The following is a 144,179-nucleotide window of genomic DNA, read 5'->3' as shown; positions in this document are numbered from 1 at the left end:
TTTTCTGAGTTTAAATTCTAAGTGTGAAGTAGTTTTAAAAATTTGAGAAAAAATATTTTAATAATAATATGTTGGATACGAATTTAGATTGATCAAATCAATTGATAAAAGCGATTTGTTCCTTTAATAATTTATTCGATACGAATTCAGATTAATCGAATCAGGTTTATAAAAAAAATAAATGAATTATTTATTTATTATTTATATTATTTTGTTATAATTATTGTGTCTTAAATTCATACAAATTAAGCAAATATTTTATGAAAGCAATATTTATAAGTGGTTAGGAGTTGAAATAAAGGAAATTAATTTATGATAAGATGATGCAAGGAGTAATTAAAGTGGTTGCATTGTGTTTAAGAAAGCTACCATTTTTAGATTTTTTTTTTTTTTTTGAAATAGTGGGTTAGGGAGTCGAACCTTAGATCTTTCAAGGCTACATGATGCACTTTCCACCAGACTAAGTCTTGGAGTGCATTTTTGAGATTCTTTTAAAAAATAAATTGTTCTTTAATATTTTATAGTTCTGAAAACAATTAAAATATTATTACTTTAGATTAATGATTTTATTTTCTTTTAGAAAAAAATTTGAAGAAGTATAAAAGTTAGACTCTTCCAAAAAATTAAAATGATATTTTACATGCCATAATTTCTCTCTATTTTATTCTCTTAATTTTTTTTTACCCTTTTAACATTTAAACCATAAAATAATTTAAATTTTTATGGTTTATTAGAACTAAGAAATTTTTGGTAAAAAAAATTATTTTACAGAAAATTTGTTTTTGTAGTGTTAACAAATAAATTTAGTTTATTATTTCATAAACTATTAGACAGCAAAACTTGAAGTGGGTTGAAATTTTTATACTTCCTTTTCTCTTTACTTTTCCGCACTGCTGGAAAAAGACCACCCAACTAGCAGGGAAGAGAAGACAACTTTGTTTCCGGACAAGATAACGAGGGACACATGGCAGAATGCTAAGGCACAGATTACAGGGTGAGGCAATCCGCACAGACAAAATTTGCCTGTGAATTTGAATTCCTCCAAACATTTTTTTATCCAAAACCATGATCACCAGCAGCCTCACCAACATCCCAACTCTCCTCCGAGCCCACAGCACCACCAAGCTCCACAATCACTCAGTTCTCCCACTGATCAAAGCATCAATCTCAGCCCAAGAACATGCAACCTCAAACCGCAGAAGAATCATACTAACCACAATTTTAGCCACTTCAGTAGCTCCTCCAGCACTGGCGGAGAACTGGGGTGTCCGCTCATTCTTATGGGAACGTTTCTTTGAGCCTGATTTATCCCCAGAAGATTCAGTTGCAAGAATTAGGCAAACTGCTGAGGGACTACATAGCATTAGGAACATGCTGGAAACCATGTCTTGGAGATATGTCATATTCTACATCAGGCTCAAGCAAGCTTATCTCTCTAAAGATTTGAAAATTGCTATGGCTACTTTGCCTAAAGGTCGCTGGAAAGAGTACGTTGAGTTGGCTAATGGCCTGGTTGATAACATGGCTCGGGTATGTTCTTAATTAAGCAGCTTATTGATTAGGTTGCAGATCTTATTATGGTGTGTATTATATAATGAGAGGTGTTTTTCTTCCTTTCCTTGCAGCTTGATCAATATGTTCGGTCGCCGAAGGTATACGAATCCTATTTATACTATGAGAAGACGTTGAAATCCATAGATGATATTGTGGCATATTTGGCATAGAACATGCTTATATGTGTTTTTATACATATATGTGAGGATGCAACTCTCTTTTTTTTTTAATTACATTTAATGCTTATCTAAAATTGATGCTATTTGCCTTTAAATTATAAGAAAAACTTACTTAAACCTGATTTATACTACGGCTCAATGTCTGGTTTACCCAAGAATTTCCCATAAATTATTAGTTTAGAATCAATGAGCTTCAGCTGAAAGTCCGAGGCAAATCTGAGTTTTATTGATGTTTCCTCAAAAGAATGTCCTTTTGAAGACCAAGACCTTATTTAGTGGAAACAAACTTGGTAAGTTTATTTATGGGACAAAGATACACAAGACATTCTTGTAGTAAAATAAACTAGATTTGGGAGAGAGACACTGCTGATGAAGTAATAATCAGAATAAGAATGATTACTGAGAAGAAAGAGCCTATTAGAGATCCAGATATTCGCTGGCAGAAGTTGCTGAACTGTTGACAAATGGGGAGCCAATTTGCATTAGCATTCCCTTTATGTGCCAAGTATACAATGCTTGCTGCAACAGAAGCCCCACAGGCGAGAAGACACAGCATGACCTTTTACAAATCAAACAAGTTGATCAGTTCTTCGACAGTAATTAATTCAAAGAGGACACTATAACTACTACCGTATCAAAAATGACGAAGATGATCCTGCTGATTTTTGCTGAGCTCCTGATGATGTGAAAGATTGACAGAGGAAGAGAAAGAACAAGATATCCACATACAATAGAATTTGCAATAACAAAGAACCTGCAACACATACATGAACACATTTTTAAATCTTGTACAGTATGCATAACATCACTTCAAATTTTTTAAAGGAATACTTACGTGAACATAGGGAGATCATTATACTCAGCTCTGAATTGGAAAGACTGAAATGAAAATGGAAGTGTTTGATTACTAGTCCCCATGGCAACAGAGCTTCCTAGCGTGCCAATAGTTGCAATAACTCTTAAAATGAGGTCTAATATTGAGATCCCTCTGTTTAAGTTTGACCCATGCTTTGAGGATTCGTTCTTTGATGCTTCACCAGTCTCCGGAGGTCCTGTCTTCATGGGTGAGGACATCTTTTTTATTCTTGGTCTTCCTGCTTTAAAGCTATGATTCAGGTTCTGGATGATGATAATTTAAGCTGAAATGGGTGGGAAGGCAGGGAAAAATCCAGGAATACGTGGACAGAATTAGCAGAGCAAAGCAAAATTGGATTTTCTCAATGGAAGCAATGCTAAGAGCCAACTAAAGTGGGTATTGGTTGGTTTTGCTTCTGTAAGCAGCCCACTGATAAGCTACATGGTCTATTCCTCTAGTGCCTGGATTAGTAATCGGACCATGGGCCACAGGCGCACAAAGAGGTAGTGGAGGCCACTGGTCAGGGTCCAAAATGAAAATCTACAATATCATACGGGCAAGCACCAAGCAGTGTGTACTTCAAAGCTTCTAAAGAATATAAAAGACAGGCTGTAGAAGTGAGCAAGAGTATTAAAAACGAGCCTGAGAGTTTGAAATTCCCTGATTACAGTCTTTACCCTTTGGCCTCTAAAAGAAAAGGTTTGTGTTATAGATTAAAAAGACTACTTCAAATCTTTTTTAAATTGGATGATCATCCTCAGCATTCTTACCTTATGTGTAGTGCAATTAAGTAATCATCATAGATCTAGCATGTGAGGATGATGAAGTAGAAATGTAGCCAAGGACAACTTGCCGAAATTCTGATTAAAAACCGAAGATGAATCACCAGAAAATTTATGGAGAGTTTTTCCGGCAAGTCATCCTTGGCTACACCATGTTACCTCATCTTCACATGCAAGATCTTAGATGAAAGTAATAGCTCAAAACATCCATGCAATATCTACAAGGAAAAAGAAAGGGGGGGGAATAGGCCCTGCTGCATGGGAAAGAGCGGAGAATTATCTTGCAAGCAAAGGAAAAAAAAAGGGTTTTGGTGGAGAAGGACTTGGCTAGCTCTGCTTTGGTTTATAAGGAGGGCTTTGGTTTGGTTGCATAAGCCTAGGACTTCCTGATGCAATCATTGCAGGGAAGGCTTTGAGCACAAACCCTATACTCTGAACAATTATTTTTTTAAAAATATTATTGTAAAAATAATTTGAAACTAATTTTACCCTTTAATTTCCTCATTTTGATTAATATCTAAAAAACAGATAACTTATTATTATTTTGATTTAATTATCTTTTACTTAGCTCCGAAAAGGGTTAGCAGGCAAGAAATTTAAGTATTCATTCTGGCAATTAAAATCCCAGTTGGACCATCATCTGCACTTTTTATTTAAATTTTTTTCTATTATATTTTGAATATATATATATTTTTTAAAAAAATCTTATCAAAATGCAGCTTCAAGTTCAGGATATGGGTTTGATAGTTGATCCAGTTATCTATAGATAGTGGTGAATCACACTCTTCAAGAAAATGTGGAAATTGAGCGGTGGTTAGCTTCCTGCTGTGTTCAAATGTTCTCTGTCACCTTTCATTCCAAGTGATAAGGTAAAAAAGAAACCCTTATCCTGTACTGTGCCCTTCAGTTTCTAGGTCCTGTCACTAGAGCATGTAAAAAATTCTTTCCAAGTGATAAGGAAAAAAATAAATTATATGTGAAAATTACTTTATAATAAAATAAATTATTTTTTTATTTTTAATTTTAATTTAAAAATAAAATATATTAATAAATTTATATATAAATATTTTAATAAAACTCTTAACATATAAAAAAATTGTGTTTTCTTAAAATGAATTTTTTATGTTAAAAAATGTTTTGGTGAAAATTAATTTGAAAGGAATGCTGGCTAGTGTCATGGTGGTTGTGGAGGTGATGCAAAGGAATGGGCAGTGGACATCTCGTGAAAGAATAGTATGGTTAATTAGTTAGCGGGTGACTCTGGTCTTGCATCAACTGGTTGAGGTCACTTGCTTTTCTGTTTCACCATATCACATCACCTGCCTTTCCTTTTATTTATTAATTCTCATATCATTTAATTAAAAATCAGAAAAAAAAAAAATTTAATAGCAAATTATATATTTAAACTGAGAATAAAATTTTAATTACATGGAATGAAATTTAGACCAAAAATAAAGAAAATGTTAAAAAAAAAATACAAAAAGGTGTTGGTTGCATTTCTCATCTTGAGAAGTTCAAGAGTATTAGTTAATACAAATGCTTCACATCCATGGAATAGCTTTTTTCATTACTCAGTGGGAAAAGAAAATAAGAGAAAGAGGGAGGCATTTTCAATGGATGGAAAGGAAGAAAAGGAAAAGATGGAGCGATATAAGAGTTAAATGGCTGGTTCAAGATATATAAACAATTGAGCTAAGCCCAGGCCTCACTTACCCGCCCAACAACCATAATCCTTAAATATTAAACTCTAGGAAAATTGGGTCATCCTAATTTGAAAGAAGGATCCGTCGAAGAGTGAAGAAAAATGACCTTTTGCAGCATTGGCTAGTAGAAACGTAGCTGCCTATGAAAACAATCCTTGGAATTGTGGAAAGCTCCTTCAACTATCGATAGACACCCAAATTGAAGTATAAGAAACATCCACACACACACAAAAAAAATCTCAACAAGAATAACTTGTATATCAGCAAAAGTGCCAAAATTATGAAGAGGTCCCAATATATATTTTGTTGAAAATTGAAGGCTCATCCATATATTTTCAAAGCAAGATTTTCTTAATCAAGTATAAAAAGACTAAATACCCCTTATTTAATCAGATTTAATTATTGAAAAAAAAAATATTTATTTCTCTTCTTCAATAGCTTCCACATTCTCTTTCTGCAAATTCTGACGAGAAGAAAAAATCAATTTTTTTTTATACATGAAAAAAATCTCATGCTCTAAAATTAGTTATCAAGAAGAAAATGAGGAGTGCAAAACTCTTTTGGGCTATTTGGGCCCATACTTGAATCCAATAAAAATAAGGGGAGCAGATCCACGGCCCGTGGCCTGCCTACTTTATACAGAAACACAATGAAAAGGGAACCGTAGCGTCCCTTTTAGGCTTCATTTCTATAAGAAATTGGATAATAAGGAAGCTCAAGCCAAATTCGGGTTGACCCGTTGCCGGAGTGAACGCCGTCGACAAATCCTCTCCGTCCGATCTTCAATCATCAGGTAATGATTACTATACAAAGACCTAATCGACTAATATCTAGAGTCTAATGATCAATTATACCAGGCAAGTTTATGCATAGGCATGCTCCTGTAATGATTACTCGCAGTAAAGAATTTTTCCAAACAGAACTGTTCTTGATTTGAATGCTTACCCATTTTTCCTGCAATTGATACCCATTTTTATGTCTGTACATTTTTCTTTTTTTTTTTTTTATAAATTTTTATGGTAGCCTTTTACCGGTCCAGAAACCGCAGGATGTCGAGCACAAACATGGAGGAGAAGGTAAAAGAGCAAGAGCTCGGCGAAGATACTCTTAAAGATCAAGTTGTCTTCGATGGTGGTGATGTTGATCACTCAGTGGAAGAGCTCAAAGACTCGGACCAAAATGGTGAAAACTCCGTTGCCATGCCTTCACCTCAGCAGGAGGTATTTCAAATGCCAGTGTGAATTCAGATCAGAGTTTATGATTTGTTTGCGATCTAACAATATAAGCTTACCGTTTTGTGATTTGTTCAGGAGGAAGCAATCAAGAAAAAATATGGGGGAATTTTACCAAAGAAAAAGCCTTTGATATCCAAGGTAAGTATTGGTCAAGAGGTGCATAACCTGTTTGATTATATGCCGAGAATAATGGTATACTGATAAGCGTGTCTCGTTCTGTTGGCAGGATCAGGATCGTGCATTCTTTGATTCTGCGGATTGGGCGTTAGGAAAGGTTACCTTTTTATTATTTTCATCATCGTAACTTAATTTGATATTTATTTCTTTTGATTCCAATCTAGTTCAAATGCCTGATGTATTGATCTTGGCATGTGTCTTCAATGGGGGCAACACAGCAAGGAGCACAAAAGCCTAAAGGACCACTTGAAGCTCTGCGCCCAAAATTGCAGGTACCTTTGCTTTCTTGTGGTGATGATTCCTAAATAAACATATTTTTTCTGTATTTGAATGGAAAAATCAGAGCTTGACGTCGGAGCGAGGGAGTTAGGGGGGCACTCCGTCCCCCAACTAGAAAAAAAATAGTAACCTCTTATAAATTGCATCCTTTTTAGGCTTTGTGTAGAAAAATTATTTGCAAGAAAAAAAAATTAAAATGAATTCAACTGCAATTATGGATGATTCATATTTCTTTTAAAATAATTTTTTTAAGTTTAAACTCATAATAAAAAATAAATATTTCAATCCATTAAAATAACAAATCACAATTATTTAGGTTTACGTGTATACTCTTAAAAGCTCAAGATCTCAAAACTCAAGACTTCAAAACTAACTCAAGTCATAGAATTTGGGAGAATTTTGTTGTCGCCACATATTTGCAGTATTTTTCTCTATACAGTTACTCAATTTCTTCTCTCTTTTCTCTCATCCATTCTATATTATTATCTTTAATAAAATTTGAAGTTAATAAAATACTAAAGTTAACATCAAGAGTAAAGAATTAGGAAGATAATTTCTCAAAAGCTAGAAGTTACTATTTCAACTCCCATTGAAAGGGAAAAAATATGGAAAAAGAAAGAAAAAAGGTAACCCCCTACAGCAGTTTATCTGTGCTTATGCATTCTTGATAAGCATAGTGCCGAAATTTCAAAAATAGCCTAGGCTTGAACTCGACCATTATACAACGTGTGTGATGGCCTAACATGTTTTTGGGGCGTTGCAGCCCTCTCCACAGCACCAAGTGCGGTCAAGGCGCTCAGCCTATGCTCCTGCAGATGATTGTGATGGTATTTATTGCTGATTTTCTCATTTTCAAGAGCACAACCATTTGAAAAATCTGTGTTTGCACTTCTCCAATAATCTTGTCTGAACAAATTCCATTTTGCTAGGAGTTGATGATGGCCATAATCGTCCTTCTGAGGATGAGAAAAGCACATTGGATGCTGGAAATGATAAGAACACTGAGCTTTAAAGCTGCGATTGTACATCAAGACCAAACAAGATTGTACCCTTTGTTCTTGTGAACTCGAAGATTACAGAATGGGAACAACAGATGATGTATCATAAATTAAAAAGGTTGCCGATTTTTGTGCTGGTAACTACACAGGGAAAAAAAGGATGGAAATAAGGTAATGGATAGCATAATAACGCCATGTTGAAGCACATTTTCTTCTTCTAAATGTCATGTCTGCTTCTGGTCAAATGCATACCTATATGCTCATATAGCTCGAGCGTAATGAGAAATTTCGTGAAATGCGTAAAATATTTTCTAATTTCTTAGGGAATAAATGTATAAATTGAATCAATCATTATTAAATAATTAGTGTCTAGAGTAAGTTGTTGAATGTAAACATCGAGATGATAAATTTCACAACTTGTTGGCTGATTAAAAAAATTGTGCGAAGAGTAGTTTTCTTTTTCTTTTAGGTTTTGTGAATTAATAAAGAAAAGCAACGAAAAAACTATATAAAATATTTGTGAAACTAATTTTAACAATTTGTTTTAATTTATGAATTAAAATGGGTATTTTTTTTATTCTTAAATATGCATTATTTAATAATCCCTTGAATGTCGAAAGTTGAAATCCTTATTTATTTTCAGTGTTTAAATTTCATGGTTTTTGAAAACAATATATTTCAAATCTCTGCTTTTACCAAATTGTTATTGAAGAAGCAATACAAATAGCCGATTTACGATACTTCAAATTCCTATAATTAAGTCACGTATTAAAGAAAATATTTCCCCTCCTAAGTAATTAATTTAAATGTAATTTGAAAAAATATTGTGGACCCTGTCAGTGTTTTCTCGAAATCTGTCTCCAATATATTGTTTCCTTTTATTGCGCATGGCATGGATGGATTACATGGGTGGGATTAATGTACTCTTTCAGGATCAAATAAGGGGCGAAAGACTGCACTGAAATATTAACACACTAACACAAGCTGGGGCCTGAACTGAGATTTGTTGTTGGGAACCACTTGTTGGATGTTATGGAAGCGGCGCAATGATTGTCTTCGTAAGCTGGCAACTATCTACGTAAGTTGGCAATTTCCGCCAGCACGGGGGTTCAAACTTCAAACTTGGTGCAATGACCGTCTTGGTAAGCTGGCAACTACCTACGCAGGCTGGCAATTTGCTGGCGGTTCAAACTTAACACTGATGAAGCTTATATGTAAATTAGGGATTAACACTGATGAAGCTTATATCTAAATTAGGGATAAATAAATCAAATTTTTCATAAACTTTTCGAGATTCAATTTAATAAACGTTTGATTGGTTTTGACTCGATTTCTAAATAAGTTAAGTTTTAATTTAATTTTTAAATTAATTTAATAAATAAATTAAATTTGAATTTTATAGTATTCGAAGTCATTAATACTAATAGATTCAGTTCGTTTCTGAGTTTATAAACATATTTGCAAACAGTTTCGTAAACAATCTCCTTAAACAGGTTAAAATTAATATTATAAGAGAATTAATTTTAAATTCTGCATATAATTTTATGAGATAAATCTAAATTTCTATAATTTTATTCTATATAATTTAATTACACTCCTAAAATATCTAAATCATTAAAATTTAAAAGTTTATAAACTAATTTATATATATATATATTTAATTAAAATTATTTAATTTTAAATTAAAATTTATTAAATTGGATTGTTCGTAAACTATTTAAGGGTAATATCAATAAAAATTTAATTTATTTAAATTTATTTATTAAATGAATCAAATTTAAATTTATTAATACTTTATTTGAATTCGAAATAAATAAAATTTATATTGAACTCAAATTTAAAAAAAATTTAACAAATTAAATTTAAACGCTTTAAAGTTAGTTTAATTCAATTTATTTGTTTACGCTGCTAATGTAAGTACAGTCGGCGTATGATAATGATGATGGAGCAAATGCTCCATTAATTTCAATTAACTTTTTTGAATCTCATCATTATTTATAAATCAATTTTTATATCATTAATAAAATACTTGTTTCATTAATTTCAATTAACTTTTTGCCGTTGAAATTATCGTAATGGAGAGAAAATATTTTTAAAATTTTAAACCACCCTTACAATCACCCACCGATGGATACTACTGCACTCAATCAAAATCACTATGTTTTCCACCTTCTCTTTTGTATATTAAATAGGTAGAAAGTTAATAGAGTTTCTATTCTAATATAATATATTAATAAAATTTATAAATAAAATTCATAACAACAATTCTCCTAACATATAAAATATAAATCCATTAAAATCGTGACACGTGTACACGTGATTTATAAGAAATGTGTAAACTTTCTCACGTAAATCGATCGGGCTATAAAAAATTCGATCTATAGAGTACAGAAATCAGACCATTAACACTCTTGACTTCCCCAATATTTAGAACGAGCAAGCCAACCTCTCTAAAGCTCGTACTACACAGGATAGTTAAATATGGAGACTACACCGAACACGACCTAATGAAACTAAGATGAAGTATCAACCTCTCTTCTAGTCTTATTGGAGTATTAAATGCGCGCGTGCGAAAAAACGGACTAACGCAACGTACACGGTAAATAAATATGGGCTAAACCTGCATTACATTTATTAGGCTGTCTAACACGCCTACTAAAGAGCATGGACAAACTGGCTCTGCATCGATTAGTCAATTGCCAGCCACCACCAGATATACCTACCGCATCATGCCACCAGACATATCTACCGTATCATGCCACCAGATATACCTACCGTATCACGCCACCATCCAATCTGATGGGATGTAAAGCAGAAAATCGGAGTATAATCCAACTTCCCACAACAAACTCTCCTTAGAATAAGAACCACTCCGAAAGTGAGACATTCTCTCTCTAATACACCTACCGAAAAACCCCATTGGAAAGAGGCTCTCTCTCTTCTAGGAACAAGGGCTCAAAGAAGTTAATTCCTCTATCATAAATTCAGAGAAAAACCCTCTAGAGATTCCATTTAAATGTTCTAATATTTATTTTCTTTTATTTTCTCTTTATATTAATGAATTTTATATAATCCTTGATCTAACTTGAGCGTCCCACTCTGACCGCCTTTTTCTATCTTACCGGTTCCCTTTCTCAAAATCAAATATGAAGGGATCTAACGGAACTAATTCAATAGATCAATGATCAACTCATTCAATTGAACTGCTCTTAAGTGTCCACATCTGGACACACTGCTGGATCTCGCTTCATCAGATCCATACATAATATTTTCCATTCTAAAAGTAAATTAGAACCATCACAATAGTTTAGTCATGGCAGATACTCAACACTTCACTCGTTACAACAGAATTGAATATAATATCCAACAAAATTAAAAAATATCTCAAGCTTTTAAATTGAAACTTTAAATAAAGGAACAAATCAATAATGTCAATAATAGTCTCCTCAAATTAAATTAACTATTCAAAATTAAGAAAAATTGAAATATAGCCAAAAATCAAAATTAAACACTAAATTCCAACAAAAATAAAAAAAATACATAGTCTGCCCTGTGGATGATGACATTCAAAAAAGGTGAGTATCCCTATTGATTATGTTGATATATGGACGGTAAATATAGGTTAGACATAATAGAAGTTGATGCTCACCTCTGGTGAGTTTGTTCACTGCCTTAACCCATCACCATCCCTTCTTGGCATCAGCTTCATTTTGAACTTCTTTTTTACTCAAATATTTCTTCTTGTCCTCGCTCAAATCCAATCAACTCTAGTTATGCCTTTACGATAATTCAGTCCAATTAGATGCGATAATTCTATCTATACCGAAAGATCAATTTCCACATACTTTCTAAGATTCTAGCCGAAAAAGAGAAAAAGAAAGCGACGATGAAAGAGTGAGAAATAGGGAGAGAAAGATAGCTAGAAAAGAGAAAGGAAGACGATGGTAGAAATGAATGTGTGAGAGAGTGAAAATTAAAAGATTAAGAGTAATGAGAATTAATTTAGAAGATAAGGGTATTTTAATTTGTTTTTTAATGAATTAACATTAGAAATAGATATAAGGACTGTATAGATAATAGAGATAAAAGATATTTTAATCAATCTTTAAAAATTTAGGGAGTATGTACATCACTTCCGTGGCATTGATTCTTGATAAAGAAATCATCTCCACAACCCCAGAAATCTAAACGATGATGCTAAATTCATCTCTATTTGCTTTATATCCCAACACTCTCTGCATCTCTTCTCATCAGACTTCAACTTCGATAATCAAACCCTTGAATCCCCCTGGAGGATTAGAAAAAACAAGGAACCATGAGCCCAAGCCATTGCGAATTTGTCCGTGTGGAAGGAGACACTTCCTTGAAGCTGCAGCAACAGGTTTGCTTTCAGCTTACGTACCTCCGGCTACTGCTTCTGATTACAAGGTATGGATTCCATTTGATATATGGGTTTAGTGAAGTGAACAAGTAGAGTTGATTATTTGTGTCACAGTTGATCCGAGGAGATGCATAATTTGTAGGCTATACTGAATAGGGTTCACCCTCCAAGACCAGATTGGTACGAGGAATTTTACGCATCAGTTTTGAATTCAGAAGCTATGAAGTCCTATGAAGCAGAGGTTAGTGAGCGCTTTGAACTATTCTTGCCATTTTTCAGTTTTCATTTCGATTTTTTTTGGCTTCCCCATTTGGTGATTTGTTCCTGTGTTGCTGTTATTTTGTAAGATTGCAGCTTACAAGTCACAGCTCTTTACTAATTTGAGGGGAAAGGCCAAGAAAATATTAGAGATTGGCATTGGCACTGGTCCTAACCTCAAATACTATGCCAACGATGCTGATTTAGAGGTTTTTGGTGTGGATCCAAATGGAAAGATGGAGAGATATGCGCATGAAGCAGCAGAGGCTGCTGGGCTGCTGCCCGCAAATTTCAAATTTATACAAGCAGTAAGTCTACTTCTCCTATTTCATAATCTATGGTGAACCCATTAAAATGCCTGCCATGTATATGATCATTACACACTTGGAGACCAAGTTGCAGGTGGGCTTCTTTTTCAGACTAGAGTAGTAGCATCACAATTTACACTTAGTCTTTTCATGATTGCGAAATCAAATCGGTAGGAGCCTTAGAGATAGCCATCATATAGTGCAACATATGCATCCCAAAAGATGAAAAGTTGTTGTCTACCATAATGGATATTAGGGGAAATAATTTGCATTTTGCAAATAAGTGAAAAAGTAAATAGATTATCTTCAACCCATTTCCCTTCCGCACTTTATGGTGATCTTTCATTTGTCTTTAGAAGGGAAAGAAATAACAGGCATTACTTGATGACAGTTACTTTTAATTCCATCTCTAAGCAAAATCCTAGTAACTTATAATTTTAATCTCTTTGAGTTCAAAACTTGATTTTGTGAATTGTCATTTTAGTAATATATATTTTTCAATTGGAAGTGTTGTACAATGGAATGGAAATAGTTGTTTAATTTTCATTGATCTTCATGATATTCATTACATCCAGGTTGGGGAGGCCATACCCTTGAGTGATGCTTCAGTTGATGCAGTTGTTGGAACTCTTGTACTCTGCTCTGTTACTGATGTCGATCAGACATTGCAAGGTAATTGATTTATGGGGATTCTGGATTTTCCAAAGTTTAATAAACTTCATATTTATCCACTTCAGCTAGAAAACATATAACATAAATTGTCCAGTTTGAATTTATTCTATTGCTGCTAGTTTATTCTAGATTTCTTTGTTCAGTTCCATAAGAAAAGGTAGTCAATGTTCAGCTTAATAATTCCCATGGTAGAACGTGGCAAGACTTTTTTTAGTATATCAGAAAGAAAAACATGTAGAGACATGATTAATGCCTTCTGTCCTTGGGAATTCTGAATCCCCCTGGATGTTCAATACTTATCATTTGTTTGATCAAATTATTCTCTATCTCGGATATGTGACATATGTTCATACCAAGTTTCCAGATAACCAACATAAATCACTTAGTTATGCTAATCTAAATGGCCTTTTTGTGTGCATCACTAAAATCACAGCAATTCAAGCTATTGAGATCTAACTTGACCCTTCTGTGTCTAGAGGTGAAGAGGGTGCTTAGACCAGGCGGGCTTTACTTATTTGTGGAGCATGTGGCAGCTAAAGGTACATAGCTTCAACTTTTTGGTTAATTAGAGAGATAAGTGCTCCATGAATATCAAAATTACTAGATACTGTATGCTGTTATAATGTTGTTGTTGTTGCTGATTTTCGTTTTCTTCTTTTGGTATTGGATGATACAGATGGAACATTGCTTAGATTTCTGCAGAACATCCTTGATCCTTTGCAACAGACAGTTTCTGATGGCTGTCACTTAACTAGAGAAACAGGAAAGCAAATTTTTGAAGCTGGTTTCTCAGGTGTTGAATTAAGCACCGCTTTCTTGTCTAATGCTGCTTTTATAAATCCTCAAGTTTATGGATTAGCTAGCAAGTAACCGCACTTTGGATTACAACAGCCAAGCTGTTCAGCCAATCGTCAGAAAGTAGCTACAGAAAATGCGAGACTAATTCAAGTTAATATGCAAATGCAATTGTACGTGCTGAAAATAACTCTTGATGCGTTTTATTGCATGTTAATTTGACAAGGTTTATGCATTTGTTTCTTCCTGATGTCATTTGAGAGAATGTTTAGTTGGTTTTTGAAAGTATAATGGGAATGCAATGCATATCTAGATTTCAAGAATCCTAACTTAAACAATTGTTGATCGAGCTTAGATGGTGATCTTAGTTTGAGGCCTTATCCTTAAAGAGTGTTGATTGAGCTTGTACAATAACAATTGGCCTGGGTAGAAGATGTTAGTAATTAAAACTTAAAAATTGGTGTCTTAGAAAGATTTTAGGACAAGAGTTAGCTTCTTGTCCTCTGGAGGAACTGCAAGAGATGGACAGCGAGCTGGAGACAAGTTTGAGCAACGTCAGGGCGAGAAAGGTGATCTTTTATGATTATATCATTTTTTTTTTGAAATGGATCTTTTATGATTATATCATTGTCCGTCTTCTTCTGGTCTGGCTTATACATGTTAGATTAACTTATTGAATTAATAAAGTAGTCCAATAATTTAAAAATTTACTAATTTTAGACGTGAAAAATTAATAGTAAATTTCGAGAAAGCAGTATTTCTCAGTAGGATTTTTTCTGTTTTTTTTTATAATGACCAAGGCTTGAATGTAAAGTTAGGAAAATCACATTTTTTTGACAACGTTTAGAAATTGTAGTTGTTTACTAATTATACAATATTACAAAATATGAATTTGACACAAATTAAATTTTAAATATTGAAATGAAAAAGTAATGAAATAAAATAATATTTTTTTTTATATTTTCTACTTTCTTAAAAGTATAGAGAGAAGCGGATGAAGGGGAGCTTCCGGAGATAAGAGGAAGAGAAATATGAAGATGCAGAATGATGACTCATTCCGTGGCAAATGTATCCACTGCTCACAAAGCATGGACCTCCCTGCAGACTCTGTTTGGTAGCAAGTCTCAAACCAGAATCATCAATTTGCAAGGATCACCAAAGGTACTCGTCCTGTAGCCGATTACATGCGTGACATCCGCTCCATAGCCGATGAATTATCCACCGCTAGTGAACCAATTTCCGACATCGCATTAATGGTTTGAATTTTACAGGGCTTGGGATCAGAATATACATCTATAGCAGCAGCTATCAGATCTCGTGCAGCACCCATCTCATATGAGGAACTTTATGAACAACTTCTTGATCATGAGATTTTCCTGCAGAATGAAGATGCTAAGAAGACACCTCATATTACAGCTGCTATCGCTCAACGAAACAACTCCCATCCACCCTGCAACACTCGCCGTCCAATGAATGGCTCTTATCAGCAATAGGTCAAATCCAATAAAAATTTGGCGATCCCCACATTCTAGACAGAATACAAATGGTAACAATTCTTCATGGCGGTCCAAGACAAAATCTCAAACTGATGAGGGCGTAGTCCGCTGTCAACTCTGTGATCGCCCAAATCACACTACTAAGAGTATATCGCTCGCAATCTCATGATCATCTCCAAGCCAAAGCCGATTATGCTGGCCATCTCTTACAACAGCAACAGCCTTGGATTATTGATTTCGGAGCAACTCATCATATCACGTCTGATGCCAACGACTTAACCACCATACATGACTATCATAGTCAAGATGAGATCTATATGGGTAATGGCAACTCCATTCCAATATCCCATACTGGTAATGTTGAGACTCATGCTTCAAATCTCACTGTCAAGCTTCTTCATATTTTATGTTGTGACCAAATAAAAAATAAGCTTCTTTCTGTCTCTCAGTTTTGCCGTGATAATAATACATCAATTGAGTTTTTTCCTTTTCATTATTTTGTGAAGGATCTGATCACAGGGCCACCTTTAGTTCGCGGGAAGAGTAAAGCCGGACTCTATAAATGGCCACCGAAAAGCCCAAGCATACATCCACAATGCAATCTCACAGTCTCTCAAGATCTCTGGCACAGGCGTCTAGGTCATCCCAATAATGAAGTTTTACAAAAATTCATGCATAAATATTTCATTCCACGTTGTGATCCAAGTACGTCTATTTGTCATCCTTGCAATTCCAATAAAATTCATTGTCTTTCTTTTGCAAAAAATAGTTTACAAAGAAAGAAATCACCGCAAATTATATACAGTGATTTATGGGGCCCTTCCCCTATAATTTCATTGATAAAAAAATGCTACTATATGTTATTCGTAGATCATTATTCAAAATATATGTGGTTGTACACTTCAAAATTCAAACAAGAAGTTACTGAGATTTTTTCTACTTTACATCCACTATTGGAAAAACGTTTTCAAACAAAAATTTTTGTGTCTCTATACTAATGGAGGAGGAGAATTTCAAAGTATATTATCATATTTGCAAGTCCATGGTATTGAACATTTAGTTTCACCGCTTTATATACCACAACAACATGTGGCTCACTAAATTTAAATCACCAAAGTTCTCATGAGATTTTATTTCAAAAAACTTCAAAATATGATTCAATTAAAGTTTTCGGCTGTCTTTGTTACCCTTGGTTACGCCCTTACACCAAAAATAAATTAGAACTACGATCTTCTCCTCTTACTTCACCATTGAATAATACATCACAAAATTCACCAAAACTTTTTAGAAACTAGTTCTCATGGATCTATTTGTGGTTGTAATTTGTTTGATCAATGATTCTCTATCTCATATGTTTTTATACACTACAACAAATTGAATTTTTTGCGATGAAATTTATTGGAAAAAACACTAAAATTTGTGGAGAAACTAGAAGTGAGCAGTATTCAGTTCAAACTTAAAAAACCAATCGAACTGAATTAATTTAAAAATTCGGTTCGATTTTTTATTCATTTCAGTTTGATTCGATTTTTAATTTTAAAAATTCTAGTTATTTCAGTTCGATTTGATTTTGATAAAAAAAAATAAAAAAACGGAACCAAACCGATTAGTGATAATAGTATATTATTTGCAATAATATAGAGAGATTAAATCATATTAAGGTTAAAATATTCCAATTAAATCTTAAAATATTAAAAATTCAAATCAATTAAATCGAACCGAATCAGATCAGTTCAGTTCGATTCAATTTCTGATCAAAATCGATTTGGTTTGATTTTTATAAATACTAAAATTTTAATTTTCGATTTTTTCGGTTCGGTTCAATTTTAAACCGAACCGATCGAATGCTCACCCTTAGGAGAAACACCAAAAAATAACTAATAGACTTTTAGCATTGCAGCTTTTGTGGCAATTTAGTGGCGAATTTTATAAATTTACTAGTGATTTTTATCTCCACTAAAATTCTAATTTCTTATAGTGATAACTGTCAATATTATTGGAAGGAAAAATAATATTAACTCTACATTGTAGATACCTTAAAAAGTCTCATATTTATATATAATCCAAGAAAAGAAAAGAATTAACTATATTATTCTATAATAATCTATAAAGATCTATACTATTTTGAAAACAATTATTTTTCTTGAATAACTGAATCCTTTAATACATGTCCGCAAGCTGGAGAATGAAAATCAAGCATTCCCAGCTTGACTTTTAAACTGGAGAAAATAGGTAGAGCCAGTGGGTTAGTGAAAATGTCAGTAAGTTGAGCAACTGTGGAGGTAGAAAATAATTTGAGAACACCCGTCTACACTTTTTCCTTAACAAGATAACAATTCAATTCAATGTGTTTTGTGCGCTCATGAAAAATAGGATTAGCAGCAATATGGAAAGCACTTTGATTATCACAAAAAACCATCATAGAGGATTGATAAGTAACCTGAAAATCATGAAGCATATAAATTAACCATTGTAATTCACAAGTGAGAGCAACAAGAGCTCTATACTCGGCCTCAGAAGAAGAATAAGAAGTTGTGTGTTATTTCTTAGATTTTCATGATATCAAAGAAGAGCCAAGAAAGACACAAAAACTAGTTACAAATCTTCGAGCGTCAACACATTCAGCCCAATCATAATTACTAAAACCTTTTAACTGAAAATAAGATGTTGTAGAAAAGAAAATACCAGAACCTGGACACACCATTCGCGCTGCCTACAAATGAAAATCGGTAGGATGTGATAGGTACTAGCTTAACTATTGAACATAATAAGTCAAATTAGGTCTTATAGTAGTAAAATATAATAATCTACCAACAAGTCTTCTGTATATAGAAGGATCAAGCAAATGAGTGCCTTTATCCTATTAAAGTTTAAGGATACTGCTCATTGGTGTCTAAACAAGTTTGGAGGCAAGATAACCTCCATCAAAAAGAATATCTAAAATATATTTTCTTTGATTAAGCACAATATCTTTGGAAGATCTAACCGTCTCTAATTTCAAAAAAATTTTAAGGCTTTTCAAATCTTTGATTTTAAAATAGGTGTTAAGAAAATATTTAACAAGTTGTATTTCTTTCATATTATTGACAGCAAGAATAATGTCATCCACATAAACTAATAGCCTAATAGAGCAGTAAAACAAGAAGAACTATATTTAATAAAGAGAGAATAATCTAATTTACTCTGAATATAACTAAAATTAAGTAAAATAATAGAAAGTTTAGAGGACTATTGTCTACTAGCTTGCTTTAAGCCATACAAAGACTTGAGAAGTTTGGAAACTTTATTAGGTATAGTGGTATGAAAACCAGGAGGCAAAATCATATAATTCCTCATTAAGATCTCCATGTAAGAAACCATTATTAATATCCAATTGTTCAAGATGCCAATTATGTATAGTAGCTAAAACAAGTAAAAGTCTAACAATAGTTATTTTAACCACATGTGAAAAAGTGTCAAAGAAATCAATATTTTCTGTTTGGGTATAACCTTTTGCTATAAATCGAGCCTTATATCCTTCAATAATTTTTCGAATAACCAATTTAAGTCTTTAACCCACTTAGTAATGCCAATCTAAATGGTTTTTTTGTGTGCATCACTAAAATCATGGTAATGCAAGCTATTTAACTTGAATCTTGTGTAAGTAGAGGAGAAGAGGGTGCTTAGACCAGGGGGGCTTTACGTGTTTGTGGAGCATGTGACAACCAAAGGTACAGAGCTTCAACTTACTAGATTTTGCATAGTGTTGCTTTTGTGGCTGATTTCTTTTCTTCTCCTTCTTTTGGTATTGGGTGATGCAATGGAACATTGCTTAGATTTGTGCAGAACATCCTTGATCCTTTGCAGCAGGCACTTCTTGATGGCTGTCACCTAACCAGAGAAACAGAAAAGAAAATTTTTGAGGTTGGTTCCTCAGGTGTTGAATTAAGCACGGCTTCCTTGTCTAGAGCTGCTTATATAAACCCTCAAGTTTATGGATTAGCTAGAAAGTAATCAAACCTTGGACTACGCCAGCCAAGCTCTTCATCCAATCATCAACAAGTAGCTTAATGAATTTGATAAGGTTTATGCTTTTGTTTTTTCATTGGTGATGCAAAGATAAAAATTATGAAATAGAGAGAATAATACTTTTAAGTTGATATTCTATTATATTTTACGATAGGAGTTAGCTACGCATTTAAATTCAACACTTACTAGAGCTACCCATTTAAATTTGATGCTTATATTTTTTTTATAAATTAATAAATATATAATTTTAATACATATTCTTTATCTTATTTAATTATTATGATATATTAATAAATTTAATGAGTTAATAAAATAGTTAATACTCACATTTTCAACCTGATAATATTTTTTTTTCAATTGTAGTCTTAATTTGTCATAATTGTTTCAACCACTTTTCAATTTAGTATAAATCTCAGAACATTTTTTCTAAAGAATTTATAGTTAAAACTTTACATTTTGTATAATAAAATAAAATATTTTTAATTAAATAAAAAATTAATATAAATTTAAAAAAATTAACGATAAATTCATTGAAATTTTATTTAATCAATAAAGCAATATGTTAATTTAAACTTTTTGTTCAATTAGTTACAATTTTAGATATGAAAATTAAATTTAATTAAAAAATTAATAATAAATTATAATGTAACAATTAAAATTTTATTTAATTAATAAAATCCTTTTAAAGTACTCGGAAATAAAACTTTTGAATTCTCACCGACGATAAAAAAATCTTTGCTCTGCCAAAGTAGCCGATTGCCCCGAGCCCATAACTCCACAGCACTTCACAATCTCTGTGCCACAGCCGTTCAAAATCTTCCCAAATGCATAAGCAAAAGGGCATAGAAGTAAGCATGAGTTTCATTCTCCTCACCTTCACAATATGGATAACTAGCATCTATATCAATTGATTTATGTCTCAGATTTTATGACACCTCTCTTAACACGCTCTACCAAATAAAAAATTTAAATTTTGGTGGTACTTGTAATTTTTAAAACTTCAATCAATAAGAACAATATGACACTGTACTAATTCATTAGTATCGAAACCATTTTCAAAACTAAGAGTATTCGAATTCAAACTTTAGTCAGCAAAAAAAAAGAAAATTTATTACATTGCAATGTATTTTTTTAGTAAATATTATTAAAGGATTCAATTATTCAAAAAATATAATTTAATTGTTTCCATAATAGTATAATTCTTTATAGATTTTTCTAGAATAGTATAGTTGGTTCTTTTCTTTTTTTAGATTGTATATAAATATGAGATTTTTCAAGATATCTTTAATATAGAGTGAATATTATTTTCCTCTGAAGTTTCTCTTCTCTATCCCGAGAAAGAAAACTGCTTCTCTATCCCGAGAAAGAAAACTGCTTCTCTCCCACGCAAAGTTTCTCTCATCTGTCTCGAGAATTTTCTCTTTCACATGATGATTCTCTCATCCGTCTCGAGAGTTTTCCCTTTCATGTGAAGGTTCTCTTATTCGTCCCGAGAATTTTTCCTTTCACACGAAGGTTCTCTCATTCGTCCCAAGAGTTTTTCTTTCATGCGAAGTTCTTTTTTTTTTTCTCTTTCCTTTGGTTTCTTGTCTTCTTCTCTTATCTTATACTCTTATCCATGGCTCTTGAATCATCTCTACCAAAAACACAAATTTGAATAGTGATTATCTTACTTCAGTCCTTCGAATCTATATTTTCTTCATCCGAATGAAAATTCGATATTCATATTAGTGTCTCCAATTCTTTTTTGTCCAAACTATCACTCTCAGACGAGAGCAATGAAAATGGCGTTATAATCCAAAAATAAGATCAGATTCATCGATGAAAGTTAAAAAAAAAACAGAAAAGACGATTCTATGTTTGCTGCATGGGGTAGATGCAACAACATGGTTCTTTCATGGATAACAAGATCTCTTTCTCAGTCGGTTGCTCAAAGTATAATCTAGATCGATAGTGTTGTTGATGCATGGAAATATCTACAAGATCATTTCTCACAAGGTGATGTGCTTCGAATCGTTGACTTACAAGAAGAAATTTATAATTTCAAACATGGTGATCTATTTGTCACCAATTATTTTACTCATCTCAAAACTCTATGGGATGAGTTAGATAATTTTAGACTTATGCCATAATGTGTCTGTTTAGATCCTTGTAATTGTAGTGTTCTTAAGATTGTGAAAACTCATAAACAGAATGACTATGTCATTTGTTTCTTGAAAGGTCTCAATGATTTTTTTAGTCATGCTAGATCTCAGATTATGATAATAGATCCATTACCATCCATCAATAAGGCTTTCTCTCTTATGGTAAGCAAGAGAGTGAGTTGAATCTAGGGCTAATTGTTGAATCTAGAGCCCTTGCTTTTAAATCTTCTCAAGATCTGTCACAGAAATCCTCTTATGGAAGTGACATGGTTATTCCTTTTAATCGTGATCATAAGAAATTTACTTCTTAGTCCAACATTAAGATCTGTACTTTTTGTGGTAGAATGAGATTACTGAGGAAACTTGTTATCGTAAAACATGGTTTTTCCCTAGTTTTAAGACCAGGAATAATTTTGTTGCTGGTATTACTAACCTTTGTATAGAAAAGGTTGAGACTAAACCTGGTATTATTTCTGTACCTTGTACTATTTCACAACTTATTGTTCTAACTCAGCAGGTAATTCCTTAATTTTTTTTCTTGTGCGTTGCAAATTGATGATTGGATCTTAGATACTAGAGCAACTGTTCATGTATGTTTTTCTCTTACTCGCTTTACGACATATAAGAAATGAAGTCTATTCATGTTAAGCTACTAAATGGTACTACTGTTTCTGCTAATATTTCAGGAACTGATTATTTTTTAGAATTGTTCGTTTTATCTGAAGCTTTATACATACATGAGTTTACTTTCAATCTTATTTTAGTGACTAAATTGACTTCTTCTCTTCCATGTATTCTTATTTTTCATCACAATAAATGTGTCGTACAGGAGTAGAATACATTGAAGAAAATTGGTTTAGCTGAGGTTAAGAATGGACTTTACATCTGGATGGACTTTCTTTATCCTTTATTAACAATACTTTATTATCCATAAATGCTTGTGATATATGTAATACCCGGCTCGAGTCCGGCCTCGGAATTCCTGTAGTTTGGTGGAATCTCGGGAGTCGGAACCCTCGAGAAGGGTAATACATATGTTTTCTTAGGTATTTTGACTTGTTTTGCGGTTTTAAGTATAAAGGAAAATGAGTTTTTGAAAGAAAAGAGCCAAGGGAGAAAATGGCAAGTTCGGCCGCCGAAGGTGACTTTTGGCCGCCGAACATTGCATGGTTTCGGATTCACGTTTGGCCGCCGAAGGTGGTCTGGCCAGTCACCTATAAAAGGGTGCCAAGTCGGTGGAAGGATGATATTTTGCTTTCATCTTCAGCCAGAGGTGAGTCCAACACCCTCCCTAGTTGACTTTCATGATCTTGCTCAAATCGTGTAAGATTTTGAAGAGTTTTCATGTGTTTTTGAAGGTTTTGAGAGTTGTGAGCAAAAGAACCAAGTTTTGAAGTTTGGAGAGTTGTGAGGAGATTTCTCCATATCTCCACGTTAGGATCACTTGATCTCTTGTTTGGAAGAGGTAAGTCAAGATCCAGAACCTCTTTTACTGATTTTTGAAGGTTTTATGGGAGTTGTATGGATAGTATGCATGCATAGGGTTTTGGTTGAGGTTTTGCATGATTTTGTGTTTCAGCATGTTTAAGTGTTGTTTGATATGTTTCTTGAGATTATAAGTGAGTTTTAGGCCTTTTTATGCCTATTTTATGGTATGTGCTAGTTGGGAGTAGTTGATATGCATGTTGGGTAAGTTTGGGGGAAAGGTTTGCATGAAACAGAGTAGGGTTCTGCCCAGCGGGCAAAACCAGGTTCAGCCGCCAAAGGAAGGTTCGGCCGCCGAACCCCTTGTGGAGGCAGTTTCGGCTGCCAAAGCTTGCCCCCGAAAGCTAGGTGTTCGGTTTAGAAAGGGACTTTCGGCCGCCGAAAGAGGGAAGTTCGGCCGCCGAAAGTGGGAAGTTCGGCCGCCGAAAGTGTGTGAGTTTCGTCTCTGGACGAGACCTTCGGCCGCCGAAGGTGCCGCCGAACATGCATGAGTTTCGTCTCTGGAGAGGGGTTTCGGCCGTCGAACCTGCCGCCGAACGTGCCCTGTCCAGCTTTCTTTTGCATGTTTTATGTGATTGTTTGGGGATCTTGTAGAGGGTTTTTGGGGAGTTTCTTAGAGATGTTCTTGAGTTAGTTTGGTCTCTCATTTGAGTCCACCTGTGTAGGAACGGACCAGAGGAACCACAGAGAGCAGCACTGAGTACTGTTTCAGAACCTGCAGAGTTAGTACAGAGTCAGCCAGAGGTGAGTGAAACTTCTCTTTTCAGAACTAAACTGCTTTGAGCATATGTCATGCATCATAAGATTATAGTAGGATGATTGCATTAGTTTCACGAAGATGACGCATTGCATAATACGATGTGTATGAGGCTGTGGATAGACCAAGGCGACTCCAATAGCCCAAGCTATGTTATAAGACCTGGCCGGGCCAGGCAGCCATCTGTAGGTAAGACCTGGCTGGGCCAGGCAGGTAGAGTTGTAAGACCTGGCCGGGCCAGGCAGATTGAGGTTGTAAGACCTGGCTAGGCCAGGCATCCTTTCAGTGGGATTTTTGGTGGTCATGTCTATCGCTGAGATGATGTGCTGTTATGCATTCCATGAGATCATGTTTTCAACCTATGGTTTATAGTTCTGCTCATTGGGCTTGTATAGCTCATCCCTCTCCCCTATCCCCCAGGTTTGCAGGTTCAGAGTCCAGAGGGAGTCCAGCAAGGTGTGCAAGAAGCAGAGTTATGTAATAGCTAGTGTGGACATGTTCATGTAAAGAGATAATGTATAGTGTGTAGCTTTGTGCTTGACTTATAAGAGTTGTAATCCCTTGTTGTAGACACATGATCAGTTTATGTATGTTTCTTTTATTGTTAATGAATATGAGAAAACCAGGCTTAACATTATGAGTTGATAGACCAGAAAGAGTGCATGCACAGGTTAAGCCCTGGAGGAAAGAAAAGTTTTAATGGTTTGACAGAAAATGTATGATCATGTATGGGATTTCACAGGTACACAGACAGTATAGCAGGCTTACTACGGGTCCCGGCGACCTTAAGTCGATCTGGATCCTAGTGCCGGTAGCAGTTCGGTTTCCGGGCTGTTACAGATTGGTATCAGAGCCCTAGGTTCACATGGTCGGACCTATAGAGATAGAGTTGGGCTCATAGAGGTTTAGTGGGTCAAGCACAATAGGAAAACATGTCCACTAGGATAGTGTAACGACCCGAAAATCGGACCGCTACCGGCGCTAGGATCCAGATCGGCTTAAGGCCGCCGGGACCCGTAGCAAGCCTGACATGCAACCTGTAAACCTGTTTAATCCCATACATGATCAACAATTATACATAAAAATTTAAAACTTTTCTTTCATACATTCTATCAATCACCATACTCAACCTGTGCATGCACTGAACATATACATAATCATAAACTTGACCCCTCTGTGGGATCTCATCAAAGCCCCCAATGGGTGGCATAACAAGAGTTGAGTTGGCTAAACATGGACATCAATAACATTAAGCTCATGTTTCAAAGGGATTACATTAAACTATGGTCAAGCACACTTCTAACCTCAATATCATTACATTACATATCTATACATCATTATACAATCTGTCATGTCCACTTTCTAACTATTACATACATAAGACTTCATTACTCTTCTTGACTTCTCTGTCTAACCCGTAGCTGCAAACCTGGGGAATTTGGGAGAGGGGTGAGCTACTAGAGCCCAGTGAGCAGAATAGTAAAGCATTTAAAACATATGATAACATGAAATGCATCACATCACAACTAATCATATCAAGGATGAACTTGTCACCATTTAGCCCTCTACATAATCCAATTATGCCAGGGGCGTAGTGCAGGCCACACCTGGTCTTTCTCTTATACATAACATAACATAACATACATAATCCATGATGCCGGGGGCGTAGTGCAGGCCACATCCGGTCTTTCTCTTACATAGTGCCAGGGGCGTAGTGCAGGCCACACCTGGTCTTCCATATCATATCATCATGTCATAACATATGAGGGCTAATGGATCATTCAACATTCATCCACATCAACAACATATTATGCAATGCAACATATTCGTGATTTCTAATGCAAGCATCCTAGAATATCACATGGCATCCGTGATGCATGAACATGCTCAAAACTAATTTATTTATTTATTTAAAAGCATAAGAGTCATTCCACTCACCTCAGGCTAGCTCTGACACTGACTGAAGCAGCTGACTCACTGCTGAGGTCCTCGGTTCCTCGGGTCCGAACCTACCCAGGTGGACTCAAATGAGGGACCAACATACTATAACATAACTCTAAAAACATCCCCCAAAAACCCCCTAAAACATCTCAAAACATCCATGCAAGAACATGCAAAGGAAGGCTGGACAGGGCACTTTCGGCGGCAGGTTCGGCAGCCGAAACTCCCTCAAGAGCCGAAAGTCAGGCAGGTTCGGCGGCACCTTCGGCGGTCGAAACTCCCAGACAGAGGCGAAACTCATGCATGTTCGGCGGCACTTTCGGCGGCCGAAACTCCCAGACAGAGACGAAAGTCTCCTTTCGGGGGCAAGCTTCGACAGCTGAAGGCTGCCTCCATAAGAGGGTTCGGCGGCCGAAAGTCCCTTCGGCTGCCGAACCTGGTTTCTCCCAAAGGGCAGAAACTTGGTTCAAACATGCACAAATGCCTCCAAACTCCAACCATCATGCATTTATCTCAACCAAAACATGCATACAAGCTCCTAGGGGTCTCAAACTACCTTAAACCCCAACTACAACACATATACACAAGCATTTGCAAGCCACATTGTTCATGAACATACATTTATACCCATAAACATAACTTTAACCTAAACATGCATTCTACCCCCATGAACTTCATAAAACTTAAAACATAATATAAGCTAGAGATCGACTCTTACCTCTTGAAGATCGAGAGTAGAGGCGACCAAACTTGGGGTTGGGAGAGATTTGAGTTCTTGAACCTCAAAGCTCCAAAACTTTGCTCAAAAGCTCAAATCTTCAAAACAAAGTTAAAACAAGTGAAAAACTTGAAAGATCTAGAGGAAAAACATCAAAGATCGGTGAGGGACGGCGGAGAGCTCACCTTGGCCGAAAATGGGGAAAAGCTCGCCCGTTTTCGGCTAAGGGACCCTTTTATAGTGGCTGTTCAGGCCACGTTCGGGGGCCGAATGTGCCTCCGCATGCATGCCATGTTCGGCGGCCGAACCTAGACTTCCCTCACTTATGCTTTCGGGGGCCTAAAGCACACCCGCAACGCATGCATGTTCGGCGGCCGAACCTGAGCTTTCCTCCAAGGTTGTTTTTATTCAAAAACTCATTTCCTTTTTACTTAAAATCATCAAAAACATTAAAACATTTCATAAAAACATGATTTTACCCCTTCTAGAGGTTTCCGACATTCGAGATTCCACCGGACGGTAGGAATTCCGATACCGGAGTCTAGCCGGGTATTACAGATAGGATGTTAGTCCTGTCTCTCTGATGATGTGCAATGCCATGATGCATGTGTTGTTTTCCTATATGTGTTGCTTATGTGCTCTGTTATGTGTTGTTTTCCAGAGAGAGTTAAGATGCGAGGAACTCGTCGATCCACGAGATTAACTGGAGTCCCACCTGAAAGTGAGGGTACAGCTGCTCGTCCTCCTGCATTGCCAAGGGTAAGGACTCACAGGTCAAGCAGGGAGGGAACGTCAAGAGACCCTAGAAGGTCTTCTGACGAGAGCAGAAGAGGAATAGGCAGAGGGGGAAGATCAGAAGAAGAGAGAGTTGCTATGGAGGAGGATCAGAGTAGAGATGTAAGTATGGGTATAGGAAGGTCAGAAGAAGGTATGGGGGAGTCCCAGGGAGGCGCGCAGGCCTCGGGATTTGGCTATCCACCCTTTCCACAGGGCCTAGGGGATCCGATGGGAGGCACGTCGGATTACTCCAGCTTTGCCCCATATCCACCCTACATGCCATATATGCCCTACCCTTCCTTTTATCCACCATATCACATGTATCCACCCCCACCTTTTTATCCAAGTTTAGCATCGCCTGAATCCAGAGAAACAGTACCTCCACCACCACCTGAACCAGTAGCCCCTGTTGTTGAAGCACAACCCAGTTCTTCAGGGGGAAATAAGGTGAAGATGACGGAGTACTTAAAGTTGGATGCTCCTAAATTCAACACAGGAGATGATCCCTGTAATACCTGGCTAGAATCCGGCATCGGAATTCCTGCCCTCCGGCGGAATATAGGGTGTTGGATCTCTCTAGAAGGGTAAAATGTATTTTCTAAATGTTTTTATAATAATTTCAATGGTTTTAATTGAAAAAGAATTGAGTTTTGAAGAGAAAAGACCAAGGAGGAGTCTGCCAGGTTCGGCCGCCGAAAGTGATGTTCGGCCGCCGAAAGTGATGTTCGGCCGCCGAACATGGTTTGGTTTCGGGTGTGCCTTTGGCCTCCGAAAGTCTTGTTTAAACGAGCCAAGGTTCGGCCGCCGAAAGTCAAGTTCGGCCGCCGAACATGCATGAGTTTAGGGGGCATGTTAGGCTGCCGAAGGTCTTTGACCAGGCCACCTATAAAGGGCCCTCAGATCGGAAATGGGTGAGTTTTCTCCCCATTCTCGAGCTCAGGTGAGTTTATGCCTTCTTTTGGTCGTTTTCGTGTTTTCTCTACCCATCTCTCAAGTTTTTCATGATTTCTACCCTTGTGTTTGAAGATTTAAAGCTTAAAAGGAGTTTTGGGAGCTTGGAGCTTTTGGAGCTTGGATTCTCCACACCTCCGAGTTAGGGGTCACACCACCCTCGATCTTCAAGAGGTAAGTGTAGATCCTTGTTTCCCTAGTGTTTTCATGAAGTTTTATGAAGTTTTTGATGGTTGAGTATGGGTAGATATGCATGTTTAGGTTTATGTGGGTTTTATACCCAATGTATGTTATGTGATGTTTGTGTTGAGGAGTTTATGTTAGTTTATGCTCCTTTATGCTTGTGGGAGTGAGTATGCATGATTGGGAGAGAGTATGTGAGGATTTGGGTATATTTGAGTTTGGTTTTTGGCTTGGCAGAATCGGACCTGTCGTCCAGAGGGGACCAGGTTCGGCCGCCGAAAGGAGTTTCGGCCGCCGAACCTGCATGGGAGGCAGTCTTTAGGCTGCCGAATGTGCCCCCGAAGGAGGGACTTTCGTTTCTGTCCTAGGGTTTCGGCCGCCGAACCTGCCGCCGAACCTACCCGAGTTTCGTCTCTGGAAGGGACTTTCGGCCGCCAAAGGTGCCGCCGAAAGTGCCCTGTCCAGCCGTTTCTTGGGTGTTTTCCATGCATGTTTAAGTGATGTTTAGAGGGGTTTTTGGGGAGTTGTTTATGAGTTGTTAGAATGTGTTTGGCACCTCATTCGAGTCCACTTGTGTAGGATCGGACCCGAGAGACCGAGGAGGCCATCAGTGTTAGCAGTTGCAGAGTCAGTCAGCGTCTGCTAGGAGGTGAGTAGAACTAAACTTAATCTTTTATGCACAAAATCTAATGCCTAAAGCATGAGCATGCATCATGATTATGTATAGTAGGTTGATTGCACTAGTTCACGAATATGTTGCATTGCACTATTTCATGTTGATGCTGAGGTAGGGTGGACCGAGGCGACTTCAATAGCCCATATCTGTCACGAGTCTTGTCTTAGTCCTTTGAGAGCCGGACAAGTACATGTAGGAAAGTCCATGTGAGCTCTCTGTGGACCAGACACCATGTCATGTATGTTACAGGCCTTTGTGAGCTCCTATGGGGGAGCCGGGCACCGACAGAGGGATTTTTGATGTCATGTCCATCCTCTGAGAGGAAAGATGCATGCAAAAGACAGACTCTCAGAAACCAGGGTCCGTGGGGAATACATATTGCATAAGCCCCGAGGCGGACAAGATTATGTGATTTCTCTGTGTTATGATGCATTTCATGAAAGCAAGTAAATAATGAACTGTTTTCTATGTTTCTACTCACTGGGCTTTTTAGCTCACCCCTTTCCCCTAACCCCAGTGTTGCAGGTTCAAGTCAGAGTCCAGAGGCTGCAGGGTAAAGTCAAGGTTAAGATATGCATGTTGTAATAGCTTAGATTATGTTTATGTTTAGTATGTTAGAGTGGACATGTATTATAAATTCATGTAAGATAATGTAATGTTAAGTAAAGTTGTGTCTATGGATTAGTTGTGCTTGGCCCTATAGACTGGTTAGTCCCTGTTAATGCATGGTTATGTTTATGTTATATGTTGAGTTGAGAACCAAACTTGAGGCATGTAATGTTACCCCATTGGAGTGTATGATGAGGACTCCAGTGGAGGTTTTATGACTTTATGATTTTTATGATGTATGTTTCATGTCATGATACATGCACAGGTCAGGTTTGGGTTCAACAGATGTTCAGTTTTCATGTTTTTATGGTTAAGTTTTTAATCATGTATGGGATTTGACCAGGTAATAGTATGTATGTTTGGCTTGCTACGGGTCCCGGCGGCCTTAAGCCGATCTGGATCCTAGCGCCGGTGGCGGTTCGGGCCGTTACGGTAGGGTATCGGTTTCCGGGTCGTTACAATCCCTTTGAGTATCTCACTGCAGTCAGAATGATCACAAGTGAGTTGGGAGCAGATGAGAGCAGGGCCATTGAGATGGCAGGGTTCACAGTAAAATGCAAGAAAGCCAGAGAGTGGTTCAAAAACTATGTGGACCCCAGAATAGACAGTATGACATGGGAAGAGTTCGCCAATGAATTTGCTGGGTGGGCTTTCCCTGACAGTTCCAGGGAGCTAAAGGTTGTGGAGTTTGAACAGTTGAGACAGACGGAGGAGATGAGTGTTGATGAGTATACAGATAAGTTCCTGGAATTGTTATCATATGTGGGTCAGGCGTATGATACGGATCAGAAGAAGGCAAAGAGATATGCCACGAGGCTCCATCCCAGGTATTTCTCTTTGATTCTCCACGCGGAGAAGGAGAGTTTCCACTCCATTGTGGATGCTGCTAGAAAGATGGAGGCCAGTGCCATAAGTCAGGGAGTAGTCAAGCAATCAAAGGCACAGTCTTCTGGTGCTAAACCAGGTTCCTGCTCGCAGAGTACGACAAGTGCGAGCAAGAAGAGATGGGATAAACTCAGAGGAAAGAGAGGCAAGTTCTAGAACAGGATTAAGACGAGTCTGGGAATGAGTAGCGGCTCCAGCTCTGGCACAGATCTTCCAGTTTGCAATAGGTGTGGGAGACCGCACAGAGGAGCTTGTTTGTTGGGATCTACAGCCTGCTATAGATGTGGGCAGGAGGGACATTATGCACGAGAATGTCCTCAGGCGACTTTGGTTACACCATCCCAGCAGATGACCTCAGGTAGTGTCGTACAGTCAGCAGCTTCAGCCCGACCACCAAGTAGTGGCAGAGGTAGAGGGAGAGGGGCAGCCTCTTCTTCAGGGATGGGTTCCCGAGGTGCAGGTCCGTCAGCTCCAGCACGGATTTTCACCATGACACAACAGGAGGCAGACACTTTGAACACAGTGGTGTCAGGTAATCTCATCATTGGGTGTTCAGAGGTGTATGCTTTGATGGACCCCGGTGCTTCTCACTCTTTCATTTCTTCTAGAGCCACAGAGAGATTGGGGTTGATCGTATCCGAGTTAGCGTGTCCTCTCTAGGTCAGTGGACCTAGATGTGACCCATCATTGGTAGAGTCAGTCTGTCAGTTCAGTCCAGTGTTTATAGAGGATAGATGCCTTCCAGCTGACCTTGTGGTTCTAGAGTTGACAGATTTTGATGTCATTCTAGGGATGGATTGGTTATCTACCTATAGTGCTACCTTGCACTGCAGGGACAAGGTAGTGCGTCTCAGAGACCAGGATGGGTCAGAGTGTGTCTTAAGAGGAGACAGGAGAGGGACACCTAGGGGTTTGATCTCAGCCCTCCAGGCCCGTAGGATGTTGAGGAAAGGGTGTCAGGGGTTCCTAGCTTATGTGAGAGAGCTAGACAGTCGGGTTAGGGAACCGTCCTCAGTACCAGTTGTTAGAGAATTCCCAGATGTGTTTCCTGAAGAGCTTCCAGGACTACCACCTGATAGGGACATAGAGTTCGAGATAGAGTTGATGCCCGGTACCAGACCGATCTCTATTTCTCCCTACAGGATGGCACCAGCAGAGCTGAAAGAGTTGAAAGAGCAGTTACAGGATTTGGTAGCTAAGGGTTTCATCCGCCCGAGTACCTCACCCTGGGGTGCTCCAGTCTTATTTGTCAGAAAAAAGGATGGACCTCTTAGACTTTGTGTCGACTACAAACAGTTGAACAAAGTCACTATCAAGAACAAGTATCCTTTACCCAGGATCGATGATCTATTCGACCAGCTGGCAGGAGCAGGTTGTTTTTCTAAGATAGATCTGAGATCCGGATACCACCAGTTGAAGATCAGGGAAGGAGATGTATCCACGACTGCTTTCAGGACCAGATATGGGCATTATGAGTTCCTAGTGATGTCGTTCGGGTTGACTAATGCCCCTGCAGCATTCATGGATCTCATGAACAGGGTTTTCAGGGAGTACTTGGATCGTTTTGTGATCGTCTTTATAGATGATATCTTGGTGTACTCCAGGAATGCAGAGGAGCATGCCCAGCATCTGAGGATAGTGTTGCAAACCTTGAGAGAGCATGGCTTGTATGCCAAGTTCTTCAAGTGTGAGTTCTGGCTCAGGAGCATTTCCTTTTTGGGACATGTATTATCAGAGAAAGGAATAGCAGTAGATCCCAAGAAGGTAGAGGCAGTAGCCAATTGGCCTACACCCACGACAGTGACAGAGATCAAGAGTTTTCTGGGTTTGGCAGGCTACTATCGGAGGTTCGTTCAGGACTTTTCGAAGATAGCTGCTCCTATGACCAGACTGACCAGGAAGAATCAGAAGTTCGTATGGTCAGAGGATTGTGATGAGAGTTTTGAAGAGTTGAAGAGACGGTTGACTTCAGCACCGGTGTTAGCTCTGCCGATCAGTGATGAAGATTTCACAGTGTTTTGTGATGCATCCCGAGTGGGATTAGGTTGTGTGTTAATGCAGAATGACAGAGTGATAGCTTATGCTTCTAGACAGCTGAAGAAGCACGAGCTGAACTATCCGACACGCGATCTTGAGATGGCAGCTGTTATCTTTGCACTTAAGATGTGGAGGCATTACCTTTATGGGGTAAAGTGTGAGATCTATACGGATCATAAGAGCCTGCAGCACATCTTGAGTTAGAGAGAGTTAAACTTGAGGCAGAGACGGTGGGTAGAATTGCTCAGTGATTATGATTGCAAGATCCAGTATCATTCGGGTAAGGCTAATGTTGTAGCTGATGCCTTAAACCGGAAGTTACTTGGCAGTTTATCCCACATTGCAGTAGAGAGAAGACCGGTGGTGAAGGACTTTTATAGACTCATGGATGAAGGGCTACAGTTGCAGTTATCTGGTACAGGTGCTTTGCTTGCACAGATGAGAGTTACACCAGTGTTTCTAGAGCAAGTGGCTCTGAAACAGCACGAAGATCCTGAATTAGTAAAGATTGCCAGGACTGTTCAGTCAGGCAACAATGCAGAGTTCAGATTTGACAGTGAGGGGATTCTTCGTCAGGGTAAAAGATTATGTGTACCAGCTGACAGCAGTTTAAAGGAAGACATTATGAGGGAAGCTCATAATGCGAGGTATAGCGTTCACCCTGGAGCCACCAAGATGTATCAAGATCTGAGAAGGGTGTATTGGTGGCCAGCGATGAAGAGGGAAGTGGCACAGTTTGTGTCAGCCTGCGAGACCTGTTAAAGGGTGAAGCTAGAACACCAGAAGCCGGCTGGAATGCTTAACCCACTGCCGATTCCAGAATGGAAATGGGAGAACATCGCTATGGATTTTGTAGTGGGGTTACCGGCGACGTCCAATAGGCTAGACTCCATATGGGTGATTGTGGACAGACTGACGAAATTTGCTCACTTCATTCCAGTCAGGAGCAACTATTCTGTGGACAAGTTGGCGCAGGTCTATGTAGAAGAGATAGTCAAGCTGCATAGAGTCCTAGTATCGATAGTATCAGATAGAGGACCTCAGTTCACCTCCAGGTTTTGGCGGAGTCTGCAAGCTGCTATGGGCACAAGATTGGATTTCAGCACTGCTTTCCATCCACAGACAGACGGTCAGTCAGAGAGGACCATCCAGACCATAGAAGATATGCTGAGAATGTATGTGTTAGACTTTGGCAGTTCTTGGAGGCAGCATCTACCTCTGGTGGAGTTTGCCTACAACAACAGCCATCATGCTAGCATAGGGATGGCTCCTTATGAAGCTCTGTATGGGAGGAAGTGCAGAACACCTGTTTGCTGGGAAGAGGTAGGAGAGAAGGCTCTTGCAGGGCCAGAGTTAGTTGAGATTACCAGCAAGTTAGTGCCTGTGATCAGAGAGAGGATCAGAACAGCTGTAAGCAGGCAGAAAAGCTATGCAGACATCCGTAGGAAGCAGATAGAGTTCCAGGAGGGGGATATGGTATTGCTAAAGGTGTCTCCAATGAAGGGAGTGGTTCGCTTTGGAAAGAAGGGTAAATTAGCTCCATGGTACATAGGTCCCTTTGAGATCTTGCAGAAGATCGGGCCTGTGTCGTATAGGCTGGATTTACCTGCATCGATGGAACGAATTCACCCGGTATTTCATGTTTCTATGTTGAGAAAGTTTGTGTCAGATCCAGAGAAGGTTCTTAGTGAGCCTGAGGTGGAAATCTTAAGCGATCTCACCTATGTAGAGCAGCCAGTGCGGATCATGGACACCCAGATTCGAAAGCTGAGAAACAAGGAGATACCAATGGTGAAAGTCCTGTGGAACCACCACAACCTAGAAGAGTGCACCTGGGAGACACGGGAGTCCATGCTCCAGCAATATCCATATCTGTTTTAAGGTTAGGTTTTCCCCATTACTATGTGTTTATGTGTTTATGTGTGTTGTTGTTTGAGAAACATTCGGGGACGAATGGTCTTAAGGGGGGGAGAATGTAATACCCGGCTCGAGTCCAGCCTCGGAATTCCTGTAGTTTGGTGGAATCTCGGGAGTCGGAACCCTCGAGAAGGGTAATACATATGTTTTCTTAGGTATTTTGACTTGTTTTGCGGTTTTAAGTATAAAGGAAAATGAGTTTTTGAAAGAAAAGAGCCAAGGGAGAAAATGGCAAGTTCGGCCGCCGAAGGTGACTTTCGGCCGCCGAACATTGCATGGTTTCGGATTCACGTTTGGCCGCCGAAGGTGGTCTGGCCAGCCACCTATAAAAGGGTGCCAAGTCGGTGGAAGGATGATATTTTGCTTCCATCTTCAGCCAGAGGTGAGTCCAACACCCTCCCTAGTTGACTTTCATGATCTTGCTCAAATCGTGTAAGATTTTGAAGAGTTTTCATGTGTTTTTGAAGGTTTTGAGAGTTTTGAGCAAAAGAACCAAGTTTTGAAGTTTGGAGAGTTATGAGGAGATTTCTCCATATCTCCACGTTAGGATCACTTGATCTCTTGTTTGGAAGAGGTAAGTCAAGATCCAGAACCTCTTTTACTGATTTTTGAAGGTTTTATGGGAGTTGTATGGATAGTATGCATGCATAGGGTTTTGGTTGAGGTTTTGCATGATTTTGTGTTTCAGCATGTTTAAGTGTTGTTTGATATGTTTCTTGAGATTATAAGTGAGTTTTAGGCCTTTTTATGCCTATTTTATGGTATGTGCTAGTTGGGAGTAGTTGATATGCATGTTGGGTAAGTTTGGGGGAAAGGTTTGCATGAAACAGAGCAGGGTTCTGCCCAGCGGGCAAAGGAAGGTTCGGCCGCCAAAGGAAGGTTCGGCCGCCGAACCCCTTGTGGAGGCAGTTTCGGCTGCCAAAGCTTGCCCCTGAAAGCTAGGCGTTCGTTTAGAAAGGGACTTTCGGCTGCCGAAAGAGGGAAGTTCGGCAGCCGAAAGTGTGTGAGTTTCGTCTCTGGACGAGACCTTCGGCCGCCGAAGGTGCTGCCGAACATGCATGAGTTTCGTCTCTGGAGAGGGGTTTCGGCCGCCGAATGTGCCCTGTCCAGCTTTCTTTTGCATGTTTTATGTGATTGTTTGGGGATCTTGTAGAGGGTTTTTGGGGAGTTTCTTAGAGATGTTCTTGAGTTAGTTTGGTCCCTCATTTGAGTCCACCTGTGTAGGAACGGACCAGAGGAACCCCAGAGAGCAGCAGTGAGCACTGTTTCAGAACCTGCAGAGTTAGTATAGAGTCAGCCAGAGGTGAGTGAAACTTCTCTTTTCAGAACTAAATTGCTTTGAGCATATGTCATGCATCATAAGATTATAGTAGGATGATTGCATTAGTTTCACGAAGATGACGCATTGCATAATACGATGTGTATGAGGCTGTGGATAGACCAAGGCGACTCCAATAGCCCAAGCTATGTTATAAGACCTGGCCGGGCCAAGCAGCCATCTGTAGGTAAGACCTGGCTAGGCCAGGCAGGCAGAGTTGTAAGACCTGGCCGGGCCAGGCAGATTGAGGTTGTAAGACCTGGCTAGGCCAGGCATCCTTTCAGTGGGATTTTTGGTGGTCATGTCTATCCCTGAGATGATGTGCTGTTATGCATTCCATGAGATCATGTTTTCAACCTATGGTTTATAGTTCTGCTCATTGGGCTTGTATAGCTCATCCCTGTAATACCCGGCTAGACTCCGGTATCGGAATTCCTACCGTCCGGTGGAATCTCGAATGTCAGAAACCTCTAGAAGGGGTAAGATCATGTTTTTATGAAATTTTTTAATGTTTTTGATGATTTTAAGTAAAAAGGAAATGAGTTTTTGAATAAAAACAACCTTGGAGGAAAGCTCAGGTTCGGCCGCCGAACATGCATGCGTTACGGGTGTGCTTTAGGCCCCCGAAAGCATAAGTGAGGGAAGTCCAGGTTTGGCCGCCGAACCTCAAGTTCGGCCGCCGAACATGGCATGCATGCGGAGGCACATTCGGCCCCCGAACGTGGCCTGGACAGCCACTATAAAAGGGTCCCTTAGCCGAAAACGGGCGAGCTTTTCCCCATTTTCGGCCGAGGTGAGCTCTCCGCCTCCCCTCACCGATCTTTGATGTTTTTCCTCTAGATCTTTCAAGTTTTTCACTTGTTTTAACTTTGTTTTGAAGATTTTAGCTTTTGAGCAAAGTTTTGGAGCTTTGAGGTTCAAGAACTCAAATCTCTCCCAACCCCAAGTTTGGTCGCCTCTACTCTCGATCTTCAAGAGGTAAGAGTCGATCTCTAGCTTACATTATGTTTTAAGTAAGTTTTATGAAGTTCATGGGGGTAGAATGCATGTTTAGGTTTTAGTTATGTTTATGGGTATAAATGTATGTTCATGAACAATGTGGCTTGTAATGTGTGTTTGATGTGTTGTAGTTGGGGTTTAAGGTAGTTTGAGACCCCTAGGAGCTTGTATGCATGTTTTGGTTGAGCTAAATGCATGATGGTTTGAGTTTGGAGACATTTGTGCATGTTTGAACCAAGTTTATGCCCTTTGGGAGAAACCAGGTTCGGCAGCCGAAGGGACTTTCGGCCGCTGAACCCCCTTGTGGAGGCAGCCTTCGGCTGCCAAAGCATGCCCCCGAAAGGAGACTTTCATCTCTGTCTGGGAGTTTCGGCCGTTGAAAGTGCCGCCGAATATGCATGAGTTTCGCCTCTGTCTGGGAGTTTCGGCCGCCGAACCTACCTGACTTTCGGCTCTGGAGGGACTTTCGGCCGCCGAACCTGCCGCCGAAAGTGCCCTGTCCAGCCTTCCTTTGCATGTTCTTGCATGGATGTTTTGAGATGTTTTAGGGGGTTTTTGGGGGATGTTTTCAGAGTCATGTTATAGTATGTTGGTCCCTCATTTGAGTCCACCTGTGTAGGTTCGGACCCGAGGAACCGAGGACCCCAGCAGTGAGTCAGCTGCTTCAGTCAGTGTCAGAGCTAGCCTGAGGTGAGTGGAATACCTCTTATGCTTTTAAATAAATCAGTTTTGAGCATGTTCATGCATCACGGATGCCATGTGATATTCTAGGATGCTTGCATTAGAAATCACGAATATGTTGCATTGCATAATATGTTGTTGATGTGGATGAATGTTGAATGATCCATTAGCCCTCATATGTTATTGTAACGACCCGAAAATCGGACCGCTACCGGCGCTAGGATCCGGGTCGACTTAAGGCCGCCGGGACCCGTAGCAAGCCTGACATAAAACCTGTAAACCTGTATAATCCCATACATGATCAACAACATGCATAAAAATTAAAACTTTCTTTTGCATACTCATCAACCAAACTCAACCTGTGCATAAACATTAACATAACATTGATCCCTCTGTGGGATCTCATCTGTGCCCTCAAGGGGTAACATAACCTGTGTTGAGCTGGTTTACATAAACATCATCAAAATCTCTAAGATCATGTATAAAGAGGGATACAACAATCTATGGTCAAGCACATACTAACATCCATAAAACTCATTACATAACTATACTGTACTTTTACATTACAATTTTGATCATGTCCATTGCTAGCTATTACATAAGCATGACTTCTTTACTCTATCCGGACTCCCGCACTATACTGTACCTGCAAATCCTGGGGGTAAAGGGAGAGGGGTGAGCTAAAAGCCCAGTGAGTAGAGCTATTAAAACACATTAACACTATGCTCTATGAAATGCATCATAACACAAACAATCCACATAAGGGTTGGGTGAACTTGTCACCAAATAGTCCAAGTTAACTCTGTGCTAGGCCATAGCATGGGGTCCTGGTCTTCCTGTCATACATACATTACTTACCATTTTCCAGGGCCTCCTCTGGGCTCCTGGTCTTCGAGTCCCATAACCGTGCTTTACTCTGTGCCAGGCCTGTAGACTGGGGCCTGGTCTTTCTTACTCTGTGCCAGGCCGTAGCATGGGGTCCTGGTCTTCCTGTCTTGGACTAATTGGGTCATCCAACATTCACCCACATCAACAACAATAGATGCAATGTGACATATTCGTGAAACTAATGCAATCATCCTATTGCATGATCATGATGCATGAAACATGATAAAACATTTAATTTAAAAAGATTAAGTTTAGTTCCACTCACCTCTGGCTGACTCTGACAACACCGCAGCTGAACTCACTGCTGGGGTCCTCGGTTCCTCGGGTCCGAACCTACACAGGTGGACTCAAATGAGGGACCAAACATACTTAAACCTAACTCTAAACTACTCCCTAAAAACCCCCTAAAACATCCTGAAAATATCACATAGAGATATGCATGGAGTGGCTGAACAGGGCACTTTCGGCGGCACCTTCGGCGGCCGAAAGTCCTGGACAGAGACGAAACTCAGGCAGGTTCGGCGGCACCTTCGGCGGCCGAAAGTGCCAGACAGAGACGAAAGTCTCTTTTCGGGGGCACCTTCGGCAGCCGAACGCTGCCTCCACAAAAGGGGTTCGGCGGCCGAAACTCCCTTCGGCTGCCGAACCTGGTTTCTGCCAAACAGGCAGAAACTTGGTTCAAATGAACCTCCTGCCTCCCAAAACCATAAATCATGCATATATCTCAACCAAAACATGCATACAAGTTCCTAGGGGCCTCAAACATACATATACCCCATCTACAACACTTTAATCACACACAAACAAGCTACATTGTTCAAAACATCAATATATACCCATAACATCAACATATAACCTAACATGCATTTCTACCCATAGATCTTGCATAAAACTTATTTAAAACTCATAAGGAGCTTAAGATCGGCTCTTACCTCTTGAAGATCGAGGGTTGAGGAGATCTAAACTTGGAGATGGGAGAAGTTCCAACTTTTGGTCTCCAAGCTCCAAAACTCGTTCTAAGCTCAAAGATCTTCAAAACCAAAGTTATAAACTTGTAAAGATCATGGAAAAAGGAAGGAAAAACTCAAGATTGGGGAAGGATGGCGGAATGCTCACCTTGGCCGAAATGGGGAGAAAAAGCTCGCCCATTTTCGGCTAAGGGACCCTTTTATAGTGGCTGGCCAGACCACGTTCGGGGGCCGAATGTGCCTCCGCATCCATGCAATGTTCGGCGGCCGAACTTGACTTTCGGCGGCCGAACTTGACTTTCGGCGGCCGAACCTTTACTTCCCGCACTCATGCTTTCGGGGGCCTAACGTGCCTCCAAAACGCATGCATGTTCGGCGGCCGAACTTGACTTTCGGCGGCCGAACCTGGGTTTTCCTCCAAAGACTTTTCTTGTAAAAACTCATTCAATTTCATACTCAAAACCATTAAAAACATGAAAATATTTCACAAAAACATGATTTTACCCTTCTAGAGGTTTCCGACATCCGAGATCCCACCGGACGGTAGGGATTCCGATACCGGAGTCTAGCCGGGTATTACATTCTCCCCCCCTTAAGAAACATTCGTCCCCGAATGTTCCTCAACTAGTACATGCATACCAAACAACATAACATACACACATAAACACATAGAGACTAACCTTAAAAGAGATGAGGATATTGCCGGAGCATGGACTCCCGTGTCTCCCAAGTGCATTCTTCTATATTGTGGTGGTTCCACAGGACTTTCACCATCGGGATTTCCTTGTTCCTCAGCTTCCTGATCTGGGTGTCTAGGATCCGTACTGGCTGCTCAACATAGGTGAGATCCTCTTGGATCTCCACATCAGGCTCACTAAGAACCTTGCCCGGATCTGACACGAACTTTCTCAACATAGAAACATGGAAAACCGGATGGATTCTCTCCATCGAAGCAGGTAAATCCAGCTTGTACGATACATTCCCAATCCTTTGCAGGACTTCAAAGGGTCCGATGTACCGCGGAGCCAGCTTACCTTTATTCCCAAACCGAACCACTCCTTTCATTGGAGACACCTTGAGCAATTCCAGATCCCCCTCCTGAAACTCTACTAGTCTTCTGCGGATGTCTGCATAACTCTTCTGTCTGCTTGCAGCTGTCTTGATTCTTTCTCTGATCATGGGCACCACCCTGCTGGTGATCTCTACTAGCTCGGGTCCTGCTAAGGACCTCTCTCCTACCTCTTCCCAGCAAACAGGTGATCTGCACTTCCTTCCATATAAAGCTTCATATGGAGCCATCCCGATGCTAGCATGATGACTGTTATTGTAGGCAAACTCCACCAAAGGTAGATGCTGCCTCCAAGAACCGCCAAAGTCCAGCACACACATTCTCAGCATATCTTCTATGGTCTGGATGGTCCTCTCTGACTGTCCGTCTGTCTGTGGATGGAAGGCAGTGCTGAAATCCAACCTAGTACCCATAGCATTCTGCAGACTCCGCCAAAACCTGGAGGTGAACTGGGGCCCTCTATCTGACACTATAGAAACAGGAACCCCATGCAGTCTGACTATCTCATCAACGTACACCTGCGCCAACTTGTCCACAGAATAGCCACTCCTGACAGGGATGAAGTGAGCAGATTTGGTGAGTCTGTCCACAATCACCCATATGGAGTCCAATCTGTTGGACGTCGCCGGTAACCCCACTACGAAGTCCATAGCTATATTTTCCCATTTCCACTCTGGAATGGGTAGCGGGTTAAGCATTCCAGCCGGCTTCTGATGTTCCAGCTTCACCCTCTGACATACTTCGCAGGCTGACACAAATTGTGCCACTTCTCTCTTCATAGCTGGCCACCAGTAAACTTTCTTCAGATCTTGATACATCTTGGTGGCTCCGGGGTGAATGCTGTATCTCGCATTATGAGCCTCTCTCATAATGTCTCCTTTTAGCCCTATGTCATCTGGTACACACAATCGACTCCCATAGCGGAGGATCCCCTTATTGTCAAATCTGAACTCACTGTCCTTGCCTGACTGAACAGTCCTGGCAATCTTCACTAACTCTGGGTCCTCATGCTGTTTCTGAGCCACCTGCTCCAGAAACACGGGTGTCACTTTCATCTGAGCAACCAAGGCACCTGTACCAGACAACTCCAACTGTAGACCTTCCTCAATGAGCTTGTAAAACTCCTTCACCACTGGTCTCCTCTCTGCCGTGATGTGGGATAGACTGCCTAGTGACTTCCGGCTTAGGGCGTCTGCCACAACATTCGCCTTACCCGGATGATACTGAATCTTGCAATCATAGTCACTCAGCAACTCTACCCATCTCCTCTGTCTCAAATTTAAGTCTCTTTGACTCAGGATGTATTGCAGGCTTTTATGATCTGTGAAGATCTCACATTTTACCCCATAGAGGTAGTGCCTCCACATCTTGAGTGCAAAGATTACTGCTGCCATCTCAAGGTCATGTGTGGGGTAATTCAACTCATGCTTCTTCAGCTGCCTAGAAGCATAAGCAATCACCCTCTCATTCTGCATAAGCACACAACCCAGTCCCACACGGGACGCATCACAAAAGACTGTAAAGTCCTCTCCACTAGATGGCAGAGCTAAAACTGGTGCTGAAGTCAACCTCTTCTTGAGCTCTTCAAAACTTTCCTCGCACTGGTCGGTCCACAGAAACTTCTGATTCTTCCTGGTTAGTCTGGTCAGAGGAGCTGCTATCTTTGAAAAGTCCTGAACGAACCTCCTGTAGTAACCTGCCAAACCCAAGAAACTCCTAATCTCTGTTACTGAAGTGGGTCTAGGCCAGTTAGCCACAGTCTCTGTCTTCTTGGGGTCTACCTCAATCCCATTCTCTGACACTACATGCCCCAAGAATGAAATGCTCCTCAGCCAGAACTCACATTTAGAGAACTTGGCATACAAGCCATGTTCCCTCAAAGTCTGCAAGACCAACCGCAGATGATGGGCATGCTCCTCTGCGTTCCTGGAATACACTAAGATATCATCTATGAAGACGATAACGAAGTGATCCAGGTACTGGCTAAACACTCTATTCATGAGGTCCATGAATGCTGCAGGGGCGTTAGTTAACCCAAACGGCATTACCAGGAACTCAAAATGCCCATATCTGGTCCTGAAAGCTGTCTTTGGTACATCCTCTTCCCTGATCCTCAACTGATGGTACCCCGATCTCAGATCTATTTTGGAGAAACAACCCGCTCCTGCTAGCTGGTCGAATAGATCGTCGATCCTTGGCAATGGGTACTTGTTCTTGGTAGTGACTTTGTTCAACTGCCTGTAGTCGATACAAAGTCTAAGAGATCCATCCTTCTTTTTCACAAACAGCACTGGAGCACCCCAGGGTGAGGTACTCGGTCGGATGAAGCCCTTATCTACCAGCTCCTGTAACTGCTCCTTCAACTCTTTCAATTCTGCTGGCGCCATCCTGTAGGGAGGGATAGAGATCGGTCGGGTTCCAGGCATTAGTTCTATCTCGAACTCTATCTCCCTAGCAGGTGGTAAACCTGGCAGTTCGTCTGGGAACACATCTAAGAACTCTCTAACCACTGGCACCGAGGCGGGCTCTCTAACCTGACTATTTAGCTCTCTCACATGAGCCAAATACCCCTGACATCCCTTCCTAAGCAACCTACGAGCCTGAAGAGCTGAGATCATACCTCTAGGTGTACCTCTCCTGTCTCCTCTGAAGACAACCTCTGATCCATCCTGACCTCTGAACCTGACTACCTTGTCCCTGCAGTCCAAGGTAGCACCATGGGTAGATAACCAGTCCATCCCTAGAATGACGTCAAAGTCTGTCAAATCTAGAACCACAAGGTCGGCGGACATGCATCTCCCCTCAACAAAGACTGGACTACACTGACAGACTGACTCTGCCACTGATGGATCACACTTGGGTCCACTGACCCAGAGAGGACACTCTAACCCAGAAGTCATCAATCCCAACCTCTCTACGGCCCTCGGGGCAATAAAAGAATGAGATGCACCAGGGTCCATCAATGCATATACATCCGAACATCCAATGACGAGATTACCTGCCACTACGGTGTTGGATGCGTCTGCCTCCTGCTGTGTCATTGTGAAGATCCGTGCTGGGGCTGACGGACCTTCTCCTCTGAAACCCGCTGAAGAAGAGGCTGCTCCTCTCCCTCTGCCTCTGCCACTGGCCTGAGTCATGGCTGGAGCTGCTGGCTGCGCTACACTGCCTGAAGCTGTCTGCTGGGACTGAGCCATCGGGGCCGCTCTTGGACAGTCTCGAGCTATATGCCCCTCCTGACCGCATCTGAAGCAGGTGTTTGTCCCAAACCGACATACTCCCTTGTGTGGTCTACCACACCTCGCACAGACTGCATTATCCGCACCAGAGCTTGAGCCACTCCCAAATCCCAGACTAGACTTGACCTTGTTCCAGAACTTATTCTTCTTACCCTTGGGTTTATTCCATCTCTTACTGCCTGAAGCTGCTGCACTAAGGGTAGAGGGATCTAACTTTCCCCCACCCGGAGTTTTAGAACCAGAAGCTTGTGCCACTGTCTGCTTAACTGTCCCCTGAATGATGGCACTAGCTTCCATTCTCCTAGCCATGTCTACTATGGCGTGAAAACTCTCTCTATCTACTGACTGTACCAAGGAGGAATACCTGGGATGGAGCTTCATGATATACCTCCTCGACTTCTTCTGGTCTGTGCTAAGGTCTTGCCCTGCAAATGGCAGCAACTCCATAAACCTGTCAGTATATTCGTCTACACTCATGTCATCAGTCTGCCTCAACTGTTCGAATTCTATCATCTTCAATTCCCTTGAACTATCAGGGAAAGCCCATCCTGCAAACTCATTTGCAAACTCTTCCCAAGTCATGTTGTCCACTCTCGGGTTCACATAATTTTTGAACCACTCCCGTGCCTTTTTGCACTTAAGCGTGAACCCGGCCATCTGAATGGCTCTACTATCATCCGCCCCTATCTCATCTGTAATTGCCTTGACCCGCTCCAAATACACGAACGGATCATTACCGGTTTCAAACTGGGGAGCACCCAGCTTCATATAGTCTGTCATCTTAACCTTGCTCCCACTGGCTGAGCTAGGTCTAGGTGGTTGAGCAACTGGGGTTGCTGGTTCTGCAGGTGGTGGAGGTGGTACAACATTTTCTGAGGTAGGGTTTGCTGGATTTGGATAGTAGGGTGGAGGTGGATACATTGGGTACTGAGAGTATGGTGGGTAGTATGGTGGGTATGGCATCTGTGTGGGATAAGGGGTGAAACTAGGGTAATCCGATGTACCTCCCATCGAATACCCGGAATGTGGTGAGAAATGTGGGTAGTGAGGTGGCTGAACAAATCCCGAGGCCTGAGTGCCTCCTTGGGACTCTCCCATCCCTTCTTCTGACATACTGACTCCCAAACTGCCATCCCTCCTCTGTTCTATGTCCATATCATCCCCCATATCCTCTGACGCTCCTCCCTGAACTGTTCCTCTGACGGATCTGCTCCTACCCAGATCCAGAGACCTTCTAGGGTCTCTTACTACTCTTTCTCTGCTAGACCTACTAGACATTGCCCTCGGCAATGCTGGAGGACGGGCGCTCATGCCCTCCTCCTCAGGTGGTACTCCGGTCAATCTTGCTGATCGACGAGTTCCCCTCATCCTGTTTTCTGAAAAACAGTACACATCACAAGCAAACATTAGCATCATATGGTTCATGTGGGCACACATGAACCCGCATCACATACATCACATATCATAGCATATCATTAATGCACATGCATTTTATCATGGCATTTCACATCATCATGCAAGACAGGACCCACTTCCTATCCTAGTGGACATGATCTTTCCTATTGTGCTTGACCTTCTATAACCTCTATGAGCCCGACACTCTAGGTCCGACCATATGAACCTGGCTCTGATACCATTCTGTAACGACCCGAAAATCGGACCGCTACCGGCGCTAGGATCCGGGTCGACTTAAGGCCGCCGGGACCCGTAGCAATCCTGACATAAAACCTGTAAACCTGTATAATCCCATACATGATCAACAACATGCATAAAAATTAAAACTTTCTTTTGCATACTCATCAACCAAACTCAACCTGTGCATAAACATTAACATAACATTGATCCCTCTGTGGGATCTCATCTGTGCCCTCAAGGGGTAACATAACCTGTGTTGAGCTGGTTTACATAAACATCATCAAAATCTCTAAGATCATGTATAAAGAGGGATACAACAATCTATGGTCAAGCACATACTAACATCCATAAAACTCATTACATAACTATACTGTACTTTTACATTACAATTTTGATCATGTCCATTGCTAGCTATTACATAAGCATGACTTCTTTACTCTATCCGGACTCCCGCACTATACTGTACCTGCAAATCCTGGGGGTAAAGGGAGAGGGGTGAGCTAAAAGCCCAGTGAGTAGAGCTATTAAAACACATTAACACTATGCTCTATGAAATGCATCATAACACAAACAATCCACATAAGGGTTGGGTGAACTTGTCACCAAATAGTCCAAGTTAACTCTGTGCCAGGCCGTAGCATGGGGTCCTGGTCTTCCTGTCATACATACATTACTTACCATTTTCCAGGGCCTCCTCTGGGCTCCTGGTCTTCGAGTCCCATAACCGTGCTTTACTCTGTGCCAGGCCTGTAGACTGGGGCCTGGTCTTTCTTACTCTGTGCCAGGCCGTAGCATGGGGTCCTGGTCTTCCTGTCTTGGACTAATTGGGTCATCCAACATTCACCCACATCAACAACAATAGATGCAATGTGACATATTCGTGAAACTAATGCAATCATCCTATTGCATGATCATGATGCATGAAACATGATAAAACATTTAATTTAAAAAGATTAAGTTTAGTTCCACTCACCTCTGGCTGACTCTGACAACACCGCAGCTGAACTCACTGCTGGGGTCCTCGGTTCCTCGGGTCCGAACCTACACAGGTGGACTCAAATGAGGGACCAAACATACTTAAACCTAACTCTAAACTACTCCCTAAAAACCCCCTAAAACATCCTGAAAATATCACATAGAGATATGCATGGAGTGGCTGAACAGGGCACTTTCGGCGGCACCTTCGGCGGCCGAAAGTCCTGGACAGAGACGAAACTCAGGCAGGTTCGGCGGCACCTTCGGCGGCCGAAAGTGCCAGACAGAGACGAAAGTCTCTTTTCGGGGGCACCTTCGGCAGCCGAACGCTGCCTCCACAAAAGGGGTTCGGCGGCCGAAACTCCCTTCGGCTGCCGAACCTGGTTTCTGCCAAACAGGCAGAAACTTGGTTCAAATGAACCTCCTGCCTCCCAAAACCATAAATCATGCATATATCTCAACCAAAACATGCATACAAGTTCCTAGGGGCCTCAAACATACATATACCCCATCTACAACACTTTAATCACACACAAACAAGCTACATTGTTCAAAACATCAATATATACCCATAACATCAACATATAACCTAACATGCATTTCTACCCATAGATCTTGCATAAAACTTATTTAAAACTCATAAGGAGCTTAAGATCGGCTCTTACCTCTTGAAGATCGAGGGTTGAGGAGATCTAAACTTGGAGATGGGAGAAGTTCCAACTTTTGGTCTCCAAGCTCCAAAACTCGTTCTAAGCTCAAAGATCTTCAAAACCAAAGTTATAAACTTGTAAAGATCATGGAAAAAGGAAGGAAAAACTCAAGATTGGGGAAGGATGGCGGAATGCTCACCTTGGCCGAAATGGGGAGAAAAAGCTCGCCCATTTTCGGCTAAGGGACCCTTTTATAGTGGCTGGCCAGACCACGTTCGGGGGCCGAATGTGCCTCCGCATCCATGCAATGTTCCGCGGTCGAACTTGACTTTCGGCGGCCGAACCTTTACTTCCCGCACTCATGCTTTCGGGGGCCTAACGTGCCTCCAAAACGCATGCATGTTCGGCGGCCGAACTTGACTTTCGGCGGCCGAACCTGGGTTTTCCTCCAAAGACTTTTCTTGTAAAAACTCATTCAATTTCATACTCAAAACCATTAAAAACATGAAAATATTTCACAAAAACATGATTTTACCCTTCTAGAGGTTTCCGACATCCGAGATCCCACCGGACGGTAGGGATTCCGATACCGGAGTCTAGCCGGGTATTACAGTTATGACATGATGATATGATATGGAAGTGCAGGTGTGGCCTGCACTACGCCCCTGGCACTATGTAAGAGAAAGACCGGATGTGGCCTGCTCTACGCCCCCGGCATCATGGATTATGTATGTTATGTTATGTTATGTATAAGAGAAAGACCAGGTGTGGCCTGCACTACGCCCCTGGCATAATTGGATTATGTAGAGGGCTAAATGGTGACAAGTTCATCCTTGATATGATTAGTTGTGATGTGATGCATTTCATGTTATCATATGATTTAAATGCTTTACTATTCTGCTCACTGGGCTCTAGTAGCTCACCCCTCTCCCAAATTCCCCAGGCTTACAGGTACAGGATAGAAGAGGAGGTCGGTTAGAGTAAAGCTGGTTGTGTAATAGATAGAATGCGGACATGACAAATCGTAGTACGATGTAATGTAAAAGTAAAATGTAGTTATGTAATGATGTATATGGATGTTAGAGGTGTGCTTGACCATAGATTATTGTATCCCTTTTAATACATGATCTTAGAGATTTTTATGATGTTTATGTAAACCAACTCAGCATATGTTATGTCACCCCTTTGGGGGCACTGATGAGATCCCACAGAGGGATCAATGTTATGTTAATGTTTATGCAGATTGAGTTTGGTTGATGTATATGGAAAGAAAAGTTTTAATTTTTATGTATGTTGTTGATCATGTATGGGATTATACAGGTTTACAGATTAGATGTCAGGCTTGCTACGGGTCGCGGCGGCCTTAAGCCGATCTGGATCCTAGCGCCGGTAGCGGTCCGATTTTCGAGTCGTTACATAATGGTATCAGAGCCCTAGGTTCATATGGTCTGACCTAGAGTGTCGGGCTCATAGATGTTATAGAAGGTCAAGCACAGTAGGAAAGATCATGTCCACTAGGATAGGATGTGTAGTCCTGTCTTACATGATGATGTGAAATGCTATGATATGAATGATATGCTATGATGTGTGATGCGGGTTCATGTGTGCCCACATGAACCATATGATGCTAATGTTTATGTGATGTGTACTGTTTTTCAGAAAACAGGATGAGAGGAACTCGTTGATCAGCAAGATTGACTGGAGTACCACCTGAGGATGAGGGCACGAGCGCCCGTCCTCCAGCATTGCCTAGGGCAATGTCTAGTAGGTCTAGTAGAGAAAGAGCAGTAAGAGACCCTAGAAGGTCTTTGGATCTGGGAAGAAGCAGATCAGTCAGAGGAACAGTTCAGGGAGGAGCGTCAGAGGACATGGGGGATGAGATGGATGTAGAGCAGAGGAGGGATGGCAGTCTGGGAGTCAGTATGTCAGAAGAAGGAATGGGAGAATCCCAAGGAGGCACTCAGGCCTCGGGATTTGTTCAGCCACCTTACTACCCACCCTTCTCACAAAACCCTGGGTATTCGATGGGAGGCACATCAGACTACCACAGCTTTAGCCCTTATCCCACACAGATGCCATACCCACCTTATTATCCACCATATTCACAATACCCAATGTATCCACCTCCACCCTACTATCCGAATCCAGCAGACCCTACCTCAGAAAATGTTGCACCACCTCCACCACCTACAGAACCAGCAGCCCCAGTTGCTCAGCCATCTAGACCTAGCTCAGCCAGTGGGAGCAAGGTTAAGATGAATGACTACATGAAGTTGGGTGCTCCTCAGTATGAAAAGGGGGATGATCCATTTGTGTATCTTGAAAGGGTTAAAGTGATCACAAATGAGATTGGGGCTGATGATTGTAGAGCCATTCAGATGGCTGGGTTCACACTTAAGTGCAAGAAGGCACGAGAGTGGTTCAAGAATTATGTGAACCCGAAAGTGGATAGCATGTCTTGGGAAGAGTTTGCAAACGAGTTTGCAGGATGGGCTTTCCCAGATAGTTCAAGGGAGCTGAAGATGATAGGGTTTGAGCAGTTGAGGCAGACTGATGAGATGGGTGTAGAGGAGTTCACAGATAGATTTTTGGAGCTGTTGCCTTTTGCAGGGCAAAGCCTTGACTCAGATCAGAAAAGGTCAAGGAGGTATATCATGAAACTCCACTCCAGATATTCCTCCTTGATCCGGTCAGCAGATAGGGAGAGCTTCCATGCCATAGTGGATATGGCTCGGAAAATGGAGGCCAGTGCCATCGTTCAAGGGTCAGTTAAACAGTCAGTGGCACAGCCTTCTGGTTCTAAGACCCCAGGCTCTTCTTCAATGAGTGCAGCAACCTCAGGTAGCAAGAAGTGGGACAGAGGTCCCAGGAAGTCTAAGAAGAATAAGTTCTGGAACAAGGTTAAGTCCAGTCTGGGACTAGGGAGTGGCTCAAGCTCTGGTGCTGATAATGCAGTTTGTGCAAGGTGTGGTAAGCCACACAGAGGAGTATGTCGGTTTGGGACGACGGCCTGTTACAGATGTGGTCAGGAGGGGCATATGTCTCGAGAATGTCCAAGAGCAGCCCCGATGGCACAGTCCCAGCAGACAGCTTCAGGTAGTGTAGCACAGCCAGCAGCTCCAGCCATGACTCAGGCCAGTGGCAGAGGCAGAGGGAGAGGGGCAGCCTCTTCTTCAGCGGGTTTCAGAGGTGAAGGTCCATCAGCTCCAGCACGGATCTTCACGATGACTCAGCAGGAGGCAGATACATCTAACACCGTGGTGGCAGGTAACTTAGTCATTGGTTGTTCAGATGTGTATGCCTTGATGGACCCTGGTGCATCTCATTCTTTTGTTGCACTGAGAGCCGTCCAGAGGTTAGGGTTGATGATCTCTGAGTTAGAGTGTCCTCTCTGGGTCAGTGGACCCAAGTGTGATCCATCAGTGGCAGAGTCAGTCTGCCAGTGTAGTCCTGTGTTTGTTGAGGGAAGATGCTTGTCCGCCGACCTTGTGGTTCTAGACTTGACAGATTTTGACGTCATTCTAGGGATGGACTGGTTATCTACCCATGGTGCTACCTTGGACTGCAGGGACAAGGTAGTCAGGTTCAGAGGTCAGGATGGGTCAAAGGTTGTCTTCAGAGGAGACAGAAGGGGTACACCTAGAGGTCTGATATCAGCTCTTCAGGCTCGTAGGTTGCTTAGGAGGGGATGTCAGGGGTATTTGGCTCATGTGAGAGAGCTTAGCAGTCAGGTTAGAGAGCCCGCCTCGGTGCCAGTGGTTAAAGGGTTTCTAGACGTCTTCCCAGACGAGTTGCCAGGTTTACCACCTGCTAGGGAGATAGAGTTCGAGATAGAATTAATGCCTGGAACCCGACCGATCTCTATCCCTCCCTACAGGATGGCTCCAGCCGAGTTGAAGGAATTGAAAGAACAGTTGCAAGAGCTGGTAGACAAGGGCTTCATCCGACCAAGTACCTCACCCTGGGGTGCTCCAGTTTTGTTTGTCAGAAAGAAGGATGGATCCCTTAGACTTTGTATCGACTATAGACAGTTGAACAAAGTCACTACCAAGAACAAGTACCCTTTGCCAAGGATCGACGATCTATTCGACCAGCTAGCAGGAGCGGGTTGTTTCTCCAAAATAGATCTGAGATCTGGGTACCATCAGCTGAGGATCAGAGATGAGGATGTGCCAAAGACAGCTTTCAGGACCAGATATGGGCATTTTGAGTTCCTTGTAATGCCGTTCGGGTTAACCAACGCCCCTGCAGCATTCATGGATCTCATGAACAGAGTGTTTAGCCAATACCTGGATCACTTTGTTATTGTCTTCATAGATGATATCTTGGTGTATTCCAGGAATGCAGAGGAGCATGCCCATCATCTGCGGTTGGTTTTGTAGACCTTGAGGGAACATGGCTTGTATGCCAAGTTCTCTAAGTGTGAGTTCTGGCTGAGGAGCATTTCGTTCTTGGGGCATGTAGTGTCAGAGAATGGGATAGAGGTGGACCCCAAGAAGACAGAAACTGTGGCTAACTGGCCTAGACCCACTTCAGTGACAGAGATTAGAAGTTTATTGGGTTTGGCAGGTTACTACAGGAGGTTCGTTCAGGACTTCTCGAAAATAGCAGCTCCTCTGACCAGACTAACCAGGAAGAATCAGAAGTTTCTGTGGACCGACCAGTGCGAAGAGAGTTTCGAAGAGCTTAAGAAGAGGTTGACTTCAGCACCAGTTTTAGCTCTGCCATCTAGTGATGAGGACTTTACAGTCTTTTGTGATGCGTCCCGTGTGGGACTGGGTTGTGTACTAATGCAGAATGAGAGGGTGATTGCTTATGCTTCTAGGCAGCTGAAGAAGCATGAGTTGAATTACCCCACACATGACCTTAAGATGGCAGCAGTAATCTTTGCACTCAAGATGTGGAGGCACTACCTCTATGGGGTAAAATGTGAGATCTTCACAGATCATAAAAGCCTGCAGTACATCCTGAGTCAAAGAGATTTGAACTTGAGACAGAGGAGATGGGTAGAACTGCTGAGTGACTATAATTGCAAGATTCAGTATCTTCCGGGTAAGGCGAATGTCGTGGCAGACGCCCTAAGCCGGAAGTCACTAGGTAGTCTATCCCACATCACGGCAGAGAGAAGACCAGTGGTGAAGGAGTTTTTCAAACTCATTGATGAAGGTCTACAGTTGGAGTTGTCTGGTACCGGTGCTTTAGTGGCCCAGATGAGAGTGACACCTGTGTTTCTGGAGCAAGTGGCTCAGAAACAGCATGAGGACCCAGAGTTAGTGAAGATTGCCAGGACTGTTCAGTCAGGCAAGGACAGTGAGTTCAGATTTGACAGTAAGGGGATCCTCCGCTACGGGAGTCGATTGTGTGTACCAGATGACATAGGGCTAAAAGGAGACATTATGAGGGAGGCTTATAATGCAAGATACAGCGTTCACCCTAGAGCCACCAAGATGTATCAAGATTTGAAGAAAGCTTATTGGTGGCCAGCAATGAAGAAAGAAGTGGCACAGTTTGTGTCAGCCTGCGAAGTGTGTCAGAGGGTGAAGCTGGAACATCAGAAGCCGGCTGGAATGCTTAACCCGCTACCTATTCCAGAGTGGAAATGGGAGAATATAGCTATGGACTTCGTAGTGGGGTTACCGGCAGCGTCCAACAGATTGGACTCCATATGGGTGATTGTGGACAGACTCACCAAATCTGCTCACTTCATCCCTGTCAGGAGTGGCTACTCTGTGGACAAGTTGGCGCAGGTATATGTGGATGAGATCGTCAGGCTGCATGGGGTTCCGGTTTCGATAGTGTCGGATAGAGGGCCCCAGTTCACCTCCAGGTTTTGGCAGAGTCTGCAGAATGCCATGGGTACTAGATTGGATTTCAGTACTGCCTTCCATCCCCAGACGGACGGACAGTCCGAAAGGACCATCTAGACTATCGAGGATATGCTTAGAATGTGTGTGCTGGACTTTGGCGGTTCTTGGAGGCAGCATCTACCTTTGGTGGAGTTTGCCTACAATAACAGCCATCATGCTAGCATCGGGATGGCTCCATATGAAGCTTTATATGGGAGGAAGTGCAGGTCACCTGTTTGCTGGGAGGAAGTTGGAGAAAAGGCCTTGGCAGGGCCTGAGCTAGTAGAGATCACCAGCAGGGTGGTACCCATAATCAGAGAGAGAATCAAGACTGCTGCAAGCAGACAGAAGAGTTATGCAGACATCCGCAGAAGACAGGTAGAGTTTCAGGAGGGGGATCTGGTATTGCTCAAGGTGTCTCCAATGAAAGAAGTGGTTCGCTTTGGGAAGAAAGGTAAACTAGCCCCACGATACATCGGACCCTTCGAAATCTTGCAGAAGATTGGGAATGTGTCGTACAAGCTAGATTTGCCTGCTTCAATGGCAACAATCCATCCGGTTTTCCATGTTTCAATGTTGAGGAAATTTGTGTCAGATCCGGGCAAGGTTCTTAGTGAGCCTGATGTGGAGATCCAAGAGGATCTCACCTATGTTGAGCAGCCAGTGCGGATCATAGACACCCAGATCAGAAAGCTAAGAAACAAGGAAATCCCGATGGTGAAAGTCCTATGGAACCACCACAATATGGAAGAGTGCACTTGGGAGACACGGGAGTCCATGCTCCAGCAATACCCTTATCTTTTCTAAGGTTAGTTTCCTATATGTTTCATGTGTTTTATGTGTATGATATGTTGTATGCCATGCTATGTGCTAGTTGAGGAACATTCGGGGACGAATGTTCTTAAGGGGGGGAGAATGTAATACCCGGCTAGACTCCGGTATCGGAATTCCTACCGTCCGGTGGAATCTCGAATGTCCGAAACCTCTAGAAGAGGTAAGATCATGTTTTTATGAAATGTTTTAATGTTTTTGATGATTTTAAGTAAAAAGGAAATGAGTTTTTGAATAAAAACAACCTTGGAGGAAAGCTCAAGTTCGGCCGCCGAAACTCCATGTTCGGCCGCCGAACATGCATGCGTTGCGGGTGTGCTTTAGGCCCCCGAAAGCATAAGTGAGGGAAGTCCAGGTTCAGCCGCCGAACCTCAAGTTCGGCTGCCGAACATGGCATGCATGCGGAGGCACATTCGGCCCCCGAACGTGGCCTGGACAGCCACTATAAAAGGGTCCCTTAGCCGAAAACGGGCGAGCTTTTCCCCATTTTCGGCCAAGGTGAGCTCTCCGCCGCCCCTCACCGATCTTTGATGTTTTTCCTCTAGATCTTTCAAGTTTTTCACTTGTTTTAACTTTGTTTTGAAGATTTGAGCTTTTGAGCAAAGTTTTGGAGCTTTGAGGTTCAAGAACTCAAATCTCTCCCAACCCCAAGTTTGGTCGCCTCTACTCTCGATCTTCAAGAGGTAAGAGTCGATCTCTAGCTTACATTATGTTTTAAGTAAGTTTTATGAAGTTCATGGGGGTAGAATGCATGTTTAGGTTTTAGTTATGTTTATGGGTATAAATGTATGTTCATGAACAATGTGGCTTGTAATGTGTGTTTGATGTGTTGTAGTTGGGGTTTAAGGTAGTTTGAGACCCCTAGGAGCTTGTATACATGTTTTGGTTGAGCTAAATGCATGATGGTTTGAGTTTGGAGACATTTGTGCATGTTTGAACCAAGTTTATGCCCTTTGGGAGAAACCAGGTTCGGCAGCCGAAGGGACTTTCGGCCGCCGAACCCCCTTGTGGAGGCAGCCTTCGGCTGCCGAAGCTTGCCCCCGAAAGGAGACTTTCGTCTCTGTCTGGGAGTTTCGGCCGCCAAAAGTGCCGCCGAACATGCATGAGTTTCGCCTCTGTCTGGGAGTTTCGGCCGCCGAAGGTGCCGCCGAACCTGCCTGACTTTCGGCTCTGGAGGGACTTTCGACCGCCGAACCTGCCGCCGAAAGTGCCCTGTCCAGCCTTCCTTTGCATGTTCTTGCATGGATGTTTTGAGATGTTTTAGGGGGTTTTTGGGGGATGTTTTCAGAGTCATGTTATAGTATGTTGGTCCCTCATTTGAGTCCACCTGTGTAGGTTCGGACCCGAGGAACCGAGGACCCCAGCAGTGAGTCAGCTGCTTCAATCAGTGTCAGAGCTAGCCTGAGGTGAGTGGAATAACTCTTATGCTTTTAAATAAATCAGTTTTGAGCATGTTCATGCATCACGGATGCCATGTGATATTCTAGGATGCTTGCATTAGAAATCACGAATATGTTGCATTGCATAATATGTTGTTGATGTGGATGAATGTTGAATGATCCATTAGCCCTCATATGTTATGACATGATGATATGATATGGAAGTCCAGGTGTGGCCTGCACTACGCCCCTGGCACTATGTAAGAGAAAGACCGGATGTGGCCTGCTCTACGCCCCCGGCATCATGGATTATGTATGTTATGTTATGTTATGTATAAGAGAAAGACCAGGTGTGGCCTGCACTACGCCCCTGGCATAATTGGATTATGTAGAGGGCTAAATGGTGACAAGTTCATCCTTGATATGATTAGTTGTGATGTGATGTATTTCATGTTATCATATGATTTAAATGCTTTACTATTCTGCTCACTGGGCTCTAGTAGCTCACCCCTCTCCCAAATTCCCCAGGCTTGCAGGTACAGGATAGAAGAGGAGGTCGGTTAGAGTAAAGCTGGTTGTGTAATAGATAGAATGTGGACATGACAAATCGTAGTACGATGTAATGTAAAAGTAAAATGTAGTTATGTAATGATGTATATGGATGTTAGAGGTGTGCTTGACCATAGATTGTTGTATCCCTTTTAATACATGATCTTAGAGATTTTTATGATGTTTATGTAAACCAACTCAGCATATGTTATGTCACCCCTTTGGGGGCACTGATGAGATCCCACAGAGGGATCAATGTTATGTTAATGTTTATGCAGGTTGAGTTTGGTTGATGTATATGGAAAGAAAAGTTTTAATTTTTATGTATGTTGTTGATCATGTATGGGATTATACAGATTTACAGATTAGATGTCAGGCTTGCTACGGGTCCCGGCGGCCTTAAGCCGATCTGGATCCTAGCGCCGGTAGCAGTTCGATTTTCGGGTCGTTACAATCCCTCTCCACTATCCCCCAGGTTTGCAGGTTCAGAGTCCAGAGGGAGTCCAGCAGGGTGTGCAAGAAGCAGAGTTATGTAATAGCTAGTGTGGACATGTTCATGTAAAGAGATAATGTATAGTGTGTAGCTTTGTGCTTGACTTATAAGAGTTGTAATCCTTTGTTGTAGACACATGATCAGTTTATGTATGTTTCTTTTATTGTTAATGAATATGAGAAAACCAGGCTTAACATTATGAGTTGATAGACCAGAAAGAGTGCATGCACAGGTTAAGCCCTGGAGGAAAGAAAAGTTTTAATGGTTTGACAGAAAATGTATGATCATGTATGGGATTTCACAGGTACACAGACAGTATAGCAGGCTTACTACGGGTCCCGGCGATCTTAAGTCGATCTGGATCCTAGTGCCGGTAGCAGTTCGGTTTCCGGGCTGTTACAATATATATTTTGCTGAAAAATGTTATAATATATCTTTTGATATATGGCATTTTAGATTAGGACACCTTTCTATGATATTATGCATTTTGTTTGAAATACACACTCTTATGTGATTTCTTTGAATAATAAAATTTGTGATACTTGTCATTATGCTAAACAGAAAATATTGCTCTTTCTCATAAATAAATCCAAGTCCTTTGCCCTATTTGATTTGATTCATGATGATATTTGGGGACTTTTTAAGGTTCTTTTTATTCATGGACATAGATATTTAACCATTGTAGATGATTTTTCTAGGCATACTTGGATTTTCTTAATGAAGCATAAATATGAAACTTCCTTTTTAATTCAGTCTTTTGTCAATCTCATTGAGACACAATTTAAAACAAAACTTAAAATTCTCAGAAGTGATAATGGTCTTGAATTTGCTATGACTTAGTTTTTTGCTTTAAAAGGTATTGTTTATCAAACTAGTTATGTGGAAACTGCACAACAAAATTCTATAGTTGAAAGAAAGCATCAACATATCTTAAATGTGGATAGAACTTTACTTTTTTAAACTCAATTAACGGAGATGTTTTGATCTTATGTTATTGTACATTCTGTTTTTCTCATTAATAGATTGCTTACACCTTTGCTTGAAAATAAATTTCCTTGTGACTTGTTTCATGGTTTTATTCCTGATTTGTCTTCTTTAAAAGTTTTTTTTTTCTTTATATTTTGCTGCTACTCTTGCTGCAACTAGGACAAAATTTGATCGTAGAATAAGAAAGTGTATTTTTTGGGATATAAGGCTGGTGTTAAAGGCTTTGTATTGTTTGACTTGTCCACCAGAGAAATTTTTTTCTCTAGAAATGTAATGTTTTATGAATATACTTTTTCTTATGACAAACACACTTCTGGTCCTTCCTCTCGGACTAATCTTGTTTTACCTCAAGATTGCACTATTTCTAATTTTGATTATTTCTCTTATTAGTCTCCCTCTTCTTCTGAGCATGCTTTTGTTGCTCACCAGTTAATTCTTGGTATTCTCAGGAAGTCCGCTTGAAATAAAACTGCTACTACTTACTTGAAGGATTATCATTGTTATTTATTTAAATCTCTCTTGTAGGAGAGAAGCTATGCAAGCTGAAATTCTTGCTCTTGAGCAAAATAAAACTTAGATTCTCACTGATTTACCACCAGGCAAAGAACCTATTAGTTGCAGATGGTTTTATAAAATCAAACTCAAAGCTTATGGAACTATTGAAAGATACAAGGCTCGACTTATAGATAAAGGTTATACCCAAACAGAAGGTATTGATTTCTTTGACACTTTTCATCTATGGCTAAAATGACTACTATTAGACTTTTACTTGCTTTAGCTGTTGTATGTAATTAGCATCTTCAACAATTGGATGTTAGTAGTGATTTCCTACATGGACATCTTAATGAGAAAGTTTATATGATTTTGCCTCCTAGTTTTCATACCACTACACCTAATAAAGTCTGCAAGCTTCTCAAGTCTTTATATGGCTTAAGGCAAGCTGGTAGACAATGGTTCTCCAAACTTTCTACTGTTTTACTTGATATTAGTTATATTCATAGTAAATCATATTATTCTCTCTTACTAAACATAACTCTTCTTCTTTTACTGCTCTATTAGTCTATGTGGATGACATTATCCTTGCTGGCAATGATATGAAAGAAATACAACTTATTAAAGAGTTTCTTGACACCTCCTTCAAAATCAAAGACTTGAAAAACTTTAAATTTTTTTTGGATCAGAGATTGCCATATCTTCTAAGGGTATTGTGCTTAATTAAAGAAAATATGCTTTAGATGTTTTTTCTGATGCAGGTTACCTTATCTCCAAACCTGTTCAGACACCAATGAGCAATATTCTTAAACTTTAAAAGGATAAAGGTACACCTTTGCCTTGTTAGCAGATTATTATATCTTACTACTATAAGACCTAATATGATTTATTCTGTTCAACAATTAAGTTTGTATCTATCATATCCTACTGATTTTCATTTGCAAGCAGCACAGGGTTTTAAGATATATTAAGAGTTGTCCAGATTCTGGTATTTTTTTTTGCAACATTTGATCTGCAATTAAAAGGTTTTAGTGACTCTGATTGTACTGGATGTATTGATACTCGAAGGTCTGTGACTGGCTTTTGTATCTTTCTTAGATTTTTTTTAATATCATGAAAATCCAAGAAATAACATATAGTTTCTCATTCATCTTCTGAAGGTGAGTATAGAGCTCTTGCTGCTCTCACTTATGAATTACAATAGTTAACTTATTTGCTTCATGATTTTCAGGTTCCATATCAATCCCCTGCGATGGTTTTTTGTGATAATCAAAGTATTCTCTACATTGCTGCTAATTCTATTTTTCATGAGTACACAAAATACATTGAATTGAATTGTCATCTTATTCGAGAAAAAGTACAGACCGGTATTCTTAAATTATTTTCTATTTCCAAAACTACTCAACTTACTGACATTTTTATTAAATCATTGGATCTCTTATTTTCTTCAATTGAAAGGTCAAGCTGGGAATGCTTGATATTCACTTTCCAGCTTGTAGAGGGGTATTAAGAAATTCAGTTATTCAAGAAACATAACTTAATTGTTTTCAGAATAGTATAGTTCTTAGATTATTCTAGAATAATATAGTTAGTTCTTTTCCTTTCTTGGATTGTATATAAATATGAGACTCCTCAAAGTATTTTTAATACAGAGTGAATATTATTTTCCTTCCAATAATATTGATAAATATGAAAAAAAATACTGAGAAGGAATAATAATTAGCTTTAGATGTTGGAGTTCGCTTTGAGAAATAGAAAAAAATGAGTCAAACAATTGCACTCTTTCCAAAAACATTTTTTAAAAGATAATAATTCATTAACATATCCATACGATAGTAAAACCAAGAAAAATTTTAAGGTTAAAAATAATTAAAAAACTATCTTAAGTCCAACAGAACTCTGGACTAGGTTAATAAATAAAAAATTTTACTTGAAATCAAATTCAGTTTGCAGAAAGCCTTTGCCGCTATCTCTTACACTAAATTTGTTGGCTATCCAAGAATACGACTGTTACCAAGGCACATATCTCCAACTAGTAGCCATAAAAGACCATACAAGTAAACTGAAGTTTTTTGAAAAAAATCTTAAGCAACTCGACACTTCATGGAGAAAGAGAAACAAAAACAAAAAAAACTCAAGTAAATATATGCAACCTCATATATGAGAAAGAGAAGGTGCACCCCTCCTTTTTTTTAGGCTAGAAAATTAAACATCTCATTTTGCGATCTTGAATCACCAATTAATATATACAAATGAATCTTTACTCAATTGGTATATAAGTGATGAAACCCTAATAACATATAAAGAAAGAAATGAAACTTTTATAATCAACTTGAAGAAACCATCATCAGATTGATAGAAACAACTTTCAAATTGATCGATACTAATAAGAAGAGTACTTCGTATCACTTTTAGTTTGGATGGTGCAGTCATGGAGGAATATTAAGAAAAAAATAAAAATAACTGCATAAAGTAAGGTTTACAATTATTTTTCTCGTATAGATTATTTGTTAGATGATAGAATAAAATAAAATAAAATAAAATACAAAACTAAATGCAACCTCACTTAGAAAAGGAAAAGAATAAATTTCCATTTAAATAAAGTGAAAAAGCGTTCAAGAGAGCAACCAACTCTGAACCCTTGAAAAAGAGAGGATGGATTGAGTGAGATTGTAATTTATAAAAGTTTTTCTCAATTGCTAATAAATCTAACAAAAAAAATTTACATATGATTTATGTTTTAATAATATATATATAATTTATGTGAATAGATTATTAACTTATTTTGGAGTATCTTTTAGTTCTCACCGCAATCCAATGGCAAGGGCCCAGCACCAAAAGGCGAGCGTGCAATTAAATTTCAACCGATTAAATAAAATTTCCTTGTTAGAAAAAAAAGAACAAGTAAGATAATTTCCCTTTCACCGATACATTAGGGTTTGAACTTTCAACTTTCAATTATTGCTGTCTTTCACCGAATAGTCGCCAAGCACAGCAATTTTTCTCAGTACCTCGTTTTTTTCTCATTTGACCAGCATCTGTATCTCTCTATCTCTCTCTCTCTATCTCTCTCTGGTACTATGCTCTTCAGCTAATATCAATCTTAGCTACAATGTCTCATTGTGCAGATAAGCTTGTAAGTTCTTCTGTTGTTTTTTTGTTTCTTAATAATGCAGTTCAGTTTGGGTTTTTATTTCTTCATTTGGTACTTCATTTTGAGAGCCATGTACAATGCACGATTGCCAACCACTAAATATGACTCTAAAATTTAGCTTTGGGGAGGGAATGTAGAGACCCCTCTTCTGATGTTGTCTTTTGATTTTCTAGTTTTCTGGTGTTTGGAGCATTTGATTTTTATCTTTTTCTCAATTTGTTAGTTTGCTTATTATTATTTTCTTGCATGTTTTCTTAAAAAAAAATAAAAATTGATGGTTTAAAGCATTGGAATTTTTCTTTTTTCTTAAATTTGAATCGGAATGCAGTGTGCTGTTGGATCATGGATGTAGTAGCATTCTATTATATGGTTTTGTTTAATTCTTTTTTTTTTTTATTCCCATCTATGCTAATGCTTGAGAGTTTTAGAATGATTAAAAAAAAAAAAAAGATATCTAATTCACTTGCTGAGTTTTTTTTTATAATATTTTTTCTGGGTTGATTGACATTTTATCAAGTGATTCTTATCCTGCTTGCATAAGGGGATGTTTGCTAGTGCGTTATTTAGTAAAATAATGGAGATTTCTCTGCAGTATCCTTCTATCTTGAAGATTGTACTTGATTCTGGAGTACTTGCATATCGATGATTTCTTGAGATGTGGAATCACCTGTTGTAGCTTTTATTGAAAGCCAACACAATTGATTTTGGTAAGTTTTATAGAAAATAGCTAAAACGGGTTCACTGTGTTGTGTGGCTGCAAGGCCACATGGTTCAAGTGCGACCAGTGGGGATTGGTCCATGGGTCAGCATGAGAGTTGCTGGCAAAATAATACAAACTTCTCATCACCCCCATCAAGATGGGATTTTAGTTTCCCGTCTGAAGAGCTGCCATATGAATCACCTGAAGCTACCCCACTATTTAGGTCCTCAACATCATCAAACCAGAAGGAATATAGATGGATGAGAGGCAATAATCACTGTTCTGCATCTGGTAGTGCAGGCCTACTTTTGAGTAGTCCTGATCTTTCTTCAGGTCCCCAATGGATGCCTCCAGTCATGCAGGAAATTAGTGCCAATGTTTATGAAACTGCAACAAGGAGAGGTAAATGGAATTTTTTTTTTTTTGTATTTCCTCCATTCATGATATTTACATTAACCTGTCCAATATTGTTCTCATTGCAAATTACTTGATATTCGTTGAACTTGTTGTTTGAAATGTAATTAAATTTTTTTTTTCAGATCAGAATATAGAAGGGTGCACGTTATAGTATTTAGAATCAAAAACTCCTTGAATTCAACCTCATATTTTTCCTGAATTTTAAGTTTGTCCTCTTCAGTTCCATGGTTTCCATATGGTGCATTGATGTAAAATTTTCCTTGCTTTTCTACTTCTTTTACACATTTGGTTTTGCTTTATATTTTGCTTGAATTTTAGAGTGTAATGTATTCTAGGGGAGTAATATTCTTTGATGGATTATCAAATCCATTCCTTTTTCATGTTTGCATTATTGAGAATCTTATGAAAGGTAACATCTATAAATTGTCAGCATACAAGATAGATGAACCTTCAACAGCAAATATGTCATAGAAAATATTCTGCTTTGTATTTAGGTGCAAAAGGGGTTGTTCTTCATTTTGTGATTTTATTTTCTTGATGCTTAAATGACTGCTCTTCATCATTGGTATTGGTTGTGTGGAGCAGTTCTGGTACTACTAATCAATTCTGATTTTCTTATTTGTAAATTGTAGCATTGATTAACAGTTATGGTATAATTTGATGTAAGATATTGTGGGGAAATCAGGAGATGAATAGGGCAATAACATGTTGATCTCTACCTTTTGTGGTTTCTAGGAAATAGGATAAGAGAGAAGGGGGAGTTTGTGAGAGAAGATATGAAAATGAGTTATGGGGCTTTATCTAAAATTAGGAGCAGATTAGGAAGAGGCATACTTGTCATGTCATGTTTCTTCCCTATATATTGATAGAATCTTCAAGGACTAAAATGCTTATGTTTAATTAATAGAGACTAAAGCATTAATAATGCTAAAGCTTGTGGCTAGGGATGTACCGTAAAATTGGGAGTACCCAAACCCGAACCCGATTATATATAAAATTTCCGAACCCGTCCCAAATCCGTTTAGTATTTTAATTTTACTACCCGTATCCGTCCCGAATCCGTTTAACAATACCCATACAATACCTGAACCCGACTGAACCCGATTTTTTTAAATTCAATTCAATGAAAAAAAATTTAAAAATTTAGATATTATAACCCAAATATCAAACCTTAATTAGAAAATTTGCACAACCCAAATATCAACCTAAGATATGCACAACCCAGCAGTAGAAATATTGGAGAAATGCCTAGCAGTAGAAATATTGGAGAACAATAATCAAATAGCAAATAATTAGATGTTTTGACAGTATCCAAATAATCAAATTAATAGTTCATAAATTCTAAAATTCTTTAATAGCAATTAAAAATTCTTTAACAACATGCACATAAAAGGTCTTGATTATCAAAAAATTTGATTGCAAACCTGAAGAGAGTTCCAGTAAAAGGAGATGTCGCCGACGCCGATTGTGGAGAGGCAAGGGTTGTCTCCAGCAGTCGTCAGTGAAGTGGGGGAGAGAAGGTCAATGGGAAAGAGTAGATGTCACCGACTGAGGAGAGAGAAGGAGATGTCGCCGATGCCGACCGGGGAGAGGGAAGAGTTGTCTCCGACTAAGAAGTGGGAGATGTGGCCACTGGAGAGAGAGAAGGAGATATCGGGAGAGAGAAGATTTATCGACTGGGGAGAGAAAGGAGACATCGTCGGTGTCGACTGGGCTGCCGGCACTCGTCAGTGAAGTGGGGGAGAGAGGCGTTGACTGGGAAGTGGGACTGTAGGAGATGTTACCGACTGAAGAGAGAAAGAGATATCTATGACTGGGGAGAGAGAATATTTATCATCGCTAGGGAGAGAAAGGAGACGTCGCTGGTGCTGACTGGCCTGCGTCGGCAGTCGTCAGTGAAATGGAGGAGAGAGGCGTCGATTGGGAAGGGAAGCAGGGGAGAGAGGCGCCGATGGAGAGAGGGAAGTAAAAATGAAAAAAAGGAATTAAGGATTAGGGTTAGGGTTAGTTTTGTTATATACTAATCGGGTTCAGGTAACGGGTATCCGATCATCTAATTCCGAATCCGAGACGGGTAAAATTTTTCAAACCCGAATCCGCTCAAATCCATTTTGTAAAAACCCAAATCCGTCCTAATAGGGTTTGGGCGGATCGAGTACCCGTGAAAACCCGCCCGCCTGACATCCCTACTTGTGGCAGACTCCGTTACAAATCTATATCAAGTTTATTATTTCGTTGTACCTTGGGATGTATTAATTTTAATGTGGAATAGAAGGGCTCAATGCAAAGGAGTTCTCATTGGTATTCTTTTGCTTCTTGCATTGAATTATTAAAGTACAAAATTGATTATTACCTCAGCATGTATTTTAGTTGCTCAGTTCTCTTTAGCCTTCCGTTCCATTCCACTTTTGAGGAAGTGACCTCCCTATGCCGTGATAATCTGTTTTCCTAAATTCTGAACTATGAAGCACAAACCCAGACATGAAGCACATTTACAATGCAGACACTCCGAGAAAGCCTATTCTTAAAAATTGAGACACTAAATTAGGAAACATTAATAAAATATATATTTTGTTACATTTTATTTATGAAAAAAGTTGATCAAATTTAAATTATAAGATAGGATAAAAGATTGTATTCAATATAAATGTAATTTTCATTGATTTTATCATATATATATAAAATATTGAAGTATAGCATGTACTATTAAGCATACTATTAATGAAAGACATAAATAATATTATAACAAGAAAGAGAAATTGTATGGTGATCCCTTAACAAGTGATGTACTGGAATTCCCTCTGGTTGCACTCCTTAAAATAGGACCCTTGGTGCATCCATAAGGTTGCTCCATTTTGACTTGGAGGTGATGAGTTGAAGTCACAAAGATAAGCCTCTCTTGAAGTGGGACGAGCTGGGGACATTTAGCCCCAGTATGTGACAGCCTCATGCATTAGGATGTCATTGTCTTTTTTTGTAGAATACATCTCATGTCTAATGCAAGATATACAACTTTTTGTAGATTTGATGGTATATTGTGCAGCTGAACAATTCATCCTCTCTATTATCAAATTTAGTTTCTTGTATGAGATAATTGCGGTTTCCATTGCTTGACTACAAGTAAAAAAGTTGGTTGCCCTTGGGTTCAGACTTGGTGATTTGCCCTAGGCCAGTCTAAAAAACCTGCATGTCTGGTCTCATTTCTCTGATCTCCTGAATATCCTGATGGGTGCAGCAACACTTTTTTTTCCATAATTGAACATCACATGTCTGTTTAGTCTCTTGAATCTTTTACAAATAGTGGATTTGGGCAATAATGATTTGGAATTTTATTTGTTTTGAGTCGTATGTAATTAGGTCCCACAATTAGTATCTTTTATATTTGTTGCTAATGTTGATTTTGTCCCCTTTCTGAATTTAACTGTGTTCTTTTTCCTTCTGCACTTAGGTCAAGTTTTGCAGCCATTACCTTCTGCACCTTCTATAGTGGTAATGTATTCTGTTTGCTGTTGACGTATCATCTTGCAATGATTCAACTTCCTGAATGGGATTATATCTCTGCAGGGAACTTCTGGAAATCCAGAGAGTAGGGGATCTACTTCATCCTTTTCAGATAGCAGTGAGTCCGATCCCACATTCAAGTCATGCCCATCCAATCATTGTAACTCTTCCAGTCGCCGTTCTTTTTTCTCCAAACCAATCCACCCTTTATTTTTTCCTACCCAAGCTACTAGTGAAGCTTCTACAACCCCAGCTACTGGGTCTTTACGGTTTGATGCTGCTACCCTTCGAAGAGATAGCCGCCGTTTGACCAGTGCTAGCAGTAGCATAGATTTTTCAGATATTTCTGAACAATTTGAATCCGAAAATTTAGATCGATTATTTGAATCCGAAAATTTAGATCGATTGTGTATTTCATCTGATAGTTTTAAATGTGGATTATGTGAAAGGTTTCTTTCACAAAGATCCCCATGGAGTTCTCGGCAGATTGTAAGTGGAGACATGCCGGTTGCTGGAGTTCTTTCATGTTGTCATGTTTTTCATGCAGACTGTTTGGAGCAGACAACACCCACGGCACATAAAAACGACCCTCCTTGCCCTCTATGTGTCAGATCAGATGAGGAAAAATTCCCAGAGCTGCAAGTTTTTCCCAGGTTGAAGAATCGTTTCTCAAGTATTACACCATCTTCTGAGTTTGGACCATCTAGGCCCTGGGGCTTTGTGACAAAGGGGGATTCTGTTGAAGGAGCATTACATGCACCCCATCAGAATACCATGTTGCTGCTCAACAGGAACCGAATGAGAAAGAATCTTTTTTTGAAGGGGAACTCTGGAAAGGAATTTCCAGGAAAGCTGATGAAGAGTGGCTCGTATTCTTCACAGCTGCTGAATGGAAAGTCTGTTGATTTTGGAACAGTTGGTTGCTCAAATGCAACGGCTAATCCAAGTGTGAAGAGATGATATTATTGCTTAGCTGTCTGGATTGTGAGTGACGCCTTGCCTTCTCTTGTAGTTTCCTAATTGATTCGCTCATGTTAGCTGGATAGATGCCTGGCAGTTGGCAATGAGAATGGGCAACCAGGTGATTCTGTATAGTACTTTTATTCCAAATTTTTATTGAAATGTTAGAGCGGAAGCAATTTTATGTAGAATTTCATTCATATTTGCTGAAAGATGCACATTTTTTAATTTCATTGCTTGATTGCTTCTATGCTTGTTGCTAACAAATAGTGGTTGAATCCAGATCCGATCAGGGAAGACTAGAATGTGTTTTTGATCATGATGGATACTACTTTTGTCATGGTTATGATTCTCAAACTGGCTTCAACTGCCATCTGAGGTGCAGGCTTGCCCTTGCACGAACGATTTTGCCAGGCCTTAATTGATGGGTTCCTTGAACATCGCAAATTGGGTATCCTCAATCTGGCGTAGAGCATTTATCATTTAATCCAACTGTTGAACAGATGTACCCAACGTAGGGAAGAGTGAAAGAAAAAAACAAAAGCACATCCAAGAAACTATGATCTTGTCTTTAAAATTACTGAGATTTTTTCAGTTAGAGTAGCAACGGGTGGTCGAGCGTCAACGGAGTTAGATGTATATCGAAGACGATAGATTCCTTGTGAAAATTATGGCCTAGAGAAAACTGGAATTGGACAACAAGAGGCCTCGTTTTGCAGTCTGGGATCAATTTTTTGTTTTGCAAATTCTCGAGTTCTTACCAACTTGTAGAGCTCAAAGGTTTAAAGGCTACATGTTAAAATGAAAGGGCCTTCCTACTATTCCTCAAATGTGGTAAGCTGGTCCAATCAGGGTTAAGAACAGTGGGTTTATTTTTTATCTTCCTAAAATTCCTTGTCCTCGTATAACCTACTTAATCCTGGCTTTTGGGAGGAACAGTGCAAACTAGGGATGGCAAATATTACTCTATCCAAATTCCAAACCAATTATTATTTTTAATACCTAAGTCTATCTCAAATTTAATTAAATCTATCATATGTTAATTGATTTCATCTTAAATCTGATTAAAATTTATCATAAATTGTCAGATTTTGCCTCAAATTTAATTATTATTAATTGAATAATATTAAACTCTGTTTAATTTCATATATTTTAATTAATAATTTTTAATAAAAATATATATTTTACTGATAATTTTATTTTAAAAATTGATAATATTTCTACAAACTATTTAAAATTTATTTTTTAAATGAAAAAATATAAAAAATTATAAATATTAGTATGAAATATATATGTCATATTTAATTAATTAATTAATTATATATATAAATGAATTTAAGTAATAGATATTCAATATATAAAATTCAAGCCTATACGTACTACTATACTAGAAATTATAGAATACATCCGTGCCAATTAGAATTTTTTTGTATTTGGACATGTATATTAAAAAAAAATAAAAAAGGTAATTTCGTTTTTATTTTATTTTATTTTATTTTATTTTATTTTACTCTATGTTATAATATCATTATCTTACCATATATTACCGTTGCACTCTAAAATTACTCCCTGCTAAAGGGTTTACATCACAGCTTGAAAATAAAGTATAACTAATTTTCATATCCAATCTCCACAGCCACTCAAATTTCAGAAATTGGATCACTCAAATGATAGCTACCAAATAGCAAGTAGTAGGGGACTGTCCCCTCCCTTTTTGTCCAAAGTCATGTGCCATGTCTTCACAGACACAGACAACTGCACATTGTAGGCACAACATTACACAACTTGGATCTTCATTTATGCTCTATATTCTGCAAAAACCATGACCAAATATCACAACTGGGCCTAATTGGAACATGTCTATTCTTCCCTTACCACTACCCACGTTCTAGCTTAACCATTGTCATTATCTTTCAATTTTTGCCATTTTCTTCTGAAATTTGAGGAGGAAAGAAAAAAAAAAAGGTTTTGAAATACAATCATTATTATTTGCTTTCTCAATGAAAGTGATATTTATATGATTCTTTTTTAACGTGGGTTCTTTATTGCAGCCACAAGAGGTTGGGAAACAAGTGGGCAAAAATTTTAATTTGAAAAAAAAAAAAAAAACCAAAATTTCTAAACCTAACATTAAAGACTAAGGATTAGGATAGACAAGGAAAGGAAGAGTCTTGTTCACATATTTCTTGGTCTTTGTCAACTTCTTTTTTAACCTTATCAATAATTATTGTTACATTATCCATATTTAATCGAAATATCTAAAATATCATAAACTAAATCAACGCTAAATTTAGTATCACACTACATTATAATATAATTAAATTTTTTATTATACTTTAATATAAAATCTGATTTATTACATTAGATAATAATATACCATAATTTAATAGGTAATCTCTTTGTTAATAAATCATAATTCTTATAAAGACTAATAAAATATATGAAATTACAATGTTCCATACATATATTTCGATTAAGTTTTAAATAATTAAGAATTTCACTCAGAGGTGTTAAGTGATTTATAAGAGAATCGAAAATAAAAAAAAAATTAAATATTATTCGAAATTTAGAAAAATCAAGCGGGACATTGAATAGCCAAAAAGAATATGAGTCTACTTACGAAAAGTGAAAATGTAAACCGATCAATTTTAAATGAATGTATATTCTGTACGACAATTTTGAAAATAGAAATCGATAACACACCCACATATTTAGTAAGTTTAAGAGTACAAACAGGCTAAATCATCTTTAATATAGATGCATATGCAACAAAATAGCAGCTGATTAACAGTAGAATGCATAGAGAGAAGAACAAAGCTAAGGTACTAAGGTACTCTAAGAGGACAGTGAAATTGAAAATTCAACCTAGTAAAAAACACAAAAATTCAGTAGCTAGTGTAAAATAGAAAAAATAATAGACATGATCTTCCATGCATGTACTACAATATTATGGTGGTAATAAAACTAAGGCATGTGAGTTCCATGTGAAAGGAAGGGGTCCATATATACATATATGAACACTAGGCTTTATTACAGAGCAGAAGAAGGACAACACACGTAGAAATAGAAGGCTAAGGCTGCATGTGAAACAGCTCGCCAACTTTCAAAGCAATAAAAGCAATGTGTAATGAACACGACAGCAACCTAACTCCATTAACACAATTGGGCATTGTTGGGTTGCTTTGTTTCTGTTTAGTGCTTCTTCTTCACCTATGAATGGCCTTGTCTTCCATTGGAGTTATTACAGGATTCAGATAATCAAAATTAATTTAAGATTATTTTAGAAGGATTTTATTTATTTATTTATTTAATCAATTATTTCTTAAGTTGTATATATCTGGATTTCCTCCAAAATATTTAATATGCCAAAATTTTTATCTTCTCTCAACAAATCAATATAGTATCAAAGTAATAATTTTTTCTTTGTTCAAGTGTCTCTTTCTTCGGCTTTTCTCAAGTTTTTCTTTTCAGTTCTCTCACGCATATGCATTCTTCCCTTTTCTATTTTTTTTTTTTACCTTCTCTTCCAAACTCTAACTATGGCAGCAGAGTCATCTGCTAACCCTAAAGCATAAATCTAACAAATGATTACCTTATTAATCCATCCAATTCTTTTTTTTCTTTATCCAAATGAAAATTTGACACTAATTCTAGTGTTTTTAGTTCTTTCTAGATCAAACTATCACTCTTGGACTAGAGCGATGAAAATGGCATTACAGTCAAAGAACAAAATCAAATTCATTGAAGGTACTCTTAAAATGCCAGAAAAAGATGATTATGTTTGCGGCATGGGACAGATGCAATAATATGGTTCTCTCATGAATAACAAGATCTCTCTCTCAATCTATTACTCTAGGCATTATCTGGATCGACGTTGCGGCTGATGCATGACAAGGTATGCACGATCATTTTTTTCAAGTTGATATGTTTCGTATTTCTTATTTATAAGAAGATATTTATAGTTTTAAGCAAGGTAATTTATCTAGCATCGATTATTTTACTCACCTAAAAACTCTTTGAGATGAATTAGACAATTTTAGACAATGGTACTTTTAAAACTGTGAGCACTTATAAACAGAATGACTATATCATTCATTTCTTGAAAGGTTTCAATGATGTTTTTAGCAATGCTAGATCTCAAATAATAACGATGGATCCTTTGTCATGCATCAATAAGGCTCTCCCTTATGGTTCAATAGGAGAGACAACTTAATCTAGGGTTAATTCTTGAGCCTAAGACTCTTCTAGCCAAATCTCCCTAAGATTTTCACAAAAATCTTCTTATGGAAGAGGAACTCTCTCTTCTTTTAATAATGATGATAGACGATTTGCTTCTCAGTCTAATATTAAGGTTTGTACCTTCTGTGTTAGAATGAGACTGACGAATTGAGATCCAGCGGGTTGGTCAAATGCTGACACCTAGACAGTACATCAATTTGATGGGTTGATCATTGATCCGTGATTGGTTTGATGAGGGGTGGATGCCTTTGAGATTTCATATAGAACCCTCCATACTCGATTTGAAGAAGAGGACCTGCAAAATATGAAAAAATGGTCAGGGGTCCATCGGAAATGCCCCGGTGGAGACCCTCCGACTTTCAAGTTAGATCTAGAATTTTTATGAGTGTCGAAGTCACAAAAAATAACCTATTAAAAACCAACAAATATGAATTGTGTATAGGGAGAATAGAATCGAATATACAGGGAATTGACACTAAGAATTTCCAAACAATGACTAGAAAAATAAAAAATAAAAAAAATGGGAAATTTTGATGATGAGTTAAAATAAAGATTAAAACAATTAAAGAAAATGATAATCAAAAGAGAATAAAATCAACGTAAACAAGTTCTAGTTGTAGTGTAGGATCCATTTTAATTTGGAAATTGATAATAGAAATAAAAAGATATCTTTATTTATTCCAATAAATTAATTATAGTTATAAAAGATGTTCCGTTTAACCAATCTCGTATTAGATTTAAATTAATTAGAAAACATTCGCTAATTAACCCTAGCCAACAAATTACCCAAAGAACGTTTTTAGGATTTTATTTATCAGCTGTCTTAAGAATTAGAGAAATTTAATTCTAACCAACAAACCAAACTGCGTGGTGAGTTTAAACTAAATTATACAATTTCTTAGTGGGTTACACTAATTATTACATATTGTTGAATAACCTAAGCAATTACGATTTCAAGTATTCAAACAATATATCACTTTGAAATGATAAACAATGAGCTCTATTGATCAAATAACAAAACAATAATAATATTAAGAGATAAAATTGCATAAATATTGGAAAAATAAAAGAAAAACAATTAAGTTTAGATTTCACAAATTTCACCTCAACACCAACTAGAATAAAGAGTTTAATCACTCATGGCTTTAAAAGAAAATACAAAAGAGAAAAAAGAATTGAAAAATGAAGGCGGGATCGCTTGTGGATGTTGCGGCTGTCCTCAAAGCTGGGCTTATATAGGTGCTTAACTATAATAAAGTCCTTTTGAGACTAGAAATTCTTCTTTGCTTTAAATTAGGAATCCTTCCTTTAATATGTTTCTTCTAAGGTGATAACTCCTTGATTTGGGGAGGATATCGTGCTGCACTAAATGAGGGAAAGTCGAGTGGATCCCGCGGCTTTTAATGAGGAGACCTGGTCTTCTTAAATTCAAATTTAAAATTTTTTCGCTCACTGTCAGATTCTATACAGGTTGTTGAAATAGTTAACTCAGCCTGCAGGTCTAGGTAATTCTTGGCTTTTATGAAGTATGATCATCCTGATGGTTTGCCCAAATCGCTGGTTAAGTCAATCTTAGCGCTTTTAAACCACTTTTTATCAAATCTGCTTCTCTTTTGCTTTTTTGCGAAATATAACAAAAAATACAAAATTAATTAAAAAATATTCAAATCAATGCTAAGAACAATATGAAAAATATATTGAAATTATATGCGATCAAATATACCCCACACCTAACTTCTTACTTGTCCTCAAGCATAAGACAATTTAGACAATCAAAACCTTTTCTACTTGATCCTAATGTCCACTTAATTCACTACTCTAGACTCCTAAACTAAAGCATCACAGTGCTGCCAACATGCACTAAGGTTATCCCTCCCTTCTTTGTTTCTTTTCACTAACCGTGGCTCAAAGGTACTTTCCTCAAAAGAGAGATAATTAATATTTTCATTCATGCATAAATATTCTTTGGTTTGACTATGCAACTTTTAGCATAATCTGCCCTTACCACTTTAATATACATTCAACCTTAAGCACTTTATTCTTACTTGAAAAGTTATCAACCTTTTTACGCGAATGTGCATATTTGTGATACCCACTCACAGTTACTCAGTTGGTCGCATTGTTCAAATGGCTACTAGCTATGCTCATAGTCTTTGATCAATGGAGCAAGTTTTAATTTATGTTGTGTACTTTAAATTTCCTGCTTTTCTTTTCTTTTTTTTTTTTATATGATTTGACTATTGTGGTTTGGGTAAATCGAGGACCAATCATTGCATAGGCCATTTCTGTAACGACCACCGGCGCTAGGATCCAGATCGGCTTAAGGCCGCCGAGACCCATAGCAAGCCAAACATTCATACTGTAAACCTGTTTAATCCCATACATGATCAACAATTACATAAAAATTTTTAAAACTTTCTCATTTGGTCATTCATTCACTCATTCATTCATTCTTTCATTCATTCTATCATTCATTCATTCCTTCACCAAGCTTAACCTGTGTATGCACAAATCATAACATAAAACCTCGCACTAGAGTCCTCATCAAATACTCCAATGGGGTAACATAACATACATTAAGCTTGGCTTACAATAATCATCATTAAACATTTAAGATCATGTACTAGAAAGGGATTAACATCATACTATGGTCAAGCACAACTCTAAACTTCCATAAGCATCAATACATTACATTTCTATACTATAATTTCATATTACATCATATTCATGTCCACATCTAACTATTACATAAAACATGACTCTACTCCTGCTGTAACAGCCCGGAAACCGAACTGCCACCGGCACTAGGATCCAGATCGACTTAAGGTCGCCGGGACCCGTAGTAAGCCTGCTCTCCTGTCTGTATACCTGTGAAATCCCATACATGATCATACATTTGCTGTAAAAACATAAAACTTTTCTTTATTCCAAGGCTTAACCTGTGCATGCACTCTCTCTGTGCTCTACTAATCCCTACTAGAGTTCCTCATGGCTCTAGGCGGATCAACTCATAATGTTAAGCCTGGTTTTGCTCAGAAACATACAACAATAACGAAACATACATAAACTGATCATGTGACTCCACAAAGGGATTACAAGGCTTATAACTCAAGCACCATTCTATACATTGTCCATACACTGTACATAAACATTATCTCTATACATATACATGTCCACACTAGCTATTACAAAACTCTGTACTCTTCCTGTACCCTGCTGAGTTCTCTCTGACCTCTGAACCTGCACAACTGGAGTTAGGGGAGAGGGATGAGCTACGATAGCCCAGTGAGTAGAATAGGCAAATACATGTGATAAAACATATTCTCATGGAATGCAACACATAATCACATAACCTCGGCCGGACGGATCAAAACTCCCTCTATCTCATCTGGGGTACCTAAGTACCATGTGCCTGGTCCCCGTAGGGCTGTTCCAGGTCTTTGTGTTGTGCCTGGTCCCCGTAGGGCTGTTCCAGGTCTTTCCTCTGAGGGCTAATGAATCCTCACGAAGTCCGTGCCGTCTCACATAAGCAATGTACAAGGAGCAATGCCAAGTACAAGGATAAATGCAATGCATCATCTTGGTGTACACTAATGCACTCACCCTATAGCATATTCATGATGCATGAAGCATGAGAAAATAGTAGTTGTCATATTAAAACATTAAGTTAAATTCCACTCACCTTTAGTTATCTCTGAACTGACTCTGCAGGTTCTGACACTGGACTCACTGCTGACTTCCCTGATTCCTCTGGTCCGTACCTACACAGGTGGACTCAAATGAGGGACTAAACTCACTCAAGAACATCTCTAAGAAACTCCCCAAAACCCCTCTAAACGATCCTAAAACCAACACATAAAACATGCAAAAGAAAGCTGGACAGGGCACCTTCGGCGGCAGGTTCGGCAGCCGAAACCCCACTCCAGAGACGAAACTCATGCATGTTCGGCGGCACCTTCGGCAGCCGAAGGTCTCGTCCAGAGACGAAACTCACACACTTTCGGCGGCCGAACTCCCTCTTTCGGCGGCCGAACTCCCTCTTTCGGCGGCCGAAAGTCCCTTTCTAAACCGAAAGCCTAGCTTTCGGGGGCAACCTTTGGCAGCCGAACTGCCTCCACAAAGGGTTCGGCGGCCGAACCTTCCTTCGGCGGCCGAACCTGGTTTTGCCCGAAGGACAGAACCCTGCTCTGTTTCATGCAAACTTTGCCCAAAAACCTACAAACATGCATATCAACTACTCCCAACTAGCATATACTCATATATATGCACAAAGGGGTCTAAAACTACCCTAAAACCCCAAACAAACATAGCACATAACACTTCAACATGCTGAAACACCACAAAGCACCAAAAACCTCACCTAAACCTAAACATGCAAACTACCCATACAAACTTCATAAAACCTTTCAAAACCATCAAAGAAGCTCAGGATCTTCACTTACCTCTTAAGAACTTGAGGATGAAGGATCCTAACGTGGAGATATGAAGAAAAGCTCTTCCAAAGCTCCAAACTTCAAAACTTGCTTCTTTTGCTCAAAACCTTCATAAATCACCAAAACTCTTAAAACTCTTGAAAGATTTGATGAAAATCATGGAAAACATGAAAGTCAACGTAGGAGAGGCTGAAACTCACCTCTGGCTGCAAGTGGAGGAGAAATACCCTCCTTCCACCGACCCTTGGCCCTTTTATAGGTGGCTGGCCAGACCACCTTCGGCAGCCGAACGTGAAGCCGCAACCATGCAATGTTCGGCGGCCGAAAGTGACCTTCGGCGGCCGAACCTTTGCATTTCTCCCTTGTTGCTTTTCTTTCAAAACTCAAGTCTTTTCACACTTCAAAACATGAAAACAAGTGAAAATACCTTGGAAAACATATGCATTACCCTTCTCGAGGGTTCCGACACCCGAGATTCCATCGGACTACAGGAATGCCGATGCCGGACTCGAGCCGGGTATTACATTCTCCCCCCCTTAAGAACATTCGTCCCCGAATGTCCCTAACACAACATAAACACATAGAAAAGGGGAAACACTAACCTCAAAACAAATATGGGTATTGCTGGAGCATGGACTCCCGAGTCTCCCAAGTGCACTCTTCTAGGTTGTGGTGGTTCCACAGTACTTTCACCATTGGTATCTCCTTGTTTCTCAGCTTTCTGATCTGGGTGTCAAGGATCCGCACTGGCTGCTCTACATAGGTACCTCCGGTTCACTAAGAACCTTCTCTGGATCTGACACAAACCTTCTCAACATAGAAACATGGAATACCGGGTGAATTCTTTCCATAGAAGCTGGTAAATCTAGCTTATACGACACAGGCCCGATCTTCTGCAAGATCTCAAAGGGACCAATGTACCGTGGGGCTAGTTTACCCTTCTTTCCAAACCGAACCACTCCCTTCATCGGAGACACCTTAAGCAATACCATATCCCCCTCCTGGAACTCTATCTGCTTCCTACGGATGTCTGCATAGCTTTTCTGTCTGCTTACAGCTGTTCTGATTCTCTCTCTAATGATAGGTACTAATTTGCTGGTTATCTCAACTAACTCTGGCCCTGCAAGAGTTTTCTCTCCTACCTCTTCCCAGCAAACAGGTGTTCGGCACTTCCTCCCATACAAAGCTTCATAAGGAGCCATCCCTATGCTAGCATGATGGCTGTTGTTATAGGCAAACTCCACCAGAGGTAGATGCTGCCTCCATGAACCTCCAAAGTCTAACACACACATTCTTAGCATATCTTCAATGGTCTGGATGGTTCTCTCTGACTGACCGTCTGTCTGTGGATGGAAAGCAGTGCTGAAATCCAACCGTGTGCCCATTTCATTTTGCAGACTCCGCCAAAACCTGGAGGTGAACTGAGGTCCTCGATCTGATACTATCGACACTGGAACTCCATGCAACCTGACTATCTCGTCTACATACACCTGCGCCAACTTGTCCACAGAGTAGTTACTCCTGACGGGAATGAAGTGAGCAGATTTAGTAAGTCTATCCACAATCACCCATATGGAGTCTAGTCTGTTAGACGTCGCCGGTAATCCCACTACAAAATCCATCGCTATGTTTTCCCATTTCCATTCTGGAATCGGCAGTGGGTTAAGCATTCCAGCCGGCTTTTGGTGCTCTAGCTTCACTCTTTGACATGTCTCGCAGGCTGACATGAACTGTGCCACTTCTCTCTTCATTGCCGGCCACCAATACACCCTTCTCAGATCTTGATACATCTTGGTGGCTCCTGGGTGAATGCTATACCGCGTATTATGAGCTTCCCTCATAATGTCGGCCTTCAAACTATTATCATCTGGTACACATAACCTCTTACCGTGCCAAAGAATCCCCTCACCGTCAAATCTGAACTCTGCACTGTTGCCCGACTGAACAGTCCTGGCAATCTTCACTAACTCGGGGTCTTCGTGCTGTTTCAGAGCCACTTGCTCTAGAAACACTGGTGTCACTCTCATCTGTGCGAGCAAAGCACCTGTACCAGATAACTGCAACTGTAACCCTTCTTCCACCAGCTTGTAGAAATCCTTCACCACCGGTCTTCTCTCTACTACAATGTGGGATAAACTGCCAAGTGACTTTCGGCTTAAGGCATCAGCTACAACATTAGCCTTGCCCGGATGATACTGGATCTTACAATCGTAATCACTGAGCAATTCTACCCACCGTCTCTGCCTCAAGTTTAAATCTTTCTGACTTAAGATGTGCTGCAGGCTCTTATGATCCGTATAGATCTCACATTTTACCCCATAGAGGTAATGCCTCCACATCTTAAGTGCAAAGATAACAACTGCCATCTCAAGATCGTGTGTCGGGTAATTCAGCTCGTGCTTCTTCAGCTGTCTAGAAGCATAAGCTATCACTTTGTCCTTCTGCATCAACACACAACCTAATCCCACTCGGGATGCATCACAGAACACTGTGAAATCTTCATCACTAATCGGCAGAGCTAACACCGGTGCTGAAGTTAACCGTCTCTTCAACTCTGTAAAACTCTCCTCACATTCCTCTGACCACACAAACTTCTGATGTTTTCTAGTCAGTATGGTCATAGGAGCAGCTATCTTCGAGAAGTCCTGCACGAATCTCCGATAGTAGCCTGCCAAACCCAGAAAACTCTTGATCTCTGTCACTGTAGTGGGTGTAGGCCAGTTGGCTACTGCCTCTACCTTTTTGGGATCTACTGATATACCGTCCTCTGATACAACATGTCCCAAAAAGGAAATGCTCCTTAGCCAGAACTCGCACTTGGAGAACTTGGCATACAAGCCATGTTCCTTCAAGGTTTGCAGCACTATCCGCAGATGCTGGGTATGGTCCTCTGCATTCCTGGAGTACACCAAGATATCATCAATAAAGACGATCACAAAACGATCCAAGTACTCCCGGAAAACCCTGTTCATGAGATCCATGAATGCTGCAGGGGCGTTCGTCAACCCGAACGGCATCACAAGGAACTCATAATGCCCATATCTGGTTCTGAAAGCAGTCTTGGATACATCTCCTTCCCTGATCTTCAACTGATGGTATCCGGATCTCAGATCTATTTTAGAAAAACAACTTGCTCCTGCCAGCTGGTCGAATAGATCATCGATCTTGGGTAACGGATAATTATTTTTGATAGTGACTTTGTTCAACTGTCTATAGTCGACACAAAGTCTCAGAGGTCCATCCTTCTTTCTGACAAATAATACTGGAGCACCCCAGGGTGAGGTACTCGGGCGGATGAAACCCTTAGCTACCAAATCCTGTAACTGTTCTTTCAACTCTCGCAACTCTGCTGGTGCCATCCTGTAGGGAGGAATAGAGATCGGTCTAGCATTGGGCATCAACTCAATCTCGAACTCTATTTCCCTATCTGGTGGCAATCCTGGAAGCTCTTCAGGAAACAAATCTAGGAAGTCTCTGACAACTGGTACTGAGGATGGTTCCCTAACCTGACTGTCTAGCTCTCTCACATAAGCTAGGAACCCCTGACACCCCTTCCTTAACATCCTACGAGCCTGGAGGGCTGATATCAAACCCCTAGGTGTCCCTCTCCTGTCTCCTCTGAAGACACACTCTGACCCATCCTGGTCTCTGACACTGACTACTTTGTCTCTACAGTTCAGGGTAGCATCATACGTAGATAACCAGTCCATCCCTAGAATGACATCAAAATCTGTCAACTCTAGAACCACCAGGTCAGCTGGAAGGTATCTACCCTCTATGCACACTGGACTGAACCGACAGACTAACTCTGCCAAAGATGGATCACATTTGGGTCCACTGACCCATAGAGGACACTCTAACTCAGACACTATCAGACCCAACCTCTCTGCAGCTCTAGAAGAAATGAAAGAGTGAGAAGCACCGGGGTCCATTAAAGCATACACCTCTGAACACCCAATGATGAGATTACCTGACACCACCGTGTTCGACGTGTCTGCCTCCTGCTGAGTCAGGGTGAAAATCCGTGTTGGGGCTGACGGACCTGCACCTCGGGAACCCATCCCTGATGAAGAGGCTGCCCCTCTTCCTCTTCCTCTGCCACTGCTTGGTGGAATGGCTGAAGCTACGGGCTGGACTACACTGCCCGCACTCATCTGCTGGGATGGTGCAACTAAAGTCGCATGAGGACATTCCCGTGCATAATGTCCCTCCTGCCCACATCTATAGCAGGCTGTGGATCCCAACTGACAAGCTCCTCTATGCTGTTTGCCACACCTCTTGCACACTGGAAACTCTGCGCCAGAACTGGAGCCACTACTCATTCCCAGACCCGACTTAAGCCTGTTCCAAAACTTGCCTCTCTTTCCTCTGAATTTCTCCCATCTCTTTTTACTTGCACTTGCTGTACTCTGTGAGGAGGAACCTGGTTTAACACCAGAAGACTGTGCCTTAACTACACCTTGACTTATGGCACTGGCCTCCATCTTTCTAGCAGCATCCACAATAGAGTGGAAACTTTCCTTCTCCGCATGAAGAATCAAAGAGAAATACCTAGGATGAAGCCTTGTGGCATATCTCTTTGCCTTCTTCTGATCTGTATCATATGCCTGACCGACATATGGCAACAATTCCAGGAACTTATCTGTATAGTCATCAACACTCATCTCCTCCGTCTGTCGCAACTGTTCAAACTCCACAACTTTTAGTTCCCTGGAACTGTCAGGAAAAGCCCATCCAGCAAATTCGTTGGCGAACTCTTCCCATGTCATACTCTCAAGTCTCGGGTCCACATAGTTCTTGAACCATTCTCTAGCTTTCTTACACTTTAAAGTGAACCCTGCCATCTCAATGGCTCTACCATCATCAGCTCCCAACTCACTTGTTATCATTCTAACTGCACTGAGATACTCAAAGGGATCATCTCCTGTATTGAATTTCGGAGCATCCAACTTTAAGTACTCGGTCATCTTCACCTTACTTCCCCCTGAAGAACTGGGTTGCTGTGCTTCCACAACAGGGGCTACTGGTTCAGGAGGTGGTGGTGGAGGAACTGGTTCCCTCACTTCAGGCTGTACTGGACTTGGATGAACAGGTGGGGGTGGATACATGTGATATGGTGGATAAAAGGAAGGATAAGGCATATAGGGCATGTAGGGTGGATATGGGGCAAAGCTGGAGTAATCCGACGTGCCTCCCATCGGATACTCTGGGCCCTGTGGAAAGGGTGGATAGCCAAACCCCGAGGCCTGCATGCCTCCCTGGGATTCCCCCATACCTTCTTCTGACCTTCCTACACTCATGCGTACATCTCTACTCTGATCCTCTTCCATCACACCTCTTTCTTCTACTGACCTTCCCCCTCTACTTACTCCTCTCCTGCTCTCGTCAGAAGACCTTCTAGGGTCTCGTGACGTTCCTTCCCTGCTTGACCTATGCGATCTTGCCCTTGGCAAGGCAGGTGGACGAGCAGCTGTACCCTCACTTACAGGTGGGACTCCGGTCAATCTCGCGGATCGACGAGTTCCTCGCATCTTCACGTTCTGGAAAACAACATCACATAACACATCAGCAACACATCAAAAACATGCACATGCATAACTCATGGCATTGTACATCAACATATAGCGACAGGACTGACATCCTATCCTAGTGGACATGTTTTTCCTATGGTGCTTGACCTGATAAACCTCTCTATGAGCCCAACTCTCTCTCTATAGGTCCGACCATGTGAACCTAGGGCTCTGATACCAATCTGTAACAGCCCGGAAACCGAACTGCCACCGGCACTAGGATCCAGATCGACTTAAGGTCGCCGGGACCCGTAGTAAGCCTGCTCTCCTGTCTGTATACCTGTGAAATCCCATACATGATCATACATTTACTGTAAAAACATAAAACTTTTCTTTATTCCAAGGCTTAACCTGTGCATGCACTCTCTCTGTGCTCTACTAATCCCTACTAGAGTTCCTCATGGCTCTAGGCGGATCAACTCATAATGTTAAGCCTGGTTTTGCTCAGAAACATACAACAATAACGAAACATACATAAACTGATCATGTGACTCCACAAAGGGATTACAAGGCTTATAACTCAAGCACCATTCTATACATTGTCCATACACTGTACATAAACATTATCTCTATACATATACATGTCCACACTAGCTATTACAAAACTCTGTACTCTTCCTGTACCCTGCTGAGTTCTCTCTGACCTCTGAACCTGCACAACTGGAGTTAGGGGAGAGGGATGAGCTACGATAGCCCAGTGAGTAGAATAGGCAAATACATGTGATAAAACATGTTCTCATGGAATGCAACACATAATCACATAACCTCGGCCGGACGGATCAAAACTCCCTCTATCTCATCTGGGGTACCTAAGTACCATGTGCCTGGTCCCCGTAGGGCTGTTCCAGGTCTTTGTGTTGTGCCTGGTCCCCGTAGGGCTGTTCCAGGTCTTTCCTCTGAGGGCTAATGAATCCTCACGAAGTCCGTGCCGTCTCACATAAGCAATGTACAAGGAGCAATGCCAAGTACAAGGATAAATGCAATGCATCATCTTGGTGTACACTAATGCACTCACCCTATAGCATATTCATGATGCATGAAGCATGAGAAAATAGTAGTTGTCATATTAAAACATTAAGTTAAATTCCACTCACCTTTAGTTATCTCTGAACTGACTCTGCAGGTTCTGACACTGGACTCACTGCTGACTTCCCTGATTCCTCTGGTCCGTACCTACACAGGTGGACTCAAATGAGGGACTAAACTCACTCAAGAACATCTCTAAGAAACTCCCCAAAACCCCTCTAAACGATCCTAAAACCAACACATAAAACATGCAAAAGAAAGCTGGACAGGGCACCTTCGGCGGCAGGTTCGACGGCCGAAACCCCACTCCAGAGACGAAACTCATGCATGTTCGGCGGCACCTTCGGCAGCCGAAGGTCTCGTCCAGAGACGAAACTCACACACTTTCGGCGGCCGAACTCCCTCTTTCGGCGGCCGAAAGTCCCTTTCTAAACCGAAAGCCTAGCTTTCGGGGGCAACCTTTGGCAGCTGAACTGCCTCCACAAAGGGTTCGGCGGCCGAACCTTCCTTCGGCGGCCGAACCTGGTTTTGCCCGAAGGACAGAACCCTGCTCTGTTTCATGCAAACTTTGCCCAAAAACCTACAAACATGCATATCAACTACTCCCAACTAGCATATACTCATATATATGCACAAAGGGGTCTAAAACTACCCTAAAACCCCAAACAAACATAGCACATAACACTTCAACATGCTGAAACACCACAAAGCACCAAAAACCTCACCTAAACCTAAACATGCAAACTACCCATACAAACTTCATAAAACCTTTCAAAACCATCAAAGAAGCTCAGGATCTTCACTTACCTCTTAAGAACTTGAGGATGAAGGATCCTAACGTGGAGATATGAAGAAAAGCTCTTCCAAAGCTCCAAACTTCAAAACTTGCTTCTTTTGCTCAAAACCTTCATAAATCACCAAAACTCTTAAAACTCTTGAAAGATTTGATGAAAATCATGGAAAACATGAAAGTCAACGTAGGAGAGGCTGAAACTCACCTCTGGCTGCAAGTGGAGGAGAAATACCCTCCTTCCACCGACCCTTGGCCCTTTTATAGGTGGCTGGCCAGACCACCTTCGGCAGCCGAACGTGAAGCCGCAACCATGCAATGTTCGGCGGCCGAAAGTGACCTTCGGCGGCCGAACCTTTGCATTTCTCCCTTGTTGCTTTTCTTTCAAAACTCAAGTCTTTTCACACTTCAAAACATGAAAACAAGTGAAAATACCTTGGAAAACATATGCATTACCCTTCTCGAGGGTTCCGACACCCGAGATTCCATCGGACTACAGGAATGCCGATGCCGGACTCGAGCCGGGTATTACACCTGCTGACCTCCCGGTCTACCCTGTACCTGCAAATCTGGGGGTTAAGGGAGAGGGGTGAGCTATAAAGCCCAGTGAGCAGAATAATAACATATTCAATTTAAATTTCATGCTTTCATGAAATGCAATACCGCACAAACAAATCACATCAAGGATGGACTTGTCACCAATAGTCCTCTACATAGTCCAATCGTGCCAGGGGCGTAGAATGGGCCTCACTGGTCTTTCTCTTAATATAACATAATATAACATAACATTCCATAGTGCCAAGGGCGTAGAATGGGCCTCACTGGTCTTTCTCTTAACATAGTGCCAGGGGCGTAGAATGGGCCTCACTGGCTATCCATACCGTATCATCATTATACCATAACATACGAGGACTAAAGGATCATTCAACATCCATCCGCATCATCATCAAGTTATGGAATGCAACATATTCGTGAATTCTAATGCAAACAACCTAGTATATCTCATGGCATACGTGATGCATGTATCATGCTCAAAATTTATTTATTTGTTTTGAAACGTAAAGAGTTATTCCACTCACCTCTGGCTGAAGCTCTAATGACTCTGAAGCAGCTATCTCACTGCTGAGGTCCTCGGTTCCTCGGGTCCGAACCTACACAGGTGGACTCAAATGAGGGACCAAACATCCATGAACATGACTCTAAAATACTCTCCAAAAACCCCCTAAAACATCTTAAAACAATCACATAAATCATGCAAAGGAAGGCTGAACAGGGCACTTTCGGCGGTAGGTTCGGCGGCCGAAAGTCCCTCCAGAGCCGAAAGTCATGCACCTTCGGCGGCACTTTCGGCGGCCGAAGGTTCCCTCCAGAAACGAAACTCATGCATGTTCGGCGGCAGCTTCGGCGGCCGAAACTCCCTTCCAGAGCCGAAAGTCCACTTTCGGGGGCAGGGTTCGGCAGCCAAAAGTTGGCCTCCACAGGCAGGTTCGGCGGCCGAAAGTCCCTTCGGCTGCCGAACCTGAGTTCTTCCAAAGGGCAGAACTCAGCCTTTTTCATGCACAAATGCCTCCCAATCCATTCAATCATGCATTTACCTAGTCTACAACATGCAAACTCAAGGCAACAAGCACATAGGGGTCTCAAACTAACTTAAACCCCAACCAAAACACATCAAACAACCCACATTGCTCAAAAACTCAACATAAACCCATAAAACCAACAATAACCTAAACATGCATTTCTACCCCACAAAACTCATAAAACTTGTTTAAAACATACTAGAATGGCAAGATCGAAGCTTACCTCTTGAAGATCTAGAGGAGAAACGATCCTAACTTGGAGATGGGGGAGATCTCAACTCTTTGGTCTCCAAGCTCCAAAACTTGCTCTTTTGCTCAAAAATCTTCAAATCAAGATAAAACTCGTTAAAACTCTAAAGACCGGAGGAAAAACATCAAAAACAAACCATGGGAGAGCAGGGACTCACCGTGGCCGAAAATGGGGAGAAAACTCGCCCGTTTCGGCCATGGAGCCCTTTTATAGGGGCTGCCAGACCACCTTTCGGCAGCCTAAAGTGCCTCCAAAACTCATGCAAGTTCGGCGGCCGAACATGAGGTTCGGCGGCCGAACATGAGGTTCGGCGGCCGAACCTTTGAAACTTTCGGAAGCCTAACTTGCCCCCCTAAACTATCCAATATTCGGCGGCCGAACTTGAGGTTCGGCGGCCGAACCTGAAAATGCCTCCTTGGTCTTTTTCATTCAAAACTCAATTTCCTTTCTTGCTTAAAACTATAAAATACATTAAAACATTTTATGAAAATATGGTTTTACCCTTTTAGAGTTTTTCGACATCCGAGATTCCACCAGACGGTAGGAATTCCGATATCGGAGTCTAGCCGGGTATTACAATTTCTATCACACACAATTTTCAGATTTGCTCATCTCTCTCTTAATTAATGATAGCCATTTAAACCACGGTAAGCAAAAAAATTCAAATAAAAAGAGACTCCCAAAAATTAATGCAACCCACTCTAACTGATTCAATAAAGATTTAAAGGGTGAGCAAACAAATGGTGTAACGACCCGAAAATCGGACCGCTACCGGCGCTAGGATCCAGAGCGACATAAGGTCGTCGGGACCCGTAGCAAGCCTTACATTCATCCTGTATACCTGTTAAATCCCATACATGATCATACAATTACATAAAAATTTAAACTTTTCTTTCATTTACCAAGCTGACCCTGTGCATGCACAACTCATAATCATAAACCCCACACTGGAGCCCTCATCAAATGCTCCAATGGGGTAACATACCATACATTTAGCTTGGTTTACATAAACAGTGATAAAACATTTTATAGACCATGTACAAAGGGATTACATACAAACTAGGATCAAGTACAACTCTAAACCTCAATAAACATCATTACATTACATGACTGCTCGATACTATTCATTACATCATTCTCATGTCCACATCTAGCTATTACATAAAACATGACTTCTTATTCTTGCTGACCTCCTGATTCTATCCCGTACCTGCAACCTGGGGATTAAGGGAATGGGGTGAGCTACTAGAGCCCAGTGAGTAGAATAATAAAATATTATATTAAAATTCATGCTTTCATGGAATGCATCACATCACAAACAAATCACATTAAGGATGGACTTGTCACCAAGAGTCCTCTACATAATCCAATCATGCCAGGGGCGTAGTGCAGGCCACACCTGGTCTTTCTCTTACACATAACATATCATACATATCCTATCGTGCCAGGGGCGTAGTGCAGGCCACACCCGGACTTTTTCTTACATTGTGCCAGGGGCGTAATGCAGGCCACACCTGGACTTCCATATCATATCATATCATATCTCATCATATTGAGGACTAATGGGTCATCCAACATCCATCCACATCAATACCAAGATATGCAATGCATCATATTCGTGAATTCTAATGCAACAACCTAATATATCTCATGGCATTTGTGATGAATGAACATGCTCAAAACTGATTTATTTACTTTGAAACATAAGAGTTATTCTACTCACCTCAGGCTAGCTCTAAAAAGACTCGGAAGCAGCTATCTCACTGCTGGGGTGTAATACCCGGCTAGACTCCGGTATCGGAATTCCTACCGTCCGGTGGAATTCAGATGTCGGAGACCTCTAGAAGGGTAAAATCATGTTTTCATAAAATGTTTCCATGTATTTAATGATTTTAAGTAAAAAAAAGGAAAATGAGTTTTAAATGAAAAAGACCAAGGAGACATTTCCAGGTTCGGCCGCCGAACATTGGATGGTTTTGGAGGGCAAGTTAGGCTTTCGAAAGTTTCAAAGGTTCGGCCGCCGAACATACATGAGATGTGGGGGCACGTTCGGCTGCCGAAAGGTGGTCTGGCAGCCCCTATATAAGAGCTCCATAGCCGAAACGGGCGAGGTTTTCTCCCCATTTTCGGCCACGGTGAGTTCATGCTCTCCTAAGGTTGTTTCCAATGTTTTTCCTTCCGATCTTTCATGTTTTAACAATTTTTATGTCGATTTGAAGGTATTTGAGCAAAAGAGCAAGTTTTTGAGCTTGGAGACCCAATGAGTTAAATCTCTCCCAACTCCAAGTTAGATCGCCTTTACTCTCGATCTTCAAGAGGTAAGAGTCGATCTCTAGCTTATAATGTGTTTTAAGCAAGTTTTATGCAAGTTCATGGGGTAAAAATGCATGTATAGGTTGATATGGAGTTTATGGGTTCAATGTGGGTTATATATGCTTATATGATATGATGATATTGAGGTTTAGAAGTGTGCTTGACCATAGTATGTTAGTAATCCCTTTCTATTACATGATCTCAGATGTTATGGATGTTTATGTTAACCAAACTTAATGCATGATTATGTCACCCCATTGGAGCATTGATGAGGACTCCAAGGCGGGTTTAATGTTAATGTCTATGTATAGTGCATGTACAGGTTAAGTTTGGTTTATGAATGAAAAAGGAAAAAGTTTAAATTTTTATGTATGTGTTGATCATGTATGGGATTAAATAGGTATTCAGGATGAATGTTTGGCTTGCTACGGGTCCCGACGGCCTTAAGCCGATCTGGATCCTAGCGCCGGTAGCGGTCCGGTTTTCGGGTCGTTACAGAGTAGTATCAGAGCCCTAGGTTCATATGGTTGGACCTAGAGTGTCGGGCTCATAGATGTTCTAGGAGGTCAAGCACAATAGGAAAGATCATGTCCACTAGGATAGGATGTTGAGTCCTGTCTTGTATGATGATGTGAAATGCCATGATAATATGCATGTGCATTACTGCTATGATATATATGCTATGTATGTGATGCAGGTTCATGTGTTTCCACATGAACCATATGATGCTGATGTTCTATGTGTTATGTACTGTTTTTCAGAAAACAGGATGAGAGGAACTCGTCGATCTGCACGATTGACTGGAGTACCACCCCAAGATGAGGGCACTGATGTCCGTCCTCCTGCATTGCCTAGGGCAATGTCATGTAGATCAAGCAGAGAAAGAGTGTCAAGGGACCCTAGAAGGTCTTTTGATGCTAGCAGAAGGGGGACAGATAGAGGAGGAAGTTCTTCAGATGTGAGGGAGGTTATGGAAGAGGATCAGAGGAGGGATGGAAATCTGGATGTCAGTATGTCGGAAGAAGGGACAGGGGAGTCTCAAGGAGGCGCTCAGGCCTCGGGGTATGGTTTTCCACCCCATTATCCGCCCTTCCCATAGGGTTCAGGATATCCGATGGGGGGCACATCGGATTACTCCAGCTTTAACCCCTACCCTACCTACATGCCTTATCCACCTTTCTATCCACCTTACCCACAGTACCCAACTTATCCACCCTCACCCTTCTATCCTAACCCAGCAAACCCCACTTCGGGGAATGCTGCACCCCCACCTCCACCACCTACAGAACCAGCAAACCCAGTTGCTCAACCTTCTAGACCTAGCTCAGCCGGTGGGAGCAAGGTGAAAATGACAGATTACCTCAAGTTGGATGCTCCCAAATACAAATCAGGGGATGATCCCTTTGAGTACCTGAGAGTAGTAAAGATGATAACTGATGAGCTAGGGGCAGATGACAGTAGGGCCATCCAGATGGCAGGGTTCACTTTAAAGTGCAAGAAGGTACGGGAATGGTTCAAGTGTTATGTGGACCCAAGACTAGACAGCATGTCATGGGAGGAATTTGCTAACGAGTTTGCTGGATGGGCTTTTCCAGACAGTTCCAAAGAACTGAAGATGATTGAATTTGAGCAGCTGAGGCAGACAGAACACATGGGTGTAGAGGAGTACACGGATAAATTCTTGGAGCTATTGCCTTTTGCAGGGCAAGCTCTAGATACAGATGCGAAGAAAGCCAAGAGATACGTCATGAAACTGCATTCTAGGTACTCCTCATTGATTCAGTCAGTTGAGAGGGAAAGCTTCCACACTGTGGTGGATATGGCTCGAAGGATGGAGGCTAGTGCTATAATTGAGGGGTCAGTGAAGCAGTCAGTGACCCAGTCTTCAGGGGTTAAGACCCCAGGCAGAGGAGGGCTAGGTCCCTCTTCTCAGAGCTCAAGTAGCAAGAAGTGGAGTAACACCACCAAGAAGCCGAAGAAGAACAAGTTCTGGAGTAAGTTGAAATCCGGTCTGGGATTCGGCAGTGGCTCGAGCTCAGGCTCAGATGGTACAGAATGCCTAAGGTGTGGGAAGCCACACAAGGGAGTGTGTCGGGCTGGGACTAATGCATGCTTCAGATGTGGACAGGAGGGACACATGGCTCGGGAGTGTCCTAGAGCACCTTTTATGGGCCAGCCCCAGCAGACAGCTTCGGGTAGTGTAGCACAGCCAGCAGCTCTAGCCACAACTTAGGGTAGTGGCAGAGGTAGAGGGAGAGGGACAACCTCTTCTTCTGGTTCCCGGGGTGAAGGTCCATCAGCTCCAGCCAGGATCTTCACCATGACACAGCAGGAGGCTAACACATCCAACACCGTGGTGTCAGGTAATCTCATCATTGGGTGTTCTGATGTGTATGCTTTAATGGACCCGGGTGCATCTCATTCTTTCATTGCTCCGAGGGCCGTCGAGAGGTTGGGATTGATGGTCTCTGGGTTAGAGTGTCCCCTATGGGTCAGTGGACCCAAGTGTGACCCGTCAGTGGCAGAGTCAGTCTGCCAGTGTAGTCCAGTTTTTGTGGAGGGAAGATGCCTGTCCGCCGACCTTGTGGTTCTAGATTTGACAGATTTTGACGTCATTCTAGGGATGGATTGGCTATCTACCCATGGTGCTACCTTGGATTGCAGAGACAAGGTAGTCAGGTTCAGATGTCAGGATGGGTCTGAGGTTGTCTTCAGAGGAGACAGGGGGAGTACACCTAGACATTTGATATCAGCCCTACAGGCTCGTAGGCTGCTCAGGAGAGGTTGTCAGGATTTTCTAGCTCATGTGAAAGAGCTAGATAGTCAGGTCAGGGAACCAGCCTCAGTGCCAGTGGTTAGAGAGTTCTTAGATGTTTTCCCAGACGAGCTGCCAGGTTTACCACCTGCTAGGGAGATAGAGTTTGAAATTGAATTGATGCCTGGAACTAGACCCATCTCTATCCCTCCCTACAGGATGGCACCAGCAGAATTGAAAGAGTTAAAAGAGCAGTTGCAAGAGCTGGTAGATAGGGGTTTCATCCGACCGAGTACCTCACCTTGGGGTGCTCCAGTGCTATTTGTGAAAAAGAAGGATGGATCCCTTAGACTTTGTATCGACTACAGGCAGTTGAACAAGGTCACTACCAAGAATAAGTACCCGTTGCCGAGGATCGACGATCTATTCAACCAGCTAGCCGGAGCAGGTTGTTTCTCCAAGATAGATCTGAGATCGGGGTACCATCAGCTAAGGATAAGAGAAGAGGATGTACCGAAGACAGCTTTCAGGACCAGATATTGGCATTATGAGTTCCTTGTGATGCCGTTCGGGTTAACCAATGCCCCTGCAGTATTCATGGATCTCATGAACAGAGTGTTTAGCCAGTACCTGGATCACTTTGTTATTGTCTTCATAGATGATATCTTAGTGTATTCCAGGAATGCAGAGGAGCATGCCCATCATCTGAGGTTGGTTTTGCAGACCTTGAGGGAACATGGCTTGTATGCCAAGTTCTCCAAGTGTGAGTTCTGGCTGAGGAGCATCTCTTTCTTGGGGCATGTGGTGTCAGAAAATGGAATCGAGGTAGACCCCAAGAAAGTGGAAGCTGTAGCTAACTGGCCTAGACCCACTACGGTGACAGAGATAAAGAGTTTCTTGGGTTTGGCAGGTTACTACAGGAGATTCGTTCAGGACTTCTCTAAGATTGCAGCTCCCATGACCAGACTGACTAAGAAGAACCAAAGGTTTGTGTGGACCGACCAATGTGAGGAGAGCTTTGAGGAGCTAAAGAAGAGGTTGACTTCAGCGCCAGTGTTAGCTCTGCCATCTAGCAATGAAGACTTCTCAGTCTATGGCAGCAGTAATCTTTGCACTCAAGATGTGGAGGCATTACCTCTATGGGGTTAAATGTGAGATCTTTACCGATCATAAGAGCCTGCAGTACATCTTGAGTCAGAGGGATCTGAATCTGAGGCAGAGGAGATGGGTAGAACTACTCAGTGACTATGATTGCAAGATCCAGTACCATCCGGGTAAGGCGAATGTTGTGGCAGACGCCTTAAGCCGGAAATCACTTGGCAGTTTGTCCCATATATCAGCAGAGAGGAGGCCGGTAGTGAGGGAGTTCTTCGAGCTCCTCAATGAAGGGCTACAGTTGGAGTTGTCTAGTACAGGTGCTTTAGTTGCCCAGATGAGAGTGGCACCCGTGTTTCTGGAGCAGGTGGCTCAGAAACAGCATGAGGACCCAGAGTTAGTGAAGATTGCCAGGACTGTTCAGTCGGGCAAGGATGGTGAGTTCAGATTTGACAGCAAGGGGATCCTCCGCTATGGGAGCAGATTGTGTGTACCAGATGACGTAGGGCTGAAGGGAGACATTATGAGAGAGGCTCATAATGCCAGATACAGTGTTCACCCGGGAGCCACCAAGATGTATCAAGATCTGAAGAAGGTTTATTGGTGGCCAGCTATGAAGAGAGAAGTGGCACAGTTTGTGTCAGCCTGCGAAATATGTCAGAGGGTGAAACTGGAACATTAGAAGCCGGCTGGAATGCTTAACCCACTACCTATTCCAGAGTGGAAATGGGAGAATATAGCTATGGACTTCGTGGTGGGGTTATCGGCAACGTCCAACAGATTGGACTCCATATGGGTGATTGTGGACAGACTCACCAAATCTGCCCACTTTATCCCTGTCAGGAGTGGCTATTCTGTGGATAAGCTAGCGCAGGTGTAGGTTGATGAGGTTGTCAGGCTGCATGGGGTTTCTGTTTCAATAGTGTCTGATAGAGGGCCCCAGTTCACCTCCAGGTTTTGGCGGAGTCTGCAGAACGCTATGGGTACCAGGTTGGATTTTAGCACTGCCTTCCATCCACAGACGGACGGACAATCAGAAAGGACCATCCAGACAATAGAGGATATGCTCAGAATGTGTGTGCTGGACTTTGGCGGTTCTTGGAGGCAGCATCTACCTTTGGTGGAGTTTGCCTACAATAACAGCCATCATGCTAACATCGGGATGGTTCCATATGAAGCTTTGTATGGAAGGAAGTGCAGATCACCTGTTTACTGGGAAGAGGTTGGAGAAAAGGCCTTGGCAGGGCCTGAGCTAGTGGAGATCACCAGCAGGGTGGTACCCATAATCAGAGAAAGGATCAAGACTGCTGCAAGCAGGCAAAAGAGTTATACAGACATCCGCAGAAGGCAAGTAGAGTTTCAGGAGGGGGATTTGGTATTGCTCAAGGTATCTCCAATGAAAGGGGTGATTCGGTTTGGGAAGAAAGGTAAGCTAGCTCCACGGTACATCGGACCCTTTGAGATCTTGCAGAAGATTGGGAATGTATCGTACAAGCTGGACTTGCCTGCTTCAATGGAAAGAATCCATCCGGTTTTCCATGTTTCTATGTTAAGAAAGTTTGTGTCAGATCCGAGCAAGGTTCTTAGTGAGCCTGACGTGGAGATCCAAGAGGATCTCACTTATGTTGAGCAGCCAGTACGGATCCTAGACACCCAGATCAGGAAGCTAAGGAACAAGAAAATCCCGATGGTAAAAGTCCTTTGGAATCACCATAACATCGAAGAGTGTACCTGGGAGACACAGGAGTCCATGCTCCAGCAATATCCTCATCTCTTCTAAGGTAAGTGTTATGTGTTCCTATGTGTATGCTTATGTTTGATGCCATGCTATGTTTGTTTGAGGAACATTCGGGGACGAATGTTCTTAAGGGGGGGAGAATGTAATACCCGGCTAGACTCCGGTATCGGAATTCCTACCGTCCGGTGGAATTCGGATGTCGGAGACTTCTAGAAGGGTAAAATCATGTTTTCATAAAATGTTTCCATGTATTTAATGATTTTAAGTAAAAAAAAGGAAAATGAGTTTTAAATGAAAAAGACCAAGGAGACATTTCCAGGTTCGGCCGCCGAACCTCAAGGTAGGCCGCCGAACATTGGATGGTTTTGGAGGGCAAGTTAGGCTTGCAAAAGTTTCAAAGGTTCGGCCGCCGAACCTCATGTTCAGCCGCCGAACATGCATGAGATGTGGGGGCACGTTCGGCTGCCGAAAGGTGGTCTGGCAGCCCCTATATAAGAGCTCCATGGCCGAAATGGGCGAGGTTTTCTCCCTATTTTCGGCCACGGTGAGTTCATGCTCTCCTAAGGTTGTTTCCAGTGTTTTTCCTTCCGATCTTTCATGTTTTAACAAGTTTTATGTCGATTTGAAGGTATTTGAGCAAAAGAGCAAGTTTTTGAGCTTGGAGACCCAAGGAGTTAAATCTCTCCCAACTCCAAGTTAGATCGCCTTTACTCTCGATCTTGAAGAGGTAAGAGTCGATCTCTAGCTTATAATGTGTTTTAAGCAAGTTTTATGCAAGTTCATGGGGTAAAAATGCATGTATAGGTTGATATGGAGTTTATGGGTTCAATGTGGGTTATATATGCTTATATGATATGATGATATTGAGGTTTAGAAGTGTGCTTGACCATAGTATGTTAGTAATCCCTTTCTATTACATGATCTCAGATGTTATGGATGTTTATGTTAACCAAACTTAATGCATGATTATGTCACCCCATTGGAGCATTGATGAGGACTCCAAAGCGGGTTTAATGTTAATGTCTATGTATAGTGCATGTATAGGTTGAGTTTGGTTTATGAATGAAAAAGGAAAAAGTTCAAATTTTTATGTATGTGTTGATCATGTATGGGATTAAACAGGTATTCAGGATGAATGTTTGGCTTGCTACGGGTCCCGGCGGCCTTAAGCCGATCTGGATCCTAGCGCCGGTAGCGGTTCCGTTTCCGGATCGTTACATGGGGTCCTTGGGTCTGAACCTACACAGGTGGACTCAAATGAGGGACCAAACAAACAAGAACATGACTCTAAAATACTCCCTCAAAAACCCCCTAAAACACCTTAAAACAATCATAGAAATCATGTAAAGGAAGGCTGAACAGGGCACTTTCGGCGGCAGGTTCGGCGGCCGAAAGTCCCTCCAGAGCCGAAACTCAGCCACTTTCGGCGGCACCTACAACATATTACATCTCTAGTTACGATACGTAGCTACAAAAAAAATTATTGTGGCTAATATATTTATTTTATTACGGCTAAAAACCTATTGTGGCTAATTTAAACTATTTAGTAACAAAAATGCAACAATTATAACTAATATGTATTTTTTGTTTTATTTTATATATAATGTAACTATTTGTTGACTATTTGCCACAATTAATTTTAGCTACAAAGTAATATTATAGCTAATAGATATAATAGCTATAAATTTAATTTTTTTATAACAATTACTACCATTGTAGTCACAACATATTAATATTATAGGTAATAATTTTAATAGCCACAAAGCTAATATGATTGTAGTAATAATTATTTTATTAGCTACAGTTTATTAGTCATTACAAAAAAATTGTGGCAGAAACATAAAAATATTAGTAATGTAATTATGTTTGTCATAACTATTACTAAATCATTAGCCACAATATCGTAGCTAAATGAATTGTATGAGTACTATGATATTTTAGTTATAATTATCAAAGAGTCATGGAATTAGCTATCAAATTAGCTACAAATATATAACTACGATAGAATACTATAACTAATAAAATAATTTGGAGAATTACTCTGAGGTACTCTAGGTATTATATATTGGTTTATCAAGTTCAAAAAATATGCTTAGAGATTCTAAAAAATTTCATATAATATGTTTTTTTTGTCTCTCAATCAATTTTTCTTCTATTGTCCATTTGTTTAGATACAAAAGTTATTGAGAATTATTTTCTAACTTAAAAAGTTACATATTAATGAATCAATTTTAGTTGAAGGATGTTTTTAAATTATGGTAATCTGTGTCAAAATATATCCTTGCACGAAGCAAGTGCACTTATAGTTTAAGAACTGATAATTTGTTTTTAATCAACATGGTTTGAGTAGCAACCACAAAAGATACATAAAAATTGAGCACTTGCATTATCTTTTAATTTTTCATTCTCAAACTGATTGTTATTTTATAGAGTTAATTTTGCTATTTGGAAATCACAAGATACATATATTAAGAATTTTATGTATATATATTTTCAGCACATAAAACAATTAGATAATAGTGTTGGAAACTTTTTGTCGAATCATTTTTCAAGAATCAAACGATTAGTCTTAGCACATAAAAAATATTAAAATACCAGTTTCAAAAAATTCAAACATCATGAATATTTCATTAAAAAGAATTACTAATTACTGAACATAATTACTAATCGGTAACCAAAAAACCAAAATTCTTTATCCACAATATATAACTTAAATTTAATTTTTAACCAACGATTTAACACCTTTAGGGTCTTATTCCATCAAAAAATACAATTATGCCAAATTTGGCACACTTAAATTTTTTTTTTTACATACTTGAATTTTTTTTACCTACATATTTGTATTTTGTGTATAAATTAATTTTGAAGTTTTTTTTTTGAAAATAAATTTATTTTGATGTTAAAAATACAGCTCTACAAAGGTGTGGTCATGATTTTTTTTCTTTTAAAAAAAATTCATAGTATTGATTTTGAATCTGCTTAAACAAATTAAAATTATTTTATTTTGCTTATTTAATTAAAAATATAAAATATTTTAATTACAAAAAGGTAAAAATAAATAATATTATATTAATTAATAAAGGGAACCCTATCAATTAGTGGCGGCAATATAATGATAAACTTGCTAATATATATATTTTTGGCTTGGGGGAATGAAAACTTTAAAATTAAAAATTCCCTCTCTACAGCCGCTACTGCTACCGCTACAAATTCTAATTTTCATTCTCACTCATGATTCATTCAGTTTTCAATTTCTGTCCACTATCAAAAGGAGAAGCTCCCACTATCAAATCCAATCAGGTACGTTTAAAATTACAAAAGCCTTAAAATTAATGTTTCATTGTAATTGTTCTAGGTTAAACACGTGAAAGGCATCTGATATTTACTTTTCATTCGTTTTTCATCTGTTAAAAAGCTTTGATTCACTATTTTTATATTAATTTATCCTCTATGTGTAATATTCAATTTTTTCCATGAAGCAGAAGCAAACATCATGGCTCGACGATGCAAGTTGCAGAAAGGGAATTCCATCAATATTAACTTGGAAAATGAGACTGAAAATAATATTAACCAGAACTTTTAAGAAACTCAAGAGTTACACCAAAATCAGGCTTCAAATTTTCAAGGTAAATAATATTTATGTGATTTATAAATTTTAAGTTGTTTTCATAAATAATTAGATGGCTAACTTCAATTTTTTTTTAGGGAACACTAGTCAGAAGACAATGAGGTATCATTATGAAGGCCATTTTATATTTTCACCAAATAGAATATATGAAAATGGTAGGTTCATGGAGAAACCTAATTTTGATGTTGATTTCATCTCATTTTTTGATATATTGGATGACTTGAAAAAGGATTGTGGATTTGATGTTATAAAAGGAGATAAATTTTATTACTTGAAAGCTGATAAAGCTCTTAGTGATCTTGATGCATTGATAGAGGTTAAAGATGATAAGATATGAAAAATATGATGGATAGTTATAAGAAGTTCCCTTCGAAACCCATTGATATATACACTCTATTTCGAGATTATGATATTTTACCAAATGGACTTGGTGACGAGCTACCCGCAGTTACAGTTGGATCACACTTCTAATCAACTTCAAAATCCAAATGCAACTGCAGCAACAGGTTTACTCATTTAATTTTATTTAAACAATTGATTATGTTTACTTGTTCTATATACAGAAATTCTTGTTATTATATGATTATTATTTTACTTTTGTTTTGAAATAGGTTCTAATACAATTAAAAGAAAAACTAGAGGACCAACACGATGCTTGAAAATCACATAATTGGAGAATGGGCAAAAATTGCCAGTAGAATTTGATGAAGATGATCAAGCTATTGGTGATAATACTACTACATTTATTTGGTTTTTAGGACAAACTATTAGAAGTGTGCCATGTTGTCCATTGCAAGTGAAACAATGGAATAAGATTACCGATGATAAGCTCGACCACATGTGGTCTACCATATTGGTACGAAAATTTATATTAAATTACATCCATTATAAAATGATTATAATTTTTTTAATTCTATTAAGTATCATCATCTTTGTTTCTTACTTCTATACTAAAAGGAAAAGTTCACTTTTGAGTATTCTGATGCAAGAAAGGGAGCAATTTTCGGTCATATGAATGCACTATATAGGTAGTATACGCATAAGTTGAAGAAGAAGTACTTTGATTCAAAGGCAACGTATTCACTTCGTCTCCGAAACAAGCCTAAGGATATGGATGTAAAAGATTGGAAGTATTTGGTTAATCTTTGGACAGAAAATGCATTTCAGGTATTAAAAATTCGTGTAAAATTTAATAATTTATTTTATATGAATTCAGTTTCTGTTAGCTAACATAAATTCTGAAAATATTTCATTATTTTTCTTTAGGAGAGAAGCAATAAAAATAAGACAAATAGATGCAAGCGTTCTATGCCGCCATACACGGGGACAAAAAGCTTTGCTCGGCTGAGAGATCATATGGTATGAGTTTGTTTTTATTTTATTAGTATTATAGTATTTTTTATTAATTAAATGATACATAAATAATCCCTTGTTACTGCTGTCGTTTTGTGGACTATGGCTAGAAAGAAACAAAATAGTATTTGATAATTCTAGTTTAGAGCTTGAGAAAGTTTATGATTTGATCTTTTATGGATCTTTTATTTGGTTTAAGATGTGCCTAGCTTTCCTTATTCCTTAATCCAAATTCTTTTTAGTAGCTCAACAATCAAGAACTGGTCAACCTGTAATGGTATAAACTAGCTGCTTCTTGTTATTCTTTGTATTCTGCTATAACTCTCAAAGTTCTAATAAAAGCTATTTTTATCAAAAAAAAAATAATAATAATGCCTTTTGAAGTTCATATGATTGTTAGAACTTTTTGATATGCCATTTACTATTTTTTCTATAAATGCCTAATTAGACTCAGACTGCCGTTATTAACCTTCATTTCCCACATCAAAACAAATCCCCTTTTTCTTTATGCTCATTAAAGTTAAACATGGTAATTTTTTAGTAGTATTAGATTAGACAGCAAACACCATTAATAACTCACTCATTTAATGGTGGAATTTGACCATGTTTAATATTCTAAATATAGGAATGAATTATGATTGGTCAACCCTATGAGCATCCAAACTTGTAGAGTAAATAATAATCAACAGTATTATGAATTTTAACGCTTGAATTGATATCATTAGCTGTAAAAATGTTAGCTCTTTTATACAAGTTTTGTTTATCTGCAGCATATTTGTAGTTAAGTCAATTGACTCTTTTACGGAAAGTTTGGTTTTGCTTGAACTCAAATCTTTATTGATATAGATCTATGATAAACTAATACTAATTGTTATATTTATTTGAACAGAAGAAAAAAAATGGAAAAACACCTTCTCGCTTAGAGCTTTTTCTTGAATCCAGAAAGAGAAAGCAAGGCAAAGAAATTGATCCAATATCACAAGAAGCCATTGTAATACTTTTTACATATGTTTTATTTATTTGTTATGTATTTTATGCTATATTTTTATTTTTTTAATATCAATAAATATAAATATCTCTATAGGAAAAGTTTCAGCAACTAAAAAAACAACGAGAAGAAGGACAAATTTCACTGGATGATGATGCTATGTTTGCTGATGTACTTGGGCCAGAAAAAAATGGTTATGTACGTGCTTATGGCCCTGAAAAAAATGTCACGGAATATTTTGATGCTAGACCTACAAAGATAGAACTACTTAGACAACTTGATACTTCAAGAAGAGAAGCAAACGAGCGTGTCCAACAAATTCAAAAAGAAGCAAGTGAACAAGTAAATGATGTTAAGAAGCAAATGGATGAGAAACTTGCAGAGATAAATAGAATATGGGAGCAGAAATTCAAGATGCTTTTGGAGAAAAATAATAATATTGCATCAGTAAGTGATTAAAAACTAAGTCTCATTTTTTCTAATATAAGAATTTTTGTAAGCTATATAACTAGTATGAACCTTATCTATTTTATATAATTTTGTTATTAATATTTTCAAATAAAATTTTATACAGTCTATGGAGGATTCCCAAGATGATGAAATCAGAGGATGATTTGCAGTATATTTGAAGTTTTGGATTTTGAAGCAGCAAGCAGCCTTATTGTAATACCCGGCTCGAGTCCGGCATCGGAATTCCTGTAGTCCGGTGGAATCTCGGGTGTCGGAACCCTCGAGAAGGGTAATACATATAGTTTTTCCGGTGTTTTTACTTGTTTTCATGTTTTGAAGTGTGAAAAGACTTGAGTTTTGAAAGAAAAGCAACAAGGGAGAAATGCAAAGGTTCGGCCGCCGAAGGTCACTTTCGGCCGCCGAACATTGCATGGTTGCGGCTTCACGTTCGGCTGCCGAAGGTGGTCTGGCCAGCCACCTATAAAAGGGCCAAGGGTCGGTGGAAGGAGGTTATTTCTCCTCCACTTGCAGCCAGAGGTGAGTTTCAGCCTCTCCTACGTTGACTTTCATGTTTTCCATGATTTTCAGCAAATCTTTCAAGAGTTTTAAGAGTTTTGGTGACTTATGAAGGTTTTGAGCAAAAGAAGCAAGTTTTGAAGCTTAGAGCTTTGGAAGAGCTTTTCTTCATATCTCCACGTTAGGATCCTTCATCCTCAAGTTGTGTAAGAGGTAAGTGAAGATCCTGAGCTTCTTTGATGGTTTTGAAAGGTTTTATGAAGTTTGTATGGGTAGTTTGCATGTTTAGGTTTAGGTGAGGTTTTTGGTGATTTGTGGTGTTCCAGCATGTTTAAGTGTTATGTGCTATGTTTGTTTGGGGTTTTAGGGTAGTTTTAGACCCCTTTGTGCATATATATGTGTATATGCTAGTTGGGAGTAGTTGAAATGCATGTTTGTAGGTTTTTGGGCAAAGTTTGCATGAAACAGAGCAGGGTTCTGCCCTTCGGGCAAAACCAGGTTCGGCCGCCGAAGGCAGGTTCGGCCGCCGAACCCTTTGTGGAAGCAGTTCGGCTGCCAAAGGTTGCCCCCGAAAGCTAGGCTTTCGGTTTAGAAAGGGACTTTCGGCCGCCGAAAGAGGGAGTTCGGCCGCCGAAAGTGTGTGAGTTTCGTCTCTGGACGAGACCTTCGGCCGCCGAAGGTGCCGCCGAACATGCATGAGTTTCGTCTCTGGAGTGGGGTTTCGGCCGCCGAACCTGCCGCCGAAAGTGCCCTGTCCAGCTTTCTTTTGCATGTTTTATGTGATGGTTTGAGGTTTGTTTAGAGGGGTTTTGGGGAGTTTCGTAGAGATGTTCTTGAGTGAGTTTAATCCCTCATTTGAGTCCACCTGTGTAGGTACGGACCAGAGGAATCAGGGAGGGCAGCAGTGAGTCCAGTGTCAGAACCTGCAGAGTCAGTGCAGAGAGAACCAGGTGAGTGGAACTTAACTTAATGTTTTAATCTGACAACTGAGTATTTTAGCATGCTTCATGCATCATGAATATGCTCTAGGGTGAGTGCATTAGTGTACACAAAGATGATGCATTGCATTTATCCTTGTACTTGGCATGGCTCCTTGTACATTGCTTATGTGAGACGGCACGGACTTCGTGAGGATTCATTAGCCCTCAGAGGAAAGACCTGGAACAGCCCTACGGGGACCAGGCACATACACAAAGACCTGGAACAGCCCTACGGGGACCAGCCACATGGTACTCCGGTACCCCAGATGAGATAGAGGGAGTTTTGATCCGTCCGGCCGAGGTGATGTGATTATGTGTTGCATTCCATGAGAGCATGTTTTATCACCTGTTATTTATTACTATTCTACTCACTGGGCTATCGTAGCTCATCCCTCTCCCCTAACTCCAGTTGTGCAGGTTCAGAGGTCAGAGAGAACTCAGCAGGGTACAGGAAGAGTACAGAGTGGTGTAATAGCTAGTGTGGACATGTAAATGTATAGAGATCGTGTATCTGTACAGTGTATAGCATAGTGCTTGACTTATAAGAGTTGTAATCCCTTTGTGGAGTCACATGATCAGTTTTGTATGTTTCTTTATTGTTGTATGTTTATGAGCAAAACCAGGCTTAACAGTATGAGTTTGATCCGCCTAGAGCCATGAGGAGCTCTAGGAGGGATGAGTAGAGAACAGAAAGAGTGCATGCACAGGTTAAGCCTTGGAATGCAGAAAAGTTTTATGTTTTTACAGCAAATGTATGATCATGTATGGGATTTCACAGGTATACAGATAGGATAGCAGGCTTACTACGGGTCCCGGCGACCTTAAGTCGATCTGGATCCTAGTGCCGGTGGCAGTTCGGTTTCCGGGCTGTTACAGATTGGTATCAGAGCCCTAGGTTCACATGGTCGGACCTATAGAGAGAGAGTTGGGCTCATAGAGAGGTTTAGCAGGTCAAGCACCATAGGAAAAACATGTCCACGAGGATAGGATGTTATGCTGATGTGCAATGCCCTGAGTTATGCATGTGCATGTTTTTGATGTGTTGCTGATGTGTTATGTGATTTGTTGTTTTCCAGAACGTGAAGATGCGAGGAACTCGTCGATCCGCGAGATTGACTGGAGTCCCACCTGTAAGTGAGGGTACAGCTGCTCGTCCACCTGCCTTGCCAAGGGCAAGATCGCACAGGTCAAGCAGGGAAGGAACGTCACGAGACCCTAGAAGGTCTTCTGACGAGAGCAGGAGAGGAGTAAGCAGAGGGGGAAGGTCAGTAGAAGAAAGAGGTGTGATGGAAGAGGATCAGAGTAGAGATGCAAGTATGGGTGTAGGAAGGTCAGAAGAAGGTATGGGGGAGTCCCAGGGAGGCATGCAGGCCTCGGGGTTTGGCTATCCACCCTTTCCACAGGGCCCAGAGTATCCGATGGGAGGCACGTCGGATTACTCCAGCTTTGCCCCATATCCACCCTACATGCCCTATATGCCCTATCCTTCCTTTTATCCACCATATCACATGTATCCACCCCCACCTGCTCATCCAAGTCCAGTACAACCTGTAGTGAGGGAACCAGTTCCTCCACCACCACCTCCTGAACCAGTAGCCCCTGTTGTGGGAGCACAACAACCCAGTTCTTCCGGGGGAAGTAAGGTGAAGATGACCGAGTACTTAAAGTTGGATGCTCCTAAATTCAATACAGGAGATGATCCTTTTGAGTATCTCAGTGCAGTCAGAATGATAACAAGTGAGTTAGGAGCAGATGATGGTAGAGCCATTGAGATGGCAGGGTTCACGTTAAAGTGTAAGAAAGCTAGAGAATGGTTCAAGAACTATGTGGACCCGAGACTTGAGAGTATGACATGGGAAGAGTTCGCCAACGAATTTGCTGGATGGGCTTTTCCTGACAGTTCTAGGGAACGAAAAGTTGTGGAGTTTGAGCAGTTGAGACAGACGGAAGAGATGAGTGTTGATGAATATACAGATAAGTTCCTGGAATTGTTGCCATATGTCGGTCAGGCATATGATACAGATCAGAAGAAGGCAAAGAGATATGCCACAAGGCTTCATCCCAGGTATTTCTCTTTGATTCTTCATGCGGAGAAGGAAAGTTTCCACTCTATTGTGGATGCTGCTAGAAAGATGGAGGCCAGTGCCATAAGTCAAGGTGTAGTTAAGGCACAGTCTTCTGGTGTTAAACCAGGTTCCTCCTCACAGAGTACGGTAAGTGCAAGTAAGAAGAGATGGGAGAAATTCAGAGGAAAGAGAGGCAAGTTCTGGAACAGGCTTAAGTCGGGTCTGGGAATGAGTAGTGGCTCCAGTTCTGGCGCAGATTTTCCAGTGTGCAAGAGGTGTGGCAAACAGCATAGAGGAGCTTGTCAGTTGGGATCCACAGCCTGCTATAGATGTGGGCAGGAGGGACATTATGCACGGGAATGTCCTCAGGCGACTTTGGTTGCACCATCCCAGCAGATGAGTACGGGCAGTGTAGTACAGCCAGTAGCTTCAGCCATACCACCAAGCAGTGGCAGAGGAAGAGGAAGAGGGGCAGCCTCTTCATCAGGGATGGGTTCCCGAGGTGCAGGTCCGTCAGCCCCAGCACGGATTTTCACCCTGACTCAGCAGGAGGCAGACACGTCGAACACGGTGGTGTCAGGTAATCTCATCATTGGGTGTTCAGAGGTGTATGCTTTAATGGACCCCGGTGCTTCTCACTCTTTCATTTCTTCTAGAGCTGCAGAGAGGTTGGGTCTGATGGTGTCTGAGTTAGAGTGTCCTCTATGGGTCAGTGGACCCAAATGTGATCCATCTTTGGCAGAGTCAGTCTGTCGGTTCAGTCCGGTGTGCATAGAGGGTAGATACCTTCCAGCTGACCTGGTGGTTCTAGAGTTGACAGATTTTGATGTCATTCTAGGGATGGATTGGTTATCTACGTATGATGCTACCCTGAACTGTAGAGACAAGGTAGTCAGTGTCAGAGACCAGGATGGGTCAGAGTGTGTCTTCAGAGGAGACAGGAGAGGGACACCTAGGGGTTTGATATCAGCCCTCCAGGCTCGTAGGATGTTAAGGAAGGGGTGTCAGGGGTTCCTAGCTTATGTGAGAGAGCTAGACAGTCAGGTTAGGGAACCATCCTCAGTACCAGTTGTTAGAGACTTCCTCGATTTGTTTCCTGAAGAGCTTCCAGGACTACCACCGGATAGGGAAATAGAGTTCGAGATTGAGTTGATGCCCAATGCCAGACCGATCTCTATTCCTCCCTACAGGATGGCACCAGCAGAGTTGCGAGAGTTGAAAGAGCAGTTACAGGATTTGGTAGCTAAGGGTTTCATCCGCCCGAGTACCTCACCCTGGGGTGCTCCAGTATTGTTTGTCAGAAAGAAGGATGGACCTCTTAGACTTTGTGTCGACTACAGACAGTTGAACAAAGTCACTATCAAAAACAAGTATCCTTTACCCAGGATCGATGATCTATTCGACCAGCTGGCAGGAGCAGGTTGTTTTTCTAAAATAGATCTGAGATCCGGATACCACCAGTTGAAGATCAGGGAAGGAGATGTATCCAAGACTGCTTTCAGAACCAGATATGGGCATTATGAGTTCCTTGTGATGCCGTTCGGGTTGACTAACGCCCCTGCAGCATTCATGGATCTCATGAACAGGGTTTTCAGGGAGTACTTGGATCGTTTTGTGATCGTCTTTATTGATGATATCTTGGTGTACTCCAGGAATGCAGAGGAGCATGCCCATCATCTGCGGATAGTGCTGCAAACCTTAAGAGAGCATGGCTTATATGCCAAGTTCTCCAAGTGCGAGTTCTGGTTAAGGAGCATTTCCTTTTTGGGACATGTTGTATCAGAGGACGGTATAGCAGTAGATCCCAAAAAGGTAGAGGCAGTAGCCAACTGGCCTACACCCACTACAGTGACAGAGATCAAGAGTTTTCTGGGTTTGGCAGGCTACTATCGGAGGTTTGTTCAGAACTTCTCGAAGATAGCTGCTCCTATGACCAGACTGACCAGAAAGAATCAGAAGTTCATATGGTCAGAGGATTGTGAGGAGAGTTTTGCAGAGTTGAAGAGACGGTTAACTTCAGCACCGGTGTTAGCTCTGCCGATTAGTGATGAAGATTTCACAGTGTTCTGTGATGCATCCCGAGTGGGATTAGGTTGTGTGTTGATGCAGAATGACAAAGTGATAGCTTATGCTTCTAGACAGCTGAAGAAGCACGAGCTGAATTACCCGACACACGATCTGGAGATGGCAGCTGTTATCTTTGCACTTAAGATGTGGAGGCATTACCTCTATGGGGTAAAATGTGAGATCTATACGGATCATAAGAGCCTGCAGCACATCTTAAGTCAGAGAGAGTTAAACTTGAGGCAGAGACGGTGGGTAGAATTGCTCAGTGATTACGATTGCAAGATCCAGTATCATCCGGGCAAGGCGAATGTTGTAGCTGATGCCTTAAGCCGAAAGTCACTTGGCAGTTTATCCCACATTGCAGTAGAGAGAAGACCGGTGGTGAAGGATTTCTACAAGCTCGTGGAAGACGGGTTACAGTTGCAGTTATCTGGTACAGGTGTTTTGCTCGCACAGATGAGAGTGACACCAGTGTTTCTAGAGCAAGTGGCTCTGAAACAGCACGAAGACCCCGAGTTAGTGAAGATTGCCAGGACTATTCAGTCGGGCAACAGTGCAGAGTTCAGATTTGACGGTGAGGGGATTCTTCGGCACGGTAAGAGGTTATGTGTACCAGATGATAGCAGTTTGAAGGCAGACATTCTGAGGGAAGCTCATAATGCGAGGTATAGCATTCACCCGGGAGCCACCAAGATGTATCAAGATCTGAGAAGGGTATATTGGTGGCCCGCAATGAAGAGAGAAGTGGCACAGTTCGTGTCAGCCTGCGAGACATGTCAAAGGGTGAAGTTAGAGCACCAGAAGCCGGCTGGAATGCTTAACCCACTGCCGATTCCAGAATGGAAATGGGAGAACATAGCGATGGATTTTGTAGTGGGGTTACCGGCGACGTCTAACAGACTAGACTCCATATGGGTGATTGTGGATAGACTCACTAAATCTGCTCATTTCATTCCAGTCAGGAGTAACTACTCTGTGGACAAGTTGGCACAGGTATATGTCGACGAGATAATAAGGTTGCATGGAGTTCCAGTGTCGATAGTATCAGATCGAGGACCTCAGTTCACCTCCAGGTTTTGGCGGAGTCTGCAAACGGAAATGGGTACAAGGTTGGATTTCAGCACTGCTTTCCATCCACAGACAGACGGTCAGTCAGAGAGAACCATCCAGACCATTGAAGATATGCTGAGCATGTGTGTGTTAGACTTTGGCGGTTCTTGGAGGCAGCATCTACCTCTGGTGGAGTTTGCCTACAACAACAGCCATCATGCTAGCATAGGGATGGCCCCTTATGAAGCTTTGTATGGGAGGAAGTGCCGAACACCTGTTTGCTGGGAAGAGGTAGGAGAGAAAACTCTTGCAGGGCCAGAGTTAATTGAAATAACCAGCAAGTTAGTGCCTATCATCAGAGAGAGAATCAGAACAGCTGTAAGCAGACAGAAAAGTTATGCAGACATCCGTAGGAAGCAGATAGAGTTCCAGGAGGGGGATATGGTATTGCTCAAGGTGTCTCCGATGAAGGGAGTGGTTCGGTTTGGAAAGAAGGGTAAACTGGCCCCACGGTACATTGGTCCCTTTGAGATCTTGCAGAAGATCGGGCCTGTATCGTATAAGCTAGATTTACCGGCTTCTATGGAACGAATTCACCCGGTATTCCATGTTTCTATGTTGAGAAAATTTGTGTCAGATCCAGAGAAGGTTCTTAGTGAACCTGAGGTGGAAATCTTAAGTGATCTCACCTATGTAGAGCAGCCAGTGCGGATCCTTGACACCCAGAGCAGAAAGTTGAGAAACAAGGAGATACCAATGGTGAAAGTTTTGTGGAACCACCACAACCTAGAAGAGTGCACGTGGGAGACTCGGGAGTCCATGCTCCAGCAATACCCATATCTGTTTTGAGGTTAGTTTTCCCCTTTTCTATGTGTTTATGTTGTGTTAGGGACATTCGGGGACGAATGTTCTTAAGGGGGGGAGAATGTAATACCCGGCTCGAGTCCGGCATCGGAATTCCTGTAGTCCGGTGGAATCTCGGGTGTCGGAACCCTCGAGAAGGGTAATACATATAGTTTTTCCGGTGTTTTTACTTGTTTTCATGTTTTGAAGTGTGAAAAGACTTGAGTTTTGAAAGAAAAGCAACAAGGGAGAAATGCAAAGGTTCGGCCGCCGAAGGTCACTTTCGGCCGCCGAACATTGCATGGTTGCGGCTTCACGTTCGGCTGCCGAAGGTGGTCTGGCCAGCCACCTATAAAAGGGCCAAGGGTCGGTGGAAGGAGGTTATTTCTCCTCCACTTGCAGCCAGAGGTGAGTTTCAGCCTCTCCTACGTTGACTTTCATGTTTTCCATGATTTTCAGCAAATCTTTCAAGAGTTTTAAGAGTTTTGGTGACTTATGAAGGTTTTGAGCAAAAGAAGCAAGTTTTGAAGCTTGGAGCTTTGGAAGAGCTTTTCTTCATATCTCCACGTTAGGATCCTTCATCCTCAAGTTGTGTAAGAGGTAAGTGAAGATCCTGAGCTTCTTTGATGGTTTTGAAAGGTTTTATGAAGTTTGTATGGGTAGTTTGCATGTTTAGGTTTAGGTGAGGTTTTTGGTGATTTGTGGTGTTCCAGCATGTTTAAGTGTTATGTGCTATGTTTGTTTGGGGTTTTAGGGTAGTTTTAGACCCCTTTGTGCATATATATGTGTATATGCTAGTTGGGAGTAGTTGAAATGCATGTTTGTAGGTTTTTGGGCAAAGTTTGCATGAAACAGAGCAGGGTTCTGCCCTTCGGGCAAAACCAGGTTCGGCCGCCGAAGGCAGGTTCGGCCGCCGAACCCTTTATGGAAGCAGTTCGGCTGCCAAAGGTTGCCCCCGAAAGCTAGGTTTTCGGTTTAGAAAGGGACTTTCGGCCGCCGAAAGAGGGAGTTCGGCCGCCGAAAGTGTGTGAGTTTCGTCTCTGGACGAGACCTTCGGCCGTCGAAGGTGCCGCCGAACATGCATGAGTTTCGTCTCTGGAGTGGGGTTTCGGCCGCCGAACCTGCCGCCGAAAGTGCCCTGTCCAGCTTTCTTTTGCATGTTTTATGTGATGGTTTGAGGTTTGTTTAGAGGGGTTTTGGGGAGTTTCGTAGAGATGTTCTTGAGTGAGTTTAGTCCCTCATTTGAGTCCACCTGTGTAGGTACGGACCAGAGGAATCAGGGAGGGCAGCAGTGAGTCCAGTGTCAGAACCTGCAGAGTCAGTGCAGAGAGAACCAGGTGAGTGGAACTTAACTTAATGTTTTAATCTGACAACTGAGTATTTTAGCATGCTTCATGCATCATGAATATGCTCTAGGGTGAGTGCATTAGTGTACACAAAGATGATGCATTGCATTTATCCTTGTACTTGGCATGGCTCCTTGTACATTGCTTATGTGAGACGGCACGGACTTCGTGAGGATTCATTAGCCCTCAGAGGAAAGACCTGGAACAGCCCTACGGGGACCAGGCACATACACAAAGACCTGGAACAGCCCTACGGGGACCAGGCACATGGTACTCCGGTACCCCAGATGAGATAGAGGGAGTTTTGATCCGTCCGGCCGAGGTGATGTGATTATGTGTTGCATTCCATGAGAGCATGTTTTATCACCTGTTATTTATTACTATTCTACTCACTGGGCTATCGTAGCTCATCCCTCTCCCCTAACTCCAGTTGTGCAGGTTCAGAGGTCAGAGAGAACTCAGCAGGGTACAGGAAGAGTACAGAGTGGTGTAATAGCTAGTGTGGACATGTAAATGTATAGAGATCGTGTATCTGTACAGTGTATAGCATAGTGCTTGACTTATAAGAGTTGTAATCCCTTTGTGGAGTCACATGATCAGTTTTGTATGTTTCTTTATTGTTGTATGTTTATGAGCAAAACCAGGCTTAACAGTATGAGTTTGATCCGCCTAGAGCCATGAGGAGCTCTAGGAGGGATGAGTAGAGAACAGAAAGAGTGCATGCACAGGTTAAGCCTTGGAATGCAGAAAAGTTTTATGTTTTTACAGCAAATGTATGATCATGTATGGGATTTCACAGGTATACAGACAGGATAGCAGGCTTACTACGGGTCCCGGCGACCTTAAGTCGATCTGGATCCTAGTGCCGGTGGCAGTTCGGTTTCCGGGCTGTTACACTTATAATACTACTTTTAGAAAATTTAGATATTAATATTAGTGTTAGTATAGTATTATAATTTCAAGTATTTTTAGTGTGATTGCTTTATGACTTAAATTAGTTTATTTTGGATATTAGTTATTTTGGATTAAATTTATTGTTATTTTATAATTGTCATTCTGATTGAGTCTTAATATTAATATATAATTATTTTATAAATTTAAATTTTAGCTAAATTTTTTATATAAATTTTATATTCTATTATAAATTTTACCAAAATTATTAATAGATAAATAACATATGTAATAGTAAATTATAATATAATCCCATTAAATAATAATAAATTAAATAAATATTACATTTTAGCTACAAATAATTAATAGTAGCCGTATGTACTATATTTAGAATAGCTTCTAATTAAATAATTTTGTGGCTTTATTCAATAGTTATAAAATAAAATTAAGTGTAACAATTATACTAGAACTTGTCACTTTCTTATTTTTGTGGCTATAAATTTTATTCTTGCCTTATAATTATTTAAATGTGGCTAATAGTAAATATTTTTTATCATACAATTAAGTTTATGGCTAAATTTAGATATGTTAGCCATAAAATTAATTTTGTAACTATACATAAGTTTAAATTGCCACATTATTATTTTTGTAACATAATCATAGCAAAATCACTTACAAAAAAAGTTGTTGTGGCAAAAAGAAAATGTAGTTACAAATATTCCATTCTCGTAGCTAATAACTAGCCACAATATTTATTTTTAATGGCAATATTTTTGCTTCATTTAAATAAAAAGTGTGACTATAAATATTTATTTTAGCCACAACATAGGTAAATCCTGTAACTAAACTTTAGTTATGCCACTTCTAGCTACGGCATGTCACGGGAAAAATGAGTTGTGGCAAAAGCATCTAGCCACCAAAATGCTATTTTTAGCTACAATTTATTTTGTGACAAGATATGGATAATGTTGTAGCCTTCGGCGGCAGAAAGTCCCTTCCAGAGACAAAACTCATGCATGTTCGGCGGCACCTTCGGCGGCCGAAACTCTCTTCCAAAGCCGAAAGTCCACTTTCGGGGGTAGGGTTCGGCAGCCAAACGCTTGCCTCCACAGGCAGGTTCGGCGGCCAAAAGTCCCTTCGGCTGCCGAACCTGAGTTCTTCCAAAATGGCAGAACTCAGCCATTCTATGCACATTTGCCTCCCAAACCATTCAAACATGCATTTGCTTATTCTACAACATGCATACACAAGCAAATAAGCATTTAGGGGTCTCAAACTATCTTAAACCCCAACACAAACACATAAGGCAACTCAAACAATAAACATTACTCAAAAACTCAACATTTACCCTAACAACATTCAACTAATTTAAACATGCATTTCTACCCCAAAAACTTTCATAAAACTTGTTTAAAACATGAAATGAGCTAAGGATCTACTCTTACCTCTTGGAGATCGAGAGGGGAGGTGATCTAAACTTGGAGATGGGAGAAATCTAGCTCCTTGGGTCTCCAAGCTCCAAAACATGATTTTAGCTCCAAAACTCTTCAAAACCAAGTTAGAACTCGTTAAAACTTGAAAGGTTGAGGAAAATCATCAAAATCAACCATAGGAGAGCATTGACTCACCGTTGGCCGAAAATAGGGGAGAAAGCTCGCCCGTTTCGGCCATGGAGCCCTTTTATAGGGGCTAGTCAGACCACCTTCGGAAGCCTAAAGTGCCTCCAAAACTCATGCAAGTTCGGCGGCCGAACATGAGGTTCGGCGGCCGAACCTGAGCCACTTTCGGAAGCCTAACTTGCCCCCCTAAACTATCCCATGTTCGGCGGCCGAACTTGAGGTTCGGCGGCCGAACCTGGAAATGTCTCCATGGTCTTTTTCATTCAAAACTCAATTTCTTTCTTACTTAAAACCATAAAACACATGAAAACATTTTATAAAAACATGTTTTTACCCTTCTAGAGGTTTCCGACATCCGAGATTCCACCGGACGGTAGGAATTCCGATACCGGAGTCTAGCCGGGTATTATAAATGGGATCATGAGAGAAAGACTTTTATGACTTATTGTCATGCTTGGTAAAAAAAAAATTGTGACATTCTGTGAAATTCTATGCATGTGTGAAAAGATGAGAAGAAATATGTGAAAAATTATATATACAATGTGTATCAGTCAGTATCTTCTTCCGAGCACTTTGGCTCTCAGGGATCTTCCGGGCTCTACGTTCTGATTTTTCGTTTGAGCTCTTTAATTCTCTAAATTAGCCACGTGCCCAGATCGTAAAGACAACTATCACTTTCGAATATGAAGAATCGAAGACCAACGGAAGGACCTCTGATGTAACACAATAATTGTCCAAAGTAAGTTATGAGTTGTCATCATAAGACAAGGCTGCGTGGTAAGAGTCTAATAAGTCGATATGTGGTCTCATCCATATAAATAAAGACCCGGATACTGTAACACTCAATCCTTTATCAAAGACTTGCGCTTCTCTCAAAAGGTCAAGTCTTTGCTTAAAGTTATCGCTAACAAGCACAATCCAACAGATTTTCATTACGCCTGTAATCACGGAGCCTCCGATCAATTAACAGATGGGATTTCCTATCAATTAGTCGGCACTAGCCGGATCTCAAAAAAATATTATAATTAATTTTATCTTCTTACAGTATAAAAACTAACGATTACAGAGATAAAATAATACAATTCTTACATAACTACTTTTAAGTTCTAAATAAATTTTTATATTCGTCTTATTTTTCAGTTTACTATTTAGAATATCAAAGTGGTTGTTGTAGACTTCAACCCCTCACTTTTTTTTTTCTTGTAGAATTAATCCATTACAACACAACTCTGATTAAGTAAAATCATTATGTAAAGCTGGATTCAATTGCCTTCACTTTTCATGGGTTGTTTTTATTCTCTTTAGATTTCACGTCAGCCTCACGTAGATTTTAATGTCATCTTTTTAAGATGAAAAATTATTAAACGTATTAAATTTCATAAAAATACTTACAGTATGGAGTCATAAATCACATAATCACAAAATTATCAACCTTTACTTTTAAAAGATATAGGTATTTTAAAAGTTTAATTGAATTAGATATCAAAAAATATATTTCATTATTATTTATTTTATTAAATCCAAAAAAATCTGCTAACGATTTTGAACTTTGTTGAAAATTCAATGAACCCAGAAAAAAAAGTTCATTTATCCTTAGGCTTTGGGGACCAACTCAATGAGTGTGACTGGCATATCACATAAAGATGTATTTGGCTCCGTGTCTCTTTGAATTTTAATTAAACAGTTTATTTTTTATAATAAGTAAAATTATTAATAAACGGATAATTTTATTAAAAATAAAATAATTAATTTATGAAAACATATTATTATATAAAATAAAATAAAAATTCAATTTGCTTTACAACAAATTTAAACTGCTAAGATAATAATTTTACGCCCATTGCTGAGTACTATTACCCAGATCTTAAAATGTAGTGGTAAGTTGATGAACTTTTTCTCTATTTAGAATAAAAAATTTTGCAACATTTTAATTTTATTATTTTATTTTCCATTAATTTTCTTATTTATATTGAGAAAAATCAGTTTTTTAACTTAAATTTAAAAATAAATAAATAAAATCATACATAATATTTATAATTTGAATTTTTTTAAAAAATAAATAATCCAAATGAAAAATATGTGAAATTCATAACATGAAATTGGTAAATTGCACACAAATTAGATTATAATTAAACATGAATCATGTCTAGGGATGACCAGTATTCGGTTCAAATCGAAAAAACTGACCGAATCGAATTGATTTAAAAATTTGGTTCGATTTTTTATACATTTTGGTTTGATTCAGTTTTTAATTTCAGAAATTTTAGTTATTTCGATTCGGTTTGATTTTGATCAGAAAAAAACCGAAAAAATCGAACCGAACCGATTAGTGATAATAATATGTTTTTTCAATAATATAGAGAAATTAAATCATATTAAAATTAAAATATTTTAATTAAATTTTAAAATGTGAAAAATAAAGGGTAAAAAATAAAAAATTTATTAAAAATCGAAACTGATCAAACCGAACCGAATCGAACCGAATCAGACCGGTTCAGTTCGATTCGATTTCTAATTAAAATCGGTTCGGTTCGGTTTTCATAAACACTAAAATTTCAGTAAACCGAACCGACCGAATGCTCACCTCTATTCATGTCCAAGCTAAGCACATACCTTTCAATTGGAGATACAATTCATGGAAATTATGAAAAGAATTCAATGGATGGTAAAGAAAGGTGTAGCACATGGCAATTCCTCTTTTAAGTGCTTGTAATCTTTATTATTTTTAAATACAATTAATATTTCTTTGTCTCAAAATCTTACTATTAACGTTTCAATCATGGCTACCTAATTACAATCAATTTCCTTTTTCTTTTTAAGAAAAATAAGTTCAATTGATACAATGATATTGTGATTTTTATTATTTATTTATATCTACTAGTTAAATCTTTATTTATTTTAATTTATAGTTAAACTTTTTAATTTTTTTAATCATTTCATATGTTGCTTGGTATAATTTATTAATTTTTTTATCATGATTATAATAATATTGAGTTAACTTTTTTTTTTATTATTATGTAAATTTTGTCAAATAGTTAACTTACATATGTTCTAAGATATTTAATGAAATTAAAGTGTGAAATGAAATTGTAGTATTACTTTTACTGAATTATTATAAAATCTAAAACCTTTTTCCCTATAATTTTAAATTTGTATTTAGGTTGAATTTGGGTATCTAATTTGTTATATAAAAAAAAAATGCTAGCCTCCTAGCAAACTCAGTATTGTCAATGAATCTAATAGAAAATTAAACTTTAATTATTAAATATATTTATTGTAGGTATATTCTCATTCGTAAGAAGTTAATCTTATCATTTATAATTTTAAAAAAAATACTATATTTTTAAAATGAATATTTTTTTTATATTAACGGAATTAAATTATAGAAATATTTTAATATAATTTAAAAAATATAAAAATATTTTAATTAGTTAAATTATAATACAATACATAATAATAATAATTATCCCATAAAAATATATAAACACATGATAGTACATAGTATAATTTGTATGTACATATAAAGCCTCAAGTCAAAGTAAGAGAAAATGCATTTACCTGGAAACGGCTACCGATCTTAGTTCCATACCCATCCTTGGCAAAGTTCGAAAGGGAGTGGAGGTTGAGCATCTCCTTGAACCTTGAAGCTCAGCCATATCATTGTATATTGATCCTAAGACTTCGGAGTTCCTGTCGATACTTTAGTATTGTTATTATTAACAAATCAGTTTTTATATTTTCAGAAATCTATTAAAATATTTTTATTTTTCCTCTTCGTCAACGAAATAGTCTTTCCGTCTATTTATGCCGTTAAAAATATAATAAAAGACTAAATTACCCTCCCTCTTCTCCTCTTCCTCCTCCTTCTCCTTCTCTTTCTACTTCTTCTTCTTCTTCCTCTTCTTCTTCTGTTTTTCTTTTTCTTTTTATTCTTTAAGGAAAATGAGAAGGAGGCGGTTCTTCTTCTTCTTCGTTATCATCGTCTTCTTCTCCTTCTTCTTCTTTCTCTTCTTCTTCTTTTTTCTTATTTTTCTTCTTCATCATCATCTTCTTCTTCTTCTTCTTTTTCTTTTTCTTTTTCTTCTTCTTTTTTGAAGAGGAGGAGGGACTATTTCGTTGACGGAGAAAAACAATAAGGATGTTTTAATAGATCTGAGAAAAGATAAAAACGTTTTAATAGAACTGAAAAAAGATAAACGTTTTAATAGATTTCTGAAAATGCAGGAACTGACTTGTTAATAATGGCAATATCCATATACTAAATAAGGGATTTTATTTGAAAGCAAAATTGAATTTTAAAAATTTTATCTTTCATCCCTCATCTATTTTTAGCTGGAAAGAGAACGGAAGAACTATTTCATTAACGGAGAGAAAAAATAAAAATATTTTAATAGATTTCTGAAAATGCAGAAACTGACTTGTCAATAATGACATTATCCATGAACTAAATAGTAAATCTCCCTTTATTTAATCCTTCCCTCATATTAAATAATTGAATACTAGCCTACCAGTAGCATGTTGGAGATGAAGTTGAGATCCTCAGTGATGAACTGAGATTCGGTGAAATAAGGAGATGGGGACACGTAGATAAAAACTTGATTTTACTGAGAAATTAAGAGATCTGAGTTGGATGGTCAAGAGTTAATAGGACTGAATCTCTGATTCGTGAAGATTGAGGTTTGGAGGAAAGTCTTTGTGATTAGCGAATTAATAAACGCTAAAAATTTGTCCCTTAATATGGTTGGTCTAGAGGTATTTATGCTAACTATATTGGGACATTTTGATTGATGTCTTATTAGATTTGATGGTGACGTGTAGTGACAGACGTGTTAGGCGATTCACTAATGGTGGATAGTTGGCTAATAAATACTAAGTCGTTTGGTTCATATCCTGCCTATCGCGCGTGCCACGTCTATTACTCCTACCGCACACGCAATTATGACCCTAAAGAGACCTTACATGCCTTGAAGAGGTTGCTCGTTGACTTTAGGTTCTGAAGAGTTGGCTTGCTTGTTCCAAGCATTAGTGAAGTCAGCGGTATTGGAAGTCTGATCTTAACATCTTATAGATCAGACCTTTTAATATCCAGTTGGATTGGATGGCTTCTGTATTTCATATAAACATGTCACGATTTCAATGAATCCAGTTATTTTTATGCTATCACTCACTATTCAACAATAACATCGCATGCCAAAAAAAAAAGAATAAATTAAGTATAAGTGAAGGTAATATAAAGTTATATTTAAAATAGAAAGAATTTATTTTTTTTTAAATTAAAATTTTTTTCACATAAAAGAAAGTAAGATTTTAAACTGTTCCATATTTCCTTTTAAAAATTCTAAAAAAAAGAAATGAAAAAGTTGAAAATCACATAAGAATCTATGAGTATGAACAACGTTTGAAGTGACTCAACCTTCCAAAAATAAAAAAGATTTTCTGAAGTGACAAAATCAAAGTATGTTGATTGGACAATGATTCCACTAATCTTCTATTCCAATAACTTTATTCTTTACCCATTGAAGTGGAAATCAAATTAAAATGCCTAATTTAGTTATAGCCTTGACAAGTCTTCATAAAGCATCACCTAAATAATTAAAAGCTAATCCCATCTTCTCCAATGCTAATTTTTTAAAGTTTTTTAAATAAATAAATAAAAGAAGTTTGGTGGATTTAGCTGACCTACTTAAGCTAATTAAAGACACAACACAAATCTAATCTAGAGATTCACTTCTCTCTCTCTCTTTTGTAAGCAGCCTCCCCATTGATTACGGCTTTTCATTTTTCCTTTCTACTTGCTCTTCCACGTACGTAAATTTCCTCAACATTTTGTACACAAATCTAACCTTGCGTCGCTGCAATAGAAGCAGCTTCTCTACAAGCTAAAGTCTCGAGGATCAAGGGGTCAGTAACTCAGAAACAACACTTACAGCTCCACCCAATCAGAATACCAACTGTATTTCGAGCAATAGCTGTGAGCTCCACAATTTTTTGCTGAATTAACTGTCCTTTGAAACTTATGGACCTATAACTTTGTATAAAGTATGTTGGATTCTCCATTGTGTTCAGGTCATGACCTTGTACTCCTGTTACTAAGAATGAAATCCTTAATATTTGAGGGAAAAAAGTACAAAAGATTGGGAAGAAAAATCTACCCCATATTTTTAACACCTTTACTTCGATTTGGAGTATAGGATAATTTTTGAGACGATGGACGGTCTAGATCTTTTATTATTATTACTATTATTATTATTATTATTTAAATGTTGAGCCAAAAATAAGAACTTTTGCTTTTGGATTTCGGACAAAACACCAAAAAAGCTGAGTAGGAATCGGAATATGGTAGTTAAAGCAAATTGGGAGTTGGTTGCATTCAAACGTCAAGTTGGTTACTAGCGGTTTAAGTTCATGTTGTTAAATGACCTCTCTATCCTTCCAAACTCTCATTTGATAGGGCTTCAGCTAAAATGTGGTGTTTCAAAAAATTCAATGAACAATTTAGTTCAAAATGAGTTACTATTTAGAGAGTAAATTTTTTAGAAAATAATTTAATTAAATCAATAAAAATAAATTACTTTTTCTCTATAAAAAAAGAAATATCTTAAAAGTTAACTTCCAGCCATTCATCTAAGAAGTATTAAAATAATTAAAAAAAATTCTCAAACTTTTTTTCAGAAATTAACCACTATGTAAATGTAATAGGAGTCATATTCCAGAAGATTATACTGCAGCCATCACCATTAATTACAAAATAAATATGAAAGTGAAAGTGAGGAAAATGGATTTTTTGATTTTTGAATTGCAAGAAAACTACAAAAATAAAATTTAAAAATTTAAAAAAAAAAAAGAAAAAGAAGAAGTAAAAACAGAAGAGATCGCTTTCAGGGCGAGCCTTGGTTTGCACATGAGTTAAAAAGGCGCCCTTCCGTTTCAAACTTTTTCATATACAAATGTGAATCGGTCAACATCACTTATTCAAATTGTTTGTCACACATATTCAGATTTTTTTATATATTTTCTTATAAACTTGATAAAAAAAAGTTTATGAGTTTAATATTTTAAATTTTAAATAATAAAATTAAATATTTTTAATTTATCATAATTATAATTAAAAAATAAATTAAATTTATGTAATTTAATAATAAATTATAATATAATCTCTAAAATTATAATTAAATAATAAAAAATTTAAACACATATTTTTATTACGATAATATTATTTTTTATTAATTTTACTATTTATTTTTTTTATATAATATTATATATTAAAAAAAATTAAAAAATAATTAAAAAAAACTTTTCAATTTGAAAAATAAAAATATAATTATAACTTTTTTATCAATAAACTGTTAATAATGTTATCGTTGCTATTTTAAATTGTTGGATTTAATAATTATTTTTTTAATAATTTAATCAATAAATTTTATTTTTTTATAATATTTTATTTTATTTAGAATATTATTAATTATAAGTAAATTTTTAAATATAAAAAATATATACTTAATTTATAATATTGAATATAAGCATTTAATAAAATATTTTAATATATATTATTTATATGTAATGATATATTTATTAGAAATTTATTTGTAATAAATATTTATTTAATGTAATATATTTAATATTATATATAATAAATCTAAAATATATTTAATTTTAATATAAAATTTAAATTAAAAAATTATATATTTTATTAATAATATAAAATTTAAATACTATATTATAATTTTAATTAATTTTTTAGATTTAATTTAATTTTTTTATTATAATTATAACAAATTAAAAAAATTTAATGTTATTATTTAAATTTAAAATATTAAATATAAATATTACCATTATAAATATTTAAATTTTTTATTTTATATGTTTTACTTATAATACTAATTTATTATTTATTTTTAATTAAATAGTACTATAATTATTCTAAGTTGGAATTTAAAACTTTTCGTTTACTTTTGACCGTCTAGGGAGTGGTGAGAATTGTGATTTGACCTGGCACGAGTTTCACTTTGAAATTTGGGGTGGCCAGCCCATGCCATCCCCTAGTCTCTGCTGACTTATTCTGCTTCTTGGAAAACTAATCCCCTTCAACCATATTATAAAATAAGTCATCAATAAATCAAGAAGATATATATTTTCTTATTTTAGAATATAATTATTTATTATTAATAGTCTTATACCAGTTCAGTAATAAAGCAAATTTTAATTAACGACAAGCAAGCAGTTAATAAATAAATGATAGAATACACGTGGAGTTGATTAGAGAAATAAGCTGATTTGATACTGTGGAAAGAAACCGCAAATTTCGGACGTCTTATTACGTAAATGAGTCATCAGAATCTAAGTTAAGGACGTGGCCATGAGGCTGATATCTTTTTATTTACATGTGTTATTATACATCAACCCATCTACCTACCTCACAATTTTTTATAAATTTAATTACATTTTCCTTTTAAAATAATTTTTTCTTTTATTTTTTTAGAAAATAGATAGTGGATGGATGTTAATAAAAAGGATATGGAAGTAAGTAATATAAAAAACAGAATTTTTATACAAAGTGGAAGACAATCTAGCATCAAATAGTTGTACAAGCAAAGGTGGACAAGAAATTATTGATGAACAAGTTATCACCCATGTGCAGCGGCTGACTCAAAGCTGTAGAATATCTCTGCTCTGTGCATGAATGCTCAGCTCCCCTCCTAACAAAATCGTACTTGTTTGTCTCACATATATGCTCTTGCTAGGAATCGTCCATGGCCTATGAAGAGGCTGGAATTTTCAATTACATGAAGAGAAAAGAGAAAAGTATAGTAAAAAAAATTCATTTAATTCGTTTACCTAAATGGGATTTGGTATTAAATTGAGCCTCACTGTTCCAAGTCTTTAATAAACGGCTGTTGAAGTTCAACAACTACTCCACATGGAGAATATGCTTTCATGGGCATGTGCTACTACTAGAGATGGAGGGGCATCTCATATCTACTTTGCCAATTTGCCACATTTACAATCTGAATGGATCACAAGTGAAAAATGCCTATTAATTATACAAAAATCAGTAATTGAACATAGGTACCGGAAGAGAAAAGAGGGAAAAGGCCAAAAGGGTAATTGCGGCAAATGGGCAATGCTTGCTTGCACAAGGGAAAACCACCATTGCCCCACTTGGATTTAGGGAATTTCCCATTAGGAAAGCTACACAACCACAAGATTTTGATTTTAAGCCACAAACAGCCTTTCAATGCTCACATGCTTCTGCTTTTTTTTTTTTTTAATTATAAAAATATATTTATTATTTTCACTTTTATAAAACTACTTTGCATACCCTAGCTAGCAGTTTATGGTCCCCAGCTGCTTAAAGTGTGTGTTAGTTGCGACTATTAACAGTGGCTACTGCTTAATTTCTGAAGTTCACACCCCCTACCAAATTTCTATAAATTCCCCCTCATCCCTTCCTACATTTCTTCGCTCAGCTGCTTCACATTTCCTCCGCCCTTACTAGCTCTTCCTTTCCAAGATCCAATCTTCATGTAATAATCATCTTGTCTCCCTTCCCCTTGCATTTTCATTTCACCTTTTCACTCAACTGAACAAATACAGAGAAAAATGCTAATGAAATGGTTCACTTGTGCAGGAAAATGGCTCTTGTTGGAGTTTTCTTTGTGGCTTTGCTTGCAATGGTCTCTTGTGTTAATAGTTATGGTGGTGGTGGCTGGATTAATGCTCATGCAACCTTCTATGGAGGTGGTGATGCTTCTGGCACAATGGGTATGGACATTACGCACCAATGATGGACCTTTTTGAAGTTTAAACACTTTTTGGACACACAGATCTGACTAATTTTGTTGGGCTTGTTAAAAATTGTAGGTGGAGCTTGTGGTTATGGGAACCTGTACAGCCAGGGGTATGGTACGAACACTGCAGCTTTGAGCACTGCTCTGTTCAACAATGGTTTGAGCTGTGGATCTTGCTATGAGATTAGGTGTGCTAATGACCCTAAATGGTGCCTGCCTGGCTCCATTGTGGTCACAGCCACCAATTTCTGCCCTCCAAACAATGCACTGCCTAACAATGCTGGGGGCTGGTGCAACCCCCCTCAGCAACACTTTGACCTCTCACAGCCTGTGTTCCAGCACATTGCTCAATACAGAGCTGGAATTGTTCCTGTAGCCTACAGAAGGTAAATCTCAGCCCTTTCTTTTGGCTAATAAGGATCTCTAACGAGGTTCGGACTGTTAAAATTTCTAATATTGGCTACTGGGTATTTAATAAAATCACTTTGGTGGTTGGGTTTTGTAGGGTACCCTGCAGGAGGACAGGAGGCATAAGGTTCACAATCAATGGTCACTCCTACTTCAACCTGGTCCTCATCACCAACGTCGGAGGTGCTGGTGATGTCCATGCTGTAGCCATAAAGGGGTCCAGAACTGGTTGGCAACCAATGTCAAGAAACTGGGGCCAAAACTGGCAGAGCAACACTCTTCTAAACGGACAAAGCCTCTCATTTAAAGTCACAACCAGCGACGGCCGTAGTGTTGTCTCCAGCAATGTTGCTCCTCCTAACTGGTCCTTCGGGCAGACGTTCTCCGGCGGCCAATTCCGCTAGGGTGACAATCCCGCATGTACCCTTGGCGGCCGAAGTATCTTCTAGGGTTTTACTTTGATATACTTGGGGTATTAAAAGTAATATTAGGGTGACTTTAGGGTAGATATAATATATTAATATTAAATGTAATACTGTGTGAGAGGGTCAGTGTTTGGCCTCTTGGGTCAAAATGAGGATTGGGGCTTATTTTAAGTTGCCCTTTGCCCTCATTTTGAGGTAATAGTTAGTGTCACTCTTTGGAGGGTGTCCTACATTTGAAGGGACCTTTTATATTAGTGTTGGGGTCTTTTCAATTTTTCCTTCTGCCTTTAGAGAGGCAGAAGATGGCAGAGGTGGACTGTCACCACCCGCCCACTACCATTTGAATATTTTTTTTTTTTCTAAGCATTAATGTGTGGCCATTGTAAGCAGGGGGAATGATGCTCCTCAGTTGCTGTATTTGAAGTTTGAACTATATGAAACTAATGTGTAGATCTCCAAGTTTGAACTATATTTGATTTTTCTATAGCTTGAAAACTGAAAGCTTCCAGTTGAATACCTTTTGGGGTCATTTGGGCCTAAATGGGCTCTTCACTGCCATCTAATTCAGAACAAAAGCCCAAAAATGTGAAAGGCCCAACTTTCCAAACTGTTGAAGACAGGATGACTTGCATTAAATTGTGGAATGAGAATCTTGGCATCTTGCTCTATTTGGAGCTGTGCATTTTCTACATTTGTATACATGTTCGCACTTGTATACCAACTTTCCTCTTTTTTGTTTCAAAAAAAAAAAAAAAAACAATAGAATTCCTTAAAAAATAAAAGTATAAAATTAATAAGAATAATATATTTTTATTATTAATACTCAAGAAAATATGCTTAGAGTGATGGTGTTTTTATTGTTTCTTCTTCATACATTTAATATTAAAATTTTCATATTATTCTTAGTTTTAGCAATAATTGTAATTAAAAATAATTCAATTTTTAAGATTTTATCAATTGAAAAATAAATATTTAAAATATTTTTATGAATACTTTTCGTATAATCATAAATCAATCTTTATATTTTTAAAATTAAAATTTTAAATTTTTATATTTAATTTATTTAAAATTAGATTTTTTTTTGTCTAAAATTATATTTTTTTTCATTCATTATAACATACGTTGATTGTCAAATTTTTTTTTAAAATTGTAATTTCTTTCTAAATTACTATTTATAAAAATTTATAACTTAATTAAAAATTATTTGATATCACATGAAAATAGTTAAAATTTTGAATTTGAAACTAGTTTTTGAAAGTTTTAAAATTATAAATATTAAAATATTTTAATGAAAGGAAATTGAAAAATAAAAAATTTTAAAAATTAGTTAAATAAAAATTAATGGAATTTAGTTATTTTTTATATAAAAAATAAAAAATAAAAATATTTAAATTATAACAAATAAATACCGATTAACTGATTATAAAAAAATTTAATAATATAATTTTAAAAATATAAAAATTAATTTATTAATTATATTAAAATTTAAAATGTAAATATAATTTATCTATTTTAAAAATATAATAAAAATATTTATATATTTTCAACGTTAAAAATAAATGGAATAATCTCTTATTTAAATAAATTAATTATAAAAGAAATTTAAATATTTAATTTTAAAAATATAAAAATAAAAGTATTTATTATATTAAAATTTTAAAATTAAAGTATAATTTTATTTATTAAAATAAAAATAAAATATTTATTATTGTTATAAATTAAAAAACTGGCACGTCTATTGATGAGTCAAACGAAATCTTGAGCCACGTGTGTGTGTGTCAGCGTTCTTTGGTAACAAGCTCAACAGATCAACGGTTTTCTCGGTTTCCACCACCACAGTTGCCTTTCTTTTTTTAAAATTCTTTTTTGTTTATTTTTTAATGCATTACTATTGATTTAATAATTTTATATTATTTTATTGTTAATTTATGGGATAGGCATTACTGCACGCAATTAGTTTCGGACGACAACCCACGTGAAGCCGCAAAGCTCGCTAACCACGTGGAAGTTTTTGCTTCGATTATTTACCGTGGTGGGTCCCTTAGTCCCTGAGCATTCATAACATGCGCATTCCCCTATTACTATGCTGTGTACTTTTTAAATTATTAGTTCTGCTCAAATTCCAACTTACAACAGAGTAATTCAACAGAACATTAATTTTTTTTAGTGAAAATTTTTTAAATTTTTTAAAATTTAAATTTATTTATTTATTTAATAAGATTTTTAATGATTATTATACTATTTTTTAAAGACTTAAATATTTTTTAATAAAGAATTAATGGTCTTAATATTTTGAACATAACTTATTATTTTAAGGGTTTAAAAGACTATTTCAAAAAATTTAAGACTTTAAATGGATTTTTTTTTATAAACGCTTATATAATTTTTGTTGAATGAGATTTAATAAAAAAAAAATTAAAGTGATTGATTAAACTGAAAATACACCAAATTGAGAATATGCAAGGAGAAATTATCCTGTTTCCACATGTGTATATATATATCACGATATGTAGTTTCGGTTCTGAAATGGTTGTAAGAATCGGAATCGAAAGTTAATTTTTTAAATTTTTTAAAATTAAAATCAAAATTTAGCGTAGTTCTTATAAGATATGTGTTTTTTTATTTTAATTCAATTTTAATATCGATTACAATTTTGGTATAATTTTCAATTTTTATAATAAAATTTAAATTTAAATAAAATAATCAAATACTTATATTATTTATATTAAATTAATAAATATTACATTTTAAATTCAAAATAATATCAAGTATTTAATATCATATAATATTTTTATTTAAAATATATGAACACACTAAATAATCAAATATAATATAGTATTTCTATTATAATTTTTAAATTTTTAAAGTATAAGAAAAAAAATTCTCATAAAATTTCAAAAATTTTGTTTTAATATTTTCATAAAAACTAAACTCCAATTTAACGAGTTTTATAAATTTATTTATTTATTTTTATTTTTTATAACAAAACAATATAATTTTAGATTAAATTATATAGTTTATTTAAATACTTTAAGTAGTTATAATTATTTTAATTTATTTTTGTTTTTAATTTTATAAATTATATTTATTAATATTATATTATATAATCTAGTTGAATGATAATAATAATTATATATATATACGTTTTTTTGAAATGGATATATATATATTTATATTAACAATTAACTTTAATAATTTATATTTTATTAATATCGACATAATATATAATATAATCTATTTAAATAAAAGAAATTATAATTAACAAATTAAATTAATTAAATTATATTATTATAAATATTTTTTTTATATAATAAGGAGGTATTAAGCTCTTAAGCAAAGCTACGAGTTCATATAACCCTAACAACATCAGTTTGCAAGTAGTAATGAGCATCTACAGAAGACGTTTTCAGAATTTACATTCCAAGAAGGTCTCCAACTGACGATTTCACTAAGCAATCCGCCACAGAGTTAGCCTCGCAAAAGATGTTCTTGAAATAAACTTTCCATGCATAACCCACCAAAGTCGTAATATCAGAAACTAGATTCCTAACCCGGCCTGCTCCATCTAAGCTTTTCTCAATTAATTGCATTGCCACCCGTGAATCAGTTTGAACCTGCACAAATTTTCATCCTCTATCCCACGCTGTTCGAAGGCCCAGAAGAATGCCCCAAAGCTCAGCTTTAATTGTTGTACAAGTACCCAAGACAGATTGATAGCCAATAATCCAATCACCAGCACTATCTCTAAAAATCCCAGCACAATCCCAGCACAACCTGCAGGTCCTGGACAACCCTTAGCTGCACCATCTGTATTTATAGCAATCCATCCCATATCAGGAGGGGATCAAGAAATGAAGGTGGTGGATGATCTAGAAATAGTATAACCCACTCCTGAAGCACGTTTTCAAGCTTCAATATTTTCAAAAGCCTACTGTAAAATAAAATGTTTGGACATAGGCGGGTTCTACGCAGGACTCTCAAAGATCATCTTATTTCTTTTTTTCCATAAGCACCATAGTCCTAAAGGAAAAATAATGTTCCATTGTTGTCCATCCATTTGGGTATAGTTAAACTTTAAATTAGCAAAAATCCATTCAATAGAGTCGACAATGGTGAAAAAATGGGGATAGAAACTAGAGGTATCAATACTAATCCAAAAATTATTTGCATCTCTACAGTCCCTAAGTAAGTGGAAGATATCCTCCTGGCCAAGATTACATATAGGACAAATATCTTGAGAGGTGAAACCCCTTCTAATTCTTTTCATATTTGTCATAATCTTCTTGTGGGCAACCTGCTAAAGAAACATAGATACTCTTTGAGGGACCTTAAGTGTCCAAATCATCTTCCATAGAGGGTTTCCATGACCACTATTGATTCCATGGAGAGTATTATAAGGTGAGCGAACGGTAAAATTGCCCTTAGAACTCCATTTCCACGACAAGGAGTCAGTATTTGCAGCAACATTAGAAAGGCAAACCGGCTGAATAAATTGCAAAATATTATCCGGAAGTAAATCTTTCAAAACATCCCAATTTCAACTTGTTAATGGAGACCAAAAATGCCGCACACTAACAGTAGCTATCGAGTCATCAACAGGAACAAAGCAAATTGGGCAAGAGGCCCTATGGAAAGCTGGGAATCGAACAAAAAATTCATAGAGGATCCATTTCTAACATCCACCATAAGACCATCCTTAATACTCCCATAACCTTTGCAAAAGGCTTTCCAGATATGAGATGAGGAGGCTGCAGCATTAGGGGTCCATTGGGATCTGCCCTGTAAGTATTTTTTAATGAAACACTTAGTCCAAAGGCAATCATCATTCTCTATAGCCCGGCAAGACAATTTTCCCAAAAGAGCTTTATTCATAGTAGAAAAGTCACGAATCCCCAAGCCCCCATGATCTCTAGGACGTTTTAAAATATCCCAAGCAACTAAGTGAACTTTAGGGGATTGATTACTTTCTTGCTGTAATACCCGGCTAAGCTCCGGACGTTTTTAGCATGATCATGCATCATGAATGCCATGATATGTACTAGGTTATTTTGCATTAGAATTCACGAATATGATGTATTGCATAATATGATGTTGATGTGAATGGATATTGAATGACCCACTAGCCCTTGATATGATATGTTATGATACGGTATGAAAGTCCAGTGAGGCCCATGATACGCCCCTGGCACGATGTGAGAGAAAGTCCAGTGAGGCCCATGCTACTCCCCTGGCACAATTGGATATGTTATGTTATGTAATGTTTAAGAAAAAGTCCAGTGAGGCCCATTCCACGTCCCTGGCACAATTGGGTATGTGGAGGGTTAGTGGCGACAAATCTATCCTTGATGTGAATTGTCTGTATTGTGGCGCATGTCATGAAAGTATATGTTTATTACTGTTTTTACTGTTCTGCTCACTGGGCTTTAGTAGCTCACCCTTTTCCCCTAACCCCCAGGTTTGCAGGGTCAGAGATAACAGGAAGTCAGCAAGGGTAATGGTTATGTCATGTAATAGATTAGTAGTGGACATGAAATGACATGTATTGAAATGTAAAGGTATTGTACAGTATTGTAATGAGGATTAGTATTGTGCTTGGCCCTCATGTATGGTTAATCCCTTTGGTATATGATCTTTATGAAATGTTTTTAATGATGATAAATATTGAACCAAGCTTGATGTATATTATGTTGACCCACTAGAGCATTTGATGAGGGCTCTAGTAAGGGATTTTTATGTTCACAGTTATGGTACATGCACAGGTCAAGCTTGGTGAAGGAAAAGTTTAAAGTTTTTATGAAAATGTATGATCATGTATGGGATTTTATCAGAGGTACAGGATGTATGTTAGGCTTGCTACGGGTTCAGGCGACCTTAAGTCGATTTGAATCCTATCGCCAGTAGCGGTCCGGTTTTCGGGTCGTTACACTTGCCAAATGAAGTCTTTGCACACTTGTTTCATTTCCTTGCAAAGCGAAACCGGCAGCAAGTTACATTGCATAGGGTATATAGACAAAGAAGAGAGCACAGATTTCACCAAAGTAGTACGACTCACCATGGATAATATTTTAGCCCTTCAACCCTCAAGTTTTTTTTTCATGCCGTCAAGAATATAGCGGAAAGTGCCCTTATTAATACGTTCATGCACAGTGGGAAACCCTAAATAACTCTCCAAATCCTTCGTTAAAGTGAAACCGCAAAAGCTAGCCAGAGAAGTAGCCAAAGAGGCAGATACATTGGGAGAGACATAAAGGCTAGACTTTGTAATATTAACCTTCTGCCCCAAAACAGCCGAGAAAACTTCCAAAATAACCATAATATGTTGAAGCTGCTCCAAACTTGCTTCAGCGAATAAAACCATGTTATCGACGAACATCAGATGAGAGATAAGAGGGCCTCGTCTAGATAGAGGAATCGGCTTCCAAGACCCCTCCCGGACAGATTGTTGGATAAGACAAGCCAAATATTCAATACACATAACAAACAAGTACGGTGACAACCCATCACCTTGCCGAATACTCCTGGAAGGAAAAAACTTATCTGATCTAGAGCCATTCCACAAAACAGACATGGAGGCAAAGGTGACACATTTTAAAATGTTTTCAATTCAAGAATCTGAGAAACCATATTCCTTAAGGGCCCATAAACTCCCAGTTGAGACAGTCATAAGCCTTTTCAAGGTCAATTTTCAAAGCCATGTAACCTGTAGATCCTTTAGTTGTCTTCATAGAATGGATAGTTTCCTGAAATACCACAACATTGTCAATAATTTGCCTTTCAGGAACAAAACTGGATTGCTCGGGACCAATCAAATCTGGCAGAACAAGCTTAAGACGATTGACCATCACTTTCGTGATTAGTTTATAAAGGACATTACATAAACTAATCGGACGAAATTGTGATGGTTTCTCAGGATCGGCAACTTTGGGAATTGTTGTAACGACCCGAAAATCGGACCGCTACCGGCGCTAGGATCCGGGTCGACTTAAGGCCGCCGGGACCCGTAGAAAGCCTGACATAAAACCTGTGAACCTGTATGATCCCATACATGATCAACAACATGCATAAAAATTAAAACTTTTCTTTCTATGAACATCAACCAAACTCAACCTGTGCATAACATTAACATAACATTGATCCCTCTGTAGGATCTCATCTGTGCCCCCAATGGGCAACATAACATCTGTTGAGTTGGTATACATAGACATCATATAAATCTCTAAGATCATGTATGAAAGGGATACAACAATCTATGGTCAAGCACACCACTAACATCCATAAACCTCATTACATAACTATACTGTACTTTTACATTACAATTTGATCATGTCCATTGCTAGCTATTACATAAACATGACTTCTTTACTCTATCCAGACTCCCGCACTATACTGCACCTGCAAGCCTGGGGGTAAAGGGAGAGGGGTGAGCTAAAAGCCCAGTGAGTAGAGCTAGTAAAACGCATTAACACTATGCTCAAATGGAATGCATCATAACACAAACAATTCACATAAGGGTTGGGTGAACTCGTCACCAAATAGTCCAAGTTAACTCTGTGCCAGGCCGTAGCATGGGGTCCTGGTCTTCCTGTCATACATACATTACTTACCATTATCCCAGGGCCTCCTCTGGGCTTCTGGTCTTCGAGTTCCACTATCGTGCCAGGCCGTAGAATGGGGTCCTGGTCTTTCCTTACTCTGTGCCAGGCCGTAGAATGGGGTCCTGGTCTTCCTGTCTTGGACTAATTGGGTCATCCAACATTCACCCACATCAACAACATTCAATGCAATGCAGCATATTCGTGAACACTAATGCAATCACCCTATCGCATAATCATGATGCATGAAACATGATAAAACATTTAATTTAAAAGATTAAGTTTAGTTCCACTCACCTCTGGCTGACTCTGACAACACCAAAGCAGCTGAACTCACTGCTGGGGTCCTCGGTTCCTCGGGTCCGAACCTACACAGGTGGACTCAAATGAGGGACCAAACATACGTAATTACAACTCTAATATACTCCCCAAAAACCCCCTAAAACATCCTGAAAAAATCACATAGAGATATGCAGGAAATGGCTGAACAGGGCACTTTCGGCGGCACCTTCGGCGGCCGAAAGTCCTGGACAGATCCGAAAGTCAGGCACTTTCGGCGGCACCTTCGGCGGCCGAAAGTCCCAGACAGAGACGAAAGTCTCTTTTCGGGGGCAACTTCGGCAGCCGAATGCTGCCTCCACAAAGGGGGTTCGGCGGCCGAAACTCCCTTCGACGGCCGAACCTGGTTTCTGCCAGAAGGGCAGAAACTTGGTTCACATGAACCCTTTGCCTCCCAAAACCTCAAATCAAGCATATATCTCAGCCAAATCATGCATACAAGTTCCTAGGGGTCTCAAAACATCAAATACCCCAACTACAACACTTCAAACATACTTAAGCAAGCCACATTGTTCAAAACCTCAATATAACCCATAAACTCAACATATAACCTAACATGCATTTCTACTCTTAGAACTCATAAAATCTTATTTAAAACACATATGGAGCTTAAGATCGGCCTTTACCTCTTGAAGATCGAGAGGGAGACGACCTAAACTTGGAGATCCACGAAAATGAGCTCCTGAGTTCTCAAAGCTCCAAAACTTGCTTAAACGCTCAAAACTTGCAATGTGAGTTTAAAACTCAAGGAAAATGGAAGAGATTTGGAAGAAGAACACAAGAGTTGCAAAGGGAAGGTCGGAAGCTTGCTGTGGCCGAAAATGGAAGAAAACTCGCCCATTTCGGCTAAGTGCCCCTTTTATAGGTGGCTGGCCAGGCCACGTTCGGGGGCCGAATGTACCTCCGCATCCATGCAATGTTCGGCGGCCGAACTTGACTTTCGGCGACCGAACCTGGACTTCCCCAACTCATGCTTTCGGGGGCCTAACATGCCTCCAAAACGCAAGCATGTTCGGCGGCCGAACTTGACTTTCGGCGGCCGAACCTGGGTTTTCCTCCAAAGACTTTTCATGCAAAAACTCATTTTATTTAATGCTTAAAAATCATAAAACACATTAAAACATTTTTATAAAACACGATTCTACCCTTCTAGAGGTCTCCGACATCCGACATTCCACCGGACGGTAGGAATTCCGATACCGGAGTCTAGCCGGGTATTACATTCTCCCCCCCTTAAGAACATTCGTCCCCGAATGTTCCTCAACTAGTACATGCAAAGCATACATCACAGCATACACATAAAACACATAGAGACTAACCTCTAAAAGAGATGGGGATACTGTTGGAGCATAGACTCCCGTGTCTCCCAGGTTCATTCTTCCAAATTGTGGTGGTTCCAAAGGACTTTCACCATCGGGATTTCCTTGTTCCTTAGCTTTCTGATCTGGGTGTCTAGGATCCGTACTGGCTGTTCAACATAGGTGAGATCCTCTTGGATCTCCACATCAGGCTCACTAAGAACCTTGCCCGGATCTGACACGAATTTCCTCAACATAGAAACATGGAAAACCGGATGGATTCTTTCCATTGAAGCAGGTAAATCCAGCTTGTACGATACATTCCCAACCTTTTGCAAGATTTCAAAGGGTCCAATGTACCGTGGAGCCAGCTTACCTTTCTTCCCAAAGCGAACCACTCCTTTCATTGGAGACACTTTAAGCAATACCAGATCCCCCTCCTGAAATTCCACTTGCCGTCTGCGGATGTCTGCATAACTCTTCTGTCTGCTTGCAGCTGTCTTGATTCTTTCTCTGATCATGGGTACCACCCTGCTGGTGATCTCTACTAGCTCGGGTCCTGCTAAGGACCTCTCTCCTACCTCCTCCCAGCAAACAGGCGATCTGCACTTCCTTCCATATAAAGCTTCATATGGGGCCATCCCGATGCTAGCATGATGACTATTATTGTAGGCAAACTCCACCAAAGGTAGATGCTGCCTCCAAGAACCGCCAAAGTCCAGCACACACATTCTTAGCATATCTTCTATGGTTTGGATGGTCCTCTCTGACTGTCCGTCTGTCTGTGGATGGAAGGCAGTGCTAAAATCCAATCTAGTACCCATGGCATTCTGCAGACTCCGCCAAAACCTGGAGGTGAACTGGGGCCCTCTATCTGACACTATAGAAACTGGAACCCCATGCAGTCTGACTATCTCATCAACATACACCTGCGCCAACTTGTCCACAGAATAGCCACTCCTAACAGGGATGAAGTGAGCAGATTTGGTGAGTCTGTCCACAATCACCCATATGGAGTCCAATCTGTTGGACGTTGCCGGTAACCCCACTACGAAGTCCATAGCTATATTTTCCCATTTCCATTCTAGAATAGGTAGCGGGTTAAGCATTCCAGCCGGCTTCTGATGTTCCAGCTTCACCCTCTGACATACTTCGCAGGCTGACACAAACTGTGCCACTTCTCTCTTCATAGCTGGCCACCAATAAACCTTCTTTAGATCCTGATACATCTTGGTGGCTCCGGGGTGAATGCTGTATCTTGCATTATGAGCCTCTCTCATAATGTCTCCTTTTAGCCCTATGTCATCTGGTACACATAAACGACTCCCATAGCGGAGGATCCCCCTATTGTCGAATCTGAACTCACTGTCTTTGCCTGACTGAACAGTCCTGGCAATCTTCACTAACTCTGGGTCCTCATGCTGTTTCTGAGCCACCTGCTCCAGAAACACAGGTGTCACTTTCATCTGAGCAACCAAGGCACCTGTACCAGACAACTCCAACCGTAGACCTTCATCAATGAGCTTGTAAAACTCCTTCACCACTGGTCTCCTCTCTGCCGTGATGTGGGATAGACTGCCTAGTGACTTCCGGCTTAGGGCGTCTGCCACAACATTCGCCTTACCCGGATGATACTGAATCTTGCAATCATAGTCACTCAGCAACTCTACCCATCTCCTCTGTCTCAAATTCAAGTCTCTTTGACTCAGGATGTACTGCAGGCTTTTATGATCTGTGAAGATCTCACATTTTACCCCATAGAGGTAATGCCTCCACATCTTGAGTGCAAAGATTACTGCTGCCATCTCAAGGTCATGTGTGGGGTAATTCAACTCATGCTTCTTTAGCTGCCTAGAAGCATAAGCAATCACCCTCTCATTCTGCATAAGCACACAACCCAGTCCCACACGGGACGCATCACAAAAGACTGTAAAGTCCTCTCCACTAGATGGCAGAGCTAAAACTGGTGCTGAAGTCAACCTCTTCTTGAGCTCTTCAAAACTCTCCTCGCACTGGTCGGTCCACAGAAACTTCTGATTCTTCCTGGTTAGTCTGGTCAGAGGAGCTGCAATTTTCGAGAAGTCCTGAACGAACCTCCTGTAGTAACCTGCCAAACCTAAGAAACTCCTGATCTCTGTCACTGAAGTGGGTCTAGGCCAGTTAGCCACAATCTCTGTCTTCTTGGGGTCTACCTCAATCCCATTCTCTGACACTACATGCCCCAAGAACGAAATGCTCCTCAGCCAAAACTCACACTTAGAGAACTTGGCATACAAGCCATGTTCCCTCAAGGTCTGTAGAACCAACCTCAGATGATGGGCATGCTCCTCCGCATTCCTGGAATACACTAAGATATCATCTATGAAGACAATAACTAAGTGATCCAGGTACTGGCTAAACACTCTATTCATGAGATCCATGAATGCTGCAGGGGCGTTAGTTAACCCGAACGGCATCACAAGGAACTCAAAATGCCCATATCTGGTCCTGAAAGCTGTCTTTGGCACGTCCTCTTCCCTGATCCTCAACTGATGATACCCAGACCTCAGATCTATTTTGGAGAAACAACCCGCTCCTGCTAGCTGGTCGAATAGATCGTCGATCCTTGGCAATGGGTACTTGTTCTTGGTAGTGACTTTGTTCAACTGCCTGTAGTCGATACAAAGTCTAAGAGATCCATCCTTCTTTTTCACGAACAAAACTGGAGCACCCCAGGGTGAGGTACTCGGTCGGATGAAGCCCTTGTCTACCAGCTCCTGTAACTGCTCCTTCAACTCTTTCAATTCTGCTGGCGCCATCCTGTAGGGAGGGATAGAGATCGGTCGGGTTCCAGGCATTAGTTCTATCTCGAACTCTATCTCCCTAGCAGGTGGTAAACCTGGCAGTTCATCTGGGAACACATCTAAGAACTCTCTAACCACCGGCACCGAGGCGGGCTCTCTAACCTGACTATTTAGCTCTCTCACATGAGCCAAATACCCCTGACATCCCCTCCTAAGCAACCTACGAGCCTGAAGAGCTGAGATCATACCTCTAGGTGTACCCCTCCTGTCTCCTCTGAAGACAACCTCTGATCCATCCTGACCTCTGAACCTGACTACCTTGTCCCTGCAGTCCAAGGTAGCACCATGGGTAGATAACCAGTCCATCCCTAGAATGACGTCAAAGTCTGTCAAATCTAGAACCACTAGGTCGGCGGACATGCATCTCCCCTCAACAAAGACTGGACTACACTGACAGACTAACTCTGCCACTGATGGATCACACTTGGGTCCACTGACCCAGAGAGGACACTCTAACCCAGAAGTCATCAATCCCAACCTCTGAACGACTCTCGGAGCAATAAAAGAATGAGATGCACCAGGGTCCATCAATGCATAAACATCCGAACAACCTATGACGAGATTACCTGCCACCACGGTGTTGGATGCGTCTGCCTCCTGCTGTGTCATTGTGAAGATCCGTACTGGGGCTGATGGACCTTCACCCCTGAAACCCGCTGAAGAAGAGGCTGCCCCTCTCCCTCTGCCTCTGCCACTGGCCTGAGTCATGGCTGGAGCTGCTGGCTGCGCTACACTGCCTGAAGCTGTCTGCTGGGACTGAGCCATCGGGACTGCTCTTGGACAATCTCGAGCCATATGTCCCTCCTGACCACATCTAAAACAGGCTGTAGTCCCTAACCGATAAACTCCCTTGTGTGGTCTACCACACCTTGCACAAACTGCATTATCCGCACCAGAGCTTGAGCCACTTCCAAATCCCAGACTAGACTTGACCTTGTTCCAGAACTTATTCTTCTTGCCCTTGGGCTTACCCCATCTCTTACTGCCTGAAGCTGCTGCACTCAAGGTAGAGGGATCTAACCTTCCCCCACCCGGAGTTTTAGAACCGGAAGACTGTGCCACTGACTGCTTGACTGTCCCCTGAACGATGGCACTGGCCTCCATTTTCCTGGCCATATCTACTATGGCATGGAAGCTCTCCCTGTCCACTGACTGAATCAAGGAGGAATACCTGGAATGGAGTTTCATGACATACCTCCTTGACCTCTTCGAATCTGTATCCAGATTCTGCCCAGAAAAAGGCAACAGCTCCATAAATCTGTCGGTGAACTCCTCCACACCCATTTCATCCGTCTGCCTCAACTGTTCAAACTCTATCATCTTCAGCTCCCTTGAACTATCGGGAAAAGCCCATCCTGCAAACTCGTTTGCAAACTCTTCCCAAGTCATGCTGTCCACTCTCGGGTTCACATAATTCTTGAACCACTCCCGTGCCTTCTTGCACTTAAGCGTGAACCCGGCCATCTGAATGGCTCTACTGTCATCAGCCCCAATCTCATTTGTGATTACTTTAACCCTTTCAAGGTACACAAATGGGTCGTCCCCTTTTTCATACTGGGGAGCACCCAATTTCATGTAGTCAGTCATCTTAACCTTGCTCCCACTGGCTGTGCTAGGTCTAGGTGGCTGAACAACTGGGGCTGCTGGTTCTGCAGGTGGTGGAGGTGGTGCAACATTTTCTGAGGTAGGGTTTGCTGGATTTGGATAGTAGGGTGGAGGTGGATACATTGGGTACTGAGAGTACGGTGGGTAGTATGGTGGGTATGGCATCTGTGTGGGATAAGGGGTGAAACTAGGGTAATCCGATGTACCTCCCATCGAATACCCGGGATGTTGTGAGAAATGTGGGTAGTGAGGTGGCTGCACAAATCCCGAGGCCTGAGTGCCTCCTTGGGACTCTCCCATTCCTTCTTCTGACATACTGACTCCCAAACTGCCATCCCTCCTCTGTTCTACGTCCATATCATCCCCCATATCCTCTGACGCTCCTCCCTGAACTGTTCCTCTGACTGACCTGCTTCTACCCAGATCCAAAGACCTTCTAGGGTCTCTTGCTGCTCTTTCTCTGTTAGACCTGCTAGACATTGCCCTGGGCAATGCTGGAGGACGGGCGCTCATGCCCTCATCCTCAGGTGGTACTCCAGTCAATCTTGCTGATCGACGAGTTCCTCTCATCCTGTTTTCTGAAAAACAGTACACAACACATAGACATTAGCATCATATGGTTCAGGTGGGCACACATGAACCCTCATCACATACATCACATATCATAACATATCATTAATGCTCATGCATATCATCATGGCATTTCACATCATCATACAAGACAGGACTCCACATCCTATCCTAGTGGACATGATCTTTTCCTATTGTGCTTGACCTTCTATAACATCTATGAGTCTGACACTCTAGGTCCGACCATATGAACCTAGGGCTCTGATACCATTCTGTAACGACCCGAAAATCGGACCGCTACCGGCGCTAGGATCCGGGTCGACTTAAGGCCGCCGGGACCCGTAGCAAGCCTGACATAAAACCTGTGAACCTGTATAATCCCATACATGATCAACAACATGCATAAAAATTAAAACTTTTCTTTCTATGAACATCAACCAAACTCAACCTGTGCATAACATTAACATAACATTGATCCCTCTGTAGGATCTCATCTGTGCCCCCAATGGGCAACATAACATCTGTTGAGTTGGTATACATAGACATCATATAAATCTCTAAGATCATGTATGAAAGGGATACAACAATCTATGGTCAAGTACACCACTAACATCCATAAACCTCATTACATAACTATACCGTACTTTTACATTACAATTTGATCATGTCCATTGCTAGCTATTACATAAACATGACTTCTTTACTCTATCCGGACTCCCGCACTATACTGCACCTGCAAGCCTGGGGGTAAAGGGAGAGGGGTGAGCTAAAAGCCCAGTGAGTAGAGCTAGTAAAACGCATTAACACTATGCTCAAATGGAATGCATCATAACACAAACAATTCACATAAGGGTTGGGTGAACTCGTCACCAAATAGTCCAAGTTAACTCTGTGCCAGGCCGTAGCATGGGGTCCTGGTCTTCCTGTCATACATACATTACTTACCATTATCCCAGGGTGTAATACCCGGCTAGACCCCGGTATCGGAATTCCTACGTTCCGGCGGATTTTCCGTTGGAAGTCGGGATTCGAGGATGTCGGAGCTTGCCCTAAGGGTATAAGAAAGGTTTTTAAGATGTTTTTAAGTGTTTTTATCATGTTTGCATGTTTTGAGTTAAGAAAATAGAGTTTTGAAATGAAAAGGCCAAGGGGACAAAAGCCAGGTTCGGCCGCCGAAGGTGAAGTTCGGCCGCCGAAAGTTGCATGGTTTCGCATGCACGTTAGGCCGCCGAAGGAAGAGTCGGTTGGCCACTACAAAAGCCCCTTTGCCCGAGACTTGAGTGTTAAACACTCTGTTTTTGGGTCAAAGGTAGGTTCAAGCTCTCCTTGGTGTGATTTCTCATGTTTTCCTCAAATCGTGCATGTTTTAACTTGATTTGAGCTTTGGTTTAGAGATTTGAGCAAAAGGAAGCAAAGTTGAGCACTTGGAGAGTTTGATTGAGTTTTCTCCTATCTCCAAGCTTGGATCATCAATCCTCTAGTTCTTCAAGAGGTACGCATGGATCCTCACCTCCCCTTATGTTTAAAGCAAGTTTTAGAAGTTTTGGAAAGGTTTATGGCATGTTTTGGGGTATAAGCATGAGTTTGAGCATATGTTGCTCATATGCGTTTTGTTGTTGTTTTTGGGGCTTGAACTAGTTTTTAGGCCTCTATATGCATGAGATATGTTATATGTTAGTTCAGAAGTGTTGGTATGCATGTTATGGGTGTTTGATAGGATTTTGGAGGCTGAGAGCATGAGTTGTGCTCGGATTCTGCCTTTCTGGAGAATCCAGGTTCGGCCGCCGAAGCAAGGTTCGGCCGCCGAACCCCTTGTGGAGGCAGTTTCGGCTGCCAAACCTTGCCCCCGAAAGCTAGGCTTTTGGGTGAGAAAGGGGCTTTCGGCCGCCGAAAGAGGGAGTTCGGCCGCCGAAAGTGCATGAGTTTCGTCTCTGGACGAGACTTTCGGCCGCCGAAGGTGCCGCCGAACATGCATGAGTTTCGTCTCTGGAGAGGGGTTTCGGCCGCTGAAAGTGCCGCCGAAAGTGCCCAGTCCAGCCTTCTTTTGCCCATTTTTCCATGCATGCCTATGATGTTTTAGAGGGGTTTTGGGGAGATAGTAGGAGTTATGTTTAAGTAAGTTTGGTCCTCATTTGAGTCCACCTGTGTAGGTACGGACCCGAGAGACCAAGGAGGCCCACAGAGGTAGAGTTACAGAGACTGCTCAACCATTGACAGAGGTGAGTGGAACAGAACGTTATTTTAAAAGTTAAGAACTGTTTTAGCATGATTCATGCATCATTAATGCCATGTTTATGTAGGATGCTTTGCATTAGTATTCACCAAGTTGATGCATTGCATTATTACTTGTATATGTGGATTGGACCGAGGCGATCTCAATAGCCCATAAGTCTGTCATTCTTGTATATCCTGTGTGAGCTCCTTTGGGGCCGGGCATTTACCTTGGATGAGTCCTGTGAGAGCCCTTATAGGGTCGGGCACCATGAGTAGTTAGTGAAAGACCTGTGTGAGCTCCTTTGGGGGCCGGGCACTGACAGAGGGAGTTTTGGGATCATGTCCAATCCGAGATGTGAAATGTTTGTGCAGTGATGCATCATATGATAGCATGTTTTAAATGTGATTTTTTTTATAGATTCCGCTCACTGGGCTTTAGCAGCTCATCCCTCTCCCTAACCCCATTTTTCAGGGCCTCAGAGAAGAGAAAGAGAAAGAGATAGCAAGGGTAAAAGGCATATGTAATAGTATAGAATAGTGGACATGAGAATGATGTACAGTACAGAGTTTATGTAATGTATAGAAATGATGTAATAGCAAGTTATATAGTGAGTTATAGAATTGTGCTTGGCCCAAGTGCTTGTTATCCCTTTGCACATGATCCTTTTATGTTTTATATGATTGAGATAATGTGGTGATGATGATAAGCTAAGCTTGGTGCATGGTAGTCTTTCTATCTCTGTAGTCACTGTATGGTACCATAGCAGGTATCACTCTTCGAGTGCATACAGACAGAGCATGCATAGTCCAGGCTTAGTGGAAGTTGTACAGAAAGAAAAGATAGTCAAGCAAAGAAAAAAAAAAAAGAGAAGAGTAAGTAACAGTTTTAAGCTTAAGTATGATCATGTGTGGGATTTATCAGGTACACAGAGTTGACAGTAGGCTTACTACGGGTCCCGGCGGCCTTAAGCCGATCTGGATCCTAGTGCCGGTGATGGTCCGGTAAGCGGGCTGTTACAGATTGGTATCAGAGCATAGGGCCTCTAGAGTACGGTGTGCTGAGCTAAGATGCTCAGGGATTAGAGATATCTCACATCTGAAAGAGGTTGTTGTAGAGGGCAAGCACAATAGGAAGATCATGTCCACTAGGATAGGATGTTGAGTCCTGTCTTGATGTGTAATGCCATGCTTTTATGCCTGTGCATTTCATGATATGCTATGCTATGAGTTGAGGGTTCATGTTGTTACATGGATCCTATGATGCTAAAGTTCATGTTATGTTTTCAGAAGCTAAGATGAGAGGAACCCGTCGATCAGCTAGATTGACTGGAGCTCCGCCCGAGAATGAGGGTATGGAAAGGCGTCCCCCTGCTTTGCCAAGAGCTATGTCCCAAAGGGCAGGCAGAGAAAGATCATCAAGGGACCCTAGAAGGTCTTTTGATGAAAGCAGGAGGGAGACAGAACAGAGAAGAAGATCGAGTGATACAAGGGAAGAGATGGATGTGGATCCAAGAAGGGATGGAGGGTTAGGTGTTGGCACTACAGAGGAGGATGTGGGATCATCACAGGGAGGCGGTCAGGCCTCGGGGTATGGTTATCCACCCCACTATCAGCCCCACCCACAGGGCCCAGGATATTTGATGGGAGGTACATCGGATTATCCTAGTTTTCACCCATATCCCACATATATGCCTTATCCACCGTATTACCCCCCATATCCACCATATCCCATGTATCCACCCTCACCTTTTTACCCCAGTCCAGCATACTCTACACCAGAAAGTTCTGCACCTCCCCCACCACCACCAGTGGTACAACCAGAAGCCCCAGTTATCCAAACACCTCAACCTGGCCCATCTGTGAGGAGCAAGGTAAAGATGACTGATTACCTAAAGTTAGATGCTCCTAAGTATCAATCAGGAGATGATCCGTTTGAGTACATTAAAGCAGTCAAGATGATAGCAGATGAGCTAGGGGCAGATGATACCAGAGCCATTCAGATGGCAGGGTTCACTTTAAAATGTAAGAAGGCGAAGGAATGGTTTGGCGTCTATGTGGACCCTAGGTTGGATAACATGTCTTGGGAGGAGTTTGCTAATGAGTTTGCCGGATGGGCATTCCCAGATAGTTCGAAAGAGCTAAAGATGATAGAGTTTGAGCAGTTCAAGCAGACAGAGGATATGAGTATTGATGAGTTTACTGACAGGTTTCTGGAGTTGCTGCGGTATGCAGGACAGGCCTATGATACGGAACAGAAAAAGGCTAGGAGGTATGCTATGAAACTTCATTCCAGGTATTCCTCTTTGATCCATGCAGCCGAGAGGGAGAGTTTCCACACCGTGGTGGATTTAGCACGGAGGATGGAGGCTAGTGCCATTATACAGGGTACAGTGAAACAGCAGCCGGCACAGTCTTCTGGTTTTAAGACCCCAGGTAGGGGTAAGTCAGATCCCTCTTCACAGGGTGCAGCAACTTCCAGTGGTAAGAAGTGGAGTGGTTCCACTCAGAAGTCGAGGAAGAATAAGTTCTGGAATAAGATTAAAGCAGGTCTGGGATTAGGCAGTGGCATGAGTTCAAGCTCAGAGGTTCCAGTGTGTGGTCGGTGCGGTAAGGCGCACAGAGGAGTTTGTCGTTTGGGGATTACAGGATGTTACAGGTGCGGCCAGGAGGGACACATGGCTCGTGAGTGCCCTCAGGCATCTTTCACGGCACCATCCCAGCAGACAGCTCCAGCTAGCATGCCACAGCCACCAGTTTCAGGTATGACGCAGGGCAGAGGCAGAGGGAGAGGGTCAGCCTCTTCATCTGCGGGTCCCCGAGGTGGAGGTCCGTCAGCTCCGGCGCGGATTTTCACGATGACACAGCAGGAGGCAAACACTTCTAACACCGTGGTGTCAGGTAATCTCCTCATTGGGTGTTCTGAGGTGTATGCTTTGTTAGACCCTGGTGCTTCGCATTCCTTTGTTGCTCCCAGAGCCATAGAGAGAGTGGGTTTGATGACGTCTGGGTTAGAGTGTCCCCTATGGGTCAGTGGCCCTAAGTGTGATCCATCGTTGGCAGAGACAGTCTGTCGACATAGTCCAGTGTTTTTAGATGGTAGATGCCTTCCAGCTGACCTTGTAGTTCTAGAGTTGACAGATTTTGACGTCATTATAGGGATGGATTGGCTATCTGCATATGGTGCTACCTTGGACTGCAGAGACAAGGTAGTTAAGTTCAGAGATGAGGATGGATCTGAGTTTGTCTTCAGAGGAGACAGGAGGGGCACGCCTAGAGGTCTGATATCAGCCCTACAGGCTCGTAGGTTGCTCAGGAGGGGATGTCAGGGATATCTAGCACATGTGAGAGAGCTAGACCGTCAGATTAGGGATCCCAGTTCAGTGCCCGTAGTCAGAGAGTTCCCAGATGTGTTTCCAGATGAGCTTCCAGGACTACCACCTGATAGGGAAATAGAGTTCGAGATAGAGTTAGTGCCTGGTACCAGACCGATCTCTATTCCTCCCTACAGGATGGCACCAGCAGAGCTGAAAGAGTTGAAAGAGCAGCTACAGGAGTTGGTAGATAAGGGTTTCATCCGTCCAAGTACCTCACCCTGGGGTGCTCCAGTGTTGTTTGTCAAGAAAAAGGATGGATCCCTTAGACTTTGTATCGACTACAGGCAGTTGAACAAAGTCACTACCAAGAATAAGTATCCTCTCCCCAGGATCGATGATCTATTCGACCAGCTAGCAGGAGCAGGTTGTTTTTCTAAGATAGATCTGAGATCGGGCTATCATCAGCTGAGAATTAGGGAAGAGGATGTACCTAAGACAGCTTTCAGGACCAGATATGGGCATTATGAGTTCTTAGTGATGCCGTTCGGGTTGACTAACGCCCCTGCAGCATTCATGGATCTCATGAACCGAGTTTTCAGAGAGTACCTGGATCACTTTGTTATTGTCTTCATAGATGATATCTTGGTGTATTCCAGGAATGCAGAGGAGCATGCCCATCATCTGAGGATAGTCCTGCAGACCTTGAGAGAGCATGGTTTATATGCCAAGTTCTCCAAGTGTGAGTTCTGGCTAAGGAGCATTTCATTCTTGGGGCATGTAGTGTCAGATCAAGGTATAGCAGTGGACCCCAAGAAGATAGAAGCTGTAGCCAATTGGCCTAGACCCACCACAGTGACAGAGGTCAAGAGTTTCTTGGGTTTGGCAGGCTACTACAGGAGGTTCGTTCAGGACTTCTCCAAGATAGCGGCTCCTATGACCAGATTAACCAGAAAGAACCAGAGATTCACATGGTCGGACCAATGTGAAGCGAGCTTTGAAGAGTTAAAGAGAAGATTAACTTCAGCACCGGTGTTAGCTCTGCCTATTAGTGATGACGACTTCACAGTGTTCTGTGATGCGTCCCGAGTGGGATTCGGTTGTGTGTTGATGCAAAATGACAGAGTAATAGCTTATGCTTCTAGACAGCTGAAGAAGCACGAGCTGAACTATCCAACACACGATCTTGAGATGGCAGCTGTTATCTTTGCACTCAAGATGTGGAGGCATTACCTCTATGGGGTGAAATGTGAGATCTTTACAGATCATAAGAGCCTACAGCACATCCTGAGTCAGAGGGAGTTAAATTTGAGGCAGAGACGGTGGGTGGAATTGCTTAGTGATTATGATTGCAAGATCCAGTATCATCCGGGAAAGGCAAATGTGGTAGCCGATGCCTTGAGCCGGAAATCATTAGGCAGTTTATCCCACATTACAGCAGAAAGGAGGCCGGTGGTGAAGGACTTCTACAGGTTAGTTGAGGAAGGGCTACAGTTAGAGTTAACTGGTACAGGCGCTTTGATTGCACAGATGAAAGTTACACCCGTGTTTTTGGAGCAGGTGGCTCAGAAACAACATGAGGATCCAGAGTTGATCAAGATTGCCAGGACTGTTCAGTCAGGCAAGAGCGAAGAGTTCAGATTCGACAACCAAGGGATTCTCCGTTACGGGCACAGACTATGTGTACCAGACGGCATCAGTTTGAAAGGAGACATTATGAGAGAAGCTCATAATGCGAGATATAGCATTCACCCTGGAGCCACCAAGATGTATCAAGATCTGAAGAGAGTGTATTGGTGGCCAGCAATGAAGAGAGAAGTGGCACAGTTTGTGTCAGCCTGCAAGATATGTCAAAGGGTGAAGCTAGAGCATCAGAAGCCGGCTGGAATGCTTAACCCACTGCCGATTCCAGAATGGAAATGGGAGAATATAGCCATGGATTTTGTAGTGGGGTTACCGGCGACGTCCAACAGACTAGACTCCATATGGGTGATTGTGGATAGACTGACTAAATCTACTCACTTCATTCCTGTCAGGAGTGGCTACTCTGTGGACAAGCTAGCACAGGTATATGTTGAGGAAGTTGTGAAGTTACATGGGGCTCCTGTTTCTATAGTGTCTGACAGAGGACCCCAGTTTACCTCCAGGTTTTGGCGAAGTCTGCAAGAGGCTATGGGCACAAGATTAGACTTCAGCACTGCTTTCCATCCACAGACTGACGGACAGTCAGAGAGGACCATCCAGACCATAGAAGATATGCTTCGAATGTGTGTGCTAGATTTTGGCGGATCTTGGAGGCAGCATCTACCCTTAGTGGAGTTTGCCTACAACAATAGCCATCATGCTAGCATAGGGATGGCCCCATATGAAGCTCTGTATGGGAGGAAGTGCAGGTCACCAGTTTGTTGGGAAGAGGTTGGAGAAAGGTCCCTAGCAGGGCCTGAGTTAGTAGAGATCACGAACAGGGTGGTGCCCATCATCAGAGAGAGGCTCAAGACTGCTGTTAGTCGGCAGAAGAGCTATGCAGACGTTCGCAGAAAGCACATAGAGTTTGAGGAGGGGGATCTGGTCTTGTTGAAGGTGTCTCCAATGAAAGGGGTGGTTCGGTTTGGGAGGAAAGGTAAGCTGGCTCCGCGGTACATTGGACCTTTTGAGATTTTGCAGAAGGTCGGAAATGTGTCGTATAAGCTTGATTTGCCTATATCTATGGAAAGAATCCATCCAGTCTTCCATGTTTCGATGCTAAGGAAGTTTGTGTCAGATCCGAGTAAGGTTCTCAGCGAACCAGATGTGGAGATCCTAGGTGATCTCACGTATGTAGAACAACCAGTGCGGATCATTGACACCCAGATCAGAAAGCTAAGGAACAAGGAGATCCCGATGGTGAAAGTCCTCTGGAACCACCATAACATCGAAGAGTGCACCTGGGAGACACGGGAGTCTATGCTCCAACAGTACCCCCATCTCTTTTGAGGTTAGTGTTAGCTTCTTTTGTTCTTTATGTGCTTTATGTTATGTTTTTACTCTGTTTTGAGTTAGAGAGGAACATTCAGGGACGAATGTTCTTAAGGGGGGGAGAATGTAATACCCGGCTAGACCCCGGTATCGGAATTCCTACGTTCCGGCGGATTTTCCGTTGGAAGTCGGGATTCGAGGATGTCGGAGCTTGCCCTAAGGGTATAAGAAAGGTTTTTAAGATGTTTTTAAGTGTTTTTATCATGTTTGCATGTTTTGAGTTAAGAAAATAGAGTTTTGAAATGAAAAGGCCAAGGGGACAAAAGCCAGGTTCGGCCGCCGAAGGTGAAGTTCGGCCGCCGAAAGTTGCATGGTTTCGCATGCACGTTAGGCCGCCGAAGGAAGAGTCGGTTGGCCACTACAAAAGCCCCTTTGCTCGAGACTTGAGTGTTAAACACTCTGTTTTTGGGTCAAAGGTAGGTTCAAGCTCTCCTTGGTGTGATTTCTCATGTTTTCCTCAAATCGTGCATGTTTTAACTTGATTTGAGCTTTGGTTTAGAGATTTGAGCAAAAGGAAGCAAAGTTGAGCACTTGGAGAGTTTGATTGAGTTTTCTCCTATCTCCAAACTTGGATCATCAATCCTCTAGTTCTTCAAGAGGTACGCATGGATCCTCACCTCCCCTTATGTTTAAAGCAAGTTTTAGAAGTTTTGGAAAGGTTTATGGCATGTTTTGGGGTATAAGCATGAGTTT

General features: G+C 40.1%; 7 protein-coding genes and 1 long non-coding RNA gene across 19 annotated transcripts; 7 read left to right on the top strand and 1 right to left on the bottom strand.

Annotated features, from left to right (window-relative positions):
• Positions 1–915: 915 nt before the first annotated feature.
• LOC110614913 (photosynthetic NDH subunit of lumenal location 2, chloroplastic) lies at positions 916–1,814 on the top strand. The gene is made up of 2 exons (XM_021756602.2): positions 916–1,530; positions 1,626–1,814. The coding sequence occupies exons 1-2, from the start codon at positions 1,066–1,068 to the stop codon at positions 1,722–1,724; spliced, it is 564 nt and encodes a 187-aa protein (XP_021612294.1). The 5' UTR covers positions 916–1,065; the 3' UTR covers positions 1,725–1,814.
• A 190-nt stretch (positions 1,815–2,004) lies between these two features.
• Positions 2,005–3,015, bottom strand: LOC110614911 (casparian strip membrane protein 3). Its single transcript, XM_021756601.2, has 3 exons — positions 2,569–3,015; positions 2,364–2,487; positions 2,005–2,292 (listed from the first exon to the last, which is right to left on the bottom strand). The coding sequence occupies exons 1-3, from the start codon at positions 2,805–2,807 to the stop codon at positions 2,077–2,079; spliced, it is 579 nt and encodes a 192-aa protein (XP_021612293.1). The 5' UTR covers positions 2,808–3,015; the 3' UTR covers positions 2,005–2,076.
• A 2,693-nt stretch (positions 3,016–5,708) lies between these two features.
• On the top strand, positions 5,709–8,008 carry LOC110614678. Of its 5 annotated transcripts, none has more exons than XM_021756294.2 (7): positions 5,709–5,867; positions 6,123–6,294; positions 6,385–6,447; positions 6,536–6,583; positions 6,705–6,758; positions 7,529–7,592; positions 7,695–8,008. In XM_021756294.2, the coding sequence occupies exons 2-7, from the start codon at positions 6,124–6,126 to the stop codon at positions 7,775–7,777; spliced, it is 483 nt and encodes a 160-aa protein (XP_021611986.1). In that variant the 5' UTR covers positions 5,709–5,867; position 6,123; the 3' UTR covers positions 7,778–8,008. The 5 variants fall into 5 exon arrangements, with proteins under 5 accessions (XP_021611986.1, XP_021611984.1, XP_021611987.1 ...); XM_021756292.2 differs by having other exon boundaries at positions 5,725–5,867; positions 6,114–6,294; XM_021756295.2 differs by having other exon boundaries at positions 5,727–5,867; positions 6,109–6,294; positions 7,698–8,008.
• Positions 8,009–11,460: 3,452 nt separating this feature from the next.
• Positions 11,461–16,471, top strand: LOC110614282 (methyltransferase-like protein 7A). 6 transcript variants are annotated; one of them, XR_006350873.1, is made up of 10 exons: positions 11,461–12,191; positions 12,287–12,385; positions 12,492–12,710; positions 13,286–13,382; positions 13,859–13,921; positions 14,059–14,350; positions 14,647–14,746; positions 15,162–15,338; positions 15,449–16,027; positions 16,180–16,471. XR_006350873.1 is itself a non-coding variant. In XM_021755784.2 (6 exons), the coding sequence occupies exons 1-6, from the start codon at positions 11,955–11,957 to the stop codon at positions 14,250–14,252; spliced, it is 909 nt and encodes a 302-aa protein (XP_021611476.1). In that variant the 5' UTR covers positions 11,462–11,954; the 3' UTR covers positions 14,253–14,500. The 6 variants fall into 6 exon arrangements, 2 of the variants coding, with proteins under 2 accessions (XP_021611476.1, XP_043813068.1); XR_006350874.1 differs by having other exon boundaries at positions 15,157–15,338; XR_006350876.1 differs by lacking the exon at positions 14,647–14,746.
• A 44,182-nt stretch (positions 16,472–60,653) lies between these two features.
• On the top strand, positions 60,654–67,458 carry LOC110616222. 2 transcript variants are annotated; one of them, XR_002488170.2, is made up of 5 exons: positions 60,655–60,896; positions 61,507–62,016; positions 65,480–65,520; positions 65,596–66,613; positions 66,776–67,458. XR_002488170.2 is itself a non-coding variant. In XM_021758570.2 (4 exons), the coding sequence occupies exons 2-4, from the start codon at positions 61,713–61,715 to the stop codon at positions 66,490–66,492; spliced, it is 1,242 nt and encodes a 413-aa protein (XP_021614262.1). In that variant the 5' UTR covers positions 60,654–60,896; positions 61,507–61,712; the 3' UTR covers positions 66,493–66,740. The 2 variants fall into 2 exon arrangements, 1 of the variants encoding a protein (XP_021614262.1); XM_021758570.2 differs by lacking the exon at positions 66,776–67,458 and having other exon boundaries at positions 60,654–60,896; positions 65,596–66,740.
• A 2,418-nt stretch (positions 67,459–69,876) lies between these two features.
• LOC122723628 lies at positions 69,877–95,904 on the top strand. The gene is made up of 4 exons (XR_006350623.1): positions 69,877–70,239; positions 70,349–70,387; positions 95,526–95,581; positions 95,764–95,904. It is a non-coding gene; the product is annotated as an uncharacterized LOC122723628 (long non-coding RNA).
• Positions 95,905–95,992: 88 nt separating this feature from the next.
• On the top strand, positions 95,993–98,709 carry LOC122723684. The gene is made up of 4 exons (XM_043956781.1): positions 95,993–97,076; positions 97,176–97,268; positions 98,152–98,253; positions 98,347–98,709. Exons 1-4 carry the CDS (start codon positions 97,020–97,022, stop codon positions 98,707–98,709), a joined length of 615 nt encoding a protein of 204 aa, XP_043812716.1. The 5' UTR covers positions 95,993–97,019.
• A 20,740-nt stretch (positions 98,710–119,449) lies between these two features.
• On the top strand, positions 119,450–121,166 carry LOC110614354 (expansin-A1). 2 transcript variants are annotated; one of them, XM_021755875.2, is made up of 4 exons: positions 119,450–119,602; positions 119,707–119,840; positions 119,940–120,252; positions 120,372–121,166. In XM_021755875.2, coding segments are annotated over exons 1-4 (756 nt in total). In that variant the 5' UTR covers positions 119,450–119,600; the 3' UTR covers positions 120,679–121,166. The 2 variants fall into 2 exon arrangements, with proteins under 2 accessions (XP_021611567.1, XP_021611566.1); XM_021755874.2 differs by lacking the exon at positions 119,450–119,602 and having other exon boundaries at positions 119,690–119,840.
• Positions 121,167–144,179: the final 23,013 nt, after the last annotated feature.

This window comes from Manihot esculenta, chromosome 5 (assembly GCF_001659605.2).
Source record: "Manihot esculenta cultivar AM560-2 chromosome 5, M.esculenta_v8, whole genome shotgun sequence".
In the NCBI taxonomy this organism is placed as follows: domain Eukaryota; kingdom Viridiplantae; phylum Streptophyta; class Magnoliopsida; order Malpighiales; family Euphorbiaceae; genus Manihot; species Manihot esculenta.
Note: the sequence above shows the minus strand (reverse complement) of the source record. Positions and strands in the feature narration are given on the sequence as shown.

Bases quoted from the DNA above. Each gene is read 5' to 3' on its own strand.
- LOC110614282 (XM_021755784.2), top strand. From the start codon at position 11,955: ATGATGCTAAATTCATCTCTATTTGCTTTATATCCCAACACTCTCTGC. The intron at 12,192-12,286 runs GTATGGATTCCA...CATAATTTGTAG, and splicing joins CTACTGCTTCTGATTACAAG to GCTATACTGAATAGGGTTCA. The intron at 13,922-14,058 runs GTACATAGCTTC...TGGATGATACAG, and splicing joins GGAGCATGTGGCAGCTAAAG to ATGGAACATTGCTTAGATTT.
- LOC110616222 (XM_021758570.2), top strand. From the start codon at position 61,713: ATGGGTCAGCATGAGAGTTGCTGGCAAAATAATACAAACTTCTCATCA. The intron at 62,017-65,479 runs GTAAATGGAATT...TTCTGCACTTAG, and splicing joins TGAAACTGCAACAAGGAGAG to GTCAAGTTTTGCAGCCATTA. The intron at 65,521-65,595 runs GTAATGTATTCT...ATATCTCTGCAG, and splicing joins CTTCTGCACCTTCTATAGTG to GGAACTTCTGGAAATCCAGA.
- LOC110614913 (XM_021756602.2), top strand. From the start codon at position 1,066: ATGATCACCAGCAGCCTCACCAACATCCCAACTCTCCTCCGAGCCCAC. The intron at 1,531-1,625 runs GTATGTTCTTAA...CTTTCCTTGCAG, and splicing joins TGGTTGATAACATGGCTCGG to CTTGATCAATATGTTCGGTC.
- LOC110614911 (XM_021756601.2), bottom strand. From the start codon at position 2,807: ATGTCCTCACCCATGAAGACAGGACCTCCGGAGACTGGTGAAGCATCA. The intron at 2,488-2,568 runs GTAAGTATTCCT...TATGTGTTGCAG, and splicing joins AATGATCTCCCTATGTTCAC to GTTCTTTGTTATTGCAAATT. The intron at 2,293-2,363 runs GTAGTAGTTATA...GATTTGTAAAAG, and splicing joins TCTTCGTCATTTTTGATACG to GTCATGCTGTGTCTTCTCGC.
- LOC122723684 (XM_043956781.1), top strand. From the start codon at position 97,020: ATGGATGTAAAAGATTGGAAGTATTTGGTTAATCTTTGGACAGAAAAT. The intron at 97,077-97,175 runs GTATTAAAAATT...ATTTTTCTTTAG, and splicing joins GGACAGAAAATGCATTTCAG to GAGAGAAGCAATAAAAATAA. The intron at 98,254-98,346 runs GTAATACTTTTT...ATATCTCTATAG, and splicing joins CAATATCACAAGAAGCCATT to GAAAAGTTTCAGCAACTAAA.
- LOC110614354 (XM_021755874.2), top strand. From the start codon at position 119,690: ATGGTTCACTTGTGCAGGAAAATGGCTCTTGTTGGAGTTTTCTTTGTG. The intron at 119,841-119,939 runs GTATGGACATTA...TAAAAATTGTAG, and splicing joins TGATGCTTCTGGCACAATGG to GTGGAGCTTGTGGTTATGGG. The intron at 120,253-120,371 runs GTAAATCTCAGC...TGGGTTTTGTAG, and splicing joins GTTCCTGTAGCCTACAGAAG to GGTACCCTGCAGGAGGACAG.
- LOC110614678 (XM_021756294.2), top strand. From the start codon at position 6,124: ATGTCGAGCACAAACATGGAGGAGAAGGTAAAAGAGCAAGAGCTCGGC. The intron at 6,295-6,384 runs GTATTTCAAATG...TGATTTGTTCAG, and splicing joins TGCCTTCACCTCAGCAGGAG to GAGGAAGCAATCAAGAAAAA. The intron at 6,448-6,535 runs GTAAGTATTGGT...TTCTGTTGGCAG, and splicing joins AAAAGCCTTTGATATCCAAG to GATCAGGATCGTGCATTCTT.